This window comes from Equus asinus, chromosome 10, assembly GCF_041296235.1.
Source record: "Equus asinus isolate D_3611 breed Donkey chromosome 10, EquAss-T2T_v2, whole genome shotgun sequence".
Lineage (NCBI taxonomy): Eukaryota > Metazoa > Chordata > Mammalia > Perissodactyla > Equidae > Equus > Equus asinus.
The window spans coordinates 56,402,003-56,546,181 of NC_091799.1; the positions used below are offsets into that span (position 1 = coordinate 56,402,003).

The following is a 144,179-nucleotide window of genomic DNA, read 5'->3' on the forward strand; positions in this document are numbered from 1 at the left end:
CACTGTTGGAGTGGGGGTTACAGATAAGCAAGGGTTGGAGGTGAAACTGATCCTTGTATTGATAGAGTTGGAGATATCAGTATGGACTCATATCTAGCCTAATATAGATATGGATAGTTACATGTAGAAATACTTACAGATATGATTATATACATGGGTTAGTATGCACACATATATTTCTTTGCTCTGTCAGTTGAAAGAGTCTGGAAGGAACACCACTCCGGTAGCAACTAGCATAGTTAGCACCCAGATCTTGGTTCTAACACCATTATCCAATAAAATAAATGAAATAGCTGATTCTAGGACTGGGGCAGGAGGTCCTGGAGCATCTTGTAGTGCCATAAAGTAAGGAAACTCTCAAAAAACCAAAAACACCCCCCACCCCCTTGCAAAATCCCACAAGGATGGGAATATGTCAAAGGGACGTGGGAGCTGGTGGGAAGGCTCCCAATGGCAAAGCTGGAACAATTTGAGAAACAAGATAAAGTAGTATTGGATCATAACCCAAAATATACATAAACATCCGTGAGTTCACACTGATGTAAATAAATAATTGAATAAATAGATAAATGAGAGATTGTAGATATCTTCCATGTAGAAGAATTCTAAATAATTTGTGTAGACACTCTGCCTCACGGAGGTGGAGCATAACACCATACGCCTTAAGTATGAGCTGTGCATTCCAAAAAGAGGGAATAAGAAGTAACTTCACAGTGGAGAAGCCTGACAAGCACTACCTGACCTGGGTGATCAACATGACCATCAACAGTGGTACGTCAAGTTAGGTACCCTTGATAAGATGTGATGAGAATGGTGCTTTACCTCTGGGGTCTTCCTCCCAAGAACATGTAACTCCACTTCAATCATGAGATAAATCTCAATTGAGGGATATTCTACAAAATACCTAAGACTCTGCAAAACTGTTAAGGTCATTGAAAACAAGGAAAGTCTGAGAGACTGTCACAGTCAAGAGGAGCCTAAGGAGATACGACTATTAAATGTAATGTTATCCTGGGTGGGATCCTGGAACAGAAAAAGGACATTAGGTAAAGAGTAAGGAAATATGAATTAAGTAGGGATTTTAGTTAATAATGTATAAATATTGGTTCATTTAATTGCAACAAATGTCCCATCCTAATGTAGGATGTTAGGAATGGGGGAAACGGGGTATGGGGTGTATGGCAACTCTCCGTACATCTTTGCAATTTTTTCTGTCAGTATAAAACTGTTCTAAAACAGTTTTCTTTTTTTAAAGATAATTTTTGGAAACACCTTCTAGGGTAGAGATATGTTAAATTCAGCCCCACAGCCACTGTCTAGCTTACTCTGGAGGCTAAGGGAGGGTCATTTACCTGCAGGAAAACCATATGTACTGAAAGGCCTCAGAGCCCGTGGCATGTTATTCAGATTTTTGTTCACCTGTAACGTGAAATGGTCTCTTAAAGGCCTCTGCTACCTGCACTCGGTGGTACTGAGCTGGGGTGAAACTACCATATTGGGGGTATTTTGATTTTGTTGTAATAATTGGGGGATGCACAACTGGCACTTAAAGGGCAAGAAGCAGTAAATGCTTAATGTCCTGCAATGTGTGGAACAGACTCATACAGTGAAGAATTGTCTCCTGTACTACATGGCTTTCTAAAGTATCTCTGTACTTCTATTTAGGTGGAAAACATGTTTAAAATTATCTAAACCCAGATTCGACCTACATTTTGTATATAAATAATAAAGATGTGTTGCATGCTTTGAATATACACTGATTTTTCTAGGAGTGTCACTATCATGTAAATCCCAGGGAAGACTGTGTGGATCTTGTTTTGTTTGGAAGAGTTGTTCACCTATGTGAAAAAATTACACGTCTGAAAATAACATGGCTTTTGATATTTGAGTCACCAGTATGGCATGCTTGCAAAAAGCTTTTTCTTTGATGGTGTTATACATATAAGTAGAGTAACAATGTAATTTATTATCCATACCAGACTCTTTTGAGGGCATAAAGGGAGTGCTGTTTGTAATTATGCCAGGGAAATGGGCGTAGACCAGGATTGTCCCAGGGAAACTGGGTCATACAAGGGAATCTGGGAAATGTAGTTTCAGGTCTCCAGCCCCACAGTACAGGAAGATATACCAGGGAGAGTTTAGAATGGATGTTGAATGAGAAAATCTGCATATCCTTAGTGATATTGTCTGATCTATCAATCACTGAGAGAGCTGTGTACAATTTCCCTCCATGATAGTGAATTTATCAATTTTTCTCTCTGATTCCTTCAACTTTTGCCTTATATATTTGAAGCCCTACTTGTTAGAGGCATACAGGTTCATAAGTATTATATCTTCCTAGTGAATAAAACTTTGTATTAATATGCAATGATCTTTTTAATGTCTAAATAATACCCTTTTCCCTTAAAGTGTATTTTGTTTGATATAAATATCTCAGCTTTCTTTTCATTATTATTTGCTGGGCGTATTTCATCCTTTTACTTTTAATGTTTCTGTATTCTTATGTTTTTCTGTTTCTTATAGTTAGCATACAGCTGGATTAAAAAATGACAATCTGCTTTTAACTGGAGAATTTAATATATTTACATTAAATCATGATTACTGCTTGATTTGGATTTATTTTTATCTTATTTCATGGCTTTTCTCTGTTTTCAATATTTATTTCCCTTTTGTTTTGTATTAACACCAGTTGCCCAGTTTTTCTACACTAGTTTGGAAACTATATACTCTATTTCAATCATTTTAATGGTACCCTAGAAGCTTTAATGGATATATTTAACTTAACAATGTCTAAAGATAATTAATATCTTTATTCTTCTTATATGCAATATGAGAAATCAAATTCCTTAGCTTCAATCTTCTCCTCCTTTAATTATAAATTATTGTTGTCATGGCTTACTGTTTTAGTTCTATATAGATCTTTTAGTCCCTCAAATGACCATAATTGTTATTATTTATATAGTCAATGTTTATTTATGTTTGTCTCATGTTTACCATTTACTTTGTTCTCTAGTCCTTCCTGCATCTAAGACCTACTTTATAGGATCATTTTCTTTCTTTCTTTTTTTTTTTTTTCTTGTGTGGAGGCTTGGCCCTAAGCTAACATCTGTTGCCAATCTTCCTCTTTTTGCTTGAGGAAGATTGTTGCTGAACTAACATCTGTGCCAATTTTCCTCTATTTTACATGTAGGATGCTGCCACAGCATGGCTTGATGATTACTGTGTGGGTCTGTACCCGGGATCTGAACCGGTAAACCCCAGGCTGCTGAAGTGGACCAGGCAAACTTAACTACTATGCCCCTGGGCCGGCCCCTCTCTTTCTTTCTTAAATACATCTTTTAGAAGATTCTTTAGTGATTTTCTGCTAGTAGCATGCTATCTTAGTTTTATTTGAAATATCTTTATCACACTCTCAGTCTTAAAAGTAAATTTTATTTGTAGAGAATAATGGGTGGACATTATTTCCTCTCAGTACTTTAAGCTTATCGTTTTGCTGGTTTCTGGCTTAAGTTGTTGTGATTGAGAAATCAGCTGTCAGTTTAATTAAATTATTTATAGGTAATCTGTTTTTTCCTCTCTCCTTGTTTTAAAGATCCTTGCTTTTGATGTTAGCAGTTTTGCTATAATGGGTCAAGGTTGTTCTTTTTGTCCTTTTTCTTTTTTATCTTCTTGGGGTTTATTATTGCTGCTTGAATCTATGATTTTTTCCCCAGGAAATGTTCTCGGTCATATTGATTCTACCTCATTCTGTTATGTCTTTTTAGACCTCAGATTAGACATATGTTGGGCCTTCTCATTCTATCCTCTGTATCTTTTAACATCTTGCTATTTTTTTTGTCTATGTATTTCTGTGCTGTATTTTTTCAAATCTGTTTTTCAATATCTCTTTCTCTCTCCAGTTTTAAACAGTTTAACTCATCAACTCAGTTTATAATTTCAATTCTTACATTTTTTTTTTTTATTTCTAGGAGTTCTATTTTGGTATTTTTCCAATCTGAATTGTTAATTTTGATAAGCTTTCTTTTTCTTTTGCCACACTCTCAAAAATTTCAAAAAAATTCTCTAAACATATTATATGCACCTATTTCATATTCTGTATCTGAAGTCTTTGTGGTTCTGATTTGGAAATTTTTTCTTTCTTCTGATTCTTGATCATGGTAGCTTGTTTCCTTTTATGTTTGGTGATTTCAAGCTGATGTTACTGGAAACTTTATCTGTGAAAATTCCTGAGGCTTGAGTTTAAAGTGTGTTCCTCCAGAAAAGATTTGCTTTGCTTTTGCACAACTAACTCAGGACCGTTTAAAATGACGATTTCAACCGGTGTTTTTTAGTCTACATATATAGTGTGAATATTTGTTTCAAAAACTGGGAAACCTGTATTTAGGGAGTTATTGGGGAAATGTTTTTTCCCTGTTCCGTCCAGAATCTAGTTTGAATCAGACAGTATCTTTAGTGCCTTTTAGTGTACTGACTTCTGTTTTTCCTTTTGTCTGAGGGCTGCCCTTTGGAATCCTAGCTTTATACGGTGGGCTCAGATCTGACCTGCAACCCTGCCCAAGCCCAGCCTTCATCTGTTGTTCCCAGGGCTTATTAAAACCCAGGCTCTATGCTGCCAGGAATTGGAAAATTCCTCCAGGGTTCCAGTGCTTGCTAAGCCTATGTGTCTGAACTGTTTTATGTGCTTAGCACAGAAACGTATGGTGATTTGAATTGCATGAGACGTGAGATTCTTCCTACATAACTTTCTAAGATGTAACAGGGGAGCAAAGGCTATAGGAAGGAATTCAGCTCAGTATAAGGAAGACTGCCCCAAATAAAATAAGCTGTTTGGTGAAGTAGTGAGCTTTATGGTCACCAGAAGGATTCAAGGATAGGCTAGACAACCACCTGTTGAGGATGTGGTAAAGGGGACTAAGGTATGGAGGGATGGGTTGGACTGGACAAGAATGCTGCCATCCTCTCTGTCTACTTGCTTGATGATGACTTGCACGCCAGATCCAAAGCTGTGATAGACTCAGGAAGAAGACTCCACTCCCTGGCCTTCTGAAAGGTTAAAATGATGGCTTGCCAGGTCTGCTCTCTGCCTGCAAATGGCTCTCTGACAACTGGCAGCAGAGCTGTCTGGGCCCGACAGGCTTCACCAGAGCATGTGACGCCTGGGCTTGCTGTTCATGTGGCCACATCGCCGGGCTCTGTTAGGTGGCCATGGTTTGTCTTGGCCACATTGCTGTCAAGGAGAGGTGCACTGGGGGCAGGATGAGCGAGCAACAGGTGTTAGCAGGAGTCTAGACAGAAAAGTATCCTCATACCCACAGGAGCATTCGTTTAAAATAGCTCTTTCCCCAAATATTCTTCTGGTGGCGCTGGGCCTGTCTGTGCCGTGGTTTAAGATCACCTGGCAACTCTCATTCTCGCAATCAGAGAACAGGCTATAAAATCATCGGTGAGCCAAGCCAATTAGCTCAGCCAGGAGACGATTATACACACCAGCTCTGGTAAAGGGGAACTTTACACAAGCTGATTTTACAAAGTTTCAGCCTTTTCACTTGCCCTGTTTTCCTCCAGGGCAGTCGTAGTTTAATTGGGGCCCAGCCCTGGAGGTGATGTCTTTGGGTGCTTTTTTAATTGCCTGTGGAGAAACTGGGTGAAAAGTCTTCACACTCTTATGCCTGGGATAGTATGGAGAGGCGGACTACCCTCAAATGCGGGCATTCTGTTTATGTGAAGAGAGGAGTAAAATGTTCCTTTGTTGTCGAGGAGGAATTGGGTGCTGTCGCAGAGCTCAGTCATGAGGGACTAGGATGGGACTCAACCAAGAGTGATAGGGTCCTGAGGGCACTGGATGGAACCCAGGCTGATAATGAGGTCAAAGCCAAAGGGTCAATCGAGATGTAAGCTGGAGGGACTCTTCTGTGTTAGTGCAAATCAGTGCTCAGGGTCCCATGTGAGACTGTGGACAGATAATGTCATGTTATTCTGGCATGCACAGGACAGAGAGTTCATAGGTGAACTCGAGAGGCAAGAGCCGAGTTTTTAATGGGACCCCCCTCCCCTCAATAGTTTCTTTTTTGTTTTGGCCCTTGTTACAATAGCACCTTGAGCTGTGCACAGAAAAACAGAAAAAAAGATAAAACAAGAGTACAAAAGAGCCCACCCACTCAGAGAAAACTCCTGGTAACATTTTGATGCATATCCTTCTAGATCCTTTTCTATGTGTATTTGTGCGTGTTTCTTTTCATAGAAATGGAATCACATTCTTTTGTCATCTGCTGTTCCCCCTTCTTACATTAATTCAATCAACAGATATTTAATGAACAACTACTTTATGCCTGGCCCTGTTCTAGTCACTGGGGGTACATTAATGAACAAGACAAATCGCTTGCCCTCCTGGAGCCTGAGTTCTGGTGACCATTCTGTAGTGAGCATCTTCCTGTATCCACACATCCATTCATGGAACAGTATTTTTAGGAGCTACTGCTTATTTCATTCTATAGATGAACTTCAGTTTGTTTCTTGGAAATTCAGATGTTTGCAACGTTTTACTATTACAAACAATGATTTGGTGGACATTTTTGTAGTTAATATGTATGTACATCTCTATTAGAGATTAAGGCTATAATGGAAAATGAATAAAACTAAATTTTCCCTCAGGTAGGGGGAATAAATGTGCATTCTCTGCTTGTGACCTACAGGCAATTAGTCTCAAAGACACTTGAGCTCAGAGAGTATTGCTGACAGACTTGGCTGACTGCATGGCTTGGATTGGGGCAGGCAAACCACGTGTGGATGCGTTTCTGCTGACCCAGGTGAACTGGCTGGCAGGGCTCAGACCTACGGATCCATTAAGGACATACATGGGCTTCAGGAGTCTTCAGAGGCCCAGCTGATCTGCTTTCACTGTGGTTTTTAAAACAAAGCTGTGCTGCTCCATGGTGGGAAGCTACCTGAAGTTATATTTTGTCAACCCAAAGGATTCTACACAGCACACACAAGTGAGCTGGGTGCATCCTGCATTTGTGCCTTGAGAATCGGGCGTGGACAGCAGGGCGTGCAGAAGGACCAGCTTTCAAGAAGGCCTTTCTGTGTCCTGAGCCCTTTAGAGCAAAGAGGGAGACAAGGCAATGAGAGGGAGCAGATCACAGGCATTAAGGGTTGCATTCACGAGGCTCCATAACTTTGTAGATCGGCATTCACGGGGCTTTAGATTACCTGTGTGCTTCCAGGGTGTGCTCTTATGCTCACTGGAGGAGGGGTGTCCCTCCCTTTGCTGGATAGTGGCCTACTGTTCTGGACTATAAGCCTGAAATATTGGAATAATTTTAAATACTTTCTTCTTTTTCACCAAGTTCTGTCCAGTCTTCCAGACACTCTGTTGAACCTGCTGTCCAAGCCCTGGTTCTCTCCCACTTGAATAAGTGCAGGAGCGTTCATGGGTCTCCTTGGCCCCACTTCCCCCCAGTTCATTTCCCACACAATGACCTAAGTTATCTTAGTGACATGAACTTTGCATCACATTCTACCTGGTTAAAAACGTTCAATGGCTTCCTGTTGCTTACAGGGTGAAGCCCATGCTCTTTAGAGACCAACAAGCCTTCTAAGCTGCCCTGCCCAGTCCCGTCCCCAGCCGCAACCACACTCACACCCACACCTGTTTCCTATCTGTGAACCACCTGCGGCTACCTGGGAGTCACACATTCATTCAGGCCTCTGTGTCATTGCACACTCCTCCCTTCTGCTTGGGACGTTTTACCCCTTTGGTTCCTTGGTGTGTTCCTATTCATATCAAGTCGCTGTCTTCATTGTGACCCCACTGCATTGTGTCCATCTTTGTGTTATAACTTCTCATGCTGCTCATTTACTTGTCTGCTTCTCTATTTCCCTTACTGGACTGTGAGGGACTTGAGGATGAGGAATGAATCTGATTCATTTTCGCATCTCCTATCCCATAGCTTGAGATATATTTGATGCTGAATGTTGGAGGAGTTGATGCAATCTGGACTGCAAAAATGTTTTCTTTCATGCAGATCTAACCAGATAGAATGTGTTCACAGTGCTTAGGTCTGATTTATATTTTCAGACATCTTTTCAAGATCTTTATTCTAAAGACAATTAGTTTTGTTACATAAGGGACATTTATGGGATAGGGTTGATTCTCAGCCATGCTCACTCAGATACATGATTTGATGTTGCAAATACACACACACAGATTATTCAGCTAGTAAGAGGTGAATTCAAACAGGGGGGCTCTCTGACTTCACAATGTATTGCTGACAGACTTGGCTTGACTTCCTCACTCTAATGCCTGGGGGTGCTGGTATTTTGGGTCCAAGAGAGAGTTGTAAAGGAGAGGAAGGGAAATGTGGAAGAGAAAAAAAAACAAAAAAAACTCCTCCATGACTATTTGTGTGTTGCCATAGACATTAAAAAATAGGTGATTGCTTTTTCTTTCAAAGTCAGTTTCCTTATTTGTCAAACATGAATAATAATATTCTCCCTTGTAAGACAATTATAAGGACTAAATAGGATAATGTATTTTATATGGTAAAGGCTAAAAAGGGTGGCTATTATATTTATTTTCATAGAATTCTTGGTGTTCTCTTCTTCCACATGCCCAGGAATCAGTGAAGGGGCCCCAATAGAAATGCATTTTTTCAGAGGAAAAGCTCAAGACCATCTGTAATTGGTGAGAAGTAAACAGCTATTAAACGTTCCTTCAGGACTTTCGGAAGACCCCCAGCACCTCCTGCCCCGCCGCATCTCTTAGTTACATGAAATCCCACAGTCAGATTTCACCTAAGGCCGTGGTTGCTGATAAAATCCGTGAGCTGATTCCCTTACTAGAGTTAACAAGTTAAAACTTTTACTTTATCTCGGTAAGATTGAGTTTGGGGTTCCTTTCCTGAAAAAGGATTTTTTTCTTGAGCAGGAGACCTGAGGCTAGGTTTGGGGAAGAAGTATCTGGTGAGAGAAAGGCCGAAGTAAGGAGGTAGTGGAATGAGGAGTTCTGCAGAAAACTACATTGGAAACACCATCCAGGATTGCCTACCTATCTTCCTCCTCTCTAACATCTTGTTCAAGATCATCTCTGAAACTTTTTCTTTAATATTGAGCTCAATCCCTTGATATAGTTCGATTGGTCAATTTATCTCTCTGGTAGACATGTGGTGAGGAGGTATGCTGGGGTGGGGGATGAGGAAGAAAAGCTCCTACTCCCAAATACACATTCTGGAGATACAGAGCTGAGCTTACTGGTGGACCTGGGTCAGCCCACAGCCCATGGGCTGAACCGATAAAGCACATGACAACTTCACAGCAGGGGGGATATTGTCGAGAACTTCAGTTTTCACAGCTGCTTTTTAAAAAATTGTGGTAAAATAGACATTTTTAAGCATGTGGTTTGGTGATGTTTAGTACATTCACATTGCTGTTCAACCGTCACCACCATCTATCTCTAGAACTTTTTCCACCTTCCCAAACTAAAACTCTATAGCCATTAAACAATAATTCCCCATCCCATCATCCTCTTAAAACCAGACTCTGGCAACCGCCATTCTGTTATCTGTCTCTATGAATTTGACTACTCTAGGTACCTCATATAAGTGGAATCATACAGTATATGTCCTATTGTGACTGACTTATTTCATGTAGCATAACATCTTCAAGGTCCATCCATGTTGTAGCTCCCAGCTGCTTTTGGAAATTACTTTGGGAGCAGGAAAATGAGCAAGTTGACCACTGGCCAGTGGGCCTCAGGCCCCAGGCCTGAGTTCAGAGAGGAGGTAGATTGGTGATGGCATTGTTAGTGTGTCCTGGACACCCAGGAAAAAAATCTATTGACCTTTCTCTTTGCCTGTGGCTTTCCTCTTTTCAGGGGTCGTTAAAATCCAAAGCAGCCAACTCTTCCCACTGAAAAGCCTCTGCAGATTTGGCAGTGAGGCTGGGCACAGTTGGTAGTCAGGACAGACTCTGCTTCTGTTTAGGAGCTAGACCACGCTTTACCATGTTTGGTCCTCATCACGTTTTGATGTACCCTTTCCCTGTCTCTGGTGGCTCCTGCCCCCTCATACAATGAGTGGCTTCTGTGGAGGGCTGTAGGAAGGCTGCCACTTTCGGTGCCGGTCATGCTGACAGCTACATGGGGTATTGGCAGAGCTGGCCAGTGGCTACCATTCTCCTGGACAATTGCCTTGTCTACTGCTTGGAAGTCTTGTCATGTCTGATATGGCAGGGTCTGGTTTCTAGAGAAAAGTTTCCTCTGGGATTTGGATGAAATCTGGGCTGTCCTGTCTTACCCTCAGAAAAATCTGAGCAAGCAGCAATTGTAATTAATACTTGCTGAATCATGCCCACTGGAGGGATAACTCCTGACAGCCCAACGTTCTGAATGGGTGGGACACATGGTGTCAGTTGCGTGCTAGCCATGCTTGCTAACGAAGAATTCACTTTACTTATTTTGGCCTTGGGGTTAGTCAAGGATAGAAGCCCAGATATAAAGCAGTGCCCTAAGAGCTGCCTCCTACAGCTCTGATTCCTCTCAATTCTAACTTGCTCCTATATATTTTAAGTATATAAAATAAGTAAGACAACTCAAATATGTTTTTTTATTGAGTTCATAATAGTTTACATTGTGAAATTTCAGTTGTACATTATTTCTTGTCTGTCACCTCATAAGTGCTCCCCTTCACCCCCTCTGCCCACCCCCCACCCGCCTTACCTTGGTAACCACTGAACTGTTTTCTTTGTCCATGTGTTTGTTTATATTCCACATTTGAGTGAAATCATCTGGTGTTTGTCTTTCTCAGTCTGGCTTATTTTGCTTAGGATAATTCCCTCTAGGTGCACCCATGTTATTGCAAATGGGATGATTTTGTCATTTTTTATGGCTGAGTGGTATTCCAATGTATATATATACCACATCTTCTGTATTTAGTCATTGGTTGATGGGCACTTGGATTGTTTCCATGTCTTGGCTATTGTGAATAGTGCTGCAATGAACAGAGGGGTAGATAGGTTACTTTGGATTGTTGATTTCAAGTTGTGTGTGTAGATACCCAGTAGTGGGGTAGCTGGGTCATATGATATTTCTATTTTTAATTTTTTGAGGAACCTCCATATTGTTTTCCATAGTGGCTGCACCAGTTTGCATTCCCACCAGCAGTGTGTGAGGGTTCCCTTTTCTCCACACCCTCTCCAACATTTGTAATTTTTAGTCTTAGTGATTGTAGCCATTTTAACAGGTGTAAGGTGCTATCTTAGTGTAGTTTTGATTTGCATTTCCCTGATGATTAGTGTTGTGGAACATCTTTCCATGTGTTTATTGGCCATCTGCATATGTTCTTTGGAAAACTGTCTGTTTATATCCTCTTCCCATTTTTCGATTGGGCTGTTTGTTTTTTTGTTGTTCAGTTGTGTGAGTTCCTTATATATTATGGAGATTAAGCCCTTATTGGATATATGATTTGCAAATATTTTCTCCCAATTGGTGGGTTGTCTCTGTTTTGATCCTGGTTTCTTTTGCCTTGCAGAAGCTCTTTAGCCTGATGAAGTCCCACTTGTTTATTTTGTCTTTCGTTTCCCTTGTCAGAGAAGACATGGTATTCGAAAACATCTTTTTAAGTGCCATGTCAAAGAGTGTCCTACCTGTATTATCTTACAGGAGTTTTATGGTTTCAGGACTTCTCTTCAAGTCTTTGATCCATTTTGAGTTTATTTTTGTGTATGGCATGAGATAATGGTCTACTTTCATTCTTTTGCATGTAGATATCCAGTTTTACCAACACCATTTCTTGAAGAGACTATCTTTTCTCTATTGTATGTCCTTGGCACCCTTGTCGAAGATTAGCTGTCCGTAGATGTATGGTTTTATTTCCGGGCTTTCAGTTCTGTTCCACTGATCTGTGTGCCTGTTTTTGTACCAGTACCATGCTGTTTTGATCACTATGGCTTTGTAGTCCATTTTGAAGTCAGGATTGTGATGCCTCCAACTTTCTTCTTTTTTCCCAGGATTGCCTTAGCAATTCGGGGTCTTTTGTTGCCCCATATGAATTTTAGGATTCTTTGTTCTATTTCTGTGAAGAATGTCATTGGGATTCTGATGGGGATTGCATTGAATCTATAGATTGCGTTGGGTAGTATGGACATTTTAACTATGTTTATTCTTGCAATACATGTGCATGAAATCTCTCTCCATCTCTTTATGTCATCATCTCTTTATTTCAATAATGTCTTATAGTTTTCATTGTATGAATCCTTCACCTCCTTAGTTAAATTTATTCCTGGGTACTTTATTCCTTTTGTTGCAATTGTAAATGGAATTGTATTCTTCAGTTCTCTTTCTGTAAATTCATTATTAAAGAAATGCAACTGATTTTTGTAAGTTGATTTTGTATCCTGCAACTTTACCATAGTTGTTAATTATTTCTAATAGTTTTCTGATGGATTCTTTAGGGTTTTCTATATATAAGATCACATCCTCTGCAAACAGTGAGAGTTTCACTTCTTAACTCCTTGTTTGGATTTCTTGTATCCCTTTCTCTTGCCTAATTGCTCTGGTCAAAACTCCAGTACTACATTGAATAAGAGTGGTGATAGTGGGCACCCTTGTCTTGTTCCTGTTCTCAGAGGGATGGTGTTCAGTTTTTCCCTATTGAGTATGATGTTGCCTGTGGGTTTGTCATATATGACCTTTGTTACGTTGAAGTAATTTACTTCTATCTACGTTTTGTTAAGAGTTTTTTTTTTTTTTTATCATAAATGGGGGTTGGATCTTGTCAAATGCTTTCTCTATATCTGTTGAGATGATCACATGGTTTTTATTCCTCATTTTGTTAATTTGATTGATTTGTGGATGTTGAACCATCCCTGTGTCCCTGGCATAAATCCCACTTGATCATGATGTATGATCTTTTTGGTGTATTACTGTATTCAGTTTGCCAATATTTGTTCAGGATTTTTGCATCTATGTTCCTCAGCGATATTGGCCTGTAATTTTCCTTTTTTATGTTGCCCTTGTCAGGCTTTTGTATCAGAGTGATGATGTTGGCCTCATAGAATGTGTTAGGAGGTGGTCCATTGTCCCTAATTTTTTGGAATAGCTTGAGAAGGATAGGTATTAAATCCTCTCTGAAAGTTTGGTAGAATTCTCCAGGGAAACCATATGGTCCTTCTCTTTTATTTTTCGGGATGATGTTGAATACTGTTTCAATCTCTTTACTTGTGATTGGTCTATTATGATTATTTTTTCTTGGTTCAGCTTTTGGAGGTTGTGAGAGTCTAAGAATTTATCCATTTCCTCTAGATTGTCCAGTTTGTTGGCATATAGCTTTTCATAGTATTCTCTTATAATCTGTTGTGTTTCTGTGGTATCCATTGTTATTTCTCCTCTTTCATTTCTAATTTCATTTATCTGGGCTTTCTCCCTTTTTTTATTTGTAAGTCTGGCTAGGGGCTTGTCAATTTTGTTTATCTTCTCAAAAAACCAGCTCTTTGTTTCGTTGATCCTTTCTTCTACCTTTTTGGTTTCAATAGCATTTATTTCTGCTCTGATTTTTATTATTTCTCTCCTTCTGCTGAATTTGGGCTTTGTTTGTTCTTCTTTTTCCAATTCAATTAGGTTTAGTTTGAGATTGCTTATTTGGGATTTTTCTTGTTTGTTAAGGTGAGCCTAAATGGTGATGAATTTCCCTCTTGATACGGCTTTTGCTGCATCCCATAAAAGTTGGTATAATATGTTTTCACTTTCATTTGTCTACAGATATTTTTTGATTTCTCCCTTAATTTCTTCAATGATCCATTGCTTGTTCAAGAGCCCGTTGTTTAGTCTCCACATCTTTGTCCCTTTCTCAGCTTTGTTCTTGTAATTAATTTCTAGCTTTATAGCATTGTGTTTAGAAAAGATGCTTGTTATTATTTCAATCTTCTTAAATTGATTGAGGCTTGCCTTGTTCCCAAAAATATTGTCTATCCTTGAGAATGTTCCATGTGCACTTGAGAAGAATGTGTATTCTGCTGTTTTTGGATGGAGTGTTCTATATATGTCTATTAATTCCAACTGGTCTAGCTTTTCATTTAATTTCACTCTTTCCTCATTGATTTTTTTGTCTGGATGATCTATCCATTGATGTGAGTAGATTGTTGGGGTCCCTCACTATTATTGTGTTATTGTTAATATCTTCTTTTAGGTTTGTTAATAGTTGCTTTATGTACTTTGCTGCTCCTGTGTTAGTTGCATAGATATTTATAAGTGTTATGTCTTCTTGTTGGAGTGTCCCTTTAATCATTATATACTGCTCCTCCCTGTCTCTCTTTACCTGTCTTATCTTGAAGGTTACTTTGCCTAAGTGTTGGGACAATTGCTTTCTTTTGTTTGCCATTAGCTTGGAGTATCATCTCCCATCCCTTCACTCTGAGCTTATGTTTATCCTTGGAGCTGAGATGTGTTTACTGGAGGCAGCATATTGTTGGGTCTTGTTCTTTAATCCATCTTATCACTCTGTCTTTTTATTGGAGAATTCAATCCATTTATGTTTAGGGTGATTATCAGTATATGAGGGCTTAATGCTGCCATTTTATCACTCTTTTCCCAGTTCTCCTGCATTTCCTTTGTTTCTTGTCCTGTGTATTTTGGTTTACCAATTAAATTATGTAGTTTTTTATGTTGTGTTTCTTTGTTTTCTCATTTACTATTTGTGTCTCTGTTCTGCTTTTTTGTTTAGTGGTTACCATGAGGTTTGTATTCAAAATCTCATGGATAAGTTAGTCACTTTTCTGATGGCCTCCTATTTCCTTAGACTAAACTGATTCCTTCTCTTTCCTCTTTCCCTCCTAAGTTGTTTTTCTCACATCTTATTCCATCTTGTTTTGTCAGTTTGTGGTCAAAATGACAAGATTATCTTTGCTTTTGGTGTTTTCCTTCCCTTTATCTTTAATGCTATTCTTGAGTATTTGCTAACTTGTTCTGATGTATAGCTACAATTCTCTTATTTTGTCTACCCATTTATCTCCTTACTCTGTGCTTTGTAACCCCTTTCTCCCCCCCCTTTTTTTTCAGGTATGAGGGCCTTCTTGAGGATTTCTTGTAGGTGGGGTCTCATGGCTATGACCTCCCATAGCTTTTGTTTATCTGGGAAAGTTTTTATTTCTCTATCATATCTGAAGGATATTTTCACTGGATAGAGTATTCTTTGCTGAAAGTTTTTGTCCTTCAGATATTTGAATATGTCATTCCAGTCTCTCCTAGCCTGTAAGGTTTATGCAGAGAAATCTGCTAAAAGCCTGGTAGCGGTTCCTTTGTAGGTTATTTTCTTCTGCCTTGCTGCCCTTAGTATTCTTTCTTTGTCATTCACTTTTGCCAGTTTCACTACTATATGCCTTGCAATAGGTCTTTTTACGTTGACATATTTAGGAGATCTGATAGCTTCTTCCATGTGGATTTCCATCTCCTTCTCTAGGTTTGGGAAGTTCTCTGCTATTATTTCCTTGAACAAGCTTTCTGCTCCATTCTCCTTCTCTTCTCCCTCTGGAATACCTATAATTCTTATTTTGCATTTCCTAATTGAGTCAGATGTTTTTCAGTGATTTTCTTCATTTCTTTTTCATCTTAGTTCTCTCTCCTCCTCTATCTGGAGCATTTCAACATATCTATCCTCATTTATGCTGATACACTCCTCTATGATGTCTGCTTGAGCTTTCAGGAAATCCATATTTTGTTTTATCACTTCCATTGTGTCTTTCATCTCCAATATTTCTGATTGATTCTTCTTTATAGTTTCAATCTCTTTTGTGAAGTAGCTTCTGAACTCATTGAATTATTTCTCTACTTTCTCTTTTAACTTGTTTTTTGATGATAGCTATTTTGAATTCTCTGTCATTCAGATTGCATATTTCTGTGTCCTCAGGACTGATTTCTGGGTACTTGTCATTTTATCTCTGGTTTGGAGATTTAGTGTAATTTTTGATACTGCTGGAGGGTGTGACTGTTTTTTGCGCATCATAGTATTATTTGGTACTGCCTACTCCACTGGGTGGGTGTCAAGAGCCACATATTCAGAGCCCTTGCATTCCGCCGAGATCCCAGACACTAGAGCCGGTGCTGGGTGGGTTGCGGGGAGAGGTGCTTTCTTCTGTGTGCTCTCAGGGTTTTCTCACTCTGTCCTCACTATCTGCTTCCCTGTGGTGTTCGCCTGATAAGGTCACCCCCATGTTAGCTTTCACCTAGGTACGGACTTTTCCCTCGGTTTCGAGGGCCCTCAGGGATTTTTGATGTTCCCACAAAGGAACATCCTCTCCCCCATTCCTTCCATCTCAGAGGCTGCCTGTGGTCCCAGATCCCAGTCTTTTGGGGAGGGAGCGAAGTTTTCTCTTACCTCATTCCACCTCCTCCAAGGGGAGCTCCAGGCTCTCCTCCCTCTGTCATATGGCTGCATGGGTCTCTCAGACATCTCTTGTGTTGTGTTTGGGTATCCTCTGTTGGAGTATGAATGTGTTTTTCATTGTATGGTGGACGGGAGAGATTACCAGGGAAACTCACTCTGCCATGATGCTGACGTCACCTCTTAAATTTTTTTAATTGAAGTATTACCCATATAAAAATCACACAAATCATAAATGAACAGGTTGATGAATTCTCCCAAAGTGTAAAACCCATGTAATATACAGACAAGAAGCAGAAAATTCCTGGAGTTTCAGAAACCTCCTCACATCCCCTTCCAAGGGAAACTACTGTCCTGACTTGTAACATTCTAGGTCAGTTTTGCCTACTTTTGAACTTCAATTTTGCCTGTTGTTGAATCACCAGTGTATACACTCTTGCATCTGGCTCATTTTACTTAACATTTTATCTGTGAGATTTGTCTATGCTATGTGTGTAGTTGTAGTTTGTTCATCTCATTGCTGTATAGCATTCCAAAATTTATTTGTCCATTCTACTATTGGTTCTGTGCCAAGCCATATTGGAGCCTGAGACAAAAAGAAAAATCATTAATACTGATCTTGCCTTTATTTAAAAATTTGACATTTTGTTCATCATGGATTTTTTCATTTGTTTGTTTTGTTTTTTTGAGGAAGATTGGCCCTGAGCTAATATTCATGCCCATCTTCCTCTACTTTATATTTAGGACGCCTGCCACAGCATGGCTTGACAAGTGGTACATGGGTCTGTGATAGGAGTCTGAAACTGCAAACTGTGGGCCACCAAAGTGGAGCACCCGAATTTAACTGCTATGCCACCAGCTTGGCCCCATATGGGTTTTTTGCATTAATTTTGATTGAAAAAATATTGCATTAAAGTATTATTTATCTTGAATGTGTGTTTTTTGGAATCCCTTTAAATTTTGCTCCTGAGATGAGTGCTTCACTTATCTCACTTTAGTCCAGCCTTGCCTACTGTAGATGGACACATGAGTTGTATACAGTTTTTGGCAAGTATGAATAGTGTTGCTCTGAACTTTCCAGTACATGTTTCATGGTGAACATACATAAGCATTTCTGTTAAGTATGTACCTGGGAGTGAAATTTCTACTGGCAACCTTTTTGATGGAACGATTGAGTGTAAGGTCAGGGGGCTTTTGTTTTCTCTTCCATGCACCAGCCTTTCCTTCCAAAGTCATCTTGAGAACTTATTCAGCCATAGTACGTGAGGCTGAGTGTCTTTCTCTTGGCAAGAGAGGACCTGAGAAAAGTCCAGCACCAGGCTTGTTGGCATGTGTGTCTAATCAGACTGAGGAAGTCTGGGAAACAACGTGTGAGCATTTTCGAGAGGACAGTGTGGGCCCATTACTACGGAGAGTCCCTCAGAAACAGGGTCCCCTGAGGCTAAGTTTTGGTGTCAGTTAGCTAGTTCCCAGAGCTAAACTGGGTATCTTTCCATCTTTTCAGTCTCTGCAAAAGTTAGTATCTGTTTCTTGAAAGTTTGAGAGAACTTACTAATAAACTCTTTCAGGAATACAATCCTTCAATATGCATATTTAAAAATGTTTCCTAGGGACATTAGTCTTTTCAGGTTTTCTACTTTTTCTTGAGATGATTTTTCCTCAGAAAAAATCCACTTCATTAAGATTTTCAAATGTGTTAATACATGTTTATTTCTTGTCCCTTAAAAACACTCTTCTCGGGGCCGGCTCCGTGGCTGAGTGGTTAAGTTCGTGTGCTCCGCTGCAGCAGCCCAGGGTTTGGATCCTGGGCGCGGACATGGCACCACTCATCAGGCCACATTGAGGCGGCGTCCCACATCCCATAACTAGAAGGACCTACAACTAAGATATGCAACTATGTACCGGGGGGTTTGGGAAATAAAGCAGAAAAAACAAACAAACCAAAAAAACAGAAAAAAAAACACTCTTCTCTCTGCTGTTGTAGTCCTTTTTTCATCCTGACAATTCCGCTGTTTTTGTGGAGATTTTTTCCTCTCTTATTCTTGAGTTAATAAAGGAGATTAACCCTCTGCAAATATTTCTCAGAGTTTTTGTTATTTTTTAAAATGTGTTTTTGACCAACAAAATTTAGAAATTTTATTTGATCGTGTCTTAATTTTTTTCCTTTGTGATTGCTTTTGTGTTTAGAAATTCCACCCCATTCTAATATTAAATAATCACTTATCTATTTTTAAAGTTTCTTATATTTTTATTTGTTATGTTCAATTATCTGGAAATTTCCTTGATCTAAGGTAAATATTTAACGCATTTTTCCACCAAAAATTGATAGCTAATTTTAACATTATCGTTTTTTTACATTACATACTTTATCTGTTGGTGTACTTAATTCTTTTGTTATATACTAAGTTCGTATTCATACAGGTATTTCTGATTGAATGCAATATATATGTTCCTGAAGAACTTCTCATTCTGCAAAATGGTACACTAAAAATAACAAGAATTATGAGGAAAATAACTTTAAAGTTTAGCCACTAAAAACCTAGCCTACTTCATAACAAAATCATTGCAATTGTCGTAAAAACTCTAGCATAGTCAAACCTTCACTGGCATTTGTACCCATTGTCACAGGAAGTCCATCATTTGCCGCTGTAAACCTCAGGGCTTTGAAATACAGACGTTGGGGGTAATTACTACAACAGAGACAAATTTTATCAAAATTGAAATCTGATATGGGGCTGTAGCCTTTAAAAAATCAGTTTTATTTCTTCTTTTTTAATTTTTAAAATTTATTTATTTAATTAATTAATTTATTTTAAAGATTGGCAGCTGAGCTAACAACTGTTGACAATCTTTTTTCGTTTTTTTTCTGCTTTATCTCCCCAAATCCCCCCAGTACATAGTTGTATATTTTAGTTGTGGGTCCTTCTAGTTGTGGCATATGGGATCCCCCCTCAGCATGGCCTGTCCACGCCCAGGATCCGAATCGGTGAAACCCTCGGCCTCTGAAGCAGAGCGCTCGAACTTAACCACTTGGCCACGGGACTGGCCGCTCTTCTTCTTTTTTTAAACAAGGGAAATGACATTGTAGTTTTTGTAGCATTACCAAATTATCACGTTGTGGAGGACACGCTGAGTCTGGAAGCCATTAAGCCAACCACAGATTTCAATAAAAGAAGACACTTATGCAGAATTTTCAACCTTTCTCTTATGTTCTACATATAGTACTGACTTTCCTCTTTGTGATTTGTTTTATCAGCGACGTCTATTTTATTGTCCTCCTGACTCCAAGAAATAGCTCCTGAACTTTTTAATTGTGTTGATCTTCTCTCTTTTTGGTTCATTGATTTCTGCTCTTCACCTTCATTTTTATTTACTTATTAGGTGGTTATGGCATTTAAAAAAATTAGTCAGTTTAATGCTTAATTCATTTATTTTCAAGCTTTTTTGTTTAATTAGTATTATACTTAAGGCTATGGATTTGCCTTTGAGAACAGCTTTGGCTATAATAATTTTTGAAAGTTAGTAGTCTCACTTATTATTTTAAAAATAGCCATTGTTCTACCCCATTTTGACTCCATATTCTGTAGAAAAGTTTTTTTTTAATTTTCCTCAATTTGTAAGTGTATAATAGCACTTTCCATTGAATTTTTTGACTCACTTTGGGCTTTACTGCTTTCTGGATCTTATAGAGCTAGTCTTCATGGCCTAATTTATGCTTAAATTTTGTTAAGCAAAAATGGACAAAAAAAATTCAACAGATATTTACTAAAAGTTTCACGTATGTTTACAAACTCATAGAATGTATTTCAGAACTGTCCTACCAAGGGCGGGGAAGTTATCTAGTCACTCCTACTCTTTACTGGTTGAGAGCTGCTCCTGGGTGCTAACTCCCTGACAGTACTCCCCTGACCAGAACATGTCTTTAGGCTATGAGATGTAGGAAACTGTTGGTGTGGATGGGAACAGTCTACTGAAGGCAAAGGGCATTTGTGAGGGCACTGACAAGGTCTTCTAGGCTCTCCAATGGTCCTGAATGTTAAGTAAGAGGTAATGGTTGAAAGTGGCAGCAAAGAGGTAGGACTTTCCAGACAAAAGGAACAGAATGTACAAAGGTTCAGAGATGACAAGAAAGTCTGATAAATTTAGTAACTTATTATGAAGCTCTTTTGAGTGTGAAAAGAGAGTGTGTGTGGGGAGAGGGCAAGGAGAAGAATGTCTAGAGAGAGGTTAGGGAAGAGGCACAGGTCAGAATGCAGGGGCCTTATGTTCTGCATTGGGAATTTTGAACTTCATCTTGATGGCAAAAGGAATATTCGAGGGGTTTTAAATGGGAGAGTGATATGATCAGATTTATATTTTACAAAGTGTATTCTGAATGCTGTATAGAAAACAGATTAGAAGGTGGTAAGATTAGAATCTCGGAAAACAATTGGGAGGATGTTGCCATTATCCAGGTGAGAGATGATGGTGGCTAAATTGAGGTGGTGCTGGCCAGGTTAGAGAGAATGCTTGGGAGATATAATTAATGGGACTTAGACGGGAATGGAGAGGCAGGAGGTGGAGGAGGATTGGCGAGGATGATGGAGAGAGGAAAATAAGGAATATAACTTCCGCATTTCTGACCTGGGTGTCTGTCATTCCTTGAGATGGGAATACAGTATGAGAATAAATGTGGGAGTTTTGGACATTTTAAGTTTGAGGTGTCAGTAGGAGATCCAAGGGGGAGATGTTTAAGAAGCAATAGGCTAGAAGAGTCTTTAGTTCCTTTGAAAGATCCAATCTGCAGATTTAGATTTAGGGGTGGTCAGCCGAAAGACAACAGTGAGACCATCAGATCAGGTGAGATGGCCCTGGGAGAATATATAGAAGGAGATTTAGAAGAGGAAGAGGCAGAAAGCTGTAGAAACATGAATCCTGCCAGAGCTGCCATTTAAAGCGTGTATTGCTTTTTCACCTGGTCATGAATGGACCTCCTGTCTCCTAACTTTCAGAAAATGGCACACAGAAAGGCTGGTCGGAAGCTGCACGTGCGTGTGTGTCTGGGGCCAGGTTTTCCTGATTAAAGCTCTCCTTGGGCTTGTGGCATTGCATCTGTGGCTTTCCTTGGCATGCCCTTTTATTTTGAAAGAACAGTTTTGGAGGTACTGATCTTTTCTTTTCATTTCTCCTCTGGTTCAGCCTTATGCTATAGTATTTATGTTGGCCACTTGCCTTTCTTTTACCAGTTGGGACTATTTGTATCCCCATAACTATTTTTTCCCCTCTGTTTTAGAGGAATAAAAAATGGAAATGCCGGGTTTAAAACAGAGAGTTTACCAAAGATGTGTCTTTCTTTTGCTGATGTGTTTAAGAAAACCCACCTATGACGGATCAGCCCATTTCTAAATCTAAATGCACATTGGCTATCCCAGCTATAGGAGAGTGAGGGTGGTTCTCCCCTTTGTGGGGGTAGAATCAACTTCAATGATACCATTTTTGCATTTCTCCTTGGTAAGTGAAATTCATTTCCAACATGAACTGCAAATTGTGAATTATCAGTAGCCTCCCCAAGGTATTCCACTGGCCTAATCTGGCCCTGCCTTGTGTAAATTGGTTCTGATTCTTCTCATTTAGAAGAAAATTTTGCTATCATTGAGACCAATCCTTATTTGTATTAATGCAGAGATCTCCTCCCCAACACATCCTAAGCAGGCCATTCAATTTTTGGAGGGATCTGTTTGTTGAAAATCCCTTCCTTTCCCCTGCCTGTGCCTTTGTTTTGTGCTTCGGGGTCATGTAGAATAATTCTAATGCCTGTTCCAAAAGACAGGCTTTCAAATATTTAAACTCCCCTATGGTAGTGGCCTCCCGTTTTTCCTTTCCTCCCCTCTCCTCTCCTACAAGATTTACATGTGACATATGCAACCTAATCACTGTTTTTTAGAGTTAATTAAACCCTTGCAAGCCTTTTTTTTTTTTTTTTTTTTTGAGAAAGATTAGCCCTCAGCTAACTACTGCCAGTCCTCCTCTTTTTGCTGAGGAAGTCTGGCCCTGAGCTAACATCCGTGCCCATCTTCCTCTACTTTATACGTGGGACGCCTACCACAGCATGGTGTGCCAAGCGGCGCCATGTCCGCACCCAGGATCCGAACCAGCAAACCCCGGGCCACCGACAAGCGGAACGTGAGAACTTAACCGGGGCGCCACCAGGCCAGCCCCTCCAAATGCAAGTCTTTTCAGTTTAGGTTCTACACTTTAAGAGGGAATTTAATAAATTAAAGTGATCACATTTGTGAAGATACTTGACCCTCTAACTACTGGGGGCACCACATTTCTATGAATACAGCCTAAGATCCAATATTCGTTTGTCAATCACTTCACACTCTTGCCTTCTAGTCTGCTGACTATCAGGTAAACTTCATATTATTTTCATGAGAATTGTCATTTCCTTATTCTGCAGCTGTGTGGAAGATCTTATATTTCTTTTAGTTAAATAACATCTTGTGCCTAGCCCGTTGTTCCAGTTTCTCTCTTTTTGGATCTTGATTCTGCCATGTAAACTATTAGCAGTTAACTTCAGGATCTTGTCATATGCACACTTGAGCACTATTGCCTCCTTCAAATCATTGATTAGAATAAAAGTTGTTTAGAGAAATGTCAAGGAAGGAAAAGTGCAGCAAATTGTCAAACATCTTTGTGTATGTTGACGTTACTCTGTCAATTCCTTTTGGTTTATATATAACTTAGCTAAAGCTTAATTAGGTTATGCTGCAGTAATAAACAATCCCCAAATCTTAGTGGCTTCCAACAAGGGTTTATTTCTGACTCACGGCTTGTACTGACTGTTGTTCAGCTGTGGTCCTGCTCCATTTGTCTTCATTGCGGGTGCAGGAAGAAGAAGTCCCAATCTGCAATACACTTTTTTCATGTCAAAAAGAGAAAAAAAGATATTGCTAATCCACACACAATGATTTTTTGTTTTGTTTTGTTTGTGAAGGAGATTGTCCCTGAGCTAAGACCTGTTGCTAATCTTCCTCTTTTTGCTTGAGGAAGATTGTCACTGAGATAATATCTGTGGCAATCTTCCTTTGTTTTACGTGGGATGCTGCCACAGCATGGCTTGATGAGTGGTGCTAGGTCTGTGGCCAGGATTCGAACCTGAGAATCCTGGGCTGCTAAAATGGAGCACGTGAACTTAACCACCATGCCACCAGGACGTCCCCACACACAATGGTTCTTAAAGCTTCTATTTGAATGTGGATGTGCCACATCCCCTCACATACTATTGGCCAAAACAGGTCAAATGACAGAGCTCAACATCAATGAGACAGGGTACATACTTCTTCTATAAGAATGTTCTAGAAGCATGACAATGAATTGCAGTGAATAATTAGAAATAATTAAACATTCATTTGGTAAAAATACTTTACGTTTGTGTATCAGTTCCAAAATGTTTTCACATCTCTGTGTTAATCCCCACAACAATCTTATGAGGCTAGGGTTTTTATCTCCATCAAATGAGGTCCTGAGAGACGACGTGTCTGTTACAGTTAGTAAGTGGCAAGTTAGAACATAATCCCAAATATTCTGAAGCCTACAATGTTCCTTCCAATGCTTCTGCTGCTGCTGACAATAAATATTACTTACGTTTATTGAGCTCACTTTACCTGGTGGGCACTATTGTGAATACTTTATTAATCTATTCGGCAGGATAATTAGCTCCAGCTGCCTCAGTAGATAAACCTCAAAATCTCAATGTCTTAACACAAAAAAAGTTTATTTCTCATTCACATCATATTTCGTTGTGGGTTGGGTGACCGTTTAGGGTAACTCTTTCCTTTAAGTGATGACTTGGGAATACAGGCTACTTCCATCTTTTAACTAGGCCATCTGGAATAGTGACTACTATTTTTTTTTTCTCCTGAGAGATTAGCACTTTTGGACCCAGGATGGCCACAAGGACAGGGGTAATGGATGTCTCAGCGGAAACTAGAGAACCAGATTGCCCGCCCACACCCCTTTGCCCTACTCTACTGATCTCACATCTTGGCTTTATAGAAGACCCAAGGATTGTGGCACAATCTCAGGAAGCAACGAGATTAAATTTTTCCCTTAGCCTGGAAATGAGGGCTCAGACTGAGAAATTAAGTTGTAGGAAATTAAGAAATTTAAACTTCTCGAGTCTGTGGACTGAGATGAATAACAACTACATACAAAAAAAAAATGTAGAATATTGCTCGTGTGGTGATCAATTTCATCATTTTCCCATTTGAGGATTCTCTTCCTTTCCTGTGCTTAAAAATGGGACTGGCTGTCTCCAGCACCAATCCTGTGGTTTTCTGTTGTTCTTCACTAATTACTGATGATGATTCACCCATTTCATCTGCAGATTTTCACAAAAGAAGTACACGATCTGTCAGACCCAGAGTACATAACTGATTCTGAACACCTAGGTAACATCTCATGAACTCTTCATTTCCCTTGGATTTGAATTCCCTCTTAGTCAAATTTATCCCACCATTTCCAGATCTTTTTTTTGACAAAGAAGCTGGAAGCAAAATTGGAGTTGAAGAGTAATGGTACCTGACTGTCCTCCATTAGCCTAGCAAGGATCCCGGCTTTAGCGTCATCCTAGAAGTTAGATATGAGCTTGCATGCCCCAAGTATTGTGGAGCCAGCTTGACAGTGCTTCTTTACTTGAAGATAGAAGGATCCTTCAGGGATAGAATTACCAGAAATAACAGAGGGAAATGAGAAGCCAAGAAGTTGGTCTGAGGAGAATGGGACAATTATCAAAGCGATGGGCCATTTTGAGCACAGCCTAGTGTGTGTCACTGCAGTTGTCCTCTGGCCTTGCCCTCAGAAAATCATGCCTACACCCAGGGCAAGGAGGTTGTTACAAAAGCAAGTAAAGCTGAAAGGGCCATTTCTTCGCAGCTTTTGTGGACATGCAGGGTGCAAGCGGTGAGCAGCAGTGATGTTGGGAATAGAGACATTGACAGAGGTGGCGGTTTTTTAAGCAACATTGGTAGCTGCCACCCTTGGTGCTGACCATGACCTGAGAATTCTCCACAGAGAGCCAGAGTGGGAAAGGAGAAAAATGACAATTACAGCACCAAAACCTGGATGAGTTGGTATTATCTCTGTTTACTCTTGGGAGTTCCAAAACCCATGTGAAAGGAACTTTGTGGGATGTGTGTGTGTGTGTGTGTGTGTGTGTGTATCTGTGTGTATGTTAGAAGTCCTGCGGAATGGGTGAGGTTGAAGCTACGGAAATAGTATATTTTGTTCATGATTATTAACCTGTTGTTATTCCCACATTTGCATGGCCTGGGAAATACAAGTTTATTAGTTTTATTCTATTTGCCCCAAATAGTTACTTACCTCTTTCTTGTTATTCTCAATCTAAACATAGGGGGAAGTGGTTCTTTTTGTTGTGCCTCCGCACGGTGCAGACTTCAGCTCCCTTTGGGCTTCTGCTTCCCGACTCGATGTTCCAAGCCTCTTTCCCAGTCATTCGTATTCATCTCTGGCTGTGTCCTCTTCTCTTCATCTTTGCAATTATTTTTAAAGTCCTGAGTGTATTAGCAAGTTCCTTTTGTAGCCACATTGTCTTTGGTGGGTATCTTTTCTCCCTTTTTGTTTCCCTCTTCTGCTGTGAACTTGATTTTCTTGCCCCATCTTTTTAAGGAATCAACTTTTACAATGTGTTCCTCTGAATACAAAAGTATTAACTTTACGTTGTAGAAAATGTGAAAGTAAAGAGAATCATCAATAAGGAACAGTTCCCATAACTCCATGACCCAGAGATAATTAGTATTAACACTTTGTTTGATGTCTTTCTAGTCATTTTTCTGTGCATATCTATACAAAAACTATATGTGTGTATGTATGTATGTAAATATACACCTATAGTCACAAAATTGAGATCACACCACACATGACGTTTTGTAACATTTTTCTCCTACAATATATCATGATTCTTTTCCCAGGTCATTTATTCTTCCAAAAATCTTATTCTTAATGACTACAAAATATTATAAAGCTTTTGATTCGTCTGGCTAGTTTGCTTTCAGAAAAGGAGATGATAATGCACATTTTTACCAGTAGTATTTAAGAGAACCATTGTTGGTTTCCCTGCTTCTCATTAACACAACGACTTTCTAAAAAATTTCTGCTAATTGCCTAGGTAAAAAATGGAATCTTATTATTATAATTTGCATCCCTTTGATTGCTAATAAGATGGAACATTTTTCATGTTTATGGTTATTTGTATTTTTCTTTCATGAGTGACCTGTTTGTCCTTGTCACGCGTTTGTAGTGGTCTTGTTGGAACTTAACTTTTCAGACCTTTCCTCATCCTCTTGCTCCATCTTCTCTATCAAGAGTCTCAGACAACGTTATCATGCTGATATCTTCTCTGAGGATTTGGAAATCTGCCTTCCTAAAGCCTCCAGCACATATCTGACTGTACCAAACTACGACATCCCTGACAGTCACGCAGTTAAGTGGCCTGGCCACTTGTCTTGAGTTTCATTTGCCGCTAATACCTGACTGATCATATCAGTGGCTTTCCCTTGCTCCCTCAACATCACAATTAGCATGGAGTTGGCATCATTGGGACAGAAAACTGAATAAAGGAAAGGAAAGGGAAATCCTTGAAGGTGGTTGGATGTGGGGCAGGGAGCTACATCACAGTGGCATAAAGGAAAGGGCATAATTTGTGGCCCTTTGGGTTTGGGGGATCATGCAAAGAGTCCCAAGGATGCATTTGCAGAAAGCCAGCTGAGGCAGGCCTCTGTTAAGTTGAACATGGTATCATGCTTTAGGGAAATCTGAGCAGAAACCAGGATCTTATTCCAGAAGGCAGGACAGAGATAAAGTTTGGGGCTTGGATAATGATGAAAAGTTAGTCAAGAAAGAATGCTGGACAAGGAAGAGGACTTAGATCCTGAGACTGTTAGAAACAGGGCACCTTGGAGGACCAAGGGAGGGCAGAATCTATTCCTCTAAGCAGCCAGGCATATTTAGGAAAAAAGGCCTTCCCATCTAAGCTAGGAAGCCAAGGTCAGTTGTGTTGAAGAGGCAATGGTGGGGCTACGGCTGAATATAAGAGGGGGACACCATGGGGTTAACAGTGGGCTAGAATTGAACGAATGGACTGGGGAGTAGGAACAAGAAGCTCCTTGTGAATCCCACCCTCCTCCCCACTGCCATGGACTCCCCCCTCACTGACCCACCCTCCATTGTTTACTCTCTCCTTACCCCTCTACTGCACCCTCTGAAACTCGCTTCATTTTAAATTAACTTTTCTATATCCTAAACTTCTTACAGAACCTTCTCTTCACCTCTTGCTTTAACTGAAATTTATTCCTCCCTAGAGCCTGCTTCCCCAGTGGCCCTTTTGAGGAAAGGAAGGCCATTCCTTCATATTCCACATTTCACTCGGCCAAGGGAGGTGTTTGTGTTTCTTCATGTCCCACTAAACCATTTCTCTTTGATCCTCATGCAAAAGTCTCTTTTCCTTTGAAATTTATGTGGTCTACCTATGCCACTTCCTTTGCGTCTTGTCATAAATGTTGGCTTACCCAACATTTCTGAGGGCTTTGGAACCTAGCTTATAGGTTTATTTTTCATTCCACTTCCTGATTGACTTCAATTTCTGTCTAACATTTCTACCTAAATTTATTTAGCCTCTTTGACTCCTATGAACTTCACCTTTACCTTATTTAAGGTGCCCACTATCGTGGCCTTCTCTAATTCTGTCACCAAGATAGTGAGTGAGGCTGGAGAAAATGCACAACCTTGCACTTGGTCCCACTAATAGCTGATGGTCTGAACTTGACTAGGCCTCAACTCAGCTCACTAGTTCTTTCACTTGCCCCTGGTGAGATTTCTTTCCCATGTGTTATAATTACCATTCTGAGTCCTCTGATCTTCTCAAGCTGTCTGTTCTAATTCCACCACCTTCTGTCTAAACAGATGCCCTTTCTTTCTATCTCCTAGGGGAAATTGAGGGTTAGTTGTGATCTTCCTCATTTCTCTTCTTCCCTCCTCACCTGCAAACTCATCTGCATCTGAATTTCATCTATCCTTCACTCTAATATCCGAGTAAAAAAATGTCCCTCTCCTGTTTAAAGATAATTCTCCCCTCTGTTTTACATCACATATCATCCTCCTGTTCCTGGGAACTTGTCCATACATTTTTCTTCATTTTCCGTCTTTATTCTTTCACCCTCCACTGATTCTTTCTCTTCATACATGAATAAGTACCTATCCCTTCCTTCTTAAAAGTCCCTCTCTGAATACTGCACCTTCCTCCTTCCCAGCCAAACTTCTTCAAAGTATTATCTCTGTCTGCTATCTTGACTTCCTCATCTCCTCGTTGCTCCTCAGTTCTCTGCAATCTGGCTTCCTACCACAGTACTCTGAGAAAGCATCTCTTACAGAGATTACCAGTGACCCAGTTACCAAATTCAGTAGGTACTTTTTGGACTTATATTGCATGCTCTCTCTTTTGTATTTGGCCCTGTTGATCATTACTTTTTCTTGACACTTTTTCTGGTTTCCATCATATCACTCTCTCAGCTCTCCTTGTTCTTTCTGGATCATCATCATCCGTTACTCTAGTCTGAGGAATTTTTTTTCGGATGCTCCCAAAGTTTCTGTGCTTATTCTTTTGCTGTTCTACCCACTTTATATTCAAGGCTTCTAGTATCATTTATATGTTGCAGACTCTAGACCTCTCTTTGAATTTGAGGCTACAGTATCCAGCTGCCAATAGGAAAACTCCACTTGGACGACCCTACAATGTACAAACTGGAAATGGTACTGAGTTAATAATTTTTTTATGAATCAATGTCCAGAACTTAATTCATCATTTCTCTATGTCTCCAAATCTGTTTTTCTTCCTGTTTATTAGTTTTTATGTTCATGAAATGACCATTTATTTCCTATAGTAAAAGGAAGTGAGACTTCCTGTGCCTGAAGAAGTCCCCCTCTGCTTTATTGAAGGAAGAGGAGAAGGTGAAATGAGATGTCTGTAAGCTATAGTTTTGATTTTTCCCTTTTTGCTTTTACCACATGGGTGTTAGTCTTTGCTGTTGTCTGTGTCCTGCTCTATCATGTAGGTGCGGGAAGCCTAGGTTCCCTGGCCTGAACAGGTGTCTTCGTTTCTATAATCCACTGGTTCTCAAATATTAGAATGTAAAATATTCACCTGAGAAGGGTTTTTTGTTTGTTTGTTTTTGTTTCTGTATAGTAATTGACTCTATCCACAAAATTCTAGGACTTGGATAGGGCTTAGAAGTCTGTGCTTTCAGAAGCTTCCAAGTTATTTGTGATAAAAGTGGCTCACAGACCACATTTTGAGAAACACTACTCTAGTAGACTGGAGCTGCCAATTGCTGTTTACCATTTTCTTGAGCTATTAAATATCTCAGTCACTGAAAGACCTATTTAATTGAGATGCCAGGGTATTTGCGAGCTTGATTCTGTAAGATTTTTCTGGGTAGATCATACTGGTAACCATATTTACCTGTGTCCAAAATAGCATTCTTTGAGATGGGTTTTTCTATTAGATACCCAGTTTGACTTTTTTGGAAATGGAATTAATTACATATTTTGAATGAATCAACTTGTAATGACAAAGCCATATTCTTAACTTATTCACTGGGAGAATGGAGCAATTTTCTTTTTAAGGTAGTTGAATATGCTGTTTAGGTTTTGAGCACAAGCAAACTATTATCTTCCCATTCCATTATAGAAGAGCAAAACGGAGATGTGGAAGCTTTTTCTTGCTGAATGTTTTCAACCTAGGCTTCCTCAGAACATGCATGTGATTGGTTAATCAGTAACGAGTACTTGCCTTTTCTGTGATTTGCTCTCCTAAGGCCAGTGCTGTTACAGGTATCCTTGCCAAGACAGTATTTACGTCTCTCTCCTTCTCAAGCTTTGTGTCTAAAAGGTTTTTCCTGCTTGCCAATGAAAGAACTTACATCTAAAAAAAGGAATTATTCACAGTTTCTTATATTTTTGTGGGCTTTATAGTCAGGAACTTTACAAATGCTGAATACCTCAATAACAACAACATTAAGACAAGCAATGCTCATAAACTTTACATAACCTCGAAAATGACAACATAGTAAGCCATTAATTAGCCTCTAAGATTTCAATCATTCTTCTCAGTTGCTTCCTTTTCTTTATCCAAATGTAATAAGACTTTCCATGTGACCACTTCTTATGACTTTGATGCTATTCAAATGACAGCTAGTCACTTTTGCTATTTGGTAATCACGAGTAATTCTGAGCTTCAACTGGGATGTTTCGAAGTGTTGTTGCATGGCCCAAGACTATCTTCTGTTTTCTGCCTCCAGCAAAGACCATTAAAGGGTCAGCAGGAGAGGACTGCAGGGATAAGTGTGCTATCGTATAGATTAATGAGATTTCCTGTTCATTATAGGATTCTCCATTAGTGATGTTTCAGGCAATGTTGAAGTGAAAGGTCAGACATGATGATTGTTTGAGGCATGTAATTAGCAGACAGGAAGGAGTTGTATGTCTGTCACTCCAGTCAAAGGAACTGTCTGCCCTAGAATGGTCTAGTGGTTGAGGGAACAGAATTGGAGTCAACAAAGGGAGGGGTTCCTATCTTGGCTCTGCCACTTATTAGATTGGTAACTTTGGGCATGTTATTGAACTGCTCTGAGCCTCTACAAAGTAGGGTTAGAAATTCTCACAACCACTCTTTGGGAGAGAGATCATTAGTCTTCTTTGGCAGGGAGTTGTTGTGAGGGTCAACAGCAACTAGCAGCTAACACTCTTTTATTCATTTATTTATTCAAGGGATTTGTATAAGCCAGCAACTGTGCTAGGGGCTAGAGACAGAGTGTAGAGCTTGAAAAGTAAAATCATTGACCTCATGGAGCTTACATTCTAGTTGGGGTGAGGTGGATTATAAACTAATCTTCAAGCTAATTACAAATTGTGATTCATGCTGTCAAGGAAGGAAATGAGCTGATGTGATAGAGAGCAGCCGGGACAGGGAGGTCAGTTTAGATTGGCTGGTGACATGTGAGCTAGGAACTAAGCTTGGAAATATCTGGGGAAGAGCATATCAGATAGAGGGGACCTTTGGGCCAAGTGCTTTAGGGCAGTCTCCTATATAATTCTCACAAAACCCTGTGAGGCAGATAGAATGAGTATTTGTATTTTTCAAATAAGGAAATTTAGGTTTAGAAGATTGAATACGTCACCCAAGATCACACAAGTAATAGGTCGGCAGGGCTGGGATTAGAAGTCCAAAGCCCAATTTTATGATCACAGCATGTGGGGATGATGCATCCTAGAGGAGGGAAGGAAGCTTAGAGACCACCAAGCTCACGTGGTCATATTACGAATGAAGAAAGACAAGCCGAGAGAGTGCATGTGACTTGCTCAAGGTGGTGAGGACACGACAAGAAACCTGGTCCCCTGCTCTTGCATCCAGTGCTTCTCTCACTGCTCTCCATTGTCAGATGGGTTTGCAGTAAAGGTCTAGTGACCCAGCCAGTCTACCCATTAGATTTGAGTTTCTGATAAAAGTAACAGTTGGCCAACTTTTGGACGTCTAAAGTGTGCAATGGTTTGTTGAAAGCTAAATCAATTTGGCAGATTTTGTTCTAACTCACGCTTTTATTTTTGTTTTCTTTATTTCGAAAGATTCATCCTGAGCTAACATCTGGTGCCAATCTTTCTCTTTTTTTTTTCGTGCACAAAGGCCCAGTGCATGGTTGTATATCCTAGTTGTAAGTTCTTCTCGTTCTCCTATGTGAGTCGCCACCACAGCATGGAAACTGACAGATGGATGGTGTGGTTCCAGGACCAGGAAATGAACCCAGGACACTGAAGCAGTGAGAATGCCCAACTTTAATGGCTAGACCATCAGGGCTGGCTCTGTTTTCATTTTCTTTTAAATCTGTAAGGGCACATTATAAAAAGAAATTAAATCAATGTATGAAAGGGTATTTAACAAATGCCTTTTCCTCCCAGAGATATTGCCATACTCCCCACCTTGATTTCTCTCTCTAAAGGTAACCATTGTTAGCATTTTGTGTGTATCTTTCTAGAAATATTCTGTGAATATGCAAGCATACATATATACATACATATCCATTTTACATAAGACATAATATACTATATTGTACACAATATCTGCACCTTGCTTTTTTCACTTAGCATTAGGTGTGAAATCTCTTTCCTTGTCATCAAGATAGAGTTGACTCATTCTTTTTAATGGCTCCAGAGTACTCCATCGTATGAGCTAACCTAAATATATTTATTCCATCCCAATCAATCAATATTTAGGTAATTTCCAGTCTATTGTGACTGCAACATGCTGCAGTGAACATCTTTGCAGATATTTTTGTGCACACGTGTAAGTCTACCTGTAAGATATACTTGTAGTGGAATGGCTGCATCAAAGGGTATGCAGATTTTAAGTTCTGGTAGGTACTGCCAAATTGCCCTCTGATGGGCGGGACATGCCTAACAACTGCGTGTAAGAGTATCATCTTCAAGTCAGGTGACTGGTTGATAAGTGGTCCCTTTTTCTGTGAAGCCAGCCTAAATTGCTAGGAGAGCTTTTGGAGGAAGCCTTCAGATTTCTCTGCTCTGGATTGCCCTGGGCACCCTCCTCTTCCCAGCATGTTCACACCCAAGGCTGGAGGCAGCCAAACCCCAGGAGCACCTGAATTTCCTCTTGGTTGGTCCTCTGTGCTTCTTTTAGAGCCTCTCTCTGCTCTCCTCTCCGAGTTCTGGCTTACCTGTTGGCCTCAGCTCCTGAACATGTATTTCCTGGAGTTATATCCCATGAGGCATGGGTTCAGGCAATTGCCTTGGCATTTGGGCTTTCCCTGGGCCTTGGTCTGGGGAGTGTGAAGTAGAGGGAGAAGGGAGAGAAAGAAGGAGGGAGAGAGAGAGTTGAATGTCAACTTTCTTGTTTCTGTCCTCATATGTATCTCTTCTGGGTTTGTTTTCTTTAGATTTTGAACCTTAAAGGAGACTTTGGGCCACCAATTCCTCAGTCATTTTAATCTGTTCATCAGTGGGGTCTTTAGGGTCAACTGCATCATTGCTGCCCAGTTTGCTTCTTTGCTGGCTGCCATTTAAATCCATAGGAAACTAGAGTTGGAAAAAAAATCTGAGGGAGCATGTAATCCAGTGACTTCCACAAGGTTCTCTCTGGGGAGGGTGGTATCCCACAGAGGTGCCTCAGGGGTTTCTGAGGGAGGACTGAGGGTCACGACCTATAGTGGGGGATGTAGGTGGCCAAGCTCTAGGTCACTCAGTGTTGCTTTAACTAGAAAGGTTTTGATCCAGTTTATATTACTGGACTTTTGTGTAATATTATACTTGAAAAGGGACTCTGCTGCCTAAGAAAAAAATGAGAAAAATGTTTAAAAAAAACCCTACCAGTTTAGCCCAATTCCCACTTTTAGATGTAAGGAAATTGGTCTGGAAAGGAAAGTTGACTTATCCAAGTTCATCTAGATATTTAAGTGATGAGGGAGGGATTTGAGCTCTACAGACTTCTGGTTCAGTGCTCCTGCTGCTGCAGAGCGTGAGCCGAGTAAGAGCTTGTTCCTGAAACTTACAGGCCCTCATAAACCCCCCCGGTGATGGAGAGGCCTAAGTCTCTAGTGGAAACTCAAACCAAACCTTTGTTGAAATTTCTTTGCTCTTTAAAAAAATAATTTTCACTTTTGCACTGAACCCATCTGGGTATAAATGTGTTGAAAGACTCAGAAAAGCTGTTCTCACTGTACATCCTTCTTTCCATCTAGAAATTCCAGAAGGACTTGCCATATAGTGTGTCTCAGGAGAAAACTGTTAAGATATATTTTCTGGCTATATTCAGCTGACTTCACCTATCTGTCCTCCAGAGAGCTTGGAGAAGACTGAGAAGCACTTAGGTGTGTTCCAGAACTTACTTCAGATCTGCTTGAGGTGCTGAAGTCACTAATATGGCAGGATTATTTGTTTGACATTTTATTCCTAAAATCACCACTATAGAGCTTATTTGTTTGTTCCAACAAGTGATGCACACCTGCTGGCCTATAGTGCCACAAGACCAGGCCATTCCCAAATCACACCGTAGGGTGTACATGCAGGAAGTACAAAGAAAGCAAAGGTACAAGAGGCAACAAAGTACACACAGAAAATACAGACATAAGAGGCAGTACTCAAACTTATATTTCTAAGTCCAAACAAACACATCTGAGAAATGCATTGGAAACGGAAACACGTGAATTCTAGAGAATAAATGTTACAATCTAGAGGTTGTATTGACACCAATTCCCTCTGTGTAACAGCCCTTGCTGAAGGTAGAATTTTCTTCATCGTTCAGATTTTCCCTTGCTTTCCTGTAGTCTCTCCAGGTTACAGCCACCTAAACCATCTTAAAAAAAAGTCCCTCTTTGTGGTGTTTGGTTACACCCTTCAAATGCTCATGAGTATTTATTTCTCCCTTCAGGAGTCATTTGGCCAAGTTCTACATATTTAATTCTTTTATTTTTCCCCATAAATGAATATTTCTGGCCCTTTGATCCTCCTCTTTCCATTCAGGAACAAGCTGAACTGAGCTATTGATGGATTCAGGCCTCCTCTCCAAGTGAGGGGGAGTGAGGGCAGGTACTTAGCACGTTGCTTATCCCGGTACAAGTGCACAGATTTTCTTATTGCAGGACACAGAGGAAGCTGTGGTTTGAAAGTTATTTGGATGGAGTAATGAGAGATTTGCATGGGGAAGCAAGGAGCTACAGAAGGTTTATATCAAAGGTTTGGCTCCTCATATGGGGCCTTCTGGAATTTCCTTGCCTTGGAATCCCTCCATATTCCAAATAGGACTGGATAAATAGGTCTTGAAAATCACATAACCCATGCTTGTTTACCCTGGCTACTTTCATTTGATAGCTCCAATATTGGAAGTATGATGGGATTTGGTTTGAGTCATCTTGGAGGCTGGTTTGATCTCCCTTCTTCACGAAAGCATTGGGAGGACTAGCGAATTCATTCCGGTGAAAGGTGTTCAAAGTCCAAGTGTTAATGCACTCTTGATGATTTTTGTTTGGATTCAGTCTTTCAAATGTATGTTTTCATGAACATCCACACTTCTCTCTTATTGCTGTAGCTGTGTTAAGTGTGTTTACGGAAGCGCACTGTTTATTAGGGCAAGTGGCGGAGCACAGATACAGGGTCTGTAATTCAGGAACTTGTTCTGGGGTATTAGGATATCTTATAAATGCTGTTTCACTACTTAATTAAATGGAGGATTTTTACCATGAATCAGGAAAGCCTTGTCATTAAAAGAGCTGATGGGTACAGACAATAATGCTTGTTCTGGGGCAGCAGTGGGGACACTTTACCTGGGTCTCTGGGCTTAGATGCTGCAGCAAGTTCTCAGTGTGCTGATTAGAGAAGTGAGTGTGACTATATCTCCTTTCCCTTCTACTGTCAAGTGATGTTACACAGCAAGGACTGGGTTAAGGTTAAAGAAGTAGAAGAAAGAATGACACAAGGACAGAGGCAAATAAATGAAGACTCAGGAACTAGAATCTCTTATCAGCCAGAGATAACCATTTTAAACTCCACAGATCTTTTCATCTAGAATGTTTCCTGTGTTTTCTCTGGTCTTCTTCCTAGGGATTAACTTACAGCCAGAGTTATTTAAGGAAGATATAGAGAACTCCTGGGCCTTGGAGGGCTTTTCTGTCAAAATGTCTAATATGATGAAAATATGTTTAGTTAACATAGCCTTGGTTTCCTCACTGTATTCATTCATTCCACAAACTTTTGTGCAACTGTGTGGATATGCTTTCTGTGACAGTTATGTAGCTAATGTGCCTATCTCCCCATTAGTTGTAGTCCCAACCTCTCACTTTTACACATCTTAGGTATTCATCCATTTCTTCACTCACTCATTCAGCTGTTCCATCATTCAACAAATATTTATTGCACACCTGATGTATGCTTGAGAGATTCTAGCAGGGGCAAGTGTGAGTCATAGACCTGTCATTATGCTCTTCAAATTCCAGGGAATGCAGGCCTAGCTCTCAAATGGTCCCCTTTAAGCCTCTTCTATAGGGGTTGGGTGAGGGTGAGAAATGCACATTGCACTCATAACTCTCTTCAAAGAAATCCTCTCTCCTGACTCCCCAACTTGAAATTCTTATATAGCCTAGAAGTGGTTTTAGGCGCCAACTCCCACCCTCCTTATAAGTCTTTCAAGAATGGTCCAGCATCTTTAGAACTATGGTTTTGATTTCAGGGGACTCTTCCAAAAGTATGAGTCAAAAGGAAGAAAGGAAGAGTTGTATTTAACATCTGCCTGTTATGTGAGTGCCCAGTGCTGCAGAGGTCAGGGGGTAGTTTTCTAAGATGAAGTAGGGCAGAGAGAGGGAGAGAACAAGAGAGCATAAGGGTGAGAGTCTCAATCACAAGTGCAACCAAATCCCGAGTAAAACTAGACGTTCTTTTATCACCCTTTAGCCTTCTCCTCTCTACATTCTTTATCTTGCCCTTTTCCTTGCTCTACTCAATCTGGGTCAAGTAAATTCTCCCTCCATCATTTCACTTTACTTTCCATTGGCCACCCTGATAGGGTCTTCCATGTGCCTCTCTGGGCACAAGAGCCCCTTCTTCAGGTTCACACGATGCCTGTACTCTCCAGGGGCAGCCTGGCACCACAGGAGGCTGTGCAAGTTAAGCCCAAATGCTGTCGCTGGTTTGTGGTGATCCTCAGGCAAGTTACTTATTCTTTCTGACTCTCAGTTTTCTCATCTGTAACAATGTGCATGAGAAAAAGGCCCACTGAGTGTGGCAGCTAGGAGAATTCAATAAATATTACAAGTGAAGGCATGTTGTAAAGTTCTTCACAAATGTTAGTTTTTTTCTTTTTTTTATTCTACTATGTCATTTCCAATGTACCTTGTGTGCACTGCCATGTATTTACCTCATTAACAAGTGGGAGAGGGTAAATTATCATTACCCTTGAAGTACAATTCCCATTTTAGCTCCTCAAACCACAGTTCCCTCTTTCTCTCACTTGAGTTTGAATAAATTCATGTACCCGTTTTGGCCTTACATCAGCAAGTCCCCCAAGTGACTGGGACGATACCTATGCTATATTCTGCTGAGTGCCTTGCCAGTTTTTGAGAAGCTCCCAAACCCCCCAAAAATCCCATTAATTATCTGTGCATAAAGCAAACAGAGGATGGGTCTGAAGCCTTTGCAGGACACTCACTTTGGCGAGGCCCAGGGGCGGGGAGCCTCTCTGACAGGATTTGCTTCCTCAGACCATTTGGATTTGGTTTTGGCCTTCAGGCCCCTTCTGTTGTCAGGAGGATGTACATAAACAAACAGAGAAAGGGCATGTAAGAAGGTGCCAATGAGGGACACAAGAGAAGGTGCCAACATTGGCATCACAAAGGCTAGGCTCTTACTTGGCGCCAAAGCAGAATCAAAACACAGCCCCTGGTCTTTTCAGGGCCACAGCTGTTTTGGATCAGAAAAACTGTCAGTGTGTGTAACGGATAACGGAAACTCTTCCATGCTTGTGTGTTAGGAGAAAGACAACACTTTGCCATCTTATGTCTTAATAGACATTATTATCAGCTCTGCTCAGATCCTACACATGCGAAAACATCAACTGTCAAGATCAGGGCTGACTGGATTTGGCCTATGAGATGAGATGTCTTACCATAGGAATCTTTTAGTATTTTGGTGGAAAATGCCAGGTGACTGTATTACTCATGACAGGCAAGCAATTCGTAGTGGAGATTGTTTAACCATGTGGGTTTTTTCCACTCTGAGTTGATTTCTCCGCTAAGGTGGGGTCTGTGCCTTGGTCTGTGGTGCCCGCTCAGTGCCTAGCACGACACCCAATTTGTAGTAGTTGATCAGGAGGTATTTCTGGAATCAAGTAGAGAGAAGAAGTGTTAATAATATTAATTAAATTGACTGAGGAAAGTCTGAGAAAAATCCAGAATGTTAAAAACTTTTTTTTCATTAGATTAGTGCTATTGGACAAATTCTACCAAAATTCCTTCTGCCTTGGGGCTTGGAAAAGCAGATGAAATTTTATTAGACCAACAAGAAGGGGCACTTTCTATTTGAAGTGGAGTTGGGTAAATAGTCAGCTGAGAGGCAACCTGCCCAAGCAGCCAGCTGGGAGAGAGGGACATTAGGCAAGATGAGGCCAGAAGGGAGCATTGTTTTTGACCTGGTTGGGGCCAAAATGGTCTCAGCAGGGCCACTTATTTCCATGGAAGTAGCTGGCAAGAGTTTTCTTCCCAGCTGCAGCTTGTGGCCTGTGTCGCTTGGGTGCAGGTAGGACGGAAACAAAGGCAGGTTAAAATGGTGCTGGAGTGCAGGGGCCTGGTGGCCAGGATCACTGTGGCCTGGACTCTTTGAACCTTCTCCTAGTGTTATTTTGACATGGATTAAGAGAGAGGAAGGGACAACACACCAACTAATATGGAAAACCCTTTTTCTTTCCCAAGGTTAGGGATTACAAGGACTTCAGGAAGGCTCTTAATCGCTTGCTCAGAGGTGACCCAGTTTAGAGGGGAATTAAAATCAAAGAACATCATTGTCATTAAAAACAACACGATCTCAAAGACAACAAATAAACAAACAAAAAGTGTGCAGGGAAAGGACAAAACAAAAATGTCAAGAAAAAAATATTTTGGCCCGCTTCCTTCCAACCTCCCAATACTGCGTATCTTTTGAAGGGAACACACAGATTCCTGCAAAGCCCATGACGTTGAGGAGAAGGGAGAAATGCAGAGGTCTGAGCCAGCCAGGCATCAGTAAGGGCTGAAAGTACATGAGGCGGCGGTCTGGCCTTTGCTCGCCCTCTGCTGTGTCTCCCCACGCCAGGTTTGATTTCTGTTCCAAAGCACATGGGTCCTTATGTATCATATTTCATTGCTGAGATCCAAGCACTACATTTAAAATTCAGGCTTATCTATTGAAATAATACTCCAGCTAGAGTGAGAAGATGAAAGCTGGGGAATTTGTTTGAGAGCACTTACCTTTTTCTCACTGAATAGCAAAAATTCTGGGAGATCTTGCCAAGCATTAGAGAATCTCACAAAGAATTAGGAAGGGGAGGGAATTTATTGGAAAAGCATAATATACTGGAAAAGAATGTGAGCTTCAGAGTCAGACAGGACTGGGTTCAAATCTCAGCTCTGCCCCTTACTTAGGGTGGGATAGCAAACAAGTTACTTGCCTTAGTGTGACTGTAAAATGGGTAATAATAACTACCTAATGGTGTTGTGAAAATTAACGTAAGTAAGCATTTATAACAATGACTGAGACATATTAAGTGTTGGACTTACTTATTCCCTTGCTATTGTGGCTGTTAAACGTTATATAATGATGTAATTCATAGTAACTATATAATTTACGAAGAAGGACCTGGCCACCCACTTTCAAAAAACTGGCCACGAAAACTCTATGAATCGCAGTGGAGCACTGTCTGATAGAGAGCCAGAAGGTGAAAGGAGGATGCATAAAGACGGGGCAGGGTTCCACTCTACTGTACACAGGGTCGCTAGGAGTCAGAACTGACTTGACAGCATTAACAACAAAAAATGATATAATTATTCATACATCCTGGGAAGGCAGGAAGGGGAGGGAATGATCAAGCCCTTTGCAGATGGCAGCCCCGAGTGGAGCTGGGAAATAGCCCAAGTGGATCTTTCGAAGATCTCTCCCCCTTTTGTCTGCCTCTCTTCCCTCTTCCCCAAATTCAAATTCCTCCCCTTCAGGCTACCTGGACCCACAAAAATGGCATCACAGTGAAAGAACGCCCCAAGGGGTTCTGTCTCTGGAAGGGCAGAGGCCTGGTGAGTGGACTTTTGTTCCGGAGGCACAGGACCTTCTGAAGTTCAAGGAAATATAGTTTCTTTTCCTCTTAGCCTGAGATGAGGGGCAACGGGAGAGAAGGCATCAGCTGTCCTATCCTTCACCCACAGGTATGACAGGACAGAAGCCCAAGGTCACCCTTCCAGATGAATCTGAAACTATAAGTCACCACAGTAAGGACTCTGTGGACTTTGAGCCTTTCCTATCTTGTTAATTTTATGTTCTTCTATGTCTGTCTTCCTGTAGTGTTTAGTAGTAAATGTCTAAAAGGAAAACAAATCCCACAGATGATTTTGGAGGCTACAAAAAGCAAGAAAGCTGGAGTGAATGTTTTCCTGTATAGCCAATCTTGGAGAAGATGGAGAGGAACCCCAAGAATCAGGGTGAGTAGCGGGAACCTTTAAGAGGAGATGGAGAGCCAAGGCCGGGCCTTTGATCCTGCTTCAAAAGATGAGAGAAAAGTTGGGAGCTTGCTAGAGTCTGAGACATCTAAAGGAATGTCCTTGACATATGACCCCTCTTCTCCAAGCCAGGTTTAATCAAAAGCTTCTGTGGCCAAGTGACTTTCTGCCAAGACATTATGCCAACGACGTTCCGTCTGTGAGATCTCACCCTGGTAATGCCCTGCAAGGTCGTTATCACTCCCATTTTGCAGCTGAGAAAAGCGAAGCTCAGGCTAGAAAGTGGCAGATCCACAATTTGCACTCAAGAGTGTCTGATGAAATGTGTGTATTTTTGCCCTACTGATTGCTCCAGGATTTTTCTTCCACATTTCTTTTCATGAAATAGCCCCGTTTTCTCAAAGTTCTTATCTTAGCTAGCAATCTTGAGTAAAATGTGGCTGCAGGCCAATTAGTGAAGTGGGAAAGACTGAAAGTCATTTACCAGGTCTCTCCTCTCACTGCCATTCTGGAAGAAGACCTCAGAGAAGTCTAAGAGGGAAGCCAAGAAAGTGAACCTCTGAAGGTGGGATTTCATTGACCTTGAAAAGAATGAGAGGGGTTGGGGGTAACATTGGGTAGTATTTTCTTCCTGGTACCCTTTTAATACTCAGTGGTAGTGCTTCTAACTTGCCTATTTATTATGTCATTCCAAATTCCTGGAATTGTTAAAATGTGAGTGTAGCTCATTGGTTTCCTAACCTCTTTTCCAAGTATTTTAGTAAGAAGTCTCCTTTATTATTTCCACTTTAGAACAGACTGACAGGGAGTTTTTCTCCATTTGATCCCTCTGTACTCCCTTCCGTAAGTGAGCCAACTAAGAATTTATACTCAGATAGTGCCTCTAGTTCTTGGGGTTTGGGATCTTTGATGTCTCGCTCTCTGCTCTACCCCTATCCACTAACATTAATTGCCATCCAGGTATTAACAGTGTGAGAATCAGAAGATATGGCAGTTAGAAGACAAATTTTGCAGGAGCACAATGGTTAGGATTTTGCTCAGGGATCAGGCAGGGAACAGGGTATGATTAACGCAGGGAGCACCACTGGGGCCAGTCAGAAAAACAGAAACCACAGTAGGGCGATCAACAGAGAAGACTGAATTGGTTAAAAGTGTTTCAGAAGAAGCATAAAGGCAGCGTTGAAGTAACACAGAGGTAAGAATTGCAAGAAGCAGCTACCACTCCCAGGGCTGGGGAACAAAGGCAAGAGGTGGGGTTGCTCCGAACCTAGAGGCTCAGAGGAGGGTCTCACAGAGTTGGGACTCAGACCTCTGAGGAATGGGTACCACCCAGCTCCAGATACCTCAGCAGCTCGGGGGAGAGGCCCTGGGGCTGTGGGTGGTAAGGCTGGTTCTGGATGGGGCAGAAAGAAGCAGGAGATTGGAACCAGCTCTAACTTCCAGGATGAAGGGCCGCTGTTAGGGGGATGCTAACAGGAACAGGAAACAAACAGGAAAAAGAATGTTGCTTCTCTTGACTTCTACCTTGCAGTTTCCCTCTAGTACCCCCTGTTGGCAGAGTCAAAGATACAGTCACCTGGCAAAGGAGAAATGTGGTTTGCAGAGCTCTAGCCCCAGCGTCACAGAGCAGAGTAGAAAGGGCTGGGTTTTGGAGCTGAGAGACAGTTATCTTAAAACTGGGCATGTGGGGCAAATAATTATGCGAGGGTGCCAGTGAATCACCAACTGAAAGGAGCTTCAAACTTGGTATTTGAAGAGAAGAATAAGAAACTGTATATAGTGAAGTGTTTCCTACCTTTGCCTATCTGCAGTACTTTCGCCGTTGTGAACATTAACCATGTGTGTATGTGTGTTTAAGGATTAAGAAGAAGGCTTGGCCTTTTTCACGTCTGCAGGAGTCCACTCCATCATGCCCGGAATAAACACTATCACTCTCCTCTGAGTTGTTAATGAGACTCCAAAATAAATGTTTTCTTTTGGATTACACCTTGTAATTTATGATTTAGTCCCAGAAAAGAAACTTCAGTGTATTGGGAAATGGGAAAAGAAGAGGTGTACTCAGAGAAACTTAAAGAGGACCAGAGCTGGAGGGATTTGGAATAAAGACAAATCCAATTGCCAGTAAACCTCAGTTAAGCTTCATGTCTCTGAATCTTAGAAGCAAGCTAACAAGCTAATGGCTTACAGTTTTCTCCTCTTGCTTACACAGTTCCGGGAAGACAGGCAGCTCACAGCCCAGAAAGCTTAGTAACCGAACTTTATATAACACCTTAGGAACATAAGCGTGCGTGTGAGGGGAAGTAATGATGGGGCCGTTTGCAGGTTGAAGTTAGCGCCTGGAAATTGCTCATCAGCTACTCAGCATGCAGACCCACTGGAAACTAAACTGATGGTGATTATGCAAGAAAGGCAACTGGGCGCAGAATAAACTCCAAGTAAAAGGCATCACAAATGTTGATTGAACTAGAAGCCAGTTGCAACTTCATGTTCCTTGCTTGGGTCTTGTTCAGTTCTCCCCTCTGAAGCGCTGGTTAAATTGGAGCCCACCCTAAGAAGAACAAAGCGTAAAATTGCAAGTGCACTGTTTGGTACACTCCTACATGACACCAAAATAGATAAGAGCTGATCTCATAAACAACATTATCTGCTGGCAGTGTAGTTCTCTGGTACTGAAAATTGTCAGCGATAGAGAGAAATCACAGCAGCCAAAATATTTTCTGGGGCGTAGACTTTATCTCATTCTGTTTGTAAGATTCTGTTGGCAGCACCTAAGGGTTAACATATTTGAGTGCATAATTAAACTAATTTATCAGAAAGACTAAAGAGCTTGGGCTCTGGAGTCAGATAAATCTGGATTTCAACTTCTTTCCTCCCACTTAGGTGTTGTGTGATCGTGAGCAAATGACTTGCCTAAACATCAATGTCTTCATCTTTAAAGTGGGGATAATTGGGGCTGGCCCCGTGGCCGAGTGGTTAAGTTCGCGCGCTCGGCTGCAGGCGGCCCAGTGTTTCGTCGGTTCGAATCCTGGGCGCGGACATGGCAGTGCTCGTCAGACCACGCTGAGGCAGCGTCCCACATGCCACAACTAGAGGAACCCACAACGAAGAATACACAACTATGTACCGGGGGGCTTTGGGGAGAAAAAGGAAAAAATAAAATCTTTAAAAAAAAAAATAAAGTGGGGATAATTATACTCCTTCTCTCGCCGTGCATTTGTGAAGGTGAAATGAGTTGATGCAATGAGATGTTCAACAGAGTTCTTGGTGCAAAATAAGTGCTCAAGAAATGTTTCCTTTTCTATCTTTATATTACTATTGCTATTAGTAATACTTGTTGACAACTTACTATATACTCGTGCCAGACCCTAGAGATAGAAAGATGAATTAGACCTCTTCCTGCTGCTGCAAAAAGGTATTCAAGAGCTTTTATTCAGGGAAAATGATCCAGCTCAGGTGGTTATGTGTGGACTCAATCTGGGAAATCTTAATTCATTCGGGAAACAGCAGGGCTATGGAGGAATACAAGTGTGGATGTAAGGAGAACATTGAAATCAGGAAGGGAGCGTGGATGTGCAGGGCTGGCTGGGAGGGACTGAGAAGCAGGAGAAGGTGGCTTAGAGAGAAGATCTGCTTTCTCTACCCTCTGCTTTAGTCTTAGGAACCCACAGAGCTAAAGGACAGGCCGCCTCTAACTCCTGACGTGTATAAATGATACAATGATACTGGGCTAATGACAGGGGGTCTGTTAGATATTGTGGGGGATGAGAATTGGCCACCCCAAAATGTATCTCTTTGCCTTGCCTTGATTATTTTTAAGGACAAAAGACTGAAAGAAACTCTGCCTGAAAGAGTTTCAGATAAAAGGCCTGCCCCCAGGACAGCCCATCACCATAGCTAACTCTGGGTGTCAGTAGACTCTGAGGGTCCTTGCTAAGCCCATCCTTATCGAAGTTCTGCCTACCAAACATTTGCTTTTCCATTTCCATGTGGATTGCCTTCCTCCCCTTTGAAGCCCCAAACTGCTACCCCCAACACCCTCCTTTGTCTTTAGCTGAAGATGATATTTAAGCTGGCAGCTTGGCTGTTTTGGTGAGTTACTCAGCTTTCCTGAGTGTCTCCCATGTCCACATGTTATAAAACTTTGATTTTTTCCTGTTATTCTGTTTCATGTCAATTTAATTCATAGCCCAGCCAGAAGGACCCAGAGGGTAGAGAAAATTTTCTTTCTCCCCTACAATATGATTATGAAATGTTGTGAACTTGTGTCATATTGACGCCTCTCTTGCTGTTAAATGGCTATTGCTGAAATTGATTATGAAGGATAAGGAGTGAAATGTGTTGATTGCAAAATTGTTGGAAAGACCACAACCAACAGAAACGATTCATAATCCTTGGGTTAGGAACTGAGCAGGTGGGCCTCCTCTGGGCCTGTCAGGAGACTTTGATAGATCTCTTATGGCTCCTGACAAACAGGCTTTCAGTACGTGTATCTTCTGTGAAGAGAAACAGGGCGGCCCGGTTAAAAGGCCCCTGGAAAGATTTAAATGTGCTGCCTTGTGGAAGATGAAGGGTGGCAGGACCTCGAAGACCACAGAGGAAATAGCTGTGTGCTGCCAAGATTTAATACAAGTAGAGGTTATTCCGGGGGCCATCTATACCTTGGTAAAAGGAAATAAAGAATCTGCCAATTAAAAGAGTTATTAATTTTTCTATCCCGTAACGGAATATTAAATCTCAGTTAACACGTGTTTACCTGACTGGGTTTTTGTGCAATTGCTCCTGCTCAGCTGTCAGCATTTGCTTATCTTTAGTGAGCCCCTTGCAAGTTTTTGTGAGAATTTTTAGGGTTGGTAGGCAATCGCTATTCTCTTTCATGTTATTACAGAAATTTGATAAACCACCTGATTAAAAAAAATCCATGAAATAACACTCCAGCAAAAGGGAGATCATGACTCTTGGGGTATAAATTTTCTTTTTTGTCCGAGCATATTTTTTTCTTATATGCAGTCTGCTATTTTTGGTTTACACTTGCAAATAGACGAAAGAAAGCTTAATCTTAGGTTAAAAAAACCCCCCACTAAATGGTTTATAATTTAGTGAGCCAGTAAAATCCAGAAGTTTTCCCTCTGGATAAAAACTCTCTCCACACTACAACTAAAATATACAACTATGTACTGGAGGGATTTGGGGAGAAAAAGCAGAAAAGAAAAAAAAACTCTCTCCACATAGCATATATTTTCAGAAAAAAAAAAAACCAAAACTGGATCATTTGCCCTGTGTTCTCTCTAAATTGATTTGCCTCTTGGAAAGGGAGTGCCATATGTGAGGTTTATAGTAAATTCATTCATGGGACTCTGGGAGCTGCTGTAAGGTATCCCAGAGTCTGTGCCATGAGAAAGCCATGGGTGAAATACCTTATAATTCAATCATTTTCAGCTCCTATTTTAGTACTTTGGTGTCTAAACCCCATTGAGAGAAGTTCATTAAAAGGCTTTGATAAACATATATATTCAAATGACAGGTTCTCCTGTGAAATAGAGAAATACATTACAGAAGGTCAAATTCCAGGATGATATTAAAATTCGTTCAGCGTGTCACATAATTTTACCATACATCTCCATTGCCCAGTTTTGAATAAATTCGGATATATGTATTTATTTTAAAATGGAGTAATTAGGCTTAATTGCAAAAGTGTAAATATCAATTAAAAATTTAAAAGTTATTTCCGGAAAGCAGTGGTTGATCTAAAAGAGGATGCTATCTTTAACATTAAGGAAAAAGACCAGGTTGGCTAAAAGGTCAAAAATTCACCCGCCACTCTGGTGGCAGCTGGCTTGGAGCAGTGCTTTCTTAGGAAGCTGCTGCCCCTGACTGTCCTAGTCTGATCACTTCTCTTCCCTTTTCTCCTCGACTGTCCTTTCTCTCCCGTCCCGAATGCCCTGTAGTGTCTTCCCTGAGGGTCTAGGTTCCTGGAGTTGTCCACTTGAATTAGTTTATTTTCCCTCAAATTGCTTCTGCTTAAAATCCATTATTATAGTTAATCTGAGTCTCCATCCTCGGCCCATAAAAATTCTCTTCCTTGATGTTCCCCAGGGAGGGGAAGGTCCTAGACTGGGCTTGAGGATGCAAAGATACGGATATAATGATAATAAAATTGTGATCATGATTACTATTTATTATCTCACTAATAGCAGCTTTATCACAGCATTTTTATAACGCCAACTGAAAATAATCTGAATGTGCGTCAGTAGTGGAAATGCTGAATATATTGGGGTGCATTTATACTGTGGAATATGATGTGACTATTAAAATTAAAAGTTAGATATACAAGTATTGACCTGGAAAGATGACCAGATGTTTTTTAGTTTTTTTAAAAAATGTAAAATTCAAAGTAATGTCTATAGTACATATTAGAGTAAACGAAAAAGGGAAAAACTTCTGCATGTGTGCAGTTTTTGTTTTATGATTTTGTATGAGCACAGAGAATGGTGTGAAAAGATATACTCCTTACTTTACATTGGCAACGTCTGGGGATGGATAGAGAACTGAGAGGAATATTATGAACTTAAAACTCATCTCTGTATTTTTTATTGGTTACAATAAACATGCATCACTTTTGTAATTAAAAATCCAATCAAGTTTAAAATAAAGATGTTAAAGTTTTTATGCCCTCATGAAACTTAATATTTAATGAGTTCTTCCTATGGAAATTCACTATACTAGACTTTAATAGGTTATAATAATCCTAATAAGTCTATAGGTAGGAACTAATATAATTTCCTCTTGACAAGTGAGGACTTTGAAGGTTAGAGAGGTAACTGTCCAAGTTCACATGGTGGCAGAACTTATTCTATTCTATATCTAGAACCTGGAGATCTTCTAAGGAGAGTTTAGGTAAAAGCACCAACAGACATGGAATTTTTATTTTCAAAGCATAGTTTCCATGCGGCATATCCATACAATGGAAGGTTATTCAGCAATAAAAATGAATGCAGTACTGATAGATGCTATGACAGGGTTACACCTTGAAAATATTATTCTAACTGAAAGAAGCCACATATCATATGATTCCATTTATCTGAAGTGCCCAGAATAGGCAAATCCATAGAGATAGAAAGTAGCTGAGTGGTTACCTAGGGTTGGGAGGAGGGTTGGGTACACAGATTCTTTTTGCAGGGACAAAAAGTTTCTAAAATTAGAGTTGGTGGTGGTTGCACAACCCTGTAAATATACAAAACCCACTGAATTGTACACTTTACATCGGTGATTTGGATGGTGTGTGAATTATATCTCAATAAAGCTGTTACATAAAATAATTCCATTAATAAACATCCTTTAATGCACAGAAGAGACTTGCACACCCTTCTGCTGAGATTGTCCCTGATTCTCCTGAGACAAGACTCATTCAGGTAAGGTTGCTCTGCTTTATTGAAATTCAAGGAACTATGCAAGGCAGTGTCAATGGAATGAATGCTCCCAGGACTTCATTTTTTTCTTTTTTTGGTCGCTGTAAGAACGTCAGGTTCAAGAAGCTTGCATTGATCTCTCTACTTCCTTTGAAATGATCTCCTCCATAGTCCCTTTTATTAATCAAAGGCTGCTTTAATTTTGATGAGCTTGCCAGATCTCTCCTGGAGTTGTGAGAAGTCCTGGCCCTGGGGATTATCATTAATTCTTCCTTCAGCCAGGTTTTTTTTCCTGACAACTCCAAACAAATTCAATTTCTCAAATATTGTCTTTTAAACATGTTATTCTTTTCATTCACTCTTTCCTCTGATTCATTAACATAGATTCAATTGTTAGTTTTCAGTTGGCTGAACACTATTAACAATAGCTAATGTGTTTTATTAGGAAAATTGTTACAGCTACACTTGTTTTTAAAAATTAAAAATAAATTATTACTAACAATTGGTTAAAATGACTCTCAGAAGCTTTCATTTGTGATAGTCACCATTACTATTTGGGTTATGACTCACAATGTGACTCCTGAGAAGACTGAAAAAAATAAAAACCTCAATATGTTAATGAGGATGACTTGTAAAAAAATACCCGACAAATATTTATTGAGCGCACATTATGTTTAGGACACTGGAATTTTTATGGAAAATAGAAAACCTGTTACAACTTAACATCTTTTAGGTAAGATAAAGCATGAGGGACTATAAGGTTGAGAAACAATGTAAAAGTTAGCAATAAATACCTCAAATGCTAGAATTGTTAAATGTTCAAAGTATAAAAGGAGTCTTTGTTAATTCATTCAATAAACAACTCTTTATTCAGCATCTCTCAGGGGTGAAGCTGATACTTTGTGGGGTTAGAAGCCTGATGAGAGCACCCTCCCGTTCCTTTTCCAGGAAGTAGGATAGAAACTTCCAAGCCTCAGAGAGCTTACAATCTGTGAGAGGACAGACATGGGTGCAATGACTCCACTCTAGTCCTTTAGACCCAGGCATCAGGTCTCTTACCCTGGGCCTTGCCTTTCAAAGTCCCCATATTATCTTCTCTGTGGTGTGAGGAGCCTGTGGGGCTAAGGAGAGGTGCCCACTCACTGTCCACGCCACCCCGCTCTAGACACTGTGGGTACCTAGGGCCTTGGACTTCACTGCCCAGATGGCTCAAGTTAGCTTCTAGGACTCTGCAGGTTCCCTTCTTGGGTCCACTTATGCTGTTGGTGTGAGCATCCCTGGGCAAGAGGAGGACGTCAAAGGGCAGCTCTTTGTAAGGGATGTGGACGGAGCTTGGATGTGCAGGTTGGGGTACTTGTAAGCATTCATATAAGGTACATCATAATAAAAGAAAAGAAGGCGAGTGGGCCACAAGCCAGGGGCTGACTCCGTCCACCCACTTGGTTCTGAACCAGAACTTGGAAGAGTCTAAGAATTTTAAACTCCAACCTGGCTTTCCAGGTCGCCATGAAGGTGGTTTGTCAAAGTAGGTAAAATAGAATGAGCCTATTTTACTTAACAGTCTGTTTCTCTCACTCTGGGCCCTGCAACTGTGAGGGGTGGGTCTTCAGAGTGTGATAAGTGTCATCAAAGAGGGAGGAGCAACATGTTCTGATGAGGCAACTTCACAGGAGGGCTGACATCTGCCTTGGGCCTTGAAGGATCTGTTTCATCAATATTTTTCCAGCACTTCCATTGCAGCGGGCCCATTCCTAGGCACTGAGATACCTAAAGAGATCTGCTGTGGTCCTTCCCAGCAGGAAATGCGCAATCTAATAAAGGAACAAGATTGGTAAACAAAAACAGCCGTGAAGTAAGCTAGGCACCAAAATGGATATGGGCATACTGGGGACACAGCAATGGGACTGTTAGCTCTTCTTGGAAGTAATCTGTCAAGGCTTTACAGAAGCCTTTGATTTGGGTCCAGAAGACTGAGTGGGAGTTTTCAAGTAGACAGGAAGATAACCGAAAACCATTTCAGGCAGAAGAGAAGAGCATGTGTAAAGATACAGGTGTGGTGTGTTTGGGGAACTGCATGTAATTTGGTATGGGCTATAGTGTAAAGTTTATGTGTGGAAAACGTGATCAAAGATATTAGTTCATCAATTTATTAAGCAGCTCCTTTGATCAGGCTCTGAGAGTTTTGGACTAAGACTGGTTAGAGGTTAGCGAGATAGATACAGTTCGACATTTCATATCATTTGATATGATAAAGAGTTTGAAATTTACCCAGAAGGCTATGAGAGCTATTATATTATTTAAGTAGGAGACCAGAGAAAAGACAAGACAGGAGGCTACTGCATTAGTTGAGGCGAGAAATAAGGATGGCATGAACTAAGGGGAGTGTCAGTAGTGACTCAGGATGGAGACATGCATGATATGGAATTGAGAAGACTTTTTAAAGGGAGAATATACGTGACTTATCCAGTTGATATAGAAGTGAAAAGAGGGAAGGCCAGAATTAGTACTCTCAGGTTGTAGGGACCAACATTATGCTAGAATGAACAACACTTTTAGTTGGAGTGAGGCTGGAGAGTATTAAATGCTGTTTTAGACACAGGGAGTCATTGAAGTTCCTATTAGATATCAATATAAAAAAGTCTACTGGGCATTCAGAACTATGGATCTGAGCTCAGATAAGAATTCTGAACTGAGTGTGTAGATCTGTGTGTATAGAGGCAATAGAAGAAAACCCATGGGACCAGATGGAATTGTCCATTTATTAAGCACCTACTACATACCAGGAATTATATTAGGTTCTGGGAGAATACTGATTAAATAAGGCACTATTTCTTCTAAGTATCTTATGGTTTCTGTGAGACTCAGGGGGTGGGATGGGAGCATAAAATTATGTTGTGTAGGGAAGAAAGGATCTTAAGTAAGTGTTTTATTTTTTGTTTTCTAGACTCAGAGAAGTTGAATACATAAAGGGAAAGGAGGATTCTATGAGCTAGAAGAGAATGCTTAGATGGAATGACCAAGTGTTAACACTGGAAAGATAGATGGTGATGGTCAGAGAATGGAGCATCACGCATAATTATTTAGGACATGGAGATAAGATCCTGTATGAACCATGGGAATGGTTGCTGATGTGCAGAGCAAGTGAGAATGATGGAGTCCAGAAGGTTTCGGAACTTTGAGATCAGGGGTTGGGTGACCCAGAGTTATCCCAGAAGATGGCACAAGTGGCGCAGACTGTGAAGCAGGTGCTTTCATCCTCATTGGACATCACTGGATAGCCACTGGAGGTGAATAGGGAATGACGTCAAGGAAAAGAAGGAAAGGTAGAAGGTGGCAAAGCTAACTGGCATGAGTTTCCAATGCAGAGGGGGTTTCATCGAAGGCAGGAAGGATCAGTGGTGGACTGGAAAAATGCTTGCATTACTATCTGTCTTCACAGTATCTCCTAGAGATGGCTGTGAGGGACTTGGGGTTAACATTCCATTATGTGAGTCCATGGTGATGGGGGCATTTGTTTGCCAAGGAAATTCCATATAGATTGGTAGAAAGAATTAGGATGTAGGTCAACTTTGGGGGCTAGGTCACTGGGCAGGAAGTCCAGAGCAATATGGGGTGAGGGTGTGGCAACGGCCTTGAATTTCAGGTGGTGACAGGTAAGGTGGATGCATAGTTTCAACCTGACTCCTGGCCCGGAACTATTCAGAACTCTGTCACAAAGTGATAAAACACAAACATAGCATTTTGGAATGGAATTTTGTGATAAACTTTTTCAGGGATAAAACTCAGGTAACAGTGCTGTTGCTGCAACCAGCTTGGCTTGTCTGTGTGAATCTGGGCAGGGCCCCCTTGAAAATAAATGTTATTTTGGAAGTGTTGAGGGTGTCATTTTCTCCTTTCCATCCAAAAGGACAGAGAGCATTCCAGCAAGAGGGACCGTCAGAAATGAAAGCATGGAAATACGACACTGCGGGAGTTTGGGAAATGGCTAGACATAAGGCTCAGAGATTGAAAAGATAGACTTAAACTGTAGGAGGTGGCTTGTTTGGGAAGGGTCTTGAATGCCAGATGGAGAATTTTGTTTTTGTTCTGCACAATAAAAGAGGAGTGACATGAACAGCAGTTCAGTGGTTTAGAAATGTAGAGAAGTGGAGGCAGTGGCAGACAGGGCAGCTGAGAACAGGCAGAGTTGTTAAGAGGTCACTCAACACTATTGGCCACTCAGTGATAACGAACACCTGGTATCTGCCCTCAAGGTGATTTTAGTCTAGCTGGATGGAATCCAGAGTGTCCGCAGATAGTTTCAAGGTAGAGTGTCATCATGTAAAAAGAGGCATTCAAAATACCATCCTGACCCGTGGAAGGGGAACAGGGGAGGCTTCATGAAGGAGGTGGCATTTGGTCTACAAACTGAGGGGTGGGTAAGGTTTTGATTTGTGGTAACAAGAGAGGGAAGAAGATATTTTGAAAGTAGAAATTGCTTTGACCAAAAGTGTCAAATGTATTTGAGGGAAGAATGAGCAGTTCATTTAGTTAATAGCAGGGGTTCCTAGCCTTTACTGTGCTGGGGATCTGTTTGACAGTCTGGTGAAGCTTATGGCCTGCTTAAAATAATATGTTAGACACATAAATTAAAATAATAGGATTGCAAAGGAAAGCAGTTGTATTGAAATAACATCATCAATAAAATAAATGCATTTATGATATAGTAATATGTATATATTTCATTACTAATACAATAAATAACAAGATCTAGCAGCAATCTAATAATGACTATAATTTCCAAGTTGATGAGCTTAAGTGGTATTTTGGGATATCTGCAATAACAGTAATGTGGTATGAAAATATCTGCGATCTCTACTGGTGACAAAATTACTGGTACTGTTAATACCGTGTTTTGGTGCCTACAGTCGTAATTGAAGAAAGTACAAAGTTTGAGTGATTATTGAAAATAAAGATGAATGTTTTCCCCATCCAAGTTCGTGCACTCTGTAAATTCTATGTCCAGATGCCTGGAGAACCATGGACCCCAGTTAAGAGCTCCTTTAGAGAATGGGGTTCAGCAAAGTAATATACACAGTGTTTCTCTAAGTTGTGAGCTCTTTAGGACTTTAAAATAGAATTTGATTTACAAAATCAAGATTTATTCCACACTGGAAAGAACCATGCTTACTGAATAAACCAAGAACGCCCACGATGTTGTCGTTCTTCAGGCTACCATGTGTTTTGCCCTCCGTTGCCTAGGAAGACCTCTTGACAGTATTTGCAGAATGAGGAGAGCATTCTTCCCAAGTCCACAGAAAAGCATCAAGTGCAAGGTGTAGAACAGAGGTCTGAGTAGCTTAGGTGCTCAATGCACAGTGTGTTCTTTGTCTTCCAAGCCTGGGGGAGGAGGTGGAGAGCAGGAGGGATGCTGCCTGTTGTCCTGGCACTATGTTCTAGTCCCTGGACTTTTTGTGTTTGGCTGCTTAGTTATTTGTTAGTTGGAGAAATCTTAGTAAAACACAAATGCAGCATTTAGATGCAGAGAAGGAAAGACAAAATAAGCAGAAGGAAAAAGTGAGGGAGCGTTGGGAAGGCTTTTTTCGGGGAAGGTCTGTCCTGAGGGCCCAGTCTTCAGCACTGAGATTTTCCTTTGTGCCTGGGGCTTAGTTTAGATGACTGCCTTTTAGTTTTGGAATACGACAAACGCACTGCAGAGATGGCTGCTTACATTAGAGACAAATAAAGGCTCCTTTGTTTTCTAACAGTGAAGTAGGAACAAAAGGGCTTTACGTATGTGGCTCTGTCACAACCTGACCAGACAAAATGGGAAATCTTAGACACTCACAGCTCCTGAGGTAGAGAAAAAATAAACCTTTCTAGTCCTGCAGCCCTTCTATCCCCTCCTTTCTTCCCTGGGCAGCGTGAGTCTACAGTGATGTGGTCAGTATTGTGCTTGTGAAATTTGCTCTTTATTCAATTTATGATTACTGATCCTTGTGCCTCCTGGCCCTGGGGACACCTGGCATGGCTTTGAGCTCAAAGTCCTCAGGGCATCCTAGCTAGGCTGCTGCTTGGTTCTTGTCATCCACCATCAGATGCCCATGCTCACAGAAAATGTCAACTGTAGCACTCACTGCACAAAGGAGAGATTCTTTGCAAAGGCAAAGAAGAAATATCTGATGTTGTAGCCAGTCATCTGGCTATCTTTGGGGACTGAACTTGTGTATTAATTTAATCTTTTGTTTATTACATAGTTTACCTTCAAAAACCTAGGTGGTACTAATTGCAATGTTTGTAAAGCAGGCTCCCCACTGCAATCCATCCTTTCAATCCCAATTGTTGGGTAGTTACTACCGCTAATATACTTCTAGTTGAGTGTACCAGCAAGCAAAGTGGATTGCCTGTGTCTGTTTCTCTTGGATGATGATCATCCAGCTTTTCTGGCTCCTTAAAATGTAAAGATGAAATGCATCATTAAAAGATTTAATTTTCTTAAGTTAAGAAATCCAAAGGGAGTTCCTTGGGAAATTGGCGTGCCTTGGTGGAATAGTGCTGTCTGAAACTTATTTACGTAAAAGGTACAAAAGATTTGGGTGGGTCAGATATTCACTGGAGATACAAGCGAAAGAAAAGCCTGAGTCAGATAGTCTGGCCTGTCATGAATGAGTTCTAGTCACTGCTTTGCAAAATTAGTACACTCAAAGACCACATGGCCCATAAATATCCTTTTTCTGTTTGCCAAGGATATGAACAAGCCAGACTGACAATCTAGTCTTGACAGGAACACCTGTGTTTATATTAACTTCTCTTTTGCTTCCTCTTATAACACACGAACTACCATCTACAAACGAAAATAGCGTCTGATTCGACACAGTTGAGAGTCAAGTGGAGAGGTAATGGCTGGTTAATTAGATCACCATACACACTAAATTGGTCCCTAACTCCTTTTTCCGCTAGGATGGAAAGACATCTCTGTAAAGTGAGGTGGAAAGTTGTTTCCATTTCAGAAAGTGGTTTGGAAGAAGGTACAAAGATAGGAATGGAAAACAGAAATATAAGGAGGCAAAAGAGAAATTTAGGATAAAACTCTGGTATACGATATTCTTTCATGATTTTTCTTTAACTGACATTTCAGTGATTTGTGATAAAGAAATCTCTGTATGGAATATTTGTAATTTCTGACCCTAACCTGTCAGGGTATAGAGTTAAGCAAGTGTAGAAATAACTTACGACCTAGAGTGGGAAGGGAAGATAAAATAGGAAAAGCTAAGGATATTTAGAACTACTTAAAGAATATAAAGGTTGAATCTCTCCCAGAATCAATATTTCTAAAAATACGCAAAGCTTTGTGCCTAGCATCTTTTGTTTATACACACACACACACACACACACACACACACACACACATCTTCTATTTTATGTGTTTGTAATGTCACAAAGAGAGATAGCTGGTACCCATTGTCTTTCTGTGGGTCTGAAGTCAAAGCAAATTTCTGGGTGTCAGAAATATAACACTGGTTTCCTTGTCCTTATTTTCTGTGTCGTGTAGGCAACACTGAGATATGTATACTTTGAGTAGTTTGAAAGGAAAACAGATTGGCAAAAATATAATTTGGTAGCTCAACATCATTTACACTGTTTTGCAAAGACAAATCACGTAAAAAACCTAAGGCAAGTAATATGCAAACATACGGATTCATTTTCTATAACTGAGATTGTTGGAGGTAGCTTTTAAAATAAAGGTACATGTAGATTATTTAACAGTTTTTGGCTATTTTACACTTTGTTCTTAAATCCCCTAAAATCCTTGTTTGTCAACAATTTTTAGCAAATTAGTTTTAAAATTAAAACGACTTTCTTTTTTTCAAGCAGAAAATATAAAGCACGTAGCATGTTATATTGCAATAACAAGCATCCAATAAATGCTTGTTGCATAAATTGACAAGCTCAACACTAAAATCTTGTTACTTTCTCCTGATTCTGGGCATCTTTATAGGCATACTATATTTTCAACATTTTCACAAAGTATCTTCATATGCATTCCTCATAGCATTATTGCTTCTTTTTAGACTAGGATCTTGAGATTCATGAAGTTTCAGTGGCTTATATATTTTAACATTTTTTTGTCCATTATTTTATCCTGAAAAATTTCAAACCATTTCTAATGTTCTTCACTCCTTCCTGAAGATTCTGAGGTTTTCATGGGCCTGAAGAACTTCCTGTAGCATTTCTCATAGCGCAGAACTACTGTGATAAATTATCGTTTTTCCTTTTGTCTGAAAATATTTTCATTTTACCTTCATTCTTGAAGGACGTCTTCGCTGAATCAAGAATTCTAGGTTTGCAATTATTTTTCCTTCAGAACTTTAAATGTGTTGTTCTATTGTTTTCCGGTTTGTGGGTGATGAGAAGTCAACTGGTATTTGAATCACTGTTTCCCTGTATATAATGTTTTTTCTAGATTTCTTCCTTATCTTTGGTTTAGACAGTTTAACTCTGATGTATTTAGTCATGTTATTACTTGTATTCATTCCTGTTGGGGGTCACGAAGCTTCTTGAACCTGTAAATTTATGCCTTTTACTGAATTTGTGGCATTTTAGCCTCTTAATTTTTCAGATATATTTTCTGTTCTATTCTCTCTTTTCTGTCGTCTAGAACTCCAGTTACCTTATGTTTGGTAACAGTTACTTGATATTGTCCCATAGGTTCCTGTCCATTTTTTCCCAATCTGCTTCCTCTCTCTTCTTTTAGATTAGAAAATTTCTATTGATCTATCTCTAAATTCACTGACTCTTTCATCCCTGTCACCTCCATTCCATTGTCAAGCCTGTCCAGTGAATTCTTTTTTCAAATATTTTATTTTCCAGTTTTAGAATTTCCATCTGGTTCTTTATTGTAGTTTCTAGTTACCCGTTGACTTTTCCTCTCTTTTCATCTATTAAAAGCACATTTTTCTTTACGTCATTGAGCACAGTTACAATAGATGCTTTAAAGTCCTTGTCTGATAATTCCATCATCTAGGCCATCTCACAGTTGGGTTCTCAGGATTGTCTTTTCCCTTGAGAAGGGGTTACATTTTCCATATGCAGAGTACTTTTAGATTACATCCTGAAGATTGTGAATGATACATTGTGCAAACTCTGGATATTGTGTATTTCCTTGAATAAAGTTGATTTCTTTTGTTATAGCAAGTGATGAACTTAAAACTGCAACCACTGTCTCTTGGACGGCAGCTCCAATCTCAGCTTAGTTGTTTTATCCTTGCCTAAGCTGCTTGGAATCTGCCCACACATGTGTGGTTCAGTGGCCAGAGATTTGGGAGGAGTTTATACATAAAATTTGGAGCTCCTCATTTCTAGTTCTCTACTTCTTTAGATCATGCCTTCATGCTAGAAGCCATGAAAACAGGAAACTCACCCAGTGTTATTTTCTTCTTTCAAGTGTTAACTTCCTTCCAGACTCTGCCTACTCTTGGTGGCTCTCCAATGTCTTCAGGTAGTTGGTGTCTTGGTTTTGTTTTTGAATTTTGTCCCGAGTTTATGATTGTTATCTGTGGGAGATTCAGTCTATTAAGAGCTTATTTGGCCACTTTAAATCATTTTTGAGCCTTTGATTTTAACCACATCCTGTCAGGAGTAGGACTGTAAAAGCTAGCACTCCTTTACCAACTCTAGAGCTGCCCCACTGGTAGGTTATCCTTAAACTTGGTTGCTGTACACCAGTTCTCCTTAGGTGAGAAATAGAGGGTTTTGTTGCTGTATATCATAAAAATGTATGTCATCTTGGATCTGACTATGCTGTTCAAGCTAAACATTCACCATTTATGAGCCTTTCTTAGAAGTCTGAATTGTTAAAAGCTCCTTCTGATACCCTTGTGTTAAAACAGAGCAAAATTAGTTACAACAAGAGCGTTATAACTACCTCTTTATAATGAAGTTAATTCCAAGGCTAGTATAATGGCTTATTTATTTCAAATCATATTTGACATGAAAAATTGTCAGTCTAACAAAAGAACCCAGGCAATCCTGTGTACTTGGCTATGATGGGATTTGAACTATCTTAATCAATTCCAAACATGGGAAGAGTACACATAATCCTAGTTAAGTAACTTAAAGACAGAGACACAATGTAAACCTATTGAATTTTTCTCTCATGTTTAGTATTCTATTAGTTTAAATGTCAGAAGCATTTTCCATACAGATACTTTTTCATTTGTCAGCATTTTCAAATGTAGTTTGGAGCATATTACATACTTGATTTTCAGCCTACTAAAATGCTACAGATTTATTTACAGAGTCTGTAACATAGCCTAATAATATTGAGCAAACATTAGATATACTTAAGTATTGGATAATATCAGTCTAAGCTGGAAAAATTCCAATTTTATTAAAATCACTACTGGAAAACTTCTTCATTAACTATTTCATATAACAAACATGTTGTGCACTAATATTTTGGAAATGAGAGTTGCAAAAACTTCTTTTTTGCCTCCCTCTTTTTCTGTATTTTTTGATATTACTTACTTGAGAAGTTCTTTGAGTGGACATCATTCTCATCAAAATTTTTTGTGGTTTAAATTTGATGTTCATTAATTTGCTTCTCAGTGACTAAATCCTTTTGCAGTAACTTTAATTAGCTCAATCACTTACTTATTCCTCTATGGTTTTTCTTTTTAATTTGTTCTATCATTATAGGTAACTGCTGATGAAAATGAGTTTAGTCATATTCCCTTCAAGGCCTTTCATTAGCTGGCCGTCAGTGTAATTGAAGTAGAAGTTCTATTTTGAATGCATCTTTCCATATACAGGTGAACCTATCATGTAGGAAATATATTTCCTGAAATTTATGTTTGACTTTGTGCCTAGTATATGATAAAAACAAATCTTTGCTCCATTGGAAAATAGCTAAATCAAGTTTGTCGTTGTTGTTGTTGTTTCATTCTTCTGGTAATATTCAGACCTGTTTACTCAAAAGCATGAATAGTACTCTGCTTGACAGTTCAGCCAGTTAAATCGATTGTTAAAATGTTATTCTGTAAGGGTAGAAATGATTTCTTCTTATATTGAAAAAAAAAGAAATGATTTCTTTCTCCTTCCAGTAATTATGTGCCTTGCACATAGTAGGTGTTTAATCAGAGTATATTTAACTTATGTTTAGTGAGATGGAAAAATCCTAAATAATAATGTTCTTTGGAAACATACAATTTTCATTTGAGAGTTTATTGAATTCATTTTCCTCAACTTTAAACTTCTTGGGTTTAGGATAATTATGTATTGATAGTTATATTATGACAAATAATATTGATCCTTTATTTACATGGTCTTTTTATTTAGTGTATAAATGCAATACCTTAAAAAAAATGTTCTTATGTACCTTCCCAGTAAGGGGGGAAAATCCTTGAAATTTCATATGAACTAAAAAAATCCTTCTTATTCAGAATGACATTTGAAGTTGAAACTGTCCAACTTAGGTAAGGACATTGGAGCATCCTATTCACGCCATAAATGCCTACCAAGTTGAATTTTGTGGTTTTGGATGCATCATTACCAGTGTTGAGCTATCTTAGCTGCATCTTAGACATTGGTGAAATTGGAGGATGAGAGTATTTAGGCTTAAAAGAACTTTGAGAGAAGTGGTGGGCAGGAAATTATAAAACCCTGTGTATAAAAGCTCTTTCTGCTCTATGGATTTCAGCCTATTAAATTGGATATTTTGAGGGGAAATTTTTGCATTTTCGTATTTACAAATCAGTGAGTGATTTTACCATTTTTCCCCTTTCAACTAGATCTTCTTCCTTATGTCTAAATAAGGGTGTGACTGGAGATTGACAGAATCTGGTGGGTTGCATTTGCATTATGGTGCAGTGGAAATCTCAAGGCTGGCTAATTATATTTTCAGCCTACACTAGGCACTAACTGTCACCTTCCTTTCTCATTTCCCTTATCTCATTCACTACTTTATAGCTAGTTATGTGCAAGGAATTATGAGCTTTTTGAAAGCAAGAGCTGAGGTTTACTCATTTTATCCTGACGCCTAGCACAAGACCTGATACGAAGTAATCATTGTTATATAAAATAAATCACCGTAGTTGTGAAAGAAACAACAGTTGATATTTTCATTGTCATTGAGCAAATGAGTGAACTGATATATAAAGTAATGATATGTGTGATCTTCCTTAGCAAGATTGTGTAGATCACTGGAGGGGAGGCTGACCAAGGACCCAGGGTTGGAAACCACGTGCTAGACACCACCAACGTAAGCATTGTGCTTCTCAGGTTGCTGTCTATGAAAGTGGCCATTTCCCTCACAGAAACCAACAAATATAAGCTAACACACATTACCTTTCAGACCTGGATTACTCAGTGTGATTCTATGCATAAATTAAATTCTCCAAATGTTTGCATGATTAAGACAAAGAAATAAAAACTCTCCTGGTGTTAACGAAGTGTGATAAGGAAAGATGTCTATGAATAATGGTCACTCAGTCAGTCTGTTGCTTGGTCTGGCTAGAGTATCAAATCTGATTGTGATTTGGCTAAATTGAATCTATGACTGTTTGAGCCTTTTAACTCTGTGTGTGGAAGTTTCAGCAGGGTTGAATTTTCAGAATTATTCTTGAAAAATGACATCTCACTCAGCATTCTAGGGCAAAAGGAGGAAAATTATCAAGCAAGAATTAGTGCTATCTTTATAATCTCCCAACATCTTTAAGCAACACTAGCAAATGTGTGAAATAGGTCTAAAATTATTGACATTAACAACGATGAAATTGTGAAGTAGGCACTGGTAATCTTTAAATAACATCAGGACATTTGTAGAGAGGGCAGGTAACTGTTTTCTTAGCTCTTCCTTTCGGTTTGGCCGGGAGACCCCTTCGGATTGACCTGCTTTCGAAGCAGTAGTTCTTGATTGAGGTTGTCAGATGGACTGATGGCAACTACTTTACAATCCTTGAAAATAATGTCCACTGTGAAAATGGAGTTGCCATAAACAAGAATGTGTTGGTCCTTATTTCTAGTGGAGATACAGAGGACTAAAGAGAAGGAGTTAGAGATCGGGATGGTAGATGAAGCCCCCCGTGATAGGACCTTCTTAGAAGGATAGAGGGAAAAAATGATGACCAGAATTGTAGAATTGTGGAATTTTAGAGCTAGGAAATACCTCAGACTTGGATTAGTATAAATATGGCTAGTAGAGTTGATAGACTTTTAAAAATTTCTGTTAATTAGAATCAATTAATCATCTAATTGATTCACTCTCAAGAATTTCTGAGCAATGTATCCTGACCCTTCTAAGGATGTTTGAAACAGTGTTCTATAGAATTTGTGCTATACTTTTAGATATGCTACATTGGGACAGTTCATAAAGTAAAAGAGTTCTATCACATTATTATAGGACAACCCATCCCTAATTCTTCAATAGAATTTTGCATTTCAATCTTTGAATTTCAGAGTGAGTTAACTGATGCCAATGTCTTGGTCTAGGCAATGAAAAACAATGCTGAAACAAGAGAGGAATGTGGAACAATGAAAAGGGGCAGTAAGCCCAAGGTCTTAAAAATGATGTCCAGGCAAGTCTCAGGAAAGTTTTCTAAATTGTCTACTTCCACTAGCACATACAGAAGAAACAGGGACATAGGAAAACTAAACGAATAAGCCACATTTCTGAAGCACACGTCTGTGTGCCCTACTCGAAACCCCAATCCTCTCATCTTTTTGTATTTGCTTTTGTTATGAATTCCTAATGATTCTTACCGTGAATGGCGTTGGTCTTTCTGTACACCTCCTCACCATTGATTTGAGAGATTTCGTTAGGAATTACAATATCAAGCTGAAGTCAATGTCTACTTTTTCCCTTTTTAAGGATCTATTTTGAGATCTTATTTTACCATAAGACCTAAGTGGTTACTTGGAATATAGGACTTTGCATCATACTGCTGGTATCACACCTGGCACTTGGAAGGCAGCTCTAAACAGCCGTGGTGCCATTATAAAACCCATTGGCTTATAGCTTCTTACTGTGTGGCTGCCTCCTAAGAATAGACTGCATTTTGATATATGGACTTCAAATCTCCTGACCTTTGTGAGTGATTTTTCAAAGATTTTTATCTGTTGCCATGCGGTCTGTAGTCAGAGTACCAATATTTCAAGGCTTGACTTTTATCTTGGGAGTTGTCAGTAACCTGAGTATGCCCAAGGAAATTTTTCCCATGAAAATAGCCTTCAGTTCGTTTTATTTAAATAAACAAATCGGTCGAGGAAAATGGTGGCATGAATAAAAGTCAGACGTGGACAGGTAATTTGTAATGAGAAGCTTGGGTAAATGTGGACCCCAGGCACATCTCTGCTCAGTGCTTCCTGTCAGGAGGAGTGGCCTGCTGTCGATAAGTGTAAATTGAGTTTCTCTACTTGACCCAAACAATGATGCTGTGCCTCACATTCTGCCAAGGTAGTTACACAGTTGCTATTTAGTACAAGTCACAGCCAAAGATGAACTCTGAGTGCTCTAAATAGCAGCAAAAAAACTCCTGGTCCCCTGAAGGTCAGGTGCAATTCTCCAGTGTGTCAGGTGGCAGTTATCACAGGTTCTCCTAGAGGAATCAGAAAGTCTTTTTCTGGAACTGCAACACAGACTGGGTGTTGGACCTAGTCTCAGGCACAATGGAAACCCAGATGCAGCCAGGAAAGACCTTGCAGAGCTAGGGCTGTGACGTATATATGGCAAGTTGGCTTTGGCTATCATCCGTTTGGACTGATCTAACATTGGGACAGAAAACAACACTCAATTTCTTCCCAGTTTGGTCTCATTTTATTTGTACATATATTCCTCTCTTTCTTAAGAAGACTCCTCCTTTAGGGCTAATTTAAGCAACACTCACTCCACTGAGCATGATCCTTTATTCCCAAGCAAAGCTCGTTAATTGGAGAATGGCTCATTTGACTTCTGAATACCCTTTTGTACCTGTATTTGCTAAACGTATCTAATTACTATGAAGGCTTTCAGTATGAATCCTTCTTGGGTAGCCTTTCAAAGACTTGTGGAAACACCCAAGGCTGGCTTCACTTTTGCTTCCTCTATTTAAATAGGATGGCCTTTCAACTTTTGGAGCTGAAATGAATGATACAGCATTAACTTTTCTGAATACGGTACGGTAGAGCTGGTTCTTTAAAAAAATTTTTTTTATGCCAACTAACCACTCTGCAGCTGGACCAGGAAGCTTCCTGGCATTACAACGGTCCTGAGGAGAATGTGGTCACTGATCAATAAAACCCAAATGTGGGGAACATAACAAGAGGCCAGTTGTAATATTAGGAATGCTCTTTTCAGCTTCTTTCTCACTTCTTGTAAGTCTGTGTGTTTGTATGTGGCAGCTGCCTATTTATTTTCTCACACAAAAGCTCAGTGGAGGAACTGTTCTCACTAATTGCTAATGGGTGAAATTGCTTGTGCTCACAAGGAGAGATTCTGGTGACAGATAATTAAATATCTAAGTGGTTGAAAGTGTCAGGAGAGAAAAATGATGTCTTCATCTCAGCAGGTTCATTTTTTAAACTGTATTAGTTGGGCTTGTTTTTCTCCATATTACCCTCATTCATGTCAATGAGAAAAATCCAGAGAAACTGAAAAGACAATCCCCCTCGACTCCAGACTTCTTTTGCCGTTGACCTAGTTGTTAAAGGAAGAGGGTGCAGAGAGGCTCCAGAGAAGACACCAGGACTGGAGTTCCTAAGACTTTTCCTCCCTAGGCCTGTCTGTAGCCTTTGTGAGTGTTCTTTTCAGAGTGGGTTGTATTTTTACTCTAGAATAAGTGATGCTTTCTTGGGGCACTTCTTCTATGCAGTGGAAGTGACTGTCTATCCATGGTGGTGATTAGGGGATGCTCCAGAACAGTGCACGGACACTCTAACACTTAGTGGAGTCTTCAAAAATCCAGAATCAATAAAATGACTCGGGTGGGGGTGCTATGGGAGTTTCAGATTTAAAGGGAATCCTTATGTGATTTTTTTTTTTTGGTAAAATATTGAATCTTTTTTTGAAGCAAATTATCACATCCCAATTTATCCTGTGTAAATCTGGAATGCCACATGGAAACTTGACTTTAACTGGAACACGCCTTCACTAAGCTAGTTCAAAGCCAATTTCTCCCCTTCTCCATCTAGAAAGGAAACTCCATGACAGCAGAGTTCTTGCTGTTTTATAACTATTGATGCTTGAGAGCACACAGTAGGGACTCACCAAATATTTGTTGAATGAATAGGACAAATGAAGAGGCCGACAAGGAGCTAATATTCTAAAATGTGATCAAAGAGGCAAGTTCCAGAATTCCTTGTTAGTGCTAATATTTAAAAGAGCCCTCTTTGGGTTAAAAAAGAAAGAATTTGATTGGGGGTCTTAACATAAGAGCTGAATACTAATTTTACCCTAATGCAATTTCTCCAGACCTGTGGACTCCTTCACACATTTATGTAGGTCACAAACAGTGTGACCTGTAGCTGGCTGCCTGGGGATGTTGGATCATGCATTCTGGTTGGCTTCCTTTTTCTGTGTCAGGACATAGTTGTAAATTCATGCACAGGTCATCAACTGTCAACGTGTAAGATTTACAGCACTTCTCATTCCATGTCATGACCTTCCCTCGTGGAAGTTTAAATGGGAACTGATATGGGGTTTGGGTGTGGGGGAGCACCATTAAATGGAAACATAGTTCTGCTGTATCTCTTGCTTACAGTGCAGCTGGAGACTCAGGCCTGCATAACATGACTCCCTTGTTCATGTTACAGTTGGGGAAAACCAGAGCTACGTGATTGAGTGGCACCTTCTGAGCTCCTGTTTGCACCTTCAAACTGAGCTGGCACGTGGTATACACGAGTGCAGCTCAGGAGCACATTTCACTTAATCCACAGGGCATCTGAGTCACACGAGTACAAAATGAGAAACAGACGTGACAGCAGGTGCTTTCTGCCCTGCTCTTGTATAACTAACTCAAACGTGTCTGATTTCAGTAAGAGATTTGCAAGAGCTTGTCCATAAAGTGGTTAAGTTTCATTGGTTTTTGATAAAAGAGCTTCTCTATCCTCCCACCTCAGTCTCACAGCACAAATTCAAGCACGCATAAAACTTCCATTAGAAAAAGTAGAATGTCTGTGTTAAAAATAAGATTTAAATTAAGGGCCAACCTCAGTAACCTGCCAGTTTCCCATTTTCCCTGTAAATGGCCATTGATTTTCTTGCTTTGGATAGCCTGATTTTAAGTAGGCAATAATTATGCTAAAGTCTAGAGTGGTTCCAAGTATATTGTGTAAATATGGCTTTTAAATATATTAAAGAATAAATATTTAACCAATAAACCAAAGCAGCTTCAAAGAAGTTGGTCAACTTCAATGGAGATGAAACACATTTGAAAAAAAAAAGCCTAAATAAAGATTTGTTCAATAGACCATAACCTTTTATGGTTCGAGAAAGAGTACACTACCTTTGCACCTTGAAATGTTCCTAGAAAAGTCCTCATTTCCTGGACCAAAGGTTGTGTGTGATTGGTGCAAAGCTCTGCCCTACTGTTGCCTCATGGACTGGGTCATTCGGAGGCACTCTTTTTGTATTTTCAAGCCTTAGCATTTAGAAGGTGCTCAATAAATGTTAAATGATGATACTGACAAATAAGACTCAATTTTGGTTCTGTTTAGGCTGAATACCATTCACAGCAAAGCGGCCTATTTTGGCTATCTATGGGGAACAGAGAAAGTCTGTTTCACCTTTTTAGTAGAGGCTTACTGACCTTGGGCAAGACACATTATGTCTCTGGCCTTCAGTCCTCATCTGCAAATCAAGGGGGTGATCTAGACGACCTCCAAGGTTCCCCCTGGTTATGATTTAGGGTATGATTCTGTGGGAAATTTGGGTTTTGCTGTGTACACTAAGAATTTTCTACAGAATAATCCACAACTTAAATGTTTCCATAGCCTAAAACTGCCACATCTGTGTGGAAATTATTACAGGAACTTTTCTAACTTAGATATCGTGAATTTGGGCTGTCTAAGTTTGGTTACACAGTTTGTGCCCTGCAGCATTCACATAGACTATGAAGTGAATACTTACCCCTCACCCTCGACTTATACAACATCGCTGCTCTGCCTTAAATATATGAGATATTTTCTTTCCAGCTAGTGAACAGATTCATGCTGTTAGATTTTTTTAATGCCTGTGTTTATTGCAATTCTGCCAACTTCTTCTTTCAGACTCCTTTTCCGAGAAGACTTTCCGCCTGATCCTCTTCCCAAGCCTTGATAAGAATGAAATGAACATCTAGTCCCTCATATGTGGAAGATAAACAAATAAATGCACACATAGATAAGGAGAACAGATTAGTGGTTACCAGAGGGGAAGCAAGTGGTGGGGGGTGATAGGGGTAAAGGGGCACATATATATGGTGATGGACAAAAGCTAGTCTATTGGTGATGAGCACCATACGGTCTATACAGAAACTGAAATATGATCATGTATACCTGAAATTTACACAACATTATAAGTCAGTATGACCTTAACAACGACGACAACAAAAGGTAATCATTGTCACTCAGATGGGTTCTGCTCTGAAAGCAAGGGAGAAAAGACCCAGAATTCGGGCACCAGGCTATTTTGCTGCCCATTCCCTGGTACGGTGCATGTAGGGTAGGATGGCATCAGATGGCAATAAACATAGGTTTTTGGTGGCCTGGGGGATAGGTAGCTTCTGTATTTTCTATGTTTCCAATATAGAGAAGAATCAACAACAGATTGTTGTTTCTTGAAGCTCAGCCCAGGGTTTGGCTAATGGGACTTTTCCATCTTGCGTCTGGAGAGAGTTTGATCTTGAGCTGGAGCTGATCTCATCCATAAGTGGACTTCAGGCTTGGTGGCCTGGGGAAGACAAAAGTGGAATGAAAGCTGGCTGCTTCTCTGCCTCCACACTCGGAAGAGATAAAGACACCGGGGTTTGCTCGACCCTGTACTCTCCCTTGTGGGGAGCAGAGCTGGGCTCTTTAAAAAAACATTATTGCTTAAAAATAACAAGCAGGAGCTGAAGTGCTTTTCAGCTAATGGGTAAAAACTAGCTCTTTCTTGCTGAAGTCAAATTAATATTTAAAGCCAGGGTTTTGGGCTTTGAGATGTTCTCACGAACTTAGTGGAGTTTTCACTACCTGCTACTGATGAGAGTTGCTTTTTGCCAAGTGTACCCACCCAGAGCATGCTTCACTTCTCTGGCAGCACTTTCAGCTCTGGGCACAGAGTTCTAGGCTGTGCAGTACACTGACAGAGACAGAGTCAACCTTCCCTCCTGTTCAGACCGCTTAACTCAAATGATGAAATTATCTGACGTTGAAAGTTAGATCACTTTTACCAGCTGGCCAGTACACACAAGCTTGTAAGAGATGAGCAGCCCAATGCCTAATAATCCACATCATCATAGCAATATTTAGGCTGAAACGTGGAGACTGAAACCATTCAACAACAGAATTCTGACTAGTTAATCTCTTCTGATGTCTGTATGTTGCCCCTGACTAATCTATCAGCAATAATAATAAAATTGTTAACCCCAGCAATGATACTTTTTGTTGAGACCCTGCTTTGTGTCTGCCACTTTAGGTACATTATCACTCATCCCTACCCAGACCTGTGAGATCATGGATATTGTTCTCTCTATTTTACAGGAGAAGGTACTGAATCTCAGAGAGGGAGATGGCATTGCTCCAAATGGGGTCAGGCTTCAAGGCCAAGAGTAAAGCCTGGATCCATCCTCCAAGCCATGTTGTGAACCCACCCTTCATCCCAGTTAGAAATGCAAGGCTTCCTGCCATCTTCAACCCCGTTCTCTAGTCTCAGGCCATTTTGTGGGTATATCGTTGGCCTCTTCCAGTTGCCCTGAGGATTCTTCCATCTTTCCACGAGGTTCCTTTCCTTGGGCACTTTCTGGTTATGTGATCCTGAGAAAGTTATTTAGTTCTCTGGCCTGAAGTTTCCTCATTTATATAATGGATACAAAATTATGTACAGTTCATTATAGATTTTTTAAAGGCTTAAATGTGATAATGTCCACGACACCTTTAGTACAGTGCTTGACACATAGTAGGGCCTCAGTAAAGGACCTTGTATATAGTAGGCACTCAAGTATTGTGGAATTGATGCCACATTCCAATTCCTGTCACTTAGTGTCTCTCCCACCTGTACCACCTTCCCTTTGCACTGCTCACGCACTAATTCAGACTCTCATGACTTAGCACCTCAGCGTATTGCAGCTGGCTCCTAATTTTTTCTCCTCATATCAGTTTTTTACTTTTATAGCTTAGCTCACATATTTCTTAAAAATTAATTTTCCCAAAGCAAAGCTCTGATTATATCACTTATCTGCTCTGAAACCTTCAATGACAGCAAATCACCCACTGAGTTAGGCAAACATTATATGGTAACATTCTAATTGAAATGTCCAAATGTGTCTTTTCCTACCGCTTAATGTATCCTCACTAGATTAAAGTTTATCCTAGAGATACAATCATCTGCCCTGCCATCTCTCCTTTTGACAAAAGCTACCACATTCACAGCCCTTGCTGAATAACACACAGGAGCACAGCTGGTTGGAGCAGAGTTGGGCTCCTGATCCAAAGGCTGCCAATTCATAAGCTGTTTAGTGTTGACCCAGCTCTAAAAGATGAACTGGTTGAACTAGATGTTGTATAACAATCTAGAAAGAACAATCCTAAGAAGGAATTGAAGTAAAAAATGCATGAGAAAGGCTGATGGGGACACAGAAAACCAAAGCCATGTGTAGATGAAATAAAGGAAAAGCAGAAATGACAAGCAAGCAGAGTTAGCATGACTTAGCACATGTTGGCCCTCAGCACATATTTGGTGAGGGAATGAACAAATGCCAGCTGGAACAGGAGAGGAAGAAGCAGATGCACAAAGTGCATGTTAATAGTGTTAATGGTGGACCAAAAGGAACACCCCCAAGAGAGGGCTCTCCAGGGCCATTTTGAATCCAGAGTCCTCCTTCATCTCTCTGTAGGGCTCAAGCCCTACTATGGCTCTTGTTTTTGGATTTCAGAGACATTGTACCTTGTCACCCCATATGCGTCCTCACGGAAATTCCCTTTATTTGAACTAGTTGGAGTGGACCTCTGTTTCTAGTCAACCAAAGGACAGGATTGAAACATCATTGGAATGAGAACTGAAAAGCATAGATTCTACTTCTGGTTCTATTGCTATTTCTTCACATGAGTCAGTCAATGAGTATTGATTTCATGCCTGTTCTGAATCTGACATTTTTCAGAAGTCGGGGACACGGTGGTGACCAAGAAAATCTACTCTCTGTTTACATCCTGTAAGGGTGGTAGCAATAAGATGCAAACAAAGGAGTAAAATAGTCTCAGCCCCGGATAAGTGCTATGAAGAATGTGGGAATGTGAAAGAGAGTGACTCGGGCTGCTCTAGCCAGTGCTTGGCTTTCTGAACTGAGACCTGAGGGATGAGAAAGTGGTAGCCATGTAAAGATCTGTGCAAACAGCAATCTGAGCAGAAGGAATTACCGTTTGGAGACAGAGCCAGGAATGACAAGGGTCCTTTCAAGGAACAAAGATGGACAGTGTGACCGGATTGAGTGAAAAGGGATGAGTGGAGGGAGATGGCGGGGATGGGTTAGCAGGTCAGACTGTGTAGGGTTGTGAAAGCATGGAAAGGAGTTTAGGTTTCATTTTAAGTGTAAAGGGTTTTAAGCAGGGGTATGAGATGATGCGTTTATGCAGATTATTCTGATTACTATGTGATGTATCTACTGGAAAGGGAAAGAGTGGAAGGAGCGAGACCAGTTCAGAGCTATTGAAACAAGATAGGCAGGAGTTAAATACAGTATAAATTAGTGTCCTAGTAGTGGAGATTAATGGAGAAGAGTTAAATTAGTGGTTAATTTTTGGAAATGAGACTAGTACCTTAATTTAGATATGGGATATATGAGAAATGGAGAATTAAAGGATGATGGCAAGGTTTTGGACCTGAACAACCCTGGAATGGGGGTGCAATCTATTGAGATGGAGAAGGCCACGGGGCAGGAGATAGGATGGGGAGAGGCTTGGGTAGAGAAACAGCAGTTTTGTGGAGAGATCTAGGCTGAGAGTTATCAACATATGGTGGCATTTAAACTCATGGGACTAGATGAGTTTTCTAAAGCGAGAACGTGGAATAGAGCAAAAAGGAGGGTCAAGGGCAGAGTTGTGGGCACTCTGGCTGGCCTCAGGCTGGCCACTTTGTTTTTCTGGATTTTAGCTTCCTTTTAAAATGAGGGACATGGGCTAGATCTCTAAGCTGCCCTCTCACCTTAACATTCTTAGGTTCTGTAATTGAAACAAGGACATATACATAAATCATTGAATCTGAACTTAAAATTATATATTGTCAAAGTCAAACACATTCAACAAAGGCTGCCCCAACAAATCAGCAGCCTGCAATAAGGTCAGGCTCACTTAGTTGTGAGAAGCTGATTATTATTATATTCTTTGTTAAAGAAGTGACATTTCAAGAAATGATGACAGCTTTTGAAAAGCAACTGGTTTTGTGCTGAAATAGAAGATCATGGGGAAAATGACGATAAGTGGCCAAGGCTGCAGTTATAAAGTGGAGACCCTTCCCATCTCTTACTTTGGGGCCTCAATTGCTTAATTATTTGAAAATTATTTGTGTTTCATAAAAAGTATCTTTCCAATAAGAACCGCTTACACCTGACTATAGGATCATTTGTCGATCTGATTCCTCAGCCTATGTGAAACAAATGACAGGAATTAGCAGTGGAGAAATTCCAGCTCACAGGTGTCTGTTATGAGGAGAAATGTTGCTAATGGGATGCACACCATCTTGCCTCTCCACAGGGAGCGCTCAAAGCCTAGCTTTGCTATCTGCCTGGGCACATGGAAAGTAACTTGGGCATAGAGCGTAACTTGTGAGCTGGGGAGTGAGAATGAGAGGCGAAATTAATCTTGGGACTTGTGTGAAAACTAATAACTCCAGGTCTTCACATTCCGCTGTTACTCAAGGAACCCAAAGCACTTTATAAGCATGGAATAATTTATTCATGCCTCCAAATTTTCCCTGTAAGTCAGAACAATGGTTCTCCTCCTTCCCTCCTACTTCTGTGCCTGGGGAAGCAGGCTGAATCACAGAGAGGTAAGTTACTTTCAACCCCACCACGAGTTAGTTACCAGTTACACGATATGAAAATTTCAAGGCAAGTGTTGTCATCCACCTTGCTCAATATTTCCCAATTTCATGAAAATCGTCCCAGTTACCTAGGAGACTTGGTATAACTTTGTAGATAGGCTAAAGGTATTTATGAGCTACAAAAATTTTCAGCTGTCAGTCTGATTTTCCACCCTAGCTAAGACTTACTGGAATCACTCACAAGCCTAAGCTGGAGTCACATGGCAGGTAAAGATGAGATGAAAACTATAAGGCATTTTTTCAGGATCCACATGCCCTCCATTTCGACGTGGTGTAGCCCACTGATCCTCTTACCAAAAAAATCTGGAACCCACTCCTGACCAATTAAGTCAGACTCTCTAGGGTGGGGACTCGGGTACCCATAGTCTTTAAAAGTCCCTACTCTGCTGCCCGGGCTGAAAATCACAGGAGGAGCAGAAAGGACATGGATCCTCCACCTGTTTGCTGTGGGCATGTCATCAACTTCTCTGAACTTGGGTTTCCTCATAAATTGAACATAGTAACACTTACCTCATGGGGTTGTCACGAAGATCAAGCGAAATTAAGTAACAAATAGTACTTTATGGCAAGTACCTAGGGTTTACTGAAAAAATGTTAACTCCCTGCTCTTCTTTACCTCAGCTTTTGTGGAAACAGTTTCCATTTATTGTGTAACCAGGGTGGAGTTTTCTTTCTTTTTTTTAATTGAGGTTTAATTGACGTATAACATTATATTAGTTTCAGGTGTACAAGACAATGATTTATATTTGTGTACATTGTGAAATGATCACCACAATAAGCCTAGTTAAGGAGTTTTCTATAATATGATAGAAATGCACTTCTATATCTCATTGTCAACTGAAAGACTAAAACATGAAAGGACCAATACCTCTCGCTTGGGTTTAACTGAAATTAGTCAGTAAAGCCAAACGAGCAGTTGGCCTTGCCAGGAAGCATCTGGTTCAGCCTTCATAAAGGGCAGGTTCTTTGGTTTCTAATCAGTTCTTAACTCCAAGCAGAAGCCAGGATGAAAGACCACAGCAGAAGGGAGGTGCTCTCTATTAGATGGGCATGGCCACTTCGGCCCCTGCATCCCCCAGGGAGCTCACTAGGGTAGGCGAAGGGGAAGTGATGGCCCTTGTCTTCTCAGAAGCTAGGTCTTAACAGAAGCAGAGCTCTGGCCATGAGCAAGAATAATCTGGCTCCAGCCTGACTTTTTGTTTGCTTAATTTCATCCTCTGCCCCTCAGTTGCCCTGGTGCTGGGGTCTCTCCCTGGTCAGAGGAGACCAGCCCAGACTCCCAGTGCCTGAGCAGCTCAGCTGTCTCTGCTTGATAACAAGGCTCTCCCTGGCTGGAAATAAAGCAGAGCCAGTAAAATGGCATTTTCACGAAACCAGTTACCTTCCATTCAAAAGCTTGTGGCCTTTTGGGCTTGATCCAGGGAAGAAGAGCCCAACTGCACACATGGAAACATCGCTGTCAGGCACAGATGTCTAGGCTCTCCTCAGCCACTTATGGGATGAATGGTCAGTGTGGCTGTGGGGGCTGTGATTGCAGACCCCTGCGCAGCCTCCCTCCCCGGGCTGGGGGCCAGGGAGAGACTGTGTCTCCACCCCTCTCTCCTCACATCAGACAGCAGCAAGCAGAGAAAAGGGAAGCCTGCCTTTGGTTGTGTTAATGAGGGTCACTATGTTCCACAGGTGATCCCAGCACAATTCCCTCCCGGGCCTGCTATGGGGGGGGGCCCATCTCCAGCCCCAAATGGATTTAGTTTTGGTCAGGGGACTCAGAGGGCAGGAGCCATGGCACCATAATGCTCTAACCGGGACCCCCCGGGCTGTGTGTGGGCTCCAGGATCATGCGCCGCGTTGCAGCGCACAGCTGTAGTCAAGCTGCTCAAGCTGCACTTCCTATCATCTGTCCTTCTATCTACCAAGGGCAACACTGAGGCAATTCCCCATCCATTCATCTGTCCATCCATCCATCCATCCATCCATCCCTCCATCCATCCCTCCATCCATCCAGCATTTACTGGGCGTCTTCTATGTACCTGGCACTGTGGTAGGTGCTGAAGGTCCATTGATGTGGAAGAAACAGCACTGCTGTCAAAGATCCCAGGGTTAGTGCGCGAGATCCACAATGAACAGATATTGGTTGGTTAGTGGAATACCATCTGGTGAGATAAGAATGATCACAGTTAGGAATAGGATATGTTGAGATTCTGAATTTTATAACAGGAGTCCTGGGTTGGGCAGGGGGAGGAGGCATACTTCTAAGGATATTCCTGAGGATAATTAATTCCCTGGGACAATTTACTCATCTTAGGGACCATCTGCTTTGAGAGGGACCCAGTGGGAAACTGGAGGATTGGGGCTTGGTGTCAACTCCTGGTTGGAGGACTGCTGTTGTTCACCCCTTCTCCCATCCTAAAGGGAGGGTTGGGGAAGCGTCAGCAAAGGGTTGCTCTCTTGTGTCTCATTGCCGCAAGCTGCCCTCCCAGGGGCAAAGCCTGAAAACCCACCCATCCCATTTCATTATTTTGCAAAGAGAGGAGCTACAAGTGCAAGGATGATGGTGGAGGCTTCTTTCAGGATTATATTTAGAATCAACTCCTACATTCAAATGGAATCCTAAGCAGGCTTTCAGGTGGGTGGAGCAGTTGCTTGGCTGGGCAACCTTCCTTTGGATACTGGGAGCAGCTACCCGAACCTTGGTTGAGGAGGATCTTTGGTTTGTCAGAAGGAGGAAATGTGAGAAGGTATATTTTGTAAGCTAAAATAAGCCCCCAGCCTCCACTCCAGCTGGAGCAGATTAAAATTTGTGGCCCCTTGGCATTTCCTGAGGAAACAGAATATTTTTTTCTCCCTAAAATGACAGGTCCCTGGTTCTGTAATGAGGCAGTAGGATTTGAAAATAAAGAAAGATGGACCTAAAATTCATTTTGATTGAAGCCAAACTTGGTTTGATGCCTGTTTATAATGACTTTAGATAATTTTGCTTGATTACTCAGTGTATTATGTTTGTACTGGGGGTTCTGGAAAAAAATTATTTGCTTAGGATATGACTGAGAGAGAATCAATTTTCATCATAGTTTGGGCTAGTTCCATTCCTCTTGAGCATAGAAATATGGAATGGGGATGAGTATGAGATGAGAGGCAAAGAAAGATGAGAGTGGGGCCAACCCCGGGGCCGAGTGGTTAAGTTCGCGCACTCCGCTTCGCTGGTCCCGGGTTTCACCGGCTCAGATCCTGGGCGCGGAGATGGCACCCCTCATTAGGTCATGTTGAGGTGGCGTCCCACATGCCACAACTAGAAGGACCCACAACTAAAAAATTATACAACCATGTCCTGGGGGGATTTGGGGAGAAAAAGCAGAAAAAAAAAAGAAGATTGGTGACAGTTGTTAGCTCAGGTGCCAATCTTAGGAAAAAAAGAAAGACGAGAGCCTGCATTTCCACTTTCTTCTTACCAGGAAGCTCCAGGATGACTCAAGTCCTTTCTTCCTTCTATCTGTTACCTGGGACCTTGTTCTCCTTTGAGGGCATTTAAAGGCTAAACACTCTCAGCTCATACAGCCCCATTGCCCAGCCCCTCGTTAACACCGTCGTTGACCAATATGAGGAAGAAAAGTTGAATATGTTATTCATGTGGGCTCCTCTAGTCCTTGGCAGAGATTCTTCAGGAGAATATGCAGAGAGGGGAATGCTTCTTCAGACCCACAATCTCGTTTAGTCATAGCCTCAGCCAGGGGTCCACACAGCCTAACACTCCTTCCTTAAAGTCATCCTTGGGAGACTTTCTGGTTGTTGCACCCTAAAAGCAATTTTGCTGTCAACGTAAGAGCCCCTGATGTACTCTCCATTCTGTTAAGCTGTAGCTGGACAATAGAGATTGAAAACCAAAGATGACATAAAAGCCAAATGTTTCTGGCACATGGCTGGTTACAAACACTTCGCCTCTCCCCGTGTCCCTAGTTCTATCTCCTGTTCCACCAATTTATCAGAATTCATCCACTCTTCCTTGACGGAGCTATCACCACCAGCACCATTTCTTCCACGTTGAATTATTTATTCATTCAACAAACATTTAATCTAATACTTCCTATGTAGCAGGGATACCAAGATGAAAGATCTGGCTGTGTTTTCAAGAAGCCTCCAGTCTAGCGGGACACAGACGTGAAGAACTGGTATATGCAGGGGCTGCTGTGGGTGGTGGTGTAGATGCATACAACGCGGTGGAAACTTGGAGTAAAGTAGTCTGAGTTGTCCAGGGGAGCCAGGGATGTTTCCCAGCGGAAATTACCCTGAGGACTGAGGGATGACTAAGGGTTTTTTAGGAAGATAAGAGTGGAGAAGGCATTCTAGCAGAAGGAAGAGCATATATGAAGGCTTAGAGCCATGAAAAAGGATGGTAATTTCTGGGACTGGTGAGTAGCCCCGGGTGACTGGATCCAAGGTTCCATGGGGTTTGGCCTCTAGGCCAGTGAAAAGCCCATTAATGTTGCTTAGGAAGATCTTTTTTGCTCTCATGAGTAATAGGAAGCCACTGAGGAATTTCAAAGAGGAATAACCAGAGCCAATTGTGATGTGATATTTTGAGAACTAGATATAGACTGATAGAAGGGTTGACATCCTCCTGCCACTCTGTAGTGGATGCTGTAGCGTGTCGCCCTACGCTGGGCATTTGTCTCCCCAGCTGTTGGGAGTATTGCCTGCTGATGTCTCACAACTGAGTTCTTCCCAGAAAACTGGCTGAAGAGAGCTGCTTGCCCCAGACCCTGAGGGCATTTAAAGGCTTAGCTCCAGCTTGGGACAATTCTGAAGGGCCATCCCAGCTCCAGAGTGCCCTGTGGGATCCACTGACACCTTTGTTGTGACAGTGTCACAGCTCAACTCCTCCTTGTGCCTAATTCTGCTTCCTTTACTCCCTTGCTGGTGTTGTCCCCAAGAGCCCCGCCCATAAGCCACCTGTGAGCAAATCTCCATCTTGGAGTCTGTTTTTCAGGGACCTCAACCTGCAACGCTCTTCCTTGATCCAGAGAGTTGGTGGCCTATCCCTCCTCTCTGGGGTCACCGTCACTCCTCTGAGTCTTCACAGCAAAAGAACGGGGGTTGAGACTTTGACATAAGATGTTTTGCAAAGTTTCCAACTCTTGTTTGTACACCAAAATCTTTCTCCAGGCACTTTTGAAGACTGTGTGGAGGAGAGCAGAGGTGACCCTTCACTGACCAGTCCTTTCCTTTGGTGTTTGGGGAGGACGTATTTAGGCTCTTCTCACATAAAAAGGTGAATCTTTGCCGCAATGGCTAATTGGAGCTATGTTTTTGTAGGACTCAGCTGGTAAATTATGACTTGTTTATTTGCTTAGCATCTATCTCTGCACTTAACCAATTCAAGGAGAATTTCTGACTTAGTATTTACAAAAGATTATAGAACTTAGGATTTAAAAAAATAGGCAATAAATTCTTATAGCACAAAATTCATAAAGAAAATTTTTTTGAATTTTTGGGATAAGTAATAAATGCCTATAACAAAATATTGAAAAAGCACAAAAAGGTATAAGGTAGGTATGATCCTTTTTCCTTCCCCTAACTCTTTTAATACTGCCCTCTCTTTCATTCCTCTCCCTCACCCCAAACAACCACTGAGACTAGTTTTTGGCACTTTGTAAAGGTAAAAGATTTAGCTCGTCCTTCCTTTCTGGTGAATTGATCCCCATTGACAAGACCTCAATACATAAAGGCTGGGAACCAGGAATGTTGTATAACTGACCTGTTCTATTTCTCAGGCTGTAGCTAATTTATAGATTTTCAGTGTTGGAAGGGTCATTAATAAATGCTTAGTTTGAGAAGCCTTTCCTAATTTCCCTCAGGAAATCTTTATCCACTTTGAGATGCTGTGCCTTTGTATTTATATCTCAAGACATACTTTCCTTTTTAATGTTAAACATAGATTTCATTTTTTAATTATAAAATCATATCATTTCATATCAGAAAATGTAGATAAGCCATAGCTGTATTATCATCCTCCAGAGATAAACACCTATACCTTGTTGTACACACTTCTAGAACTTTCTCCATGGTGTATAAGTACCTTTATATACATATTCTTTTAAAAAGTGATATCACACTATAGGTTTTTAAACTTGTTCTACCCTAGTATACACTCTGAATATCTTTCCATTTCAATAAATCATTTCAACATTTACATTAATTAGAACAGCCTGACTGTTGTTATGAACAGACCCAACCATGTGATGGACGCACACAGTGCCAGTTTATTTCTTGCTCTTGTACCAGTCCTGAACATGAATAGGCTGCAAGGGCAGCTCTCCTCCAAGGGGGCGTGCAGGAATTCTGGCTGTCTGAGGCTTTGCCACCTTCAACACATGACTTCCTGGGTTTGGTGATCTTGCCATCCCAAACAGCCAGAAGGAGGAAGAAGCATGTTGATCTCACAGGCGCAACACTGGGAGTGGTATCATTTCCATCCACTTTTCATTGGCCAGGCCTCAGGCACATGGCCACACCTAACAGTAGAGGAAGTTGGAAAGTATATCTAGCTGTGTACCCAGGAATATGAGGAGGAACTTGGGTGAAAATCTAGCAGTCTCTGTCATATATTTATTAACATAGCTTGTCTGTGGTCTCTCTCGTGCCTGAAAAGCTGAATCCATGTCTGATTCATCTCCACAACACTTTTTACAACAGTAGGCACACAGTTGACCCTGCTCCATAGATATTTGCTGAATGAATGAATGAATGAATGAATGAAGCCTACCTAGTTCTATTGTCCAGGATTAAGGAGAATCTAGTACTTTTGTTAACTAGATTAATATTATTGTAGTAATTTGTTAAGGGGTAAACAAGAGATAATGAAGAAAATCCTCCCGGAAGGAAAAACATTTTAAGGGAAAGGCAAAGTACTCAGCCTGGACCAGGAATAAAGGTGAAGGGGGTGCAAACTTCCCAGAAGTTAAGAAGGATCTTGACCAGAAATAGTTTGGACTCACATTGTAAGGGAACCTGTATAATTTTTTTTCCCCAAAGCTGGATAAAGCAGTTCTCTCTAGAACCTTTTTGGGTCTGAACAGTAAACCTCGACGTTTCTCTAGTCTGTATCTTCATGATGTACTTACATTTACAGAAAAGAAATTTTTTGCTGTTGCTAACAAACAGGTCTGAAGGTGAGTTGTTGAGGGCTAACTCTAAGAAGTATGGAAGGCTCTATAGCCTAGGAAATGCCACAAGCCCCCAGGGGGCTGGTAATGGGACTCTGGGGTGGCACCCAGAGAGCATCCGGTGAGGACAGTTGGTCTCCTGGCATTGCTGTAGACAGCAGGATTGAGATCATCGTTGATAAGACCAATGTCTGCTTTTCTAGGCGTTAGGTGATCCTGACGGTGATTCTGGGCAGATGGGAGGCTGTGGAATTCCCCACCTCTGCCTAGGAAAGCCTGAAAGGTCCATACTGTTTTGTTCCCCTTCTGTCAGGCCACTGAGCGTAGTGACTGGTGCCAAGACAGTTGGCGAAGGAGGCTGAAGCCAGGCCCAGAATTCTATACTCGCTCCAAGCCTGGGTTTTCTTGTAATGTCAGGTGCCAGTGAGCTCTGTGCTTGATCTCCTCATTCTGACTTGGCCACCCCTGCTCTCCACCTTTATTGTGGGACATCCATTAGGGAATAGTTGATTTCTTACTGTGCAATGTGATCCCCCTAATATGTACTTACTCTTAAAAACCACCTACAGATTTTGGGTTCAGCTTCCTCTTCTCTACAAGAACTCCTCCCTCAGATTCTCATGGCCAGTGACTGTCCTGTTACAAGTCCGAGAGCACAGTGGCTCTGTTCTATAGTTGGCCTGATTGGGAGTGGACTGAGGACCTCTGGGCATCCTGAAAGCCTTTTTTTGCAGGATTGGTCACAACTACTGGGACACAGAGGGCACTGGAGGCAGAGAGAGAAGTAATGCTCAGTCCCCTCTCCAGTGTATCTTCAGAAGCTGGTGTCTAGCCAGCCGACACCTAGAGGGAGGCATACATCCTTCAGGATGTGAATCCATGTGAATTCTTGCCTCCTCCAAAGGGAAAGGAGGTGATTGGGCCAGGTAATTTCATTGTTGGATAGAATTCCTGGTCCTTTAATATTTTACAACTTACATGAACATCAGCTTAACATGTTGAAGGCTACTTGCCTTTTCAGTGGAATTTTTAAATGGTGGAGCAGTTACTTTGGCTGCAGTAAAAGCTTTGAATGAGTCAAATAAAGAGCATATATAGTTTCCTTTCAGTATCCCAAGTGGCACATGTAGTTATTAAGATTTAAAGCATTTTGGCCTTCTGATCATAAAATTCCTGGAGTGAGAGGGAGGAGGTGGAGATGAAGGGACAAAGGAAAGGAAGGAGAAGGGTAAGAGGATCCTTATAAATGTCCTTAGCTATTAAGTAATACTATTTTACAGAGCATCGCCCGTCTGAAAGCCTCGAGCCCTTTGTGGGATCAGACCATCAATCCTCACACCGTCCCCTCTAGGAGATAAGAGGCAAATGGCAGCAGACATAAAATATGAAAGAAGAGGTGCTAAAGATGGGATATCAGTTGGTTGCTGAATGTCACCCAGGAAGTTTCTAGACCCTGAATGTGGGGCCAGGTGTCCCAAACCCTGTTAGAATGCTCAGACTGCTCACATGGCCTTGCCCCGGGCTGAGTGAAGGATGAAGGCTGCCATCTTGCGTTATGATCCACTGGGTGTAGAGGAGAGCGCTAGAAAAGAACATGATGGAAAATCTCTGAGGGTGGAAGTAGGAGCGAGGCTCTGGGATGGGGCCAAATGATAGCTTTACTTACCTCCATTTTAATTATGAAGTTGTTTGTTTGGATGCGGCTGCCATTTGAGAGCCACAAAAAGAAACTGAGAGCATAAAAGTATTCACGGTTAAAAAAAATCTGTGGAAAAACAAAATGCAGCATGATTGGATGGGGGAAGGGAATATCATAGCCTCCTTTCTAACCCCTCCCCCAGCACTTACTTCCCTCCCAATGAGTCTCATTAGTGGGTGGGTAAGGGGGATTGTAATTTAGCCATGGTTGAATGTATCTCATCTCATTTCGGGATGTAGAGACTTTTTTTATTATCATATTTATGCTTTTGTGATGAGAGAGGTATGGGGATTCTCGAGGGTCTGGGAATATCTTTGCTTCATCCTGAGAGCTCCCGTCTATTCCCTCTGTGCAATGGTTTCTAATCCTGCCTAGGATGGAGAGATACAGAATGGGCTTCTAATTTCATGATTGAAGTGAGAAGAGATAATATCAGCTCAGTTCTCTGCATAAAATTATTTCTAATACAAATCTTCTAGAAGTTTGCCTTTGTGACTGCAACATGGTTAGGAGGATAAGCGTGTATCTATAAATATATATATATATATATAAATAAAAACTACATGTATGTACATAGTTTTTATTTATATCTGTATAAACAGATCATGAGAAGAAATTTTTTTCTTAAATAAGCCAAGAATTAGGCAGGGTGCTCGTTATCACTGTGAGCATGCAAGGTGACTCCTTTTAAGCATTTCGTAACATCCCTTGAGACAGAATCATGGCAAGTGTAGAGTATATCAGCCCTCGATGAGGAGCGATATTCCAGGCACCCTTAGCAGTGGTTGTCTCGAGATGATCGTCTCTGCACAGGCTCCGCACATGCTCATTGGCATTTGCCGCAATGTACTCTAAAAGGCTCTCAGACAGCAGAGGGTTAAGGAAAATAAATGGGGTCCGATGTGAACATCTTTCTCCATTTTCAGTTTTTTAGAAGATAAATGTTTTAGATTGCAATCTGTGGTTCCCAGCAGTTCTTTGGGAACGCTGCAGTCGGCCCACAAAAATCGCTACTGCTGAGCCAACCCTAGATAATGGGTCTCAGCAGGGATGACATAATGTGCTAAAAGAAGACTATGATGTAATGCCCATCTCAGAAATCAGAGCCAATTTCCGTTACAGAGCCTTGGAGTGTAGCAGGAGGTAATGAGCTAGCATAAATTGTGCAGCACGGAAAGCTTCTAGGTCTGATATTCCTATCTGCATGTTTAAAGGCAAAAATAAAATGGAATTCCTAGATCTGCTGGGCTCAAGAGCATCTGCTCACCAAGAAGCTCTGCCCCCTTCCAATTTGGACAGAACGGTGCCCCAGGCTGCCCGGATCACCTTAGTCCATGCGGGAGATAGTTTCTGGGTCTGTAATCTGCAGTGAGGTGATGATGTAATGTACAAAGCTAAATTTGTTTCTGCGGATAATGTTCGAGAAATAGGCATGGTGTTTGAAGGAGATCATGCCTTCCCTGGCATGTGGAGTAACTGGCTAGAAGTGCCTGTGAGGAAGTTGAGGGTGAGGAGCATTGAAGAAATACAGAGTCACCTTGAAAACCTTATTAGATGCAACCTGCTCTGGCTCGGAGAGGTACATGTATGGGGTGCCTGCAGCTCCCAGATTACCAATATCTGCAGCCTCCCTTTAATTAGTGATGCATTCCGACCTCCTGGGGTATAGCCTGCTCAGCAACCAGAGTCCAGCTCTTTGTTGTGTTTCACATAAATGTTGGAAACAGCTGTAAATTCATCTAAGCAGTGATCTAGCATCTCACAGAATAAGGAAAGGAAAGCATGGTCTTTGATTTTAAAGTGTTTCACCAAATCCCCTCTACAATTTTCTATTTTAGGTCATTCTTTCCTTTATTTTAGTTTTAACTGCTCTGAGTGTTTGCATGAGAAACACATTTCTATTTTATTTGCCTTCTATGGTTTCTGTTACTTATTCCTCACTGGGGGCTCAATCCTGCAACCCGCCTTGCATACCAGCAACTCTCTCTGGATGGAGCAGCAGTGGTTTTGTGTCACTTCTTGCTTCAGATTGGGCCTTCAGCACCACAGACCTGGGTGGTGACAGCATTGGCAGAGAACTTCTGGCTTCACCAACTGAATGCTGTATGTTTAAATAGGGAACGAACATCGGGAACAGATAAAATTTTCTGGTATAAGAAAATGAGAGAAAGAAAACAGAAAACATGACATACAGGCTAAAGAAGAATTGTTCTTGTGACATGCAAACTGAAATGGACATTGCCTCCTAGACCTTTCTCTGAAGTGCTAGCAACTCTTTTAAGTATATTCTTCCTTGCTTAAAGGACAGTCACCATTACAGCTACTGGTGGCCATTTGCAGACTGATCATGGGTCAGACATTAATACAATTAATGGGGGCCGGCCCGGTGGTGCAGCGGTTAAGTGCCCAAGTTCCACTTTGGCTGCCTGGGCTTCGCTGGCTCGGATCCCGGGTCCGGACATGGCATCTGCTTGGCAAGCCATGCCGTGGTAGGCGTCCCACATATAAAATAGAGGAAGATGGGCATGGATGTTAGCTCAGGGCCAGTCTTCCTCAGCAAAAAGAGGAGGATTGGCAGCAGATGTTAGCTCAGGGCTAACCTTCCTCAAAAAAAAAGAGAGATGATCCAAGATTTAGGGGCCAAGGAAGACTAGGGACTGTGTGGAAATTGGTAAAAGAAACCTTAAGTTGGAGACGGGAAGGCCTGTAGGGCGAGCTCTCAAGCCCTGGCTCACATGGTCAATTACACCAAACAGGAAGAGAGGGATGCTCGCATTTTGGACAGGAAATAAAACCACTTCGCTACTGAACGAAGATTTCTCTCCTCGCTCTGTAACTGCCCAGACACTGAGAAGCCGCTGCCACCCTGAACTGTTATTTCCCCCAATGGACATCCCTTTAGAACAGCCCCTCCCTAAAAAAAAATACAATTAATGATCGTTTTTATCATGTTTTCTAGTGTACAGCAGGTGCTCTCCTAAACTCCTTGCATTAATTGTCTCATTTAATTCTTACCAGAGCCCACCCTATGAGGTAGATACTAGTATTATCACGCCCATTTTACAGAGGAGGAAACTGAGACTCAGAGGGTTTAAATAACTCACCAGGTTCACGGCTGGTACGTGCCCAGCTGGCACTGGCCACCCTCCTACTCTAGGGCTCCGCAGTCCATGTGCTTAAACACTATGGAGAGCCAATGTTTAGTTGACACCAAGTTTAGGTAGAGATGGCTCCTGTCTTCAAGGTGAGGTGTTCCAGAGGGCAAATGAGTTCCTTACATTAATATTTACACAAAGCAAAGGATTGTTGCCTTTTATCTTTGAATCTGCATCCCTGCGCCCAGTGCTGGGCATATACCAAGTGCTCACTAAATGTTTGCTGAGGTAGGGGGTGGGTAGCCAGAAGAATGAGTGGGGGAAAAAATAAAATCAAAATCAGATAGAGAGCGCTCTGAGAATGACATGGAGTCAGGTTGCTTCTGGTTTATCTGGGAAGACTGTCTGAAGAAGATGGTCACAATGTGTTTGCATTAGTAGCTAAATAAGATGAAAGGGCGGTTATTATCTGTCCCCAAATTGTATAGCATCTGACTAGGTGATTGAGGCTGCTCAGTGAATAAATGGTAGAGACTGCGAACATTGCACCCTTATTAATAGAAGACCTTCCATAAGCAAGTTCTTTACCAATTCAATAAAGTCAATTTTTAAAAGGAATCTCTGATATAAAAATGGATGGGGACAGGAATATAATTTGACACATAGGAGGGACATGGTAAAGTATAATTATTGATTTGGACAGTTTGTAATAGATTGTCTCCTTTATATTAATAGCCATGCATCCACCACTATGTATTTCTTGCTGTATTTACACACCAGGAAGGAGATGATGAGACCTCCTCTGATCTTTGGTCTGGGTTTGTGATATCTAATGTCTGTTTGTTTATTCTGGTCTTTCTAGACCATAAAAGACACAGAAGGGACAATACAATAAAAAAAAAACCCTCACATATATCCTTAACCTACAACAAGCAAAATTATTCAACCAACCAACCAATATCAGGCAGTGGTGAAACCATCTCAGTAGTAAGTTCAAAATCTCATGCTTCCAAGCATCCATTTGACATAGTGGAATTTTGTTTTCATCACAAGTACCCTAGGAAATGCTCCTTCAACCTTCACCCCAAATTATTCCTGCCCTTTCTGCATCCTCAATGCCTAGTGAATCTGCCTCCTTTCCATTCTCACTGTGGGTGCTTTTACCACTCATTTAGCTCATCCTGAGAAGCTGATCCCTTCCTCTAGTGTCTTTCACTCCAATTCATTGTGGCCGGTTGATCTACCTAAAGGCCAGCCCTCAAAAAATTTTCAGTGTCTGTCCATTACCTAGAGAATTGAGACCAAGCTTTCTGGTTCATCATTTTAGATGCTCTGCAATTTGGCTTCCAACAAAATTTTCCAGCTGTGCATTTCTTGTCATTTATCTATCCCATGCTATAGCCAAGCTGGTCCACTTGCTATTTCCCAAGCAGATCTTTTATTCTTGTGCCTTTGAGCCGTTTCCTTTTTCTCAGGAAGCTTACTCTTCAGTAGCCTCTTACAGTTTAAGTCTTTTCTACCCTCCAAGCCCCAGCTCAAGATCCCACCACTTTGATGAAGATTTCTTGGCTCCTGCCACTGAGAAATGACATACTCCTTCTTGGGCTCCCATAACACTCAGGTTGAACTTCTCTTAGGGCCCCTATCTGATTCTTCTCTGTGTTATGATTGTTAGTGTGAAATGTCTTAGAATTTTGCAACCAGGAGGAATATATTCCCTCTCTCTTATTAACTTGTACATTTTTAGAGGCAAGACTATGTCTCCTTCATACTCATGTCTCTTAGAGTGTACAGCAGAATTCTTAGCTCATGGCAGATGTTCTGTAGATGACTGACAACCAAATGAAATGAGCATTTAAAATCCACAGTTTCAATATTAACCATTGAGGCATCTATAGTCCAAAAGCTGAAAAATAGGGTTTACTTATATATACTTGTCTCTTCCTCTTTTGTCCCCTGCATATGGGTGACCAAGGATTTCCAGTGAAACTTGATGATATCTGGATTATCTGATGAAGCTAAAGAGAAAATTTAAAAAATAGTTGGAAAGAAAGGGTGATAATGAGAAAATCACAGGAAGCCACTAACTGACTTTCTTTTTCTCATTTAATTTTTTCACCCTTTGTCTCTTTCCTATCTCCCTTGTCTTCCTCCTGTTCTCCACACTATATGACCCTTGGTGAGGACCATGAATGATTGATAAAGTTTAGAAAGATCATGTTAGATTTCTTGCTCCATGGAAATCTTCTGGTTCTGCTGAATTAGTATGTCCATTGAGAAAATTGAAGTCTTGCTTTCCCATTCTATAAAATGAAAGGGTGAAAATGAGTTAGCCCTGAGTTCCCTTACAGCATCAGAATTTGTTGAAATCTAGTAAGAGACAGTACTAAAGATGTTTTCCTCTTCATTCAGGCTGTTGAGTTCTTGAGCATAACATTGATGTTTTCTTTGCTATAGAAAGATTTATGGAGCACATATAGAGCAGACACACACACTGCATCAAATATCCATTCATGGTAAGCCTGAGAGGCTGGAAAGCATTTGAACTGATTGGTACGAAAACTCAAAGGGCTAAAGAAATTCCCTTTAATGAATAATAGGGTAATGAAATTCCACTGTAAAATCTAGCAAAGTAGAGAAAAGGGTGGATATTACTGTGGTGAAACTTATATGAACCAGAGGGGTGGCTAAATGTAATGATGCCTTTTTTGGGAAGCTGGTGTAGGCACATGCCTCTCTGGATCCAAGAAAAAAGAGACTTTTCTTGTCCATGCTCAAGCACCTGTTAAAAGACCAGTCAGTCAGCCTCTATCCCTGAATAGCTATGATACAGATCCACCTCTGATATCTGTAAAGCATTTCCTCGGACTGAGGATCATAACCTCAGCCTATCCAGGTTGAGTTGAAGCCAGCTACTTCCTGCTCAAACCAAAATAACTATAAGCCAAGCCAAAGGCTAAGACAGGTTGAATGGATCAGTAGAAAAGACTATAATGAGATGAGGATCAGCAAGATGTTATTGCCTCCACTGATGGTTCCCAGGATCTCTTGCCCATGTTGGGTACTTAGGGAGGAGAGAAAAGACCTCCTAGGAGATGTGTGTGGATCATGAGCAGTTCCCTGTAACTGCGTATTGACATCTTTCTTCCAGGAATGAACTCACCAACTGATTTCAAAAGGAGCTCAGCCCACACCTGCCATTGACCACAGTCTTGTCACCAACACCGTATGGTTAACTGAATCAAAAGCTTCCGACAGGTCTAAAATTAGCCTGGCTAAACATATCATTAAGGGGTTAGAGAGGAGTATGAATAACCTTTCTTCAGCCCTGCTTTCCCAGATCCAGTCAGCTGTGGGGGATCACGGGAGTGCTAAGTCGGGCTTTTAGGTTCTTGAAATAAATGACCCTTTAGATTGATTTTTTTTTATTGCCTGAAGGTGCATATTTTTAGAAAGTTTGGAAGCATTCTGTTCATCTATTTTGACTCATTTGAGTATAAAAATTTCGCATTTTCACACTTTGGAATTTTTTTGGAACTTTTGGAGTTTTCACACCCAATCTTTTTTTGAAGTCTCTAATATTTTAAAAAAACTTTTCAAATTAGTTTATTTACAGGTCAAATGTGATTTCCTCACATTTTCTGGGTAGGAATGTAACTTTACCAGCTTTGAAGGAAAAGAACATCACGGTAGTTCACGGTAAAGAAGTTATAAATATGCGGAAATACAATTCTAAGCATTACATTTCTAGTAGGGACTCAAATACCTACGGAGAAGAGTGGGTCTGTGTTTTTACTCCTTTACACAAACCTTTAATGCTAAATTAAAGAAAAAGATTTATTCTCTTTATCTTTGCTGCTGAAGGACACCTTTATCTTCCATTTCTTTCCAAGTTCCAAGTGTAAAAGACCCAGGGGAAGAAACTGAAGATGACATGGTGCCATTTCCGAACTCTTGCTTGACATGAACCAGACTGTTTCAATTTCTTTACTTTCCAGCCCAATTATTTTGAAATTCATTTCCCTTCTCACTAAGCTAGGATGTCCCAACGTACGTTTCCTAGCACACCGGGTCTGTAGGATGTTAATAGATGTGACTTGGAAAAAGAGCTTTGAGTTAAACATATTTCTTTCCTGCTGGGCTTCTTTCTCAGATTCCCTAGCGTGTGACGTGAATCTCCAAGAAGGGAATATGGTATGTAGTATTTCTCATGCTTATGTGCTCTGGATGAACTCATTTACTTTCTTTTCTCTCTCTTTCTTTCTTCCTTTCTCTATTTATTAAACCAAGTATCTAGAAAACTGGTGTTTTCAGGAGCACAACCAGGGAAGTAATAGAGAATGATATTTGTAATTTCAAAATTATATCTCTTTTTCAATTGACTGAGCAGCTCATTTTCCTGAGCAGTGATTATCTAGAGTGGCTATTAGTATGTCCCAGCCCTCCTGCCACTGGATTGGCCCTGGACAGTCACCTCTCTAAGTCTCCATTTTTTTGTGTAAAATGACAGAGCTGGGCCAGACGATCTTTTGGACCACTATAGTGCCCCCCCTCCAAGTTTCTGCAAGGCGGACAGTCACTGGGCTCGACAGCCCCGCCCCTCAACCGCAGCTTGTCGGAGTAGGGATAGAATAGTGTTATCTGTTCAGGCTTGAGTGAGGTACCTTTGGCTTTTTCTCTTTCAGATATTGCCAAAGAGTCATTATTGATCCGAGAATAAATCTAAGAAATTTTTAGGGCTGGCCTCTGAAAATAAGAGTTTGGCTAGAAAGTGACTCCTCAGACAGGATTTTGGTATAGGTCTCGTAACACAGCTAAGGTCCTTCTCAAGATTTTTAATTAAAGTGTGTGTGTGCTAATGCTGTAATTATAAACAGGCTCTGTCAAGTCAAGGAGCATTGCCCTTCAGTCACTGTATTTCAAAGCACCGACTGCCCACTTTTGACAAGCGAAAATGTCTTTCGTTTGGAAGTTGACTACAGAAAGATGTAGCTTTTATAGGTAAGTGCCATATTCTCTCTGGTTCTTCCACCTCAAACCAGAGCCTGCTATAAACATTTGAAGAGCCCTGGACTGGAAGTAAAGCCCGTGTTCTATTTAAAGACACTAGACTCTAAATCTCACTGGGCTCCAGTTTCCCGATCTATGAAGTGAGATCCTGATTATACTATTTCTGGGAGGCACAACTCCAAAGTCTTCCCTATCCTTTTCCTCACCAAAATGCACCTGCCCCAGGCCCTGGCCTCAGCTTCCCAAGCTAAGAGTCTACAAAGATGCTGCAGTAGGTCGGCTGTCCATGGCTGAGAGCTTCATTGCTCTCTTGGGGACATTGTTCATGTTCACTTTGCAGCAGAACATTCTCACATACACGCTGCTGTAGTTTGAAGAAAAACATCTCTCCTGATGCAAACCTGATATTCTGAATGTGACAATAGTGTTTTGGTGGCATTGTATATTTTGGAGTCATCTTTCATGCTTCTGAGGCAGCTTCCTCTTTTCCAAGTCTGTTCATCCTTAATAACAGTATAGAGAAGCAAGGATGCAGCCTCATTATTTACACTCTGTGCCCACCTTGGCTTAAACAAGCAGGGCAGGATCAGAGTGGCGAATGCAATGCAGCACTGTCTATGCACAGAGGGATTGTGGAGAAGATTCTGTTTCCCAGTAGAAATCATTGCACAGCTGTCATGAGTCTATCATTTGTCCTTTAGGTCTGTGAAGGCAGGCTTTGCTGCACTAGTCCTTCCCACAACCCCTTTTCATAAATCAGGTTGCCCTTTCCAAGTTCCTCCAGTGTAGACAATAGATTGTGCGATCCGGCCCTCCATGGGTCCCCGAGACAAAATTGATTGGACTAGGTGTAGGCACCTGATCCCAGAAGAATCAGTCCTTAGGCTGGGTTGGTCAATGATATATTCTCTCTCAAGAATTTGAACTGTGAGACTTAGAACAACCATACTTGAAATTATAGAGACAAACCTGGCAACATTGGGCCAGCATACCCCTGTGGCCATAAGTGGCAGAAGCTGGGTAGCTGCTTCTCTCATTATAAGGACATATACTCTTCTCCAGTCCATCCCAGTCCCGACCTGTCCTCATGTATGTGACCTGAGGGTCACCCTCCCCTCCCGCTGTGCATTAGAGTTTGCTCCTTTATTTATTTATTTATTTATTGTTTTGAGGAAGATTAGCCCTGAGCTAACTACTGCCAGTCCTCCTCTTTTTGCTGAGGAAGACTGGCCCTGAGCTGACATCGTGCCCATCTTGCTCTACTTTATATGTGGGACGCCTACCACAGCATGGCTTGTCAAGCGGTGCCATGTCCACACCCGGGATCCAAACCGGCGAACCCTGGGCTGCTGAGAAGCAGAAGTGCGAACTAAACCGCTGCGTCACCTGGCCGGCCCCGAGTTTGCTCCTTATAGCCTCATCTCAATTATGCCTTTGCCTAACCTTCCTATCATCCCCAGCATTTCTCTCTTCTTAAAATTTGAGCTAAGAAATTTTTATAGGAATGACTTACCCGTTGGTTTCTTTCCCATCTGCATAGAAGTTTGTCTGTTTACCTTTTAGTACATCATGGAAGAACAACTGGTTAGATTTCATCCTATTTGAAGAGTACATTTTGATGGCCTGACTTAAAATATAGGCTGTGTGACATCCATGAAATTCCCCCTTTGGGGATGGATGGGGATAGCTCAAAGAGGGAATTGTTTCCATAGACATTTTCCAAAACACCGGCAGAGACTGACTTGCAATCAAATTGCTTTTGGGCAATTGGCTTTAGCAGTATTGAAGGGTGTCATCTAAGATAGAGGTTGAAGTAGTTTGGGTGCTTAAATGTTTCTCTCACAGGAGTCTGGAGTGTGGTATAGACCATCTCTGCCCACTCTTTCCCTGGGATGGGTTGGTTTTTCTGCTAAAAATATTTGAATCACTTTAGTATTAAAGCCAGGTTGAAGGAGAAAGTTAAAGTCAGATAGAAGAGGTGACTTCCTGCCTTTAGTCCCTAAGAAGCTAGGATCTGCCAAAGTAAGAGGGTAGCGAGACTGATGCAGTGATGCTCAGCACCTGAAAGAAGGCTTCTGCAGAGCAACACAGAGAGACCAAACCATGTGGGAGTAAGATGGAAGTCTGGGGGTGGCACAGTGTTGTCTTAGGGCCGGAGGGGTAAACTGCATGGCTAGAGGTCCTGGCTACAGTCTCGTGTCAGGGATCTGGGATCATGTTTGGGTTCAGCATTTTTTTTTTTTTTCCAGCATGTTTCTCAGAAACTGTGGAAAGCAAATGCTCAGGCATATGGGCTGCTGTCAATGATAACAAATGTATTATATATATATTTTTCTAGATTCCTGGAAACTGCATTACCACATGGCTGGATATATAATAATCTCTCCCTTGTAGATTGTTAAGTGGATTTTAAAAGATGATGGTGACACATTTTCGAGAAACTAGACTGTGGGGGGAAATCTTGATGGTGTATCCTGCAGCAGTTTCAGTGGCATTTTGTAACTTTTCTTTTATGTTGGTGTGGGACACCGTTCAATTCTGCAGTGAATTAGATGTTGTTTTAAACACCGTGAATTGCCTCATAAACTGAAGGGAAGCAGAAGTGGTTAGAAGGGCCCCTTATAAAAGCCCGTTTAGTTTGTACGAACAATTTAAAATGTATGGAGCCCCTTTTGTGTGTTATTAAGAATAGTAGAAATGAAAATAACATTTTAAATAAAGTGACAGTATGACTTTATATGCTAATAATACTCCCCCAGACCACATAAAGTAGGCATTATTGACATCTGTGTTCTACTGAGGATAGTCAAAGAGATTAATCGACTTGCTCTAAATGACACTGCTGGTGGCAGAGTAAGGATTCAAGCCCAAGTCTTTGCCTACTGTTCCTCATGTAATTACATGCCTAGTCCTGTGGCATTTTTTCTTTACAGGTTATTTTTGGTGAAAAATTAATCTACGACAATAGCAAAACAAAACAAAACAATTTTAGTATCCAAGAGGAAAGTTGCATAGGCCAACTCTTGTGCCCCATCCTCTTGCCCTACCTTTTGCTCCAGCTATTACCATGGAAACCAGCTACACGAGCTATCTCCCTCTTTTTGCCTCCATTTTCTGTCTTGGCAGTGCAGGACCTGCAGGAAACCACTGGGCTGTTCGCAGGCATGTACAAATCTGGAACTGAGAATTAACACACATGGGCAATCCTTGACCAATGGAGGGTGGTAGTTGGTCAATAAATGCTCCCTTCTGTATTTCTCCTCCTACCAACTCTGTAGTATACCTAGCATTCATTTTTTCCTCCTTTTCTTTTAACTCTTTCCCGCTCCCAACTGTTTCTTGGATTCGTCTCTGTAAATTAATGACCCACGTGCAAGTCTTTTCCTCAGGCTTTGTTTCCTGGGGGAAATCTAAGCTAAGACAAAAGGTTTCTGCAAACACCAGCTTCAAGACCTCTCACTAAGTATAGTGAGCATTTGTTGTTTCTGTCACTCAATGTTCACTATTTCTTCCTATGATAATCATAGCTGGAATTCCTCTTTTTCTAACTCAGTCCACTTGGCTTTGGTGTGTCTGATTCCATCCCCTGACTCCACGTGGTCCAGGCACAGTCTAGGTTTGAAGATGAACATGTGACCCCATCAGATGCTCTGAGATTTTTACTGGGAACAGGACTCTTGCTCCCGTGTGCTGGGATGGGCCCCCTGAAAGGCTGAGAGATCTGTGATGCCGATGCCGTCATGTTGTGGGACTTGAGACTGGGGCAGGCAGGCCTAATTAAGGAAAAAAAGCCACATCCTGATCGTATTATTTGAGTCCTGAATCTATCTATGCCCCAGACCAGATCCACCCCTGAACATTTAGTTTGTGTAAGCGCATAATTGCCTTTTGGCCAAGATGCTCACTTGCAATGCAAGTGTCTCAACCATTCTCCAAATCTTCAGAATCTCTACGGTTAGGCCTTTCTATGAACTAGTAAATATCAGGAGGCACCCCAATTCCCATCACATAAGTACCCTCCCAACAACACGACTTAAGGAAACTACCATGGGGAGATAGATTCTTTTCCCTACACCCATCCAATCAGACTGAAATGTTCTGGGTGAAATAATTTGTGGCACAATTTCAATCTTTCCTCCTAGAGGAGGAGCAGATTCTCAATATCTTTGCTAATGAGATCATGGAAGTTGTGGCTAATATGGAGTACTTTCTGCCCCGATGAAAGGGGTGAGTTAGCTGTGCAGTGACGGCTTTGATGTGACTCACTTTTTCTGGAGCCTTACCGTCCTGTTTCACTTTCTAGAGTTGTTGTTTTGGAGGAACACTCTGTACTAGGCTGTACACTGAGTTTATGCTAGAACCATGCACTTGCAAGCATCGCTAGTGGTGGCTTAGATAGTCTAGGCTTTATCTTCCACCGTACTTCGTGCCTAGATTTTACTTTCTTGTTCTTATTTATGCTTGTTTCGCTTATCCAAATTCATGGCTTTCTTCCTTAGTCTAAATCAGTGTCTTCTGCAAACCTGTGTCTTCTGAGAAAAGATAACTCAGATTTAGAGGCGTTTTAACAGAAAGAACCTTTCCTTGAGGGATAGTAGCTCCTTGCCCTCCATCTCTGCTTCTGCTTCTAGGCGTCAGTGCATTTATACCCTACCTGGAGATGTGGTGCAGATAAAGCCTCCCTAGGCAAAGGACTAAGAGCTTCGTTCCAGCTGCAAGATGGCTTAAGCTATTGAACGTGTCAGAGAGAGCTGCCCAGAGTTTGTTCGCTTTCTAACCTTTCTGAAACTCCACATCAAAGTATCTGTGTCTCCTTAAAGGATCAGTAAGTCCATAAGCTTGTCTCATCTATTAGCCGTTCTTAAAGCCTTTTCTCCACAGGTCAAGCAGTTTTGTAGTTTTCTTAGTTCTCAAAGGTGAAGAAAGCTTAAGAAGAGGTGCCCAGAGTCACTCTGGGACAAATACAAGGACCTAGGGAAGGCTTGCTGACAGATGTCCTGAACTGAAAGGAGATGCCAGACTAAAGAAAGGCTCTGTTCATTTTAGCAGGCTCTCTGAAGATTACCTTTTTCCTGAGGACTGGATGTACCAGTATCCGTCTAATTATGTTCTCACTATTGGCTCAATCTTTTGAAGACAATGCTTTCCTTTGAGAATGATCTCTTTATCTGGCATTGGGGTTTCTATTATTTTTCACTGAGGGGCCCTGAGGCTCAGCCTTAAGTGCCGAAGGATGCCCATATGTTTCTTTGAGTTATTGTTAATTTTCTTTTTTTGTGAGGAAGATTTGCCCTGAGCTAATATCCATTGCCAATCTTCTTCTTCTTCCTATTTTTTTTGTTTGCTTGAGGAAGCCTAGCCCTGAGCTAACATCTGTGCCTCTACTTTGTATGTGGGATGCCTGCACAGCATGGCTGATGAGTGGAGCAGGTCTGTGCTGGTGATCTGAACTATCCTGCTTTTGCCTATTGGTATGAGTTCATTAATGTACTTTTCAGCCAAAAGAATGGGGTCCTGCTAAGAAAGAAGATAACCGAGCAACAGGAGGAAGGAGGAAGGCAATTCTAGCTAGACTGGTAGCCTTGGACTGACTCAGTGCTTCAGTCGGCTTCTCTCAGGCTGTTGATGAGGGCCCCAGGTAAAATCCTGCTCTATTTAGGACTGCCTTTGGGGGCCCCAAATAATACCTGGTAAGATTTCTTACAGCTCATACTTTACATAAAAAAAGAGAATTGCACAACTTTTACAAAAATATGCCTCACCAGCATCATCAGATAAGATTTATAAATCAAGGTCTGGAAAGTACACATCTGACCTCACAGAACTGAGCAAGCTGTCTCAGCATGGCCAGTTTGAGGGATTTCTTAGCCACCCTGTTACACAATTGTGAAGTTCTTTATCAAGTCCGCCAGTGAGCTTCTCTTGGTAGTCATTTTGTAAAGACTTTAAAGCGGGTCATTAAATGTTAGTGAGCACGTGCTCTGTGCATGGCGCTGCACTTAGCACTGAGGATGGTACAAAGAAGGAGAAGAAAGAGTTCCTGCCCTCAACACATTTACAGTCTTGACTGGGAAGCCAGAGCACAAAACAGACAAAACTAAACAATGAAATAAGAGTTTTGTAGGAACACCAGACTGCAATCTCGGAGATGTTACAAGGCAGCTTGGAATTACTAAGTAGGTTTACTCGGTATAACTAACATTTTCTATGAAGAATAAATGTATCCATTGTTGTTTTATATAACCTTAATATACATCACCACCCAAAGACAGATGTAGACTTTATTTCTGATGATGAATACCTCATGATTTATTTTACAGCTAAGACATAGAAGCAAAGATGCTGTTGTTATTTTATTTCTCAAAACTAACAATTGATAGAACCAGATTGGATTTTTTTATGGCCCAGGAAAAGTGTACTGAGCCACTGAGAGGTCACTGTTACATGTCTTAAGAAGTCAAAGAAGAAAGATGTGGTGGCGAAAAAAGGTTCTGGAGTCAGATGGGACTAGGTTCACGTCTAAGATTTGTCTTGACCATCTGTGAGCTGTGTGACCTTAGGCAATTTAGTTAATCTCTCTAATGTTCTATTTACTTACTGGTAAAACAGAGACAATAATATCTCTGTTCCAGGGATTTTGAAGGGATAAATGATTTAATGCACATAACGCACCTGGCATGATAACACAACATGTGAAACCAGTAGGCACCCCATGATGATAGCCTGTAGACTGATGTAACTATACGTATCTGAACTGCCTCTTGTCAGGTCATTTTGAATGTCCACATGGAATGACCAGGAATTGTGCCATATTCTGAGGGGCCAGGTTAAATTATGCTGGGCTCTATCTTGACTAGAGGTCATGCAATTTTAAGTGCCCAATATATAATGATGATAATTTAAGATGTTATTGGTCTCCATAAATTTTTAAAAAAATCTAGAATTTCTTTTTACTAATTGATAATTGGTAATTCATAATTGGTAAAAACATTTTCTAAACTTTATTTTTACAAATGAGATCCATGATATCTTCTAAGATAAAAACGATAACACAGTTGATATTGCTGGTAGCACTGTTTGAATCAGAACTATGGTTTAGTCACAGAAAAACTTATCTGCATTGTCACAGGGATGGTACTTCTCTGCAGGGAGGTGACGAAAAAGCACTTAGAGAAGGAAGTGGTTGAAACTTCTGGTTGTCAGGGTCAAAGGCATTTATATCACACAACATAGACCATTTTATACACAGAAGTTGTTATTGTGCCCCCCTCAAGTTCATATGCTGAAGTCCTAACCCCCAGGACCTCAGAATGGGACTGTATTTGGGATAGGGTCTTTAAAGAGGTGATCAGGATAAAATAAAGCCACACGACTGGCATCTTTATGAGAAGAGGAAATTAGGACACAGACAGGTACAGAGAGAAGAGGAAGTGAAGACACAGGGAGAAGATGGCCATCTGTAAGCCACGGAGAGAGGCCTCAGAAGAAACCAACCCTGCCGACACCTTGCTCTCAGACTTGTAGCCTCCAGAATAGTGAGAAAATAAAATAAATTTCTGTTGTTTAAGCCGTGCAGTCTGTGGTACTTTGCCCTGGCAGCCCCAGCAAACAAATACGGATACCAAGGTAGGCCTAAAGAATTGAGAGCTTGTAACTTGGGGCCAGGATGATTCCATCTGGATCTGGTCACTATTTTCCTCAAAGGAAAAAAATTAAAGAGGAGCTTGGGAATTTGGGATTGACTGCACCAGTTACTTAGGCTGCTAAGCCACACCCAAAATGCAATATTAAATATGGAAGTCTGAGAAAAGAGAACAAACTGTGTTTTAACTGAAATCATTTAAAATGTGTGAAAAACCAGCTGGACTAGCTGGGGACTGAGAATTTGCCATTAAAATAAAGATTAAAACCCTAACTACCCAAAATTTGGCTTGTAAACAACAGTATGGAAATGTGATTAAGTTCTTAAGGTAAATAGCTAGGCAGATCTGAATTCGACACTACACTCTAACACTTACAAGTAGTGTGGTTTTGGTCAAGTTACTTAATCTCTCTAAGCATCTGTTTTCGCATGTGTGAAAAGGGGTACCATATATGCTTGCTATAAGGATTGAGTTAATAATGAGTTGTGTAAATGTGTAATAAATATAAGATGTTATTATTATTTATGTCAATATTAAAACACAAAGTTGTTTAAAGGGTAACTTGCTGATGAGGAAGAAATACATGTTTTTGCAGGCAAACTGTGGAAGAACCGACATTCACCCGCAGTGGTTTACACAAAGGTACCAAACGCTGTGGATGTGAGGCAATATTCTTATCTAATTGCTGCCATGGCTGATGGAGACACCCTGGTGGTTCTATAATCTCAAGTGTAATAGTGACAAATTACCGTACGATGAAATATCCCCAATATCCTTACAAGACTGTTCACTAAGGGGGTAGGGGTACTTCTTTGGGGCAGGGTGGTCTGTGGTTGCTCACGGTGTTCTTTATTGATTCTTTTGAACTGTGGGTGGTTTTCTCTTCTAGGTACCTGTATGTGTATGTTAGAGGAAGTAGGATATGATTAGTGACCTATTTTTAGATTTCATATAACTCTTAGCTTTGCCTCTGTTATCATAATTCCAGACACCATAGCTTCCTTGGTTACCACTGCTGTACCAGCTCCTTTTACATTTTGTGGTAAACCAGTTGATCATTGAGTCTGAAGAAAATGAAGCATGCAAAGCTAAAGGTCTAGAAACATGTTTCTTTCACAAACCTTAAAGAGGAGTAGTGACTCAGACCTGGGTGAGCACAATGTTACCCAGGACCTCTCAAAATAGTACTGTTCTTTCCCCTGAAGCTGTAGGGATTAGTGCTGTGGGCCCGGGAGTTCCTGAACTGAGTGCCTCCTGGACTTCCCCAGGGCACAGCGTGGGCCCCTGCACCTTCCTGGAGGAGGGTGGCGCACCTCGGTCCCCGTGGACACCCTTCCTGCCACCTGCCGTAGTTGAGCTCCCCAGACAGGAGAGTAGGGCATATCCTGGGGGAGGTGGAGAGAAGAAAGCAGGGTTCCCAGGCAACAAAGCACCACAGAGAAGCCTATGGCAGCTTCATGTACCCCAGGGGAACTGACTTTAGTAGGGGAAAATTTTCTCTCTATAGCTCCAGGCATGGTGCATAGTCACCCTTCATAAGCACATCAAATCCTTTCTGAAGCAGGCCTTGCCTGGAATGTTATGTTACTTTCTCCAGAATATTGTTTGAAATTAAGAGCCTAAAGTCATAAATACTTTTCCTTCTTGCTTTCTCCTTCCAGAGTGGAAGGCCTTATAGAACTCCTTTGGTAGAAATGTTCATAGAAATTTGGGGGCTATTTCCAAAGCAGGATGGTAATACAGACATTCTTTCTGGGAGGGCTGAAGGGTGACCTAGTCAAATTGGAAGAAAGACGATCCGAAACGTGTACATTTGATGGGGATAAGAAACCTGGAAAGCAGTAATGCCAAAGGGGAGTTGGGGTGATAGGAGAGCAGCCAGACTGCAATGAGAGAAGGCAGCGTGAAAGGCCAGGCCTATTTTCGGACACGTACCCTGAGTCATGGAGCAACAGAGACCAAAGGTGACAGCTGGTGTCTCGGCTCCTCAGTGAGTAAGCATCTGGAATATCACTTTGATTTTTGTAAAGCTCAGTTTAGGGCATAGAACCTTAGGGAATTTGGAGAAGGGTAAGGAGAAGGAGTATGGAGATGAGGAAGACTCAGGGAATCTGATCAGAGGAAAGATTAAAAGGAGCTAAATATGGGTAGCTAATAGGAGGATGGTAATAATCTACTAATTCCTGACACCCTAGAAGGCAAGCATTATTTATAGTTGGAGATGGTATATTTAGAAGATCAGAGATAGGAATTGAAAGGCTGAATCGCACAAGAAAATGCTCTGGCCAACTGTATTAGCTGATATAACACACCATTTCCCAAGGAAATCCAGTGTGTGTGTGTTTGTGTCTGTGTGAGAGAGGACTCCATCACTGAGATATTTGAAAGTAGATGTTCAGTATAATGGTACTATAAGCTTCTCTGGATCGGAGACCATTGCAGCACCAAATGACCTAATCTACAGAGCCCCAAGAACAGGGCTCTATGAGAATATTTTATAATTTCATTGCTTGATCAAAGTGAATTATACCTGTGGTCACCTGGTTTCTAAACTCGGAAACAAGTGTCCATGTGTAGCTTCTAGAACCCAGACACTTAGGAAATGAACCTGACAATGCTCCTCTAAAATGTAGTCTTCCTTAAAAAGATATTGATTTGATTCTTAGAGTCTATTCTGTGATAACAAAAGGAATTCTACCACGGCTGAGAAGTAGAGGGCTTGGATCTCACGTCGAGGAAGCATGGTCCTTCCATAGTAGATGCAGGGAGGCCCACAGAGCAAAGGAGAAGGCAAGGACCACACTCAGGTAAAGACCCCATCAATAACTTTGATACCTGAATCCTAGAGGATGCTGTGGCATATATGGTTCCTGTTACAGGATTGTGGATCTGGTTAAGTGTTTGGAAATCCATAGAAGATGGTACACTGTCCGTACAAGCATGGATTTTGATTTGGACTAAAACAAGCTATCCTTTTGTTAATTACAGTTTCAAAAACAAAAGTTTGCTGCTAGGTTTGGAGGAAAGCTTGGAAAAGCCTCTGGACTTGGATCCATGCAAGCCTTCTCAGACATCAGGGGTCTATGAGGGGCCAGACATTTTTACTGTCTATTTTTTATTTATAAATAAGTCCTACATCCCAGGTGCTGGAAAGCTAATCCAGGCTGACAGATTTCGTTACTTGACTGTCTTGGCTTTCAATGGTCTGTGTCACTGCTATTAATAGTAAACTCTATATTCTTAAAGAGTTTTTTTGTCTACTCTGCCAGTCCCAGAGCGGACTTTGGTAAGAGAGTTGGGGTTGGGCTGGAGGAAGACAGAAGCAATTAAGTAGAGGGGACAAGGAGGCACCAAAAGAAGAGAAGCCAGGAATTTCTCAAGGGAAATGACCCTTAAGCTGACTTTGAAACTTTCTTTGATACATTCTTCCAGCAATTGGTTTTAAAGTCTAAATAATACAAGAATTAAGGAGCTCAACAGGACCCATGGATAGATGGAAAGTGATTCTGATTACCAGATTAGTTGGCCTCTATGAGAAGGGGACTCAAGAGATAATCTTGTTGAGTGAGCTTATTTTCTGGCTCCCTTTTCCTTAAGCAAACATAAAAATAGTCCTTTTAAAACAGAGCAATATGTATCTTTTTGATAGTCTCTTACTTTGGTTTTCAAAATGCATTGCAATTTGGTAAGAAATTCCAGTCAATTTTGGTGCTTTTGTGTCTTGCTTATTTATCCTACTGTGGCCCAAGGTCTCAAGCAAAGATTGCACAGTGCCCCCAAATGCTTTAGAAGCAAAACCTTTGTTAATGGAATTCTGTGGAAATAGAATTTATGCTTAACTCCTAGTTAAACATAAAACCCCTTTTGCTTTAATCCTTGGTGTTGAAATCCTTTCTAAAACGTTTACATTTGCTTTTATGTTTGTGCATGGACATGGTCTAACCTGGCTCTGATGATTCAGCATCTTGTAGCCCCCAATTCTAATAATGTTTTTTGTAGAGGGAGAAGGTAAAGAAGATTGGAATGGGTATAAGCCTTAGCTGAAAAGGCTCCATTATATGATTGTGTTGAAATCCTGTAACAGACTGGCATTCCTGGTTGAGTTCTAAATATCTGCAGACTTTAGCTCCACATACTGCTACTCCTTTAGCAGATCCAGAATGAATCCTTTGCTTTCATGTTATCCCCTCCTAGGAGAGTCATGAAGCCCTGATAAGGAAGACTGAGGGAAGGGCTGTGTCCACAAACAGGACAAAACCCTCATAGGAGCTATTCTGCAGGAACTTTCAGTCCTGAGGCCGAGTGCTCCTGCGTTTCTGTCTTGACATGTAAGAAACCAGGATGGACCCATGAAGCCCATAGACTGCTAGCTCTTTCCCAGCACAAACAGCTGAGGAAGTGTAAACGCGTTCATTCATGTGGGGCGGAGTAATCATGCTGCAGTCTATCTTGGCGCTCCCTTTGAGTTCAAGGAAAAGTGCCAGGTTGGAAGACATAAATAGCCTATCCGAAAACAGTTTTTAAACATCTCCTTGCTCTCACCCTTTCCATCCTTGTCGCCAGAATGATGGCAATGTAGATCACATGAGAAGGACAAGAAAGTGGTTGCAGGTCAGGATTCCTATTTGCCTTGGCTTCTCTTGCTTGTTATGGAGACAAGGAGAGAATCCGCTGCATCAAACTTCTGCATAACCTCTTTCAGCTGTAGGATTTACCACATTTATGAAGCAAATGGCCAAATAAATTATAGCTGGGTCAAGGACAAGAGGATTTAGCCAAGGGAACCCCATGGTTCCTTGCTTCTCATGAATGATGTATGGAATGAGGTAATGCAACCAAAATTAAGTGTGAGCTGCAGAGTCACTTTCCACACAGCTGGCAGTGTAGCTTTTTGATGACTATATGATTTTTTTAAATGTCCTGGAGCATCAGAAGGCCTGAATTCTAGAATCGCATTACCTTGCAAGCTAATGTCACAGGTATTTCTGGCCTTCAAGGAAGTGGGCTGTCTCCAAGGGGGAGTGCCACAGATATTTTGACATTAGGAGGTTTGGAAAAGCCTTTCCTCTAATTGTTCCTTCCTCCCCATTTGAGGTCTTAGCCTTCCAGTCTAGAGAATCATCATGATTGTTATTGGAATCTCGGGGGATGGGAAGGTGTGGTTAGAGAGGATAAGAAATGAAAATCTGAAATGGAGCAGTATATCCAGAGGGAACTAATTGGCTAAAGCAGAGTTCGCAAAAAGAGCAGACTCCATGATCCTTTACCTGAGACTGTATTTTTGATGTTTACTATGGGCCTCCTTTTCTGGCTCACGAACTTTCCTTCTGAGCAAGGGAATCAGGGAGACATGGGTTAGCCCCCGTTCTGGCTATGTAGCCTCGGGCCTCACCTGCAAGCTGAGAGGGAACATCTGCCACAAAAAAGTGGTTTTTGAGGATTGATGTAATGTCAATGGCCAACAAATATCAATTCCCTCCTTCACTCTATTTTCCCTCTCTCTTTTTTTCTTTTCTTGTTGACTTTCCTCTTAACATGTTGGTAGATGTTTATCTTGAAGTTGATAAAGCTTCTGCTTCTAAAGTGGGCTATCAGCCTGCTCTTTTAGGAAACTCTGCTTCGGCCAATTAGTCCTTTTGGAGGAAAACATTCTGAAGATTACGAGAGAGAGAGAAACACTATTTAGGGAATAATTCTGGGTGCATATGAGGATTGAGAAGCAGGTAAGAATGAGGACATTTTATCCATCATGGGTAAAAATGGAACAAGATTCTTATAATCCATTTGTTTTCTATGGTGTCCTGAGCATTAGCAAGGTGCTGCTTGAAAGACAAGAAAAAAGATCCTCCATGGACCTGTGCCTGTTTATTTGATTTTATCCTACCTACATTATTTGGGAAACCCCTAAGCTGAGAAATTTTTATAAAAAGAGCTATTTCCTGGGGTTCCTGGCAGAAGCAAATACAACATTGACATGGTGGGATGAACCCTTAGTCCAAGTCTCACAGGATTCCCACACATAAATACTTGTGAACATGAGCTCATGATACATAGTTGTAAGTACACAAGAAAACAATTTACCACAAATGTGCATTAGCAGACATTAAAAAAAGACATTAGAATTAGATAGTTCCCCACAATTTAAGTGGTAGAGTCATTCAATGGAAGCTGTGAGAATAATGCTTTAAATGATTAAAGACATAGAGTAGGAATTTAAAATACGAAAAATGAACAAGCTATTATAAAAATTCATTTAAAAAAAGAAAAGGCAGATTTTAAAAGAACTACTAAAACTTCTAGAAGGGAATGTAATTGAATGCAATTGAAGTGAGAATTAGTAAACTAGAAAATCTGAAAAAATTATCCAGAAACTAAAATTGAGAGATAAAGTGAGGGGAAATATGTAAGACAGGTGGCAATACATGTAGAAGAAAATTAAAATTTTACATATGTTAATCATAGTTCCTAAAGGAAAGAATAAAGGGAGTAGGGGAAAGGCAATACTTGAAGAGATAATGATGAAGAATTTTCCAGAGTTACAGTCCTAAGTCCTTATATTCAGGAAGTGCAAAAAATCTCAAGCAGATTACCTTAAAAAAATATACTGGACATACTGAAATGAAATCTCAGAAGTCAAAAGACAAAGAGAAAAATCTTAGAAACAATAAAAAAGAAACAGCATTTTATTTATAAGAACTGACAACAGACTTTTCAATAACAAAAAGAATATTATTTTCAAAGTTCTAGTATAAAATTTTATTAAGTCCAGTAATTATGAGTGAGATGCAAGAAGGAATGATGAACACATAAATTAGTAAGCATGCGATAAATCTAAATTAGTATTGACTTGATAAAACAACAGTGTCGACAATGGCATGATTTAGAGGGTAAAAAGACAATGGAAAATTAAAAGCTATACAAAAGTAATGTGCAAGATGGGGAGGCACTGACTGGATCTAATGTGCTCTGAGTTCTTCTGTTTTCTTGGAAGAAAATAGAGAGCATTGATTAACTTTAGATTTTGTTAAGGTAAGTATGCATATTAAAACTTTAAGGATAACCACTAAAAAAAGAGAAATTAGAAGATAAACATGTAACTTCCAAACCAGGAGAGAAAGAGCAAGGAGTAAAGAAAACTCATTTAGTTTAGTAGAAGCCAAATAGGAGATAAATATACCTTAGGGTAAATAGGAAACACAAAATAAGATGACAGTAATAAGTTCACATATATCAGTAATTACAATAAATGTAAATAGACTAAACTGTCCAGTTAAAAGATCAAGATTATCACATTGGGTTGAAAATAAAAACAAAACAAAAACCAGAGACATATCTAAAACATAAAGACCCCCAAAGTTAAAATAAAAGGATAACAGCAGATACGCCAGACAAATTTTAACCAAAAGAAAGCTGATATAGCCAAGTTAATTGCAAACAAAGTAGTGTTTAGCTATTAGAGATAAAGATGAGCTTTAAATAAGAATAAAAGAAACAGTATCCCAGGAAGATACACATTCTTTTCAAGGACTCATGGGCTATTTAAAAAACCTAACCATGTATCATTACAGAGCAAGTCTTGGTAAATATAGTAAATGTCAAAAAAGCATATACACACCAAGCTCTCTGACTACAATGGGATTAAGAGAGAAACCAATAAGTAAAAGATTTTTTTAAAAAACCCAATACTTTAGACAATTAAAAATAACTTTATTTCTAAATAAATCATAGCTCAAATAATTAATAACAATGGAAATAAATATTTATAATTATACAATAATGAAGTTGTCATAGATAAAAGTAGTGTGATGGGGCCAAAGTACTACTTAGAGTATAATTGACAGCCTTAACTATTTCTACTAGAAGAGAAGAAAATCGGGACTTAATGACTTAAGAATCTAATAAAAGAACAGAATAACTCAAAAGAATTAAAAGAAGGGAAAATATGAGGCAGGGAATATAAGCTAAGAAAACTAAAAGCTAAAAACTAGGAAGTTTCAACAAAATCCAGTAACTGACCTTCCTGTGCTTCCTTATGCATTCTGTCCCTAGGAAGGTGGGGTGGTTTACCTAACTGGTAAGTTTGAGAGGCATACACTGAGCTTACTCAACTCAGCTCTGCCCTTCTTTCAGAGGAAACCCGCCCGGAGTCAGGATAAATTTTCCTCTGCTCCTCCGTGCCACAGATCTTACCCAGGCAGCCCTTTTGGAAATTCTGCTTACTCAGGAAGTCAATCTAGTTCTGGCTCTTGTATTAATCTACAACCTCCAACCTAGCCTTTATCAGTAGTAACGATACTCCTTTATTTGATTTCTCAATTTGTTCATAACCTAGGAAGAAAAGAGGGAAAACACAAATACATCCTTTTAGGAATGAATAAGAAAACATTGGTAAGATGTAGTAGATATTAAAGAATAAAATGAGTATACTATGGCTAACCAAATGCCAATAAACTTAAAAACTTTGATGAAGTAGACTATTTCATAGAAAAATGTAAGTTTAAAACAGAATCAAAAAGAAATAGATAAGTAGTTACGACCATTAACAAAATTCAGTCTTTCGTAAAAATCTACACACATGCTTGTTCATGTCTATACACACACATTTCAAACTCCTAATTTACAGTGAGTTCTGTCAAACAGTAAATCTTACACAAACATTACAGATAATAAAAGGAGTGAATGCTTTCCTATTCATTTTATGAGACTAGTGTAACTTTGATAGAAAATCAGATAAACTTGATATGAGAAACAAAAAAATGCCAAAATGAAAAAGGAAATTTGAACAATAATTACTAATAAACATATGACCCAAAATCATAAATACAATATTTGCTAGTCAGAATCCAGCTGTGTCTTTATGAGTTTTATATATGTGTATTTGTGTGCATGTGTGTGTGGGTAAATGAAATAGGGGTTAACAACAGAACCCCTGTAATGTAATTTAGCATATTAACTAAAGAAGAAATATATAATAATTTAAACAGAAGCAGAAAAAGCACTTGAAAAATTCAATGTATTTTCATCACCAAAACTCTTAGTAAAATGGAAAAGAGGGGAATATTTGGCAAAGTATATCTACCAAAATTTTTGAGCAAACCTTATGCTCTATGATGTGATCTTCAAACAGGAATAAGACAAGAATGCTCGTCATCACACGGTCTACTCATCAATGTACTGGAAATTCTAGTCAGTATATTAGACAAGAAAGAAATGGAAGATGTAAGGGTTGGAAAAGAAGAAAAATCTTTTTCAAGTAATAAAGTACTTAATTCAAGTAATAAAGCTGCTGGATGAAGGATTGTTGTAGGTTGGTTTCCCTGGGAAGCTGACTCTGAGCGGAGATTAGCACATGGAGAGTTTGTTAGCTTGTGTTCATGATATCAGCAACCTGTAGAAGGAAGAGGAGTGAAGCAAGACTGGGCAAAGGGAGAAGCTGAGCCGTGATGCAGTCCTAAAGAAGGCCCCAGAGAACCCCATGGGAAGATCTGAAGCTGGCAAGTCCCTTTAGAATTGTTCCAAGTTGGAGAGAGGAGGCCAGGCCTTTATATCCCCAGGTTGACCAGTTACTGGGTGCAGGATGCCCTGGGAAGGGGCATTGCTCTGGGCTTGGCAGCTCTTTGGTTGATGAGGTCTAACTGCTGGCATTACTTCCTGCACTTGAGGGGTGAGTGCTGAAGGGCGATCTGGGAGGCACTGGGATCTACCTGTTCACCTAAGTTCTGGGAAACATTCCTTCAGGATTTCAGTGGGAGTCTTTTCCTTTGGGGAAATTTGTAAGAGGAAGATAAGAGAGATGAACTAAAGCTCCCGTTGTTGTAGCTGGTGTTGAGGCCACAACTGACCCTCGTTGATCCCTGCTGTGCTATGCATTCTAAATCCCCTTCATCCTTAGCCAGCACCTCTGCTCGTCTCAATTGCCCATCTGGTGGGTGACCAAGGTGTTCATTGCTAAGAGTTCTGTGACCCTGGTCAGTGGTGCCCTTCTCAGGCCAGGGTTGCTGCAATTGTCCAATTACCATCAAAATTGGGCAGGAGAGTACCAAGAGGCACCCAGGTGCGTCACTTAAATGCCAAATACATTTTTCCCTGCCTACACTGTGTAACAGTAACCCTACCTTCTTCTGGTAATGTATTAATGCCCCTGCCGCTCTGAACCTGCAACTCATTATGCTAATTGCCTCTAACAGTTAAGTGCTGCCATCTGGCCTCTATTGTTTCAGGGTCCTAGTATCCCATTGCTCTCAATGAGCCCAGTTCTGTAACAGCCTCTGCTACTGTCATTCCTGGCCTGCAGAGGGGAGCCACCGCTGAAATTAGCGAGGCCAGTGCTCCTCTCATCAGCACATTCCTTATTGCTTTGGGCCCTACTCTGGAGCATCATCATCCTATGGATTTTTTAGTCTTACATGTTAAGTCCACTCTTATATGCCTACTTATCTGAGTTTTTTTTTTACTGTTTCTTCTTATTTCTGCCTTGGCAATTCAGGTATTTCTACCTTCACTTAGTGCAGGCTAGGGTCAAACAAACTTTTCCTATAAAGGGCAAAACAAACTTTTAGGCTTTGTGAGCCACAAACAGACTTGTTTGCATATCTTCTTTGTTTATTTTTTACAGCCCTTTAATAATGGAAAAAAACCTTCTTAGCTTGTGGGCACGAAGCTGGATTTGGCCAGCAGACTGTAGTTTGCAAACCCCTGGGCTCTCACTTTTTCGTGCTTCTGGGAGCCCTGCTAGCCGGGTGTTTACCCAAACTCCAAAGGTCTGTAACAGGACCCGTGTTCAATCCCATGTCCTGCCACAGTGACCCTCAATTGATAAACTTTCCCTTCTTCAACTTTGTACTCTGCCTCCCATGAACCAGCATCCTCAGGATCCAGCCCAGTGCATACTCTCCTGGCTCTTGCTGGGACATGTTTTCTAGGTCCCACAGCTCCTTTTTGGCGTATGTTCTTTCCTTCTTTATCAGGCTCAGAGCATCCTGGCTGGGTTAACCTTAGATACTGGCCTAGTTGTCAGGAGAGGAGGTGGAGGTGGATCCCAAGAGAGATGCATATTGTCCTGCGGGGAGAGGCCTCTTCAATATACGCAAGGAAGAGGGAAAGAGCTAGACCTTAGCAGGGAGGAGTGGGCTACTTCTGCAAGCTCAGAGCGTTCTGGGGAATGTGGAGACTAAAGAGTGTCAAGTGTATCAACATAGGTGTCCTGTTCCTGTGAGAGGGTTCATTCTTTCCCAGCCAGGGCTCTGAACTTACACAGCCAACTGTATGAACTGAGAGCTTAATCTTCTTTGGAGCTCTGGTTTGCAAAAATTGAGAAGTCTGCAAATCCCAAGTGTTGGTGAGGATTTGGGACGAGGACACATTCATATGCTGCTAGTGGGAGTGGACATTGGAGCAACCACTTTGGAAAGCAATTTGGTAACATCAAATAAAATTTAAAATGAACTTAATTTTCACCCCAGCAATTCTCTACTACCTTAAAGATATTTTTCCCATGTGGATAAGAATGTTCGATTTAGTATCATTGGTAATGGATGGAAATTAGAACCGCCTTAATTTCCACTCACTCGAGAATGGATAAATTGAAGTATATTCATACAAGGACATAGTATCCTGAAATTAAAGTGATCTAGAGCCACTTGTCTCAGTGTGGATGGGCCTTAAAAGTAAAATCTTAAACCAAAAGTAAAAAAAAATAGTTTAGAATATTTATAGCATAATGTTGCATTTATGTATTTCAGATATATATTATTATTACATATTGCATATATACATTACATATATTACATGTTTGCAACATATTATACATATATTACCTACATAATTTATTATGAAATATTGTGAAAACATGAATGAGAGTAAAAAACCAAATTAAAGATAATAATTCCTTCTGCAGAGGGGAGTGTGAGAAGGAGAAGAATGGGACTGAAGAAGGGGCTTTCATCATATCTGTAATTTTTTTTCCCTTTAAAAACTCTGAAGCTCTAAAGATAGAAGGCAAAATGTTAAGCTTTGACAATGCAGAGTGGTGGGTACTTGAAAGTTTGTTGTTTTATTTTCTATGCTTTTTGGTATGCTTGAATTACTTCAGAATTTAATAAAAGAAAAAAATTAAGGAGTTTAAGTAAACGGACTATATAAGGAAAAATCTGTTGTTGTAATTTGATTAAAATTAAAGTCACGAATCCTTGTTTCTGACCAATGAAATACAACTTTCATAAACCATGGCATTTAGCTTGATAAACTCCATCTCAGACCTTACACGGACTCTGAAAGAAGATAGGCGGACATGAATGAATCGAACGTACTGAAAGTCATCAGGGGGAATCTCTTTAGTCTCTCTTCTCTGGGGATTCTGAGGCTGAGAAAGGGGAAAGAATGTTGGTCCAGGAAAAAGCTCAGCTCAGGAACCTCCAATGAGATTCAGCAACTTGTGCAGTGCCTAACCCAAGGCCTTTCCAGTTCTGTTCTCAGTTTCAGGTTTCCTGCTGTTCACGTGATCCCCTTGCATCCTGGTGTTTCTATGGGCTCATTAACTCGCTTCTCTAGGTGCTGTGGTCAAGAAGCAATGAAGCTGTGGCATTCCAGGCCTTTCTGTACAGCAAGAGCATGGAGGCTGTAGGGCTGATAACATCTCCTTGTCTGTCCAGTGGAAATGGAAAGACTGGGCTGTGCTGAAAGCACTGATGATCAAAGCCATGTGGAGGGAAAACTTGGAGAGTCAGTGTTGGAAGAAACTTTAGAGAGCATCGAGTTAAGCTTTTGTGTGTGTGCATTCAAATCTTTTGTTGCAACAGAGTAGGTAAAACAGGTGGTCATGAAACTGCTCTGGTTAAAGCAAATGGGGAGACCCCAAAGTCTAGTCCTTTATATTCCTGTTTCTTTCTCCTTCCCCATCCCTCCCCTCTCACTCACACTCTGACAGCCCCTGACCAGCCTCTGGGAACACAAGGTGTAAAACACTGTTCACGTCCAAACCCTTCATTTGACAGATGAAGACATTGACCTCTACTGGAATGCTGTGATTTGCTCAAGGTCACACTCAGTGAGTGGGGTGGAGCCCCTCCACCCCTGCCAGTGTTCTTTGTTTCTTGATTTTTCTTAGAATAGAGCCAAGATAAGCAGGCTATATTGAGGTTTTCTTCCTCCTTTCCTTCTTTTATTTATTTATTCTCTGTACTCTAGAATTAAAAAAGACAATTTTGAGTATTTTTACATCAAGCCATGATATTATCATCCTTCTGTGTTACAACTTGTTTCATGGAGCTCCGTGTGAAGGAATCAGAGTTAATTCTTATGTGTTATGGTGATGGAGGAGAGAAGAGGGATATAGACTAATTCCACGTGAGGGAGATAGGAGATAAATGTTAAGAGGGAGAGGAATGCCCCATTCTGCCTGTTCTCCTCAAACAGCTCTCTTCTGGACCCCACTCTTTTATATAAGAATTTGAAAGCTGCACTTTCAAAATGCCAAAATTATCCCTCCAGGTAAAACCCATCGATTACTTGCACCGCAAAGTGAATATAAATAACATTTCATGAGCACTTTCTACATGCCAGGCACTATGCTAAGTGTTTCACATGCATTATCTTATATAATCCACGCAATAATGGTATGAGGCAAATACAACTATTATCTTTGTTTACCGAGAGATAAATGGAAGTTTATAGAGGTTAAGTATTTCACCCAAAAGCACACAGCTAATAAATAGCAGAGTCAAGATTTGAGTTCATGCTTTTTAGTGGCTATGCTGTTCTGAAGTGGGCAGTCAGTCTTATATTCAACTACTACCCAGTTAGAGAAGGGATGTTTCAGTGAGTGTGCAGAAGAAGGGGTAATTAATTACAGAGCAGGTGGGCGTGGCTTTTCTTTCCATTTTACAACCAGGCTTAAGTTACTTCTGTATGTATTTTGATTAGAGATTCCCAAGAATAAATAAAGTATAAAGAAAAAAGACTTATCTAAATATAACCAAGTTCCAAGAACCAAAAATTGCACTTAAATTATAAGATTTGCTGTAAACACTTACATAAATGAGAGCATAAGTTCTGAGAGGACTATATGCCATCAGACCTGATTTCCCATTGCCTTTGTAGACTTTCAATTCTTAAAATCAGCTTTACAGTGAGAAGAGACTGTTAAGGATATCTAAACAATATAAAAGTTAATTACTGATTATCCATCTCAAAGAGAGGTAAGCTGGATATTTAAATAATTAAATACTTAAAAAAATCTCTTTTTGCAACTGATGTCAGTCTTCACATCATTCACATTATTTGCAAGAAACAGTCTACCAAATTTAAACTGACTTAAGCAACGAGAATATTTATTAGGGCTTATAGCAGGCAATTCAGAAGTAGAGTGGGCTTCATAGTTGACTGATTCGATGACTCAAAAACATGTCATCAAAGGGCCAGCTTCTCTCCTCTTCATTCTACTGTCTTAAACTTCACCTTCATGCTCAGATTGGTTTTCCTTGTGTTCACAAAATGACTGCCAACAACATTTGGGTCTACGAGTCTCCTTATTCACATACAGTGAGGAAGAAACACCGCCTTCCTATTGCTCTCTCTTAAGAAGCAAGAACATTCCCAGAAATCTCTTTTTCTTCTCACTGGCTGGAGTCAAGGGTCACATGACTGTTTCTTAGCCAGTCTCTGGGAAATGGATTGAGATTACTCAGAGTCAGCCAGGTCTCTCTCTTTAAGTGAGTTCATTCTCTCAGACACCATGACTTTTTATCAATAAGAGAGAAGTGGAGTGTATGTGACAGAGGTAACCACAGCCCCCAGTGTAGAATTTGCCTGTACCAGCTGGACACCATGAATCATTGACATATTCCAGAGACATGTGTTAAATATCTGCCATCTGCTCAGAACCAAGAGATCCTACAGAAAAGTTACACATAAATCCATTTTCCTATTAGGTGACAAAAATGACAAACTGTAGCTCATGCTCTTTCTGCTTTCTCCTCCCTACTGTTTGGTGTAAGCACTCAACAAAAATCCCCACACAGCCAAAGATTGGACTAAAGATGGAGACTAAGCCTAAATTGATGACTCCAAAACAAGGAAATGGACCAAATTCAGTCAACCATTTAGTTTCTAACCAATTATTTTATTAAACACAATGCTTTAGAGGAATCAATCTTTCTTTTTACACCGACCAACTTCTCTTTATCAGATGATAGATTACACTGACTTAACCTTTAATTCTTGAGAGCATTGGGCATGCATCTCCATCACCCACAACTCGTCAATTTGACAGCTAGCAACTTTACTCTTGGGCTTACGATATTACATACTTACATGTTTTATTTTTGGAGGAGTAGGAGAAGGGCCCCCAAATTCTTATATACAGAGCTCAGAGTGTCCTATATTGGGAGGATGATTTCATGTGTAAGTGTGAAATACTTTCAGAAGCACTTCCCTTGAAAGTTATTGAGGTATGGGTGCTGGGAACGAATTATGAGTTGTCTTACACTGTGGTTTAGCAAGATTTGAAGTGGGTCAAATAAACAATTTTAACCGTCTCTCTTTTTTTCCCTAACAGCACAGCCGACTACACCTGCCTCTTTATTAACCACAAAAAAAGTGAAAACCTAGCAACATTAAATTAAATCTTTTTCTGCTTTGCACTAGTATGCCCACTGAGAGTGCTAAAGCCAAGTGGAAGATTTAATGCTTAGAGAGAGCAAAGGATTATTTGCTTCTGCCCCAGCAACAGAGCTATTGTAAGAGCTCTGATCACTTAAGAGAGGCAGGACACAGGCGTGGACTCCCTTTCGGTCTCTCACTTAGATTTTTAAATTCTTCTTGGCTTATTTATTTGTTGAAGAGATTATAGCATAGTCTAGAGCAGTGGTTTTTCTGAGTTTGTTCTTCTGGTTGACTCCCAGGCTGATCACTAATAGTACTTGCGTTTATAAAGAGATAATCTATATTTTTGCTTTTAACATCATTTTGTCATTTCAGTATTAGCTCATAAAATCCAAGAAGCATTCTTTTATAATTATAGCAAGTGTTTTGATGGTGGAATGAATAGAGAGGGGAGGGGAGGGATGTGGGAATAGGTGACCTGAGGATTATTTTGCTGTGCCAAAATGGCAACATGGGGCTTTGGCTTGCCACTGTCCTAAATCTATGACTTTTCAGAGCTCAGCCGTTCACCTTCAAATAACTCTATTTTATTATTTTTGTTTCTTATGGAGATCAGACACCAACTCCCACATGTCTTTTACCACGTAAACTTTTATACAGATCTAAATATGAATTCCACCTGTGTCAGAATCTTTCATACACAGAGTTTGAGACCCACTGCACCAGAACTTTAAGATACTCTGAAGAATGAAATCGATGGCCAGTTGGGAGAGTAAAACATGAGGCTTTCTGGTTGAGTCTACATCCAACCTGTTTATACAACTGATTTTTTTTAAACATCAAGGACTTGGTGAATTGTAGACATGTCTCCCCCATTGTTCCCTAGCCCAGTAAACAGAATATCATCTACCCTTGTTTAGATCAGAAACATGGGAGCAATCTTTAATGCTTTGCTTTCTGTAACTTCTCGAATCTAATTCATCTTGAAATCCCGTGGTTCTCCCAATAAAACATACATAGAACGTGTCAACTTCACATCTGCAGTCAACATCCTGGCGCTAGCCACCATCATCTCTAATCCTCAAAAATTTTCTGTCATGTCTCCTTGGCTCCATCCTTGCTCATCTATAATCCAATTTCCACTTTGAGGCCAGAATTGTCTTTTAAAAGCACAAATCAGAGTATGCCAGTCCCCTTCATAGAACTTTCCGTGGTTTCCAAGTACTATGAATAAAATTCAGACTCCTGAGCATGATCCCCTAAGCCCTGCTTGATCGGGCTCCGACTCCTCCAAGGCCCCTGTCACCCACACTCACCACACCTGAAGTTGTGACTCTTGTTTTTCTCTATGCCTGGAAAGTTTCTTCCTCAGTTCTCCATGTGGTTTTAGCTTAAATGTCACCTCCCCCAGAGCTGTTCCCTATTATCCTTCCAAAGTGGTGTGGTAGTTACTGGGGATCAGGTAGTTTAATATCCATTCAAACTCTGTTTTCCTATGCCAAGAATACGAAACTAAAAAAATCACATTTCCCAGACTCTCTGGGAGCTTGGATTCTAGAAACAATTTAGTTTCAACCAGCAAAATGCAGGGCCCCCATTTTGTGTCTCTGTTTTAATGGGACTGAGCATCATTTTGCTGGCCTGGATTGTGGTGGAAGTGGTGTGATTCTCGAGCAAGCAGTTATAGCTGTGGCTACAATGTGTAGCAGCAAAAGGCAGCTTTCTGATTCAGTGGCTGTGCAATAGCAGCAACAGCTGTTTTAAATGTATGAGGGGCTAGAATGTTCTGCAGTCAGCAAGGGTGTGGCAACTTCCTAATACACAGTTTCTTATAAAAGATTGTGCAGAGGCTGGGGATGGTTCTTGAGAGGTCAGCCTAGAGCCTGGTCATCCAACCTTTAAAAAAAATTGAGAATCACTACATTCCCTGTATAGAATTTCTTTCTGCTTAAACTAGCTGGAGTGGATTCTGTTGTTTGCAATAAAGTGTGGACAAATATAAGTGCCTTCCATAAGTTACTCTTTAGCGCAACTTTCCTTTTTATTTTTCCTTTTCCTTATGATAATTTAAATTATACAGTTCAGGTATTGTCTCTTTCCACTGCAATCTAAGCTTCATGAGAATGAGAATGAGACCTTGTCTGTCTGGTCACTGCTCTGTCTCTGCACCTAGGACAGTTTTTGAAGCATGGAAGCAGGAAGCATAACCGTTTGTTGCCTGAATGAACCAGCCCCAGGCATTTGCTGAGTGCTCCCCATCACGCCCTGGCAACCTTAGCAGCAGAGGGGTTTGCTCTGCAATTATAGTCTTTCATTTGACTCACCATTTGTTTCTGGTCCAGATCCAATTTACTTCTTCTGACTCAGCAAAAGGAAACATCTTTTGATGAAGATGACAGAGCAAGTCCGTGAATTCTCTAAAAGCTCTGCATCAGGAAGCTTCTGCTAAATGGTGCCTCACATCGGTATCAGCAGAGCAGGGCTCAGCCAGCTTTCACTATCAGTAGTGTCAGGCAGCAGGACAGAGACTGAACAAGGAGGGCCAGCCCAGCTGGGCCATTGTAGGCCCTTCTTGCTTGGAGACTATTTCACAAACAATGGCAAGTCTGGGCACTCTCTTTCTGAAAGACTGCCCATGGTCATGCCATCCACTCTGATTGTTTGCTTGTCTCTTTCCCGTAACCCAACATACTTTCCTCTTTTGCAAAATGTTCACAAGCCCACAGCCTGCTCTGGCTAATTTAATACTCTGTTTGCTCTAAGAGCCTGACCTTCCCTTCCCCTATTTCCAAAGGAAGCAAAGGTCTCTGAAGAAATGATTGTAATCTTTTTGCTTTGTTTTTAACATACCGAGAAGTTGGGTTCTCAGCATAAAATGTTGAATAATAGATTATTTGCCTAAAATAATCTATGCCTCCTTCAATTTTTTGTCCTAGTGCTTGGTACAGGATCTGGTATATAATGGGTGCTCAATAAATATTTGAAGAATGATTGAATGAGTGAATCATCCTAGTTTTGTGCTGTTTTTTTAAAGCTAGCAAAAGGTTAATATATGCAGAGAAGACAGTATATGAGAAAAAAAAATCCCACATATGACTTTGATTCTATTCTAATGTGTTCCTGCAGTCAGGCAGGATTTCATTAACATTTTCTCCACATCATGCCTGCTGATTATCATTGCAAGCTTTAGTTGACAAGTGCCATTCATAAACCACATCCCTGAACCTAAGAGGGTATCCAGCCATGTGGGGCTTCATTTTCTCAGTCCTGACACAAACAAGACGGCAAATGTCAAATGTTCTGTTTTAGAACTCGTATAGAGAATGGTGTGCATCTCCAAGGTCAGGGCATGCACCCGCTTTACTTTGCATTCATGAGCAGGAATGCCAGATGACAGGTAACCTTCAGAGAGGGAGGCTGTCATTGGCAGAAGGGCACAGGCTTGGAATTGAATCTTGCTAAAAGTCACATCTGCCGGCTGGCAGGAGAAGGAACTCGTGTCAGGGCAGGTGACTAACCGGCCGAGGAGGGCTGCTGGTTACTGATTAAGCTGGGCAAGTCATTTTGAAAGCAAAGAGTGCTCCTGGAGCTGAGATTAGGCAGGCTGTCTCAGGGGCCCACCATCCAGAGGGTAGCGGGGAGTGGGTGGGTAGAAGAGGGAGAGGTCAGGAAGAGGACAGGCAATGGGTATGCCCTTGGCTTGGTGGGAGGGAGAAGTCTCGCAGGGGTGGCCAGGCCCTCTGGTCTGTCTCCGGAGCTTCCAGAGATAGGTGACATCTATCTCTAGGGCAGAAATTCCTGCCCTGAGGTTGAGACACTTCGCGGGTTTGTCAGCTGTCTCAAAGGGTAATGTGAAATTCTCAAACCCAAATGGTTTCCAAGCCTCTCGACTAATATGTAGACCACACAGCTACCTTTGAGTACCTTTTGAAGGCTGAATATTTCCACTCTCAGAATGCCTGGGAATAACTGTTGTGGTTGCTACTATTTCATTTGTTTACAATATAGCAAGCTTTGAGTTATGTGGTTCACAGATATTACATAACTATTAGATTGAATCCTCCAACCTGGTGAGATAGGCATACTTATCCCCATTTTATAGATAAGGCACCTGATGCTGAGAGAGGCTGAACAACTTGTCCCGTATCACAGAGCCAGAAAGTGACAGATCCAACTCCACTGAATGAAAGCAATTCTGCCCCTGTCTAGGGGAATGAGTCCCCAAATAATGGTTCTTTGCCAACTGCAGAAGGTTTGAAAAGATATTTGGCCCTATGGCATGCTATTTTCCATAATTGGGAACTAACTGTACATTATTGCCCTTGTGCCCTTGAAACAGTTTGTTTTATTAACTATAGATCGAACTAAGTTTTTCCAGATTCAGTTGAATAAAGCAAAATGTGGGCTGGCCATAGGATGGTCAGCCAGCACAAGAGGAGTGGGCAGCTGGCTTATAAAATGTGAGTGCAGGAGAGCCACAATCTGCAGCCTTTCCCTCTCTTCTCCTCTCCCATGCCAACCTGCCCTGATGCCGGGAACCACCCCCCCCCCCGAACAGAACCACTCAATTAGATGAAAGTTCTCAGAGTCTCTACTAAAAGGTCAGTTTATTACTTGTGAGTATTAATGCGCTATAATAACAATATTAACACTTCACTTGTGTATCTTGATTTTTCTCAGTTGGTTCTCTCAACAAACCATAAAGCAACTGTTTTCTGTTGTTGTGGGTTAGTTTATCAGAATCAATGCACTGAGCGAACCCCCAGGGAATGGAACATCAGACAGGTAAGTTTTGATGGTAGAAAAGATTACCAGGAGAGGTTGTCAGAAAAGATCAGGAACATCATGCCTTATCCGTTGTGTGTGGATCCTGCCAGAAGCTAAAGCAGCCAGAGGTCAGCATGAAGGTTTGGGTTTCCAAGGAAGTAAGGATGAGACCATGGGAAGCTGTGAAGCTAACGAGTGAAGAGTGTTTGTATGTGGAGGGGAACCCATAGACAACTTTGAATATTTAAATTTATTTTTAATTTTTTAGATAAGATATCAATGTACCACTTAATAATTATATTTTATCAAAGCGATAAACCATATCTTCTAAAAATTTTGTCTTGGCAGTCCTAGAGGGAGCATAGAGGAGATGTGGGGAGAGAGGATGAGAAATGGGAAGAGCGTTCTGAAGTTGATAAACACACTTCTCACACCAGAATCAGGATAGGGCCATCTGAGGTTGCCAGCTGTTTCTCACATGTTCTCTTTCCATAGGAGATCAGAGATCCTAGATGGGCTCAGAGAGCCACTTATCCATATTCGGCCACAGGAGATGGGCCCAGGCGTGGTCACCCAATGGGAAATCCCAGGGCCTCTGACACACACCACTTCTCCCAACCTGGAGAACTTCTGACCCTTTCCTACATCCTTCCCCCGCTCCTGCTCTGCTCCTGACACTCAACCCAATCTCACAGCTCTTTGAGAGCTTATTGTTCCATTAGGAGTGATGCCAATGAAGGCAGGGCATCCAAGACGTGACCTGCAAACCAGTCACATTACCCTGCCGCTGGTGTCTCCTCCTTGTATACTAGTAAAGGCAGTGCTGGCCCCAGGCAGCTTTTTCAATCCAGCCAAGTCTGGTTTTCAATTCCTCTGTTCCTCCTGCTCCATATAAAACCAGCCATGTGTCTGATGCCCTCATCCTCCTTCTCCCACCCCCAATACTACCCCCTTTATTATTTCATGTATTCTAGTCCTAGATTACCCCCTACTGTGGATCATTCTCCTCTTACTTTTGAGCCTAGTTATTCAAACTTACCTGTCCTGAGTCTGGTTGTTTCAGGAGCTGTTCTCTTAGTGGGTGACACCAGATTGTCCCGATAACATGAAAGTTAACTAGTATGTTAGCTAACTAATACGTTACTTTTTCCTGAGAAGGAAAACCTTAAAATACTTCAGTATAGTATCAAAAGGGAAGACATCTCAGTCCCTAGTCCCCTTACCAGTGAGGTCAGCTGCCCCTTAGTGTCTGTGGGACGAGCCCTGGGGTGGAGATCTGAAAGTCTAGACTTGTACTTCGTTTATGACTCCAAAAAGATCTTGCCAACTAGCTGTAAACCTCCATAGAGTCTTCAGGGTCTCCTTCTGTGAAGGAAGGGTTGATAATGAGAGGAGAATCTCCTTTCTTTAAGTGGTGGCTTGGGAGAAGGCTACTAAATTATTGCAAAGTACTCTACAAACACTGAGCATTTGGGAAAAGCTTAATAGAAGATTTGGAGTGAAATTTCTCCAGAAGTTGGATGAGAGCTTGAGATGGAGTCCTTGTCAGAGGCTGGTGCTGAAGAATGAACTTCTTGCAATGCGTTAGAAAAAGAAGCACTAAATGAAGTATTCACGGCCATTGGATGCTTTCTGCTCTAAAAAAAAATACCCAAGTCTGGCAAATTTGAGAGATGATGGTTGCCAGTCATTGTACAATTTTATGATGTTATCTTAAGGCATCTTAAAGACACCCTGTGCTGTGAAGGTTTTTAGGCTGGTAGAGGAGGAACGGATTGAGGAAAGACCCAGAGTATGACTTGTCTCTTTCACAGGGTTAACTGTGTAGAGCATGCATGCTTCCAGATGTTGGCCTGAATAAATCCTGACCATTTGCCTTGTTTCATAAGCCACCTAGAATTGAATTTGATAATATTTACAGGCAGGACAGAGTGTCCCAGGAGAAATTCAATGGTACAGATTGATCATGAGGGCGTCTTGACTTTTCCATTTTCTCAGAGAGTGGGGTATGAGTGTCTCACATCTGGTGGCCACTTTGGTTTATATGGAAATGTATCTTTTTGAAGACATGAAATTCCACCTCTTCAGAGCCTTCCTTTGGACCCCATAGCCAGTTCCGTACAGTCCAGAGTGAAATCAGGCCCCATTCTAGGCAACTGAGCTCCAAAGTCTTGACCAGGGCAACTTTTGAGTTGAGACATAAGAAATATAATGTGAAGAAAACTGAAGTGATTTGCTTGGTATAAGACGATCATAATTTAATTCCTTTTTAGGCTTCTATTGATATCTCATGTCTGTATGTCATGACAGAACAAGAGAACGTTGAGCATTTGACTAAATGTTTGTCTCTCCTCTCCTCTGGATTGTGTTACTCTGTGGGACCCGGCTGTGGGTTCTGTGTGCCTGCGCATCATGTACAGCAAGACACAGAGGCAAGGCCAGCTGGCTAGGCTTCTCCTATCTAACTGCTTGTTGTCATGTTTCCTCAAGCAACTGTCTTTGGGGAAACCATTAATGTTAAGTTCTCTGGGGAAATGGAGAGGAATCAGTTCCTCTCACCAGCTATGGGATAGACTTCCCATGCCAGGAGGCAAGTCCATACTTGGCAAATCCACTAGCCTTATTTCTCAACATTCATGATTCTGACAGTTACCTATTTTTATTTCCTTTACCAGGTTTTGGGTGCTCTTTTGGTCCTACTGGGTTCTCCAGGGAGCAAATCTCTTTAGGATACTTACATATCTTTATTATCTGATCTTTTTAATCAAGAAGAGGTGACTCATTCAGGGCAGTCTTGCTGCAAGAGTAGAGCGACTATTAGAAGAGGAGGGATATTGGAACTGAAGTTTTGATGATGAAGTTGGATTGAGAGAGAGGCCACTAATAGGTTAAGGTAAGAGTGAATATTCAAAACCGAAACCTCTGGATTTGTGGATCAGGATGATGTTCTGGAGTCGTTTCTTAGAGACAGTACCACCCCAGCACCAGAAAGTGCTGGGTACAGCATGGGGCCTTGACAATTGTTGATTCACTGGCAACATATTCATGCTGCACTGGGCCACACACCCAATTTATGCTCCTCTTTTTGTTTCTTTTTCATTTTATTCATGTTCATGCTCAGAAGGTTTAGAAGAAGGGAAGGTGAGACATTCGGTTGTATCATCTTTTGTAAATCTTTTGGAAATAATGTCTTTTTCATGAAGTCAAGGGCACTAGGCCTCCATTTGCCTCCCAGAGCTTAATAGTATAATGGTTAATGGAGAACTTTTGCTGTGGGCAGGGAAGAGGCTGTGCAGGTGAGAGGAGTGGAAATTCCGGTGTCTTTCATGGAGAGTTGGTGGCACAGATGTGGTGAAGGAGGCCCTCTCCAACTCTGTCCCATGGAGATCAGGCTTTGCCAGCCTGCTAAGGGCCAGACACATTGGTCTGGGATGGACCGAAGGGTAGAAGAGAGGCCTGATCCAAAAAGTCAAAGACTTAGCTGCTTTCCTGGAAACTCTTGGTCCCCCAGCCTTGCCTCTGCCCATAGAAAGAAATAAGCTTAGAATAAAAGCCTTCACAGAAATAAACGTTCAACTGCGTTGGTTTATCTTACTTAATGCGCAGGATCTTGTGTGTGTGTGTGTTTAATTGCAAAGGTAAATTAACATTTTATACCCAATATGTATTACTTTAAAAAAAATAAAGTTATATTAAGACTGCAAAAAATAAATCACTTATAATCACTCAGGCATTATTTTGCTCAGGAAATAAATAATGCGTTTATTTCCATGTTGAGGTATTCTCTCTTTCAGTGTTTGTCATTTTGTGTGATTTTGCTTGCTTTAAAAAATAATTTATTGTGATGAAATTTATATAACAGAAAATCAACCATTTTAAAGTGAACAATCCAGTGGCATTTAGTACATTTACAGTGTTGTGCAATCATCACATCTATCTAGTTCCAAAACATTCCATTTTAATCTAAATGAGATGATAATCTGTATCAATGGGTAAAATTTCTCATCCATTAAGCAGTTTTTCTGCATTTCCCTTCCCCCAACCCTTAGTAACCACTAATCTGTATTTTGTCTCTATGGATTTATCTATTCTGGATGTTTTATATAAATAAAATCATATAATACATGACGTTTTTCACCTAGCATGTTGTTTTTAAAGGTTTACCCATACTTTAGCATGTCTTAGTACTGTTTCCTTTTTATGGCTGAATAATAGTCCATTGTATAGATATACCACAATTTGTTTATCCATTCATCCATTGATGGACATTCAGCCTGCTTTAACATTTTGGCTCTTGTGAATAGTGCTACTGTGAATATGTGTCTACACGTTCTTGTTTATCTGTTCTCAATTCTTTGGGCATATACCTAGGAGTGGAATTGCTGGTTATATAGTGATTCTGTGATTAACTTTTTGAGGAACTGACTATTTTCCACAGTGGCTGAACCATTGTGCCTTCCAGTCAACAATGCACAAGAGCACCAATTTCTCCACATCCTTGCCAACACTTGTAATTTCTGCCTGACATATTTTTAACCATTGTGAAACTGTCATTTATGCAGTTGACTAAATATTAAATTTTAAAATGTATATTAACCTCCAGCATTTGTGTCTATTGGTGCATTTGACATTATCCGGATTGCCACTTCATAATTTTGTTCCACTACCCTACTTTTTCTCAGATCCTATAATTTATCCCTGTAAATTATCAAATTTACATTTGATAATTTTTTGAGCACAGCGTTTATTGTTGGAGTAAATTCTCTTGCAACTTAGAGTGACTTCTGTATTAGACATGAAAGATTATATGAGTTGGCCTCTGCCCTATTTTTTTGCTACATGAACTTTTTTGAGCCATCATATTTGAAACAGAGCTCTGTCCTGAAAGCCAAGCAGTGGTGCTCACCTTTGACTTCTGTTGAAATCTCTGCTGAAATGGGAATGCATGTATGATGCAGAAGAATGAACAAAGTAGGAGATGTTTGGGAGTGTGAGCTTTTCTTCAGCCTCACCCACATTCCCACATTTCAACCTTACACCTGGCCCAGGGATGAAGAGGAATAAGACTATCCAGCTAGGACAACAGAGTTTGGGGGACAGAGAGAGAGAGGCAAAGATGGCCTTGTACCTACAGGAATGGACAGGATAAAAGGCAGGAATGATTACTTTAAGCTGGATTTGCCTGTTATAACTCAAATGGTGAATTAAGTCATGAGGAAAAAATGACAGAAGGCAAAATTCAGGGTTTCTCAACCTCGGCACTATTCACATTCTGTGCTGGATAATTTCGTGTTGGGGGAGGGCTGCCCTGTGCATTGTAGGATGTTAGCAGCCTCCCTGGCCTCTATCCACTAGATGCCAGTAGCACCCTCCACCCCTTTCTGTACCCTGTCCAGACATTGCCAAACATCCCTAGGGGACAAAATAATTCCCAGTTGAGAACACTGGTCAAAGAGAATATTAATTTTTTCACTTATCAATTGGCATTATCGGTGGGCTATTATTTAAAAGCTATTATTTATTGAGGCTCTACTATGTGCCAGGCACTAAGCTCAGCATTTTCATTTGTTTCTTTCTCAGTGAATATTTGAGTGTCTCTTCTGCCAGGAACTGAATCTACAATGTGGACTAAACACTGGCCGACTCCTGCCCCTGTGGAGCTTCCATTCTAGTGGAGAGACGAGCATATTGAAATAATCACACAAACATAAAACGGCAACCGTGAAAAGTGATATGGAAGGGAGGCCTTTGGGGACTCTGACAAGAGCAGTTTTCCAGTGCTCTCTATAGAGCTGTGTGTAGAGCTGTATTCCAGGTTTTGTGCCAAGACTGTCACATGTGCTAACTCACATGACCCCCTACATCAACCGTGTGATGCAGGCACGAGTATTCAGGCCAGTTTTGCATGAAGAAGGAAGTTGACTCTTAGATGTGAAAAAGTTGCACAGAGAATAAGTCATGAAGTTTTGAACCTTCCAAGCTCTCTTCCGAGCCTGAGCTTCTAACTACCACCCAAGAACACGTGAGGTGAGATCTGCAGAATGAATAGATGTTAACTGGTTGAAAAGGGGAAGGGAACGTGTTCCAAGGCAGAGGCAAAAGCAAGTGGGTAGGTCTTGAGGCAGGAGAGAATGGAGCACTGAGAAAAGGCCAGTGTGGTTGGAGTGGAGAGAAGGTTGGGGAGGGGAAAGCAGGAGAAGTGGCTTGAGGTGGGTGGGGTCACTCCATTGCCAGGCCTTGCAGGCCATGTTAAAGAGATTCAGCTTGAACCAGAAAGCTATGGGGAGCTCCTGGGGGTTTTAAGAAGGGAGAAGACACTCTTAGTTTTTCCCTCACTACTATATTTAATATTTACAGCCGCCCAATGAGGAAAGAATAAAAGCCATTTTGCCCATAAAATGGAAGGAATTCAGGGAGCCAAATGCTTTGCAAAGTTCACAAAATTAGAAAGTGGCAGAGTGGCCTTTAAACTCAAGCTCGTCCCATTCTACAGCCCAGTCTCTTAACCACCACACTATGCAGCGCCCTCCTGCTCCCAGGCCTTTGAGCATGGCTGGTCACTGAGCACACCTCCCCCAGGGTAGCCACTGAGTTGGGTCTGATGTCTGGAAATTCCGTTCCCAGGCATTTTGAAGTCAAAATGTGAATGCAGACACAATTCCATGCATCACAACAGTCAATTTTTACCTTTTGAGTTTTCTAGTCTCTGTTTATTGTCTTGCACTCCAGCTCCAATTCACCCTTTCACCCCGCCCACCCCTGAGCCCTGCAGTTCTGCCCTGGGACACTGCACACGTGGCCTCCGATAAGAATCACTCCATTCAAAGGAGCTGGCAGGTAGATGTCCTATTTGCTCAAACATGCGTGAAGGTCTCCACTCCCCAGATCTCACGCTGTGGAGTCTGGAACTCTTTGGCTAGCCTTCTTCTGTTCTTTTGGAGATAGCGTGTTTCCCCCTGCAGGTAAACTTCAAACCAGTGTTCATTTAAATATTAATTTGCAATTGCACAACCTCTCCCCTGATATTACCACACTCCGTGGGGATTAGGCTGAGCGAGCATCCTTGCTCACTTTAATCACACATTTCGGCAGTGCCGAGACTTGCAGCCCAGTTAAATTCTTCCTTCTACACCCTCCAAAATGCTCTGCAGTGCTAGCCCAATTGAAATGAACCTCTTCATCTTACACATGGATAATTAAACTTCAAACACTGTTTATCTCAGTCTTCAAATCCTCAGAATGCAGAAGCAAATTAATTTTAAATCTATATCTGCTTTAAATAGTAATTGTTTAATCAACAGGCTTGATGTATAATTATATTCTTTGTTCGTACTCCCCGCAGGCTTGAACAGACCACATAATTCCTGGGTTGCTTTCATTTCTGTAATTAGATCATGTGACAGACCCTTACTATATTACAGTTGACTGGAGTTGCTTCTCTCCCACCCCCTTCTAAATTCTAAAATGGATTCTCATAAATACTTAGAGTATAACAGCCAGCTTAACGCTGAGCTGTGAGGGTTTGCCTTTTAATCCTTTGCTCGACTTTCACCTAATAATTTACTTAGGAGCAAGTGATTTTCCTGGTGACTGCTACATTGTGCTGGCTGTGTCCTTTCAGAGTGGAGAGTTCTTGGCCTTATTTTGAATTCTGGTTTCCCTAGAAGAAACCCTTTCTTGACCATAGAAACATACTATCTGGACCCCTTGAAGTCAATATTTTCCTTATAGAAGTGATATTTAAGGTTCAAACTGAACGAAAAATAGTATACTGGGTTTTTCTTTTCGGACCATCTGGGACTTCATGGAGAAAAAGGAAGTAATTTTCCTTATTAGAAAGAGTAATTTTGTCCACAAGAAGTAATTTTACTTGCCTGGATTCACTCCATAAAAACGAAAACTGGATATTAAATAATTAGGTCAACATTGAAATCTATTCTCTAATTGGAATTTGTTTGTCCCACATAATATGCCTGATTTTCTATGGGTATGTGCTAGAAATATGATTGTTCAGCCAATCTGGCTCTTTTAACTTCCCTTATCATCCATATCCTCCAGCTCATTATCTTTCAGAGTTTATTTCCCAGAGTTCTTGCATTCTTGATATTTTTCTCATTTTTGTATTGAGGTACACAAAATTGGATAAGGCATAGCAGGCATGGACCAATCAATATTGTATAAATTAGGGGGAGTGATGGAAGTGGAGAGAGAGAGAATATCCTTTTTTTTGTTTGTTTAAAAAAAAAAACCATTGCGCGCTCCGGGGCAGGCGGCCCAGTGTTTCGTTGGTTCGAATCCTGGGCGTGGACACGGCACTGCTCATCAAACCACGCTGAGGCGGCATCCCACATGGCACAACTAGAAGGACCCACAACGAAGAATATACAACTATGTACCCGGGGACTTTGGGGAGAAGAAGGAAAAAATAAAATCTTTTTTAAAAAAAAAACCATAGGGTGTCTATAGTTACTAAAAATAATGAGGCTGTTTTCTTCCATCATATTTCAAAATTACATCTAAGTCACACTGTCACTCCTCGGTCTTCTTCAGCTTTATTAATTTCTTATTTTCTTTCCTATCCATGGAATATCTGTGTTTTTGATTACTCTCTCTTACGTATACAAATGTACACTTTTCAGGCAGTATCTCATTTTTTTTATCTTGATCCAGCTATGCATTTTTAAGAGTCTCACCACCATATCCTGCCCATGTTTCTGTAGCTGCCAGTTTTTGGTGGTTTTCTTTCGGATCATTTTGCCATCCTTTTGCGTATTTGCAACATCTCCCAATTACGTCTGTGGAATTAATTTCTGCATTTTTATTCACCTTTCTAGATCACCCAAGCAAATGCTAAATTAAATGTGACATGCTCTTAGGTACCACTACATTCACAGATTAATAATGGATTTATGATATTTTTTGCTTGGAGAATTCTGACCCCAGTTTCTCTCAACTCTTCACTGGGAGATCAATCATTATGTAGTTTTCATTTGTATATTTTTCCAAGATTTAGAAACCCATATAATCATACAAAAATAATCTGAGATATACTTTGATTTAGATGCTATGTCAGTTAAGGTCTAGTTGGGAAGTATAAACCACTTTTGGTCTTTCAAGAGAGGGAATACAGTACAGGAAACTGGTATTGTTACCCAAGTGACGGTAAAACCGAGAAGCCAAAGAGGAGAGGGTATTGCAACCCAGAGATTGCTTCTGAAAGCTTCTCCCATTGTGAGGCTGGGTGGACCACAGAGGGAGGAGGTCTTACCAAAGCCCAGAGCTGGAGCTGCTGGCCAGAGGTGGGAGCTCTGCAGGGCCTGCCTACTAGGAAGTGGGAGCACAGAAGACAGAGTTGCCTGATGGACCTGGAGTCTCCAGGAGAAATATCACTGCCTAAGATGCCACCTTGGGCAGGGAGAGGAAAAGATAAACATCTTAGCTTCCCTCCTCCTCCTACTTTCAAGTCTTCTAGACTCCCATTGGCTGATCCCACCAGGAAGCCAGTTGGCAAGAAATCCAGTCTCCAAATATATACAGGCTAGAGCAGGGGAAGTGCAGAAGTGGTTCTGAGGGTAGAGACAAATGACCAATACAGACGTGGTCAGAAGTGCTGCAAGAGCTGGCAGAAAGTCGTTCACATGTTTCAGTGAACTTGCCAGTTCGCCACGAACATCACCTGCCTCTCTAGTCCATTTTGGACGTAGTGCTAGGCTGGCCTTCCTAAAATAATGTTATGACCTTTGCACAATGACCCTTTCTTCCTGCCACATCCACCCTGACCTCTTCAGGACTTTCCTAATCTGGATTGTCCGTGCCAACTCAGACCCAGATTTACTTCACATTTGTCTTGGCCCAATTCTCTGCCAGAGGAAAGGGAGAGAAAAGGTAAAGTAATATTGGTTGACCACTTGTCATGGGACAGACACTAACCTGGGAACTTGGTACACCTTCTCTTCTTATATAATTCTCAGGTATTATTCTCATTTTTAGGTAGGATAGTGAGCTCAGCAAGGTAAAGTAACTGCTCCAAGGTGGCAGTCTGGCTAGAATTGGAACCACTTCCCTCTGACACCCAATTTTGTTTCCACTACATCACGTCACCCTCCTGGTTTCATTAATATGCAAGGAAAATAAATGATTTATTAAAGTTCTCATGATTAGTAAGTGCTACCTGACAACTCAATCTATCAGTTTGGGATTTAGACAATTTCCCTAGTAGTCATATTTTAGCAAGACCTTACCCACTTGTTTTCAGTTCAAGTCCTACTTTCTCCGTAGTATCTCCCCCTACCTGGAAATCCCACATTGATCTCTCCTTTCTTTGAATTTCTCTGGCACTTTCACCATTTAAATATATGATATAATTGAGTCTCTATGTGTTTCATATAAGGGGCATAAATTCTGGAGTCAAGATGTAAATAGTAACAACAAATATTTCTTATATATTCCCTTTATTTCTCTGTAAAACCCCATTCTAGTGGCATAGTTAGCATTTAATGATTTATCACCAACCTGCATTCAGGCGTGTGATAAGTGCCTAGAAGTTTAGACAGAGAACTCTCTACTTCTTAGGAATGATTTTTTTAACCTTTAATGTGCATAAGAATCACCTGGTGGATAGTGTTAAAATGCAGATTTTTACGCAGCAGTTCTCAGGGGCTGGGGTTCCGCTGATGTTGTTAATTCGGGAACCACATTTTGAGTAGCGAGTCTAGAACACAAATTTACACATCGGAGGCAGCTGACAACCTACCAAGGCCACTCGTCACAATGGACGTGATGAACAGACAGCTACACATACACAAATCTAGAGAACTGGGACAAATGGCCAATCAAATTAAGGGTCCTAAGGCTAGAAGACAAGAAAGTGAGAAGTGAATATGTTTTGGTGGGAGTAGATTTGATGGGGGAGGGGCTGGCCCTAAGTATCGTGCGGTAAAGATTTGTTTTCCTCTAAAGCAAAGTTCTTCTACTCTATCGCCATTTTAACATTTTACTTGAGGGAAGGGTGACTCCAGGAAGTGTGAGGAGCGATGACCTCTGAGGTGTTCTTGAAAGGGACGAAAAGAAAGCCGTTCTTAGGCTCAGCTCTGACTGAGTGCTCCAAAGAGGACCTGGAAGGGGTTCTTCTGGATCTTGGTCTGGGGAAGGCACTGGGGGAGGCCCTTGATATGCTATGATGGCCTGAGTTTCTTGTTCTTTTTTGCCAGGTTCTAGCTGGACTTCAGGGCAGAAGAAATCACTCTTAACAGAGTAAGGAGGATAACTGATGATGTATATGTATATGTGTGGACACACACATGCACACACACACGTCCCTGCAGTGTGCTTTTGATGTCCAGTAAACTGATATATGAAACATAGCGGGCTGCCTCACTCAGCCAACTCTCTTGACTGTGGTTTTGAGCCTAGAGTCAGCTGGAAATTTTACTGGGGCAGGAGCGCTGTCCTCCAGGGTCACGGGGTGGGACATTGTTGACTGCCTCTTAGTGATTCCTGGAGAGGAAAGGGAAGATGTACCCTTCTTCTTTCCCCACCAGCTCCCCCTGGGTCTTAGGAATGTAAGCTGAGGTGCCAACTTGACTGTTAGAATCAAACTGAATATTTTAATAGGGATAGAAGAAGTTTACCTGAGGTACTGGCCAGAATCAATCTTACTTCCATTTTCAAAAGTTAATACTGTATTTCCTATAATTCAATATTTGTGTCGCTCTCCCAAATCCCTGTTGATGATTAAAAAAAAATCATTACTGCCTTTGTCAGATATTTAACTATCTGTGATCCATAACATTTGCTGCAGATTTTTCAGTTTTATTTTATGATTTTAATGAAGTTTTTTATTTGTTCATTTCATATCTCTTCTACTAACCATTACATCTAGGATTCGGCTCAGATTTCCTCACACCATCTGGAAGAGGATTGGATCAATCTTACGTACATTGGTAATTTTGGAACTGGATCAGAAAAATTGTTTTGAAGATTTATACAATTTTCCATCATTGATCATGCTCCAGAATGTCCTTGCCCATTGCTTAAATTTTCTTCACAATGTGGTCTTCCCCAGCTACCAAATACTAGCGATTTTTATTGATCTTAATATTGTTGGGTGGCCAAGTTTGAAAAACATTGGGGTAAATGAGGGGGCAGAAGGAGCTAACCCTGTTAGAAATAAACATCAAATATAAAATATTGCTACTCTTTTCTCCTATCTCCATCAACCTTTAGAACACTCTAATTTGAATTAGGCTAAGTACGTTGCTTCTCTACACTCTTCTAGAAAAGACTGTAAACTCCACTGGTGTCAAGATCATGTATTTTCATCTGTCTCTAGTACTTGGCACATAAGTGCTCGATAAATACCAATAAATGAATCAATGAATGATTTTATCAGATTAACCTATATTGTGGTCCAGTGATAGGATTCTTTTTGAATTCTGCAAAGAACTGGCTAGGAGGTGCAGACAAATCTTTTTTTTCATAGAGTGAAGGTCAGTTTCCATAAAGTTAATATTTTTGTTCCTTTCTATTTTGTTCTTTCCTATCTATATGTCAGCACAGATGCTATATTTCTAGATGGAGAGATTCTATATAGAAACACAGACATGATTTATAATTTCTGTGTCTAGTGAAACATCTCGTCTCAGAAGGTGGAGACAGCTGCAGAGGGAGACAGATGGGGCAGAAGAAAGGACACAGGCTTTGAAGTGAAACGGAAATGGGTTTGAGTGCTGACCTCACCTCTTTCCACCGATGGAAACTTGAGCATGTTACTTGTGCCCTGAGTCTGTAAAATGCTGATGTTAATGAAGTACAAATGAGGTAACATATAGTGTCTTAACACGATCCCCAAAGTCCTGCCTGACCTGGCCCTCATGTGCCTCACCATTCTTCCTTTGCTCTCTGAATTTCACCCACACTGTCTTCTTTCAGTTCTTCAAAAGCACTAAGCTCTTACCCACCCACCACAGGGCCTTTGCACATCTAGTTTCCTCTGTCTTCCCCACTTTTTGTCTAGTTAGTTCTTATTCACGCCTCAAAGTTCAGCCAGAGAATCACCTCCTCAAGAAAGTCTTCCCTGATCTCCCTCAAGTAAGTGAGATCCCCTGGAAGGTGCACCCTGAACCTCATAAGACTCACTACAATTGTTGTTACGTGATCATTGTGTGTTAGTTCCTCAATTCCCTTTACCCTTTCCACCTATGAGGATGTAAGTTTCATGAGGGCAGAGACCATGCCTGTTTTATTTATCTTTGTATCCGCGGGGTTTTGCAGAGTGCCTGGCACAAAGTAGCTTAACAAATGCTGAATGAATGAATGAATGAATGAGTGAGTGAAAAGTAATTTATAAAAGCAAACCACAATCTAGGTGCTCAGTAATTTTTAGTTCCATCTCACCCTCCCAATTGCCTTCTTTTTTTTCATGGGAGAGTAAGAAAAATGAAAAGGATTCGTGATTTGAATGGGCAGATGCTGTCCTCATCCAGCTGTCTGAAAATGTCCCCCTCGGCCATTCCTCCAGGTCTGTGATTGTCAAGCCTCAACTTGCGCCAGAATTGCCTGGGAAGCTTTCTAAAACTGCAGATAAAATTTCAGTCATTGTAGGATGGGTCCTGCACGTCAGCATTTTAAAATGCTTTCCAGATGATTCTGATGTGTAGCCAGGGTTGAAAACCACTGCTTCAGGTAAGGAATTATTTTGAAAAGACTTGTCAAAATTCAAGAATGTCTTTGTCTGTGTAAGTCATTGTGTATCTCTTGGAGTGGGTTAAACCCCTTGGCATCTACCAGCAGTTTTGCACAGACTGATCAGATTGGCCTTTGGAGCAGATGAGGGAATAATCACCAGACTGGTAAGTCATCAGATATTGGTAAACGTCCCAAATGTGTACCCACCCATGGGGGGCTTAGTCGGGTGGAATCCTGCAGACAAGCCTATCTTCTCAATGTTGCCAGTATCCAGGCTTTCCCCAAATGCACCAGACTTCTCGTTATGATTTCTGTGGAATGAATCAAATTGGGCGTGTCCTGGATGCGTCTTTTCCTGGATGAAACAGTGCTGGAATGGGTTTCTAGTGTGGGAACAGCTTCCAGGACATTGCCCCTGGGAGATGCTGTACAGGGCAGTGGTCTGAACATGCTATGGGTAGGATTTGGAAGCCAGTTGGCAAAGATGATGGGGAAGAACAAGCAAGCTTTGGCTTCAAAGAATGAATTTGTAGAATCTTACTCAAAAAAAAAAGAGGAAAACAGAAAAAAATATAGAATAATGATTTGGAGCATAAAAACTCTCTGGTGTAACGGAAATGCTAAATCTTGGAACTCGTTAAAGTAGGGGTTTGGCAAACTATGGCCTTGTAGTCCAAATCCTGTCCATTGCCTGTTTTTGTACGACTTGTAAGCTGAGAATGGCTTTTCAATTTTCAAATGGTTGAAAAATAAAAGAATAATATTTCACGGCACATGAAAATTATATGAAATTCAATTATCAGTGTTCGTAAATAAAATGTTACTAGAATATAACCATGCTTATTCTTTTACGTGTTGCCTATTAACTCTCTACGTGGCAGAGTTGAGCGGTGGTGACAGAGACCGTGTGGCTCACAAAGCCTAAAATGTTGCCTCTCTGGCCCTTTGCAGACAAAGTCTGCTGACTCCTCTCTTACAGAATCAGAAGAGGAACTGGCTAGAAGGGTTAACCATGGGTGGAAAGAGGAGTGAGAGACAAGAGAAGGGAGGATAAAAATAACCTTGTAATGATTGTTTACTAAGTGCCCGGCACATTTAATCTCAACAACCCTTAAGAGAGAGTCATGGTGCCAGCAAAGCACAGATGCGCACTCAAATTAAGATAATTGGATGAGGGTTTAATAAATAGACTATTTACAAAGTGAGAGAAGGGGAAGGGACTCATAAGAGAGAGTATGGCATTTCTGGGCTACTAACAAAGGAACTGTTACCACCTCTAGGCCTGGAGGGTTGAGGAAAGAGAGAAATTTTCAGAATCCAGAAGGAAAGAATTATACAGATAGGGCCACCTGGAGAACAGCAGTGACCTTCAGTCAGATAGGATCCAACAGGGAGTAAACCAATGGCATCAGTACCCTACCCTCACCCTTCTCCTTTCCTGTAATCTCATGCTGGAGCAGGAGGCTATTGTACCCAACAAGGGAGCCTGTTGAGGAATTTCATACAGTTCAGTGTCCTGGGGCAGAAAGGAGGATAGTGAAGGATGCAAGGGGATCTGCAGGAGCAAACAGAAGATATCTTGCACAGGTGGGTACCACTGTCATCACTGGCCCCCACTTGCCTACTATTTTACAGATGGTGAAAGCTACCTTTACTCAGGTTAAGTAGTGTTCCTCAGTAAATGCTAGGCTGGTATTTGAATCCAGACTCTCTGATCCCAGGACCCAGTCTCTTAACCATTTCGTTATCCTGAGTTCAAATGGAAGGGACCTTAGAGGGAATCCAATTTTCCTCTCTCCCAACTAAGGAATGGCTTTTGCAGCATACTTTTCAGGTGGTCCTCAGGCCACTACTTAAATATGCCTACATGCGGACCGACCACAGTCTTGCGGTCTGTTTTTTTTTTTTTTTTCACTGAGGAATCCTTCTTGTGACTGGAAAGTTCTCCTTTGGAGTGGACAAATCCAGGAGGTCACATTTACTAATTAAAAAAAAACCCCTATGTATATGTAGATGCATAGACATCTGTAGTCTGAGTTTTCTTCTTTACCCGTTTGTATTTTTCTCTTTATAATTACTAGGAAAATTCCTCCATTTCCATTTTCCTTTATTTGGTCCTCTTCGTGTCTTTTTCTCCATTCAGTTGTATGAATTTTTCTTTTTCTTTTTTTTTTTTTTGAGGAAGATCAGCCCTGAGCTAACATTTGCTGCCAATTCTCCTCTTTTTGCTGAGGAAGATCGGCCCTGAGCTAACATCCGTGCCCATCTTCCTCTACTTTATATGTGGGAAACCTGCCACAGCATGGCTTGATGAGCAGTGCCATGTCTGCACCTTGGATCTGAACCAGCGGACCCCAGTCCGTGAAAGCGGAACGTGTGCACTTAACCACTGGCCCACCGGGCTGGCCCATGTACAATTTTTTTATGGACACTGCCTCCTCCAGCCAGATGGCCACTTCCCATATAGCCTCCTTTGTTGTTCAAAGTCACAGCCTTTGATCAAAGGGAACTTGGAGTATAAGTCTTTCACTTTTTTTAAAGACTGAGCTCTTAAAAGACATGGAAGGTATATTACCAGGTCTTTTTCTGGCTGTTCAGTTCCATATGAATCAGCAGAAGTGAGTAGTGGTCCGTGAAACTGATGCATCTTGGCAGGCTTTGCATTGCGTCTTGCACACACTCCAGGAAGAAGACTCACCTTGTGAATGACCACAGCAGGCCCACAGATCTGCCTTTTACACAACACAGTGGGAAGACACACTGGGCACCCTTCTGTCTTAAATGTGTCACAGCGCACCTCAAACCTGCTGGTGACTGTGAGTCCTTACTGTTCCATGGAACATAGGTGTGGTTTCTTTTTTCAGAATAAATCAAGCACTTGATGAAACTCCATGAACTTTTATGATGATGATAGGGACAATAACAACAAAATTATATTGCGTGCTTAATACTTCATATACCAGGAATAGTTCTCAAAATTTACCATTTGAATCCAAGGAATCCATTTTATGTTTTTATATTTTTAAATCATCTTATGAGTAATTTACAGAAGCAAAATCAGAGACATTGTGAAAAACAACTTTATTAGAAATTTTAATAAAAATGTAAACATAGGAAATCCAAATTTTTTATTCTGTGTTTTCCCGGTTTTGTAGGTATATATATGTAAGATGGGAAACTTCCTTTGAAGGCCATTAACTCATCAACTGTCATGTATGATTCTGGAACACATCTATCTTGTGAATACTGATTCCAGATTTCAAATACATCTCTAAAAGGTTTGGCTTATCATTACTTCTGATTTTATCTTCTTGCACTTAAAAATATAATACTTTGGAAAATTCTGATGTCTCATAATTTTGTTTGAGAAGACAGCCATCTTTGTTTCATAATTACAAAAAATTTCAGATTTATAAACATCAGTTAGCATGACCAATTCAGTAGAATTTTTGTTTTTTACATTAACTATTTTCTTCCATCTACCTTTTCATACATACCTGCCTTATCCACTTATGACTTATCAAGCAAATTTTGGACAAAATTTGGTGTAAATCATCATAGAAAATAAAAGTATACTGTCACCATCTTTTTAGCAAAACAGGACGGTCCAGGTTCTGATTACAAAACATTGCATGATAAAGTTCTTACTGAGTGACTAGCTCATTGAGAACACCATATTTCCTTTTTGTTTTTAGAAATATATTGTTCATTCATGGAGTCTAGAATTTGAGAAAATTCATCTAAGATAGGGTCATCTGAAGACTCATAGCCTGAGATTTCACTTATATATAATCTCATTGCATTAATATTCTGATTTGTTTAATAATTATGAAACATCTTCCTCTGTAAATTTCCTTATATTTGCCATAATAAGTATAAAATAAAAATTATGAATTCTCAACTGTGTTCACTGAAAGATTAAAAAGAGACTACAGACAGAGATTGTCAGGATGGCAGTGTATGGAGACCTGAAATCACCTCCTTTCATGGACACAATGAATTTGAAACTACTCTTGGAATAATTACCCCAAGAGACAACTTAAAACCGGATAAAAAGAACCCCAACCATAAGGGACAGTGCTGACTGAGGTGGAAGAAGCAGAAATTCCTTTCTGGAAAGAAAAATCCCACCTTTGAGCCATGATGCTTCACAGCTGGCTGGGAGCAACCTTAAGGTATGAAGCCTTCTCTTGAAGAGTGGGGGGTCTGAGTTGGGGAGTGTTACCACAATAAGCATCTTTTGGACTCAGCACGATTGAGACTGGTGTCATAATACCTGGCTTTGCTGGCTATTAACTATAACAGGGAATAACCCCAGAAAAGATATTGGACATAAGGGCAAAAAAAGCCTACTCTTAAAGGACCCATGCAAAAATTCACCCATTTCAGAAATCAACCTAAAATCACCAGAAAGAAAGGGACACAGTCCTTTGGTGAAAAGAGACCTACCTGACAAGCTTTGGGTGTAACTTGGTGAGAGGTGAGACCTCTCCAGAGATTGCGACATTGGCAGCAGCCATTATTTTGATCTACCACAGGCATGGTGACACAGATGCTGGCAGACACCATTGGACTTCTTCCTCTGGCCTGTTAGCCCAGGGTCTGCCTCACCCATTAGGGCATCAATTTAATCCAGCTCAGCCAGGGCAGAAAGCCTGCCCTAGGGACTGGCTGCACACAACAGCAAGCCCTTGGACAACTTGTGGGCCTACATAAGTGGGGTGGCTGGAACCTCTGCAACCAGGTGTGGGTTGACATCTGTGAAGCAGGGCATTCATGAGGGATGGGCTTGTGATGGTGGAGTGTGTGGGGCCTCTGCAGTGGGGTGACTGGGTCCACTTCCGTGGGTTGGGGTACACACACAGGGCAGGACTGTGGTGACAGAGTGTGTGGTTCTGCAGGCCATGGGGCCTGAAAGCTGCAGCAGACTTGTGCTTCTCAAACAGCCACATAGAGGATTGGCCCAATCTTCCAAAGTGTGAAACAATTGGGTGTTCCCATGCCAGGGGCCAGCGCCACTCAGCTGCAACCCTGAGAGAGCTGACACCATTGCAGGCCAGAGTTCTACAGAAATTGTAAATCCCTGAGCATAGCAACCCATCACACTGAGGGCCTAATCACTTAACAGAAAAACTGCAACAGGAATGTGCTATTAGACCTTATAGCCAACTGTTCCAGGTCTCCTCATGCTCGATAAAGTGACTGAAAGGACCATAGCAGGCTGAACATTACAATCTGATGGCTAAGGGGACAGCCTAGACTCCCTGGGCACTTACAGCAGGAGCAAATTTGCCATAACAGAAGGACACATGTAGCCCACACAGGGAACACTCCTGGAACATTTGGAACTAGTGATGAGAGGGAAGCACACTACTGGGCCCATAAGGCATCTCTTTTTGTTTTGTTTGATTTTTGTTTTTGTTTTGAGGAAGATTAGCCATGAGCTAACATCTGCTGCCAATCCTCCTCTTTTTTGCCAAGGAAGACTGGCCCTTAGCTAACATTTGTGCCCATCTTCCTCCACTTTATATGTGGGATGCCTGCCACAGCACGGCTTGACAAGTGGTGCGTAAGTCCGTACCCTGATCCGAACTGGTGACTCCTGGGTCACTGAAGCAGAACATGCAAACTTAACTGCTGCACCACTGGGCTGGCCCACACCATCTCTTACATAAGACTGCCTCTCCAAGATCAGGAGATGTAGATGACCTACCTCATACATAGACATAAACACAGAGAAAGAGGCAAAATGAGGAGATAAAGGGATACATTCCAAGTAAGGGAACAGGACAAAATCCCAGAAAAAGAACTAAAGAAAACAGAAATAAACAATCTAACTGATAAAGAGTTCAAATACGCAGCCATAAGGATGCTCACAGATCTTGGGAGAAGAATGGATGAACTCAATGAGAACTTCACCAAAGCATTGGAAAACATAAAATAGAACCAATCAGAAATGAAGAATACAATACTGGGAAGTGAAAAATTCATTAGAGGAACTCAATAGCAGTGTAGATTATATAGAAGAATGGATCAGTAAGCTGGACAAAAGACTAGAGGAATTCAACCAAGTTGAACAGATAAAAGGAAAAAGAATTAAAAAGAATGAGGACAGTCTAAGAGGCCTCTGGGACAACATCAAGCTCACTAGAATTCATATTATAGGTGTCCAAGAAGGAGAAAAGAGAGACAAAGGGGCAGAGAATCTCTGTGAAGAAACAACAGCTGAAAACTTTCCTAACCTAAGGAAGGAAACAGACATCCAGGTACAGGAAGCACAGAGAGCACCAAACAAGATAAATAGAAAGAGACCAAGACACATTATAATTAAAATATCAATAACTAAAGATAAGGAGAGAATCCTAAAAGCTGCAAGAGAAAGGCAACAAGTCACATACAAAGGAAACCCCATTAGGCTATTAGCTGACTTCTCTGCAGAAACCTTACTGGGTAGAAGGAAGTGCACAATATATTTAAAGTGCTGAAAGGAAAACACCTACAGCTAAGAATACTCTTCCTGGCAAGGTTATCAGTCAGAATGGAAGGAGAGATAAAGAGCTTCCCAGACACACAAAAACTAAAGGAGTTTATCAACAAGAAACCAGCATTTCAAGAAATGCTAAAGGGACTTATTTAAGTGGAAAAGAGAAGACCACAAATAGGAATAAGAAAATTATCAGGAAAACAGGAAGCAATAAAATCACTGGTACAGGCAAATATACAACAAAGGTAGCAGATCAGCCACCTATGAAGCTAATATGAAGGTCAAAAGATAAAAGTACTAAAGTTATCTGTTTCCATGATAAGAAGGTAACAGATAAACATGCATGAAAAAAGAGGTTAGACAAAAAAAAAAAAAAAAACTTTAAATGCGGTAGGAAGGGAGTAAAAGAGAAGAGCTTTTAGAAAGAGGTCAAACTAAATAGACCATCAACTTGATATAGATTGCTATATATGTAGCTTATTATATATGAACTTCATGGTAATGACAAGTCATAAATCTATAATAAATACACAAAAAAGATTAAGAGAAAAGAATTCAAAGATAATACTAAAGAAAGCCATCAAAATGAGAAGAAAACAACAGAAAAAGAAAGTAACACAGAAGAACTACTAAAACACCCAGAAAAAAGTAGCAAAATGTCAATAAGTACATTCTTATGAATAGCCACTTTAAATGTCAATGGACACTCCACTTACACCAATGGATAGATCATCCAAATAGAAGATCAATAAGGAAACATTGACCTTAAATAACACATTAGACCAGATGGACTTAGCATATATATATATATACATAGAACATCCCATCCAAAAACCCCAGAACATGCATTCTTTTCAAATGCAGATGGAGCATTCTCCAGGATAGATCACATATTAGGCCACAAACAAGTCTCAATAAATTTAAGAAGATCGAAATAATACCAAGCAGCTTTTCTGACCACTAAGGTATGAAACTAGAGATCAACGGAAGAAAACCAGAAAAGGCACAAAAATGTGGAGATAAAGCAAAATGCTACTGAACAACAATAGGGTCAATGAAGAAATTGAAGGAGAAATCAAAAAATTCCTGGAGACAAATGAAAATGAAAACACAACATGCCAAAATCTGTAGGATACAGCAAAAGCAGTTCTAAGAGGGACGTTTATAGCAATTCAGGCCTCCCTCAACAAACAAGAAAAATCCTAAATAGACAATATAAAAGTGCATCTAAAGGTACTGGAAAAAGAAGAACAAACAAAGCCCAAAGTCAGCAGAAGGAAGGAAATAATAAAAATCAGAGCAGAAATAAATGAAATAGAGATTAAAAAAACAACAGAAAAAATTAATGAAACCAAGAGCTGCTTCCTTGAAAAGATAAACAAAATTGACAAACCCTTAGCTAGACTCACCAAGAAAAAAGAGAGAAGGCTCAAATAAAATCAGAAATGAAAGAGGAGAGATTACAATGGACACCTCAGAAATACAAAAGATAACAAGAGAATACTATGAAAAGCTATATGCCAACAAATTGGATAATCTAGAAGAAATGGATAAATTCTTAGAAACATACAACCTTCCAAAACTGGACCAAGAAGAAGTACAGAATTTGAATAGACCAATCACCAGTAAGGAGATCAAAATAGCAATCAAAAACCTCCCCAAAAATAAAAGTCCAGGACCAGATGGCTTCCCTGGTGAAGTCTACCAAACATTCAAAGAAGACTTAATACCTATCCTTCTCAAGCTGCTCCAAAAAATTGAAGAGGAGGAGAGGCTTCCTAACTCATTCTATGAAGCCAACATTATCCTAATACCAAAACCAGATAAAGACTACACAAAACAAGAAAATTACAGACAAATACAACAAAATACTAGCAAATCAAATACAACAATACCTTAGAAAGATCAAACTCATGATCAAGTGGGTTTCATTCCAGGGATGCAGGGATGGTTCAACATCTGCAAATCTATCAATGTGATAAACCACATTAACAAAATGAAGAATAAAAATCACATGATCATCTCAGTAGATGCAGAGAAAGCATTTGACAAGATACAGCATCAATTTATGATAAAAACTCTGAATAAAATGGGTATAGAAGGAAAGTACCTCAACATAATAAGGGCCATATATGACAAACTCACAGTTAATATCATTCTTGATGGAGAAAAACTGAAAGCTATTCCTCTAAGAACGGGAATCAGATAAGGATGTCCACTTTCACTGCTCTTACTTAATATAGTTTGGAAGTCCTAACCAGAGCAATCAGACAAGAAAAAGAAATAAAAGGGATCCAAATTGGAAAGGAAGAAGTGAAACTGTCACTATTCTCAGATGAAATGATTTTAAGTACAGAAAATCCTAAAGAACCCACTAAAATCTTTTATAAATAATAAATGAATATGGTGGATTTGCCAGATACATAATCAATATACAAAAATTAGTTGCATTTCTATACACTAACAACAAAGGAGCAGAAAGAGAAATTAAGAATGCAATCCCATTTACAATTGCAAAAAAAAAAAAAAAAGAATAAAATACCTAGGAATAAACTTAACCAAAGAGGTGAAAGACCTATACACTGAAAACTAGAAAACATTGTTGAAAGAAATTGAAGAAGATACAAAGGAATGGAAAGATATTCTGTGCTCTTTGACTGGAAGAATTAACAGAGTTAACATGTCCATACTTCCTAAAGCAATCTATGGATTCAATGCAATCCCTATCAAAGTTCCAATGACATTTTCTACAGAAATAAAACAAAGAATCCTAAAATTTATGTGGAACAACAAAAGACCCTGAATAGCAAAGGCATCCTGAGAAAAAAGAACAAGGCTAGAGGTATCATACTCCTGAATTCAAAATATATTACAAAGCTATCATAAGCAAAACTACATGGTACTGGCACAAAAACAGATACACAGATCAATGGAACAGAATTGAGACCCCAGAAATAATCCCACCCTTCTCTGGATAGCAAATTTTTGACACTGGAGCCAAGAACTTACAATGGAGAAAGGAAAGTCTTTTCAATAAACGGTGTTGGGAAAACTGGACAGCCAGCCACATGCAAAAGAATGAAAGTAGACCATTATTGTACACTATACACAAAAATTAACTCAAAATGCATTAAAGACTTGAATTTAAGACTTGATATAATGAAACTTCCAGAAGAACATCTAGGCAGTATGCTCTTTGACATCAGTCTTAGAAGCATATTTGCAAATACCATGTCTGACTGGGCAAGGGAAACAATAGAAAAATTAAACAAATAGGACTACATCAAACTAAAAAGCTTCTGCATAGCAAAGGGAACCATTAACAAAATGAAAAGACAATCTAACAATTGGGAGAAGATATTTGTAAACCATATATCAGATAAGGGATTCATATCCAAAATATATAAAGAACTCATAATCTCAATAATAAAAAAACTAACAACATAATTAAAAAATGGGCAAAAGATCTGAACAGAGATTTCTCCAAAGAAGATATATAGATGGCTACCAGCACATGAAAAGATGTTCCACATCACTAATTCTCAGGGAAATGCAAATCAAAACCACAATGAGATATCACCTCACTCCAGTCAGAATGGCTATAATTAACAAGACAGGAAATAACAAGCGTTGGAGAGGATGTGGAGAAAAGGGAACTCTCACACACTGCTTGTGGGAGTTCAAACTGGTGCAGCCACTATGGAAAACAGTATGAAGATTCCTCAAAAAATTAAGAATACAATTATCATATGATCCAGCTATTCTACCGCTAGGTATTTATCCAAAGAACATGAAAACATGAATGTGTAAAGCTATATGCACCCCTAAGTTCATTGCAGCATTATTCACAATAGCCAAGACTTGGAAGCAACCTAGGTGCCCATCAAGGTATGTTAGATAAAGACGATATGGTACACATACACAATGGAATACTACTCAGCCATAAAAATGGATGAAATCTGGCCATATGTGACAACTTGGATGGACCTTGAGGGTATTATGCTAACCTAAATAAGTCAGAGGGAGAAAGTCAAATACCGTATGATCTCACTCCTAAGTAGAAGATAAAAACGACAAACAAACTCATAGAGACAGAGATTGTATTGGTGGTTACCAGAGGGGAAGGGGGAAGGCAGGAGGGTGAAAGGAGTGTGTGTATGGTGGATGGTGTATTCAATACACCATGTGAATCACCATGTGTATGGTGATTGTAATTAGTCTTTGGGTGGTGAACATGACGTCTACTCAGAAATCGAAATATGATGATGTACACCCGAAATTTATAGAATGTTATAAACCAATTTACCACAATAAAAAAAACTACAAAGATGGTATCTCCTGTCTTTTCTTAATCCTTGAAAAATGCTGCAATACCGGTGTCAAGATAACAGGAAAACTGAAGGCTGATGTTAACAGTGATGGTTTATTTTGTTACGACATCAACTGTTTAGGCAATTCTATTATTTTTCCGTTTCAAATTTAGTGTTTTTTTAGCATAGTTGAGAATAACTGGTGAGTAATATCAAATGCCTAAGATGATGAGTAGCAACATAGCTTAAGATAGAGAAAAAATAAAGTTGCTGTGAACCTATAATGTATCTTAAATTTACAAAAATTCGAGACAGAATGTTTTATTCTATTTTTTAAAAAACAAATTTTCTCTTTGTTCCTTGGAAGACTTCTCAGAAAGAGAATTTCTCTAAATGCAATGAAATATTACTCCCTATAAATAGAACTGCTCAAAAATGAAATTCCACAGCTAAAATGGAGTCCAATGATGCCTGATGTTATGCTGACAGTTAACATGTACCAGGTGCCATGCTAAGAAATTTATGAACATGACCAAAACCAGTCAACGGATCAAAAAAATAACAGAGTTTCTGTTTGGGATGATGAAAAAATTCTGGACATTGATAATGGTGATGGTTTCACAACAATGTAAACATAATGCCACTGAATTGCACACTTAAAAATGGTTAAAATGGTAAATTTTATGCATATTTTACCACGATAAAAATAATGTTTACTTAAAGGTATTTATGTAGTATCCATACTTAGAATTCTCTTTCTATCACCCAACTTGCAGAAATTAATTCCTTGGTCAATCACCACTATCATATGAGTTAAAACTACCCCTCTTCAAGTGGATGGGAAAGGCTTACAGAGACTAAGTAATTCACCTAAGATCACAGCTAGTAAGTGGCAGAGGGGGAGTAAAACTCCAGCAGAAAGACCCCTGAGCCTCACACACAACCACTGCACCTGCTACTGCCCATGTGAAGTGTGGCGTGTCAGGGTCCTGCCGTGGACCGACGGTGCAGAGGCTTCATCCCCCCGTGTGTGCCATGTACTCCACTTTGTCTCCCCAAACTTTTAGTGTAGTCTTGGATTCCTTATTTATCTCTTGAGAAATCTCTGTCTTCTGATTTTTTTCAAGACTCTTTTTTTCAATATTTACACATAAAACTACATGCGTTGTTGGCCAAAATAGCTTCTGACACCCTCAGAAGGGAAGACAGGCATGCCCTTGTCCCAAAAGGCAGAGGAAAACAGCCCCCATCTCCACCTTTCCTGTGCCTTTATTGGACTTGTCTCCATGTTGCCTCCTTCAGACTCTGCTTATGAATGGCCATGACGCTTTCCACCGCTCCTATTTGACACTCATCTCATGGGTGGCAGTAATTCTCACTTATTTGCACCAGCTTCGTAGATATCAAGCCCAATTCGATTTTATTACGTTTTTGAGGAAGATAATATGTGATTTGATTGATGTTAGTGGAATAGTTTTCTGCAAGTTGGGTGATGAATTCTAAATATGCATACTATCTAAATATCTGTAAAAATGAAATACACAGATAAGCATTATTATTCTACATAAAAATCATGTCATGTGAATAAACAAAGGGGGTATGAGTAAGCAGCAGAATAATGTCCATTTCTTGCGTGGAAAATAAAACATTGTTCACAGTTCAAAGATAAACTTATTTCAGGGTAAGGACATAATTGGGGAAGAGCATGTCTCAGAGCTGTAGTTCCTATCTGGACCAGAGGAGGACAGTTGTTCTGGTGAGAATGATTGTCTGCCTAGATTCCACTCATGAAGTCTGGTGAAAGGTCGTTTTGAGGAATTAGGAGAAAGAATATCGTCAGCACTCACAGAGCCCAGTCAGGGTGAAGGAAGACGAAAGCACCCAGATAATCTGCTTATTGTGTTCCTTAACGTGATCCTAAGACCGCCTTTCCAGGTACATGCTGGAAATGCAGATTCCAGGGCCCCATCCTTGAACTACTGAGTCAGAAATTCCTCAGGGGATTCTTTTTCACAGTTGAGCCTGAAAATCACTGTCCTATTAGCACCTCTTCTAGTGGAAGGAAGGAATTGAAGACAAGAGAAGGAATCAGACCAAAATTAAGTGTCAGGATTCATGGGATTGTAATAGTGCTATGTAGGGTCTGATGTAGGACATATGAATGCAAGAAGAGCAGTCAGATGAAGAGATCTCTCAGGAGACTGTTCATTTACTAGCCTGGTCAGAAATGCAAAAAAAGGGAAGCAGAGGTGAGGCAGATGGAGCCATAAGATCGTAGAGCTGAGAAGTTGGGAGGCCTGAGGCAGGACAGGCACGAGGGGTGGCAGCAGACCTTACCATCAGGAGGGCTCAGGGATGCACCACAGTGCAGGACCCGATAGTCTGGGGCCTAGGGCTGTACTGTCACAGCAGGTGGGCCTTCCGCCCGCCACCTGTCCTCAGCTGGAAGGCTAAACTCCCAAACCCCTTTTCCTGTTACACCTCTCTCACGCCTCTCTCGTGTGTTAGACAACAAGTAGTTACAATCACAGGAGGTCCTGACGCAAACCCAACATCCAAGTTTCAGACATGAGAAGCTTTGTCATGTAAGAGGCTTGCTCAGGGCTCCAAGAACAGACTTGCTTCATGGGGCTGATCAAAGTGAAACCCACCCAGCTGACTTCTTGGCCCATGTGGGGAAGAGCATTTCACGCAGCAGGATCAGTGTGAACAAAGCAAATAGCAGGGTGAGAAAAGAACCGAGCAGTTGGGAACCACTAGCATGTGTGTGCATATGCGTGCGCAGTGGAAGGCTGGAGAGGGCAGCCTACAGAAGACTTCGTAAGTTCCAGATTAATCCTGAAGGCAATGAGGAGCCATGGAATGGTTTTAAGCAAGATTTGTTTTTAGCTTAAGAAGTACTTTAGCCTGGCTGATTATTTTGACCATATTGGTGACAAGAGAATCAGAAGTGGGGCAAGTTACCTGCTTTCTCACTTGCTGCTCAGATAAAAATTTGAGGAATTTGATGGTGCTTAGCATCCTAAGCACATGGCTGGGTTTGGCCTCCCTCATTCTCTTTATTCTCTGCTCTTCATCTTTTCTGATGTCCTTTATAAATGAAAGATACTTCCTCTAATTCCAAGCAGAAAATGGAAAGGCAAGTTCTTGGGATGAATTTATCTTTTGGAATTGTCTCATATATTCTTCCAAAATTTGAAAACGATTACAACAAAAGGGATGCAGATGTTAATGGCTTTAAAAAGTTGCTGATGAACCTGCTTATTTTTGCAGAAAGAAGCACAAGAAAAATAAGCCAGAAACTAACGAAATTGGTTATCTGAAGGGGTGAGTGGGATCCAGGCTCAAGGGATGGGGACCTCTCTTGAGTTCACCTTTTGATTTGGTTTTGACATTTAAGCTGTATTATTGGTTCACATTTCCAAAAAATAAAAT

General features: G+C 40.7%; 1 long non-coding RNA gene across 3 annotated transcripts; it reads right to left on the reverse strand.

The window, feature by feature from the left end:
- Nucleotides 1-37,410: 37,410 nt before the first annotated feature.
- LOC123288210 (uncharacterized) lies at nucleotides 37,411-114,210 on the reverse strand. Of its 3 annotated transcripts, none has more exons than XR_011506576.1 (6): nucleotides 113,822-114,210; nucleotides 82,124-82,250; nucleotides 80,117-80,215; nucleotides 79,957-80,032; nucleotides 73,321-73,443; nucleotides 37,411-38,297 (listed from the first exon to the last, which is right to left on the reverse strand). It is a non-coding gene; the product is annotated as an uncharacterized lncRNA (long non-coding RNA). The 3 variants fall into 3 exon arrangements; XR_011506575.1 differs by lacking the exon at nucleotides 37,411-38,297 and adding an exon at nucleotides 66,641-66,946; XR_006531826.2 differs by lacking the exon at nucleotides 37,411-38,297 and adding an exon at nucleotides 66,641-66,946 and having other exon boundaries at nucleotides 82,124-82,296.
- Between the last annotated feature and the right edge of the window lie 29,969 nt (nucleotides 114,211-144,179).